At 38.8% G+C, this 106228-nt stretch overlaps 1 protein-coding gene across 1 annotated transcript; it reads left to right on the plus strand.

Moving 5' to 3' along the window:
- Nucleotides 1–10458: 10458 nt before the first annotated feature.
- Nucleotides 10459–72621, plus strand: LOC124232365 (BCL-6 corepressor-like). The gene is made up of 10 exons (XM_046649317.1): nucleotides 10459–10557; nucleotides 36302–36562; nucleotides 36977–37315; nucleotides 38172–38497; nucleotides 38864–39127; nucleotides 43148–43314; nucleotides 68653–68798; nucleotides 70636–70713; nucleotides 70923–71079; nucleotides 72330–72621. The coding sequence occupies exons 2-10, from the start codon at nucleotides 36304–36306 to the stop codon at nucleotides 72619–72621; spliced, it is 2028 nt and encodes a 675-aa protein (XP_046505273.1). The 5' UTR covers nucleotides 10459–10557; nucleotides 36302–36303.
- Nucleotides 72622–106228: the final 33607 nt, after the last annotated feature.

Below are 106228 nucleotides of genomic sequence, written 5' to 3' on the forward strand. Positions count from 1 at the left end.
TACTAAAGTCCTGAATTATATTCTCTTACATGGGCTTGTACTGATTCAGCCAAGAACAATATTTATACTGACAGTAGATATGCTTTCAGAGTACCTCATGATTTTGTAATGTTATGGAAACAACATGGCTTCCTTACTTCCAGCAGAAATAAAATTAAAAATTGTCCCTATGCTATACTTTCACCTACTGCTTTATCTATTATTGAGATCCCAGGATACCCGAAACTTGACTCACTAGAAGCTAAGGAAATCACCTTGCTGACATTTCTGCATGGAATTCAGCCCTTAAAGGAACCAACAGCAAACAAGCCTCTGCAAGCTCAAAAGGGGTATTTCCCCAAGTGATAACTTAGAAAAACTGACTAGACAAGCCTAACAATTCACCTCAGAAAAGGAAAAAGAAGATTGGAAATTCAACAACTGCTGGTTTGATAATAAGAATGAGCTCTGGTTTGGACCAAATAACAGCTCAGTCCTACCAAAGACTCTAAAATCCCCACTCCTAAACACTGTACATGCATTTAACTATTGGTCTGTTGACAAAATAACAGCATTCATGAGTCAATGTTGGAGAGGAAATATCAGCAAGGCTGCAAAAAAATGCCTCTCTCACTTGTCCCATTTGTGCAAAATACAATCCAAGGAAGCCTGTTTGCCCTGCTCATAGCTATTTTAAACTGCCTAATGGACCATTCAAGATTTGGAAAGTGGATTTCATACAACTTTCCCTGTCTCATAGGTATAAGTATGTTTAAGTCATGGTTTTTATGTTTTCCCATGACTGAAGCCTTTCCTTATAGATAGGCTACTCTCTCTTCTGAGGCTAAAGTCCTTTTGGACCTGAAGAACTCTTCTTGAGCTTCAAAGTGATCAAGGAACCCATTTTACTGGTCAGGTACTTGGAATGTATTCCTGGTTTGGCTGATTATACAAAACTTTCACTGCACTTACCACCCTCAATCCTCTGGTTTAGTCAAATGCACTAACACATAGTTAGGAGCCAGTTGGCAAAATTTGTAGAAACTCTCCAAATACCTTGGTCATGTTGCTGTTGGTCCTTCTAAATTTCAGATCCACCCCAATGGAACTCATAAATTCTCATCCTTTGAGACAGGCACAGGATGCCCAATGCACTTGGCTCCTACCTCTTTTGACCCACAGCTAATAAGAGGAGATACACTCCAACATTGCCAAGGCCTAAGTGCTTCTCTTAAAAATAACTGTGTTTTGGTAGAGCAATCTTCCACAGCGCACTCCAGGGAGAGGAAGACGTTGCAACCTGGAGATTTTATGTTTTGGAAAAGATATCTCCAGAAGGACTCTCTTCAACCTTGCTGAAAACACCCCTATCAGGGACTGTCAACTAACCCTTGTACTGGAAAACTTCAGGGAATAGACTCTTGGACTCACATGACATACCTAAAGAAAGAACAAAACCAAGACTGGGTCTGCACTTAATCTGGTGACCTGAAAGTAAAGATTTTCCACAATTGAAGGAGAAAAAATCTGATGATACAGTTTTCCCAAAATGTCCAGACTAGGCCTGTTGAGTTTGTCTGCCAAACCTCTGATGATGATATAATGCTTCAGATGATCTCTAATGCCTATGATCTTGATAACATATGGACTTTAGAAAAGTACCTGCAAGTTCTCCCTTCTATCCCTCCTGTTACTCAAATGTGGCCTCAATAGGTTTCCAATCCGCACACCTTTCCTCTGATGTAGGACTTGACACCTAGAAAAAGTCCTCCTGCCACTGAGGGTCAAAAACCTGCTGAAACCAGAAAAACCTGACCCTTGATCAGCAGTGTTTTCAGATAAATCTCTTGATCAAAAGGGGAAATGTTGAACTGATAAACAGAATCCTCATTAAATTGGAGAGAGGAGACCAAAAGCATGAGCTCTCACACTCTACACAGAAAGCAGAGCTCAAAAGGAAAAAGCAAAGATTTACCCTTCTTGGCTGGCAAGAAGCTGACCCAATGAGAGATTGTTACAACTCAGCCTATGAAAAGCCACTATAGCTGCAACAGTTTGTTTGCAATAGCCCTCCAATTTCCTCTTCCCCTCTATAAAAGACTTTCTCTTCCCTTGGTGCTAGGGGAATCCCAACGGCCTTGCCATGGGTGCAGACTCTGAATTTCAGTTCCTTGCTGATCTCAGATAAACCCACATTTGCTGGAGAAGTAACTGGCTATTTGTTTAAGGTCAACACTGGGGTACTTAAAGTAGTCAAAATCATAGAGAGAGAAAGCAGAAAAGTGGTTACCAGCCAGTGGTGAGTTATTGTTTAACAGGTATAAAGTTTCCCTTTTACAAAATGGAAAGAGTTCTGGAGATGGATGGTGTTGATGGTAGCATATTATAGTGTATTTACTCTAGATCATATTCTGAGTATAATTCCTTTGAAATCTCTAATTTGCTTTGATTTATATAGACTGTATCAAAAAGTTTTGTAGATTGGTTGTACAACGTGAATATAGTTAACACTATAGAACCAGATACTTATAAATGGTTCAGATGGTGTATTTTGTTATGCTTCAAACACACACACACACACACACACAATTAAACAACAAACAAAAAAACAGGTGTCCAAAAAGAGAAAAAGGTAGGTACTGGCTGCAAAGATCTAGATCACACAGTGCCAAAAACTAGCTGCTAACTGAGACAAACTCTGGACTGTTTTTCCTGGTCACAGTTCCTCAGGGCTAGATCACTTTGCTAGACCACTAATACTTCTAGGGGAGGGAGAGAGAGAGGAAGTAAGAGCAGGTTAGCTAGAAGGCCCGTGTCTGTATATATTTGGCAGGCAGGAGGGTGGTTAGTTTGTGGTTTCCACCAATTTTGGCTCGGATACAGCCCAAATTTCCCCTGCCAAAACTTTGGTTTTAGGAGAGGTGAAGACAAATGCAGAGGTTTTGTGTAGACCCCCAAAACAAAAAGAAAAGAGGTGCATGAAATCGCAGAAAAGTGGGAAGCAGAGTATTAAAATTGAAAAGACTGCCTGGTGGGACACAATTGCTGCCAGGTGTCTCTGCCCTGTCTCACCTCCCTAGCCTTGCTGTGTTATTGTGTGTACACTCATTAGTGCAAGGAGAATTCTTTCTGCTGAACTTCCCCAGTTCTTCTCATCCAGGAGAGCCAGGGATGGGGCAATGGGGCAATGGGACTGTGGAAAATAGAGCAGGGTGCACAGTGAACAAAAGAATCAAGGCAGGGAAGGTACCTCACTAATGTCTTTTACACTCGCTGAATCTTCTGAGAGGGTGTTGGTGCCAACAGGTCTAACCTTGCCTCACGCGGAGGGTTGAGGGCTGAGGTGAAAATGAATGTGTTAGTTTGCCAGAATAGGAGCTCACAGCAGATTTGTTTTAAAGAATGCCGGCATATCGTATAGCTGATCCCGAGGTGGCACATCCTCAAGCCTTGCAAGGAGACCCAGGCCTCCCACAGGCAAACTTGCTTTGTGCTGGATAACCCAGAAGGAAATGCAGGTGGCTGAGGTGAGGCTGTGCTTGGTCTGGAGCTTTAGAGGCCCATTTTCTCCACAATCCGTGGACACAAGAATGGGACATTTCTCCCCGCTCCGCGTCACCAGCTGCATTACTTAGGCGCTGGTATTCCAGGTGGGCAGTGCAGTAGCTGGTCGCCAGCGCGGCACTTGTCCCAGCTGCGCAGCTTGGTGGCGGGAGGAGGGGAGAGGCTGTAAAGGCGGAGACATGCTTAGGGCGGTGGCAGAGGGAAGTCTCCTGGGTCCGCGTGGAAGATTTAAATGGCAATGGGGCTGTCGCCTGCAGGTACTATGTGGCCAAGCTAGGGACGAGTTCCTGGTGGCGCGACAGCTTACGGTTCCCGCAACTGTGGCGGGGCGGCTTGGAATTTCCCAGGGTCACCGTTACCACCACACTCTGCTGACTGCAGTCCCCACTCACCTGCCAGAGCAGCGCCTGAGGCGGCTCTGGCTTGACTGGCAGAGAGCCATGCTCCGTACAATGGGAGCAAGAAACAGCCAGAGAAGGTGGTTCCGTGGTGGTCCCAGCCAAGTTCCCCAGCAGAGCAGGAGAAGTGGAAGCTGGAGATCCCGCGAGTTAGTGCATTCGCCTTCTCCTCCTCTCATTACCACTGCTGCTGTGTCCAAGGGCTCGTGAGCCACAGCTATGGGTTTTGGTGACACCAAGGAGTGGCCTGTCCCACTAGCTTAGCACTTGCCAGCCCCGAACTCAGTTTGGGACCCCACTCACAATTCCTGGTGCCTGATCCTGAGACCTTGCCAGACATGTCTCCCAAAGGAAATTGGAGCTAATGGGAAGAATGTGGGACTTTCAGGAGGCTCAGCTGTCAGCCGCTGCAAACTTGCTTGGTGCTTACTTGGCTGTCAGGTCTTTCCCAGAAGGGCTATAGGAGGGGTTTCCTGGCTTGGAGATTTGGGCTCCCTGGGGACTATTCAGCCTCAGCTGACCCAAGCTTTGGGTCTTATAGCGTAGCCCCGAGCAGACAGATTCTGTATGTGCAGGGCGCCAAGGTCTGGGCCTGGGATGAGGGGTGAAGGGGTAAGTACCTCTGTGCTCTGAGCTCTGAAATACAGGTGGGCAGAGACTTATCACCTCAGCCTGGGAAGTCAGCCTTGATATTTGTGATCTGGGGCAACCTGCTGGGCTGTGGAAATTTTACAGGCTACTCTGAGGGCATGGAGTTCAATTCTAAAATCTCCCTCAACAAATACAGTCTTCCAGAAATCCTTTCACGAGGTTCTTGTGAGGAAAAACAGTTAAACTTTATAAAACTTTGGAGAATCAGGTTCAGCTTGGCATTCCTGGGTCCAAGTGTGTTTGACACCCTTTTGTGTATTGACAGGAGCCTGTAAAAGCCAGGAGTTTCTTATTTCTCATGTTGTACAGCATGTCAGGCCAACATACTCATCAGTTCCCCGACACAAGCCTATGATGAAACACAAACACACCAAACTGTATCTATGAGAAGGAAAACTGGCCCCAGCTTAGTGGAGAGTGAAGAACAAATCACCTTCACACATCCCTGGTTTCACTGAGCCTAAGTAAACAAAAATCTTATCCCCCGCAAGAATGCCTGACACCCTGTTGTTGAAGTGCTGGGTGGATTTCCTTCTAATTTCATTCCCTCTCACCAGTGATACACTCTTTTTTGAGGTAGGCTGGGAGGCATGACCAGCAGTAAACCATTAGGATATATGTGAGTGTCTGCTGACACACTTTTAAATCATTGTATTTCCCCTCCACACTGGTATACTTAACTTGGATCTCTTCCCACTCAGTGGTTTTCCTGTGTCATCAACAGGCCTGTAATAACTGGGCTTTCAGTACTGTGCATTATGCACAGAGAGTCTGTCAGGCCTCCAATCCAAACTACCTTCCTATCCCACATGGGCTCCTGGTATGAGCCTCAAGTTTTGCTCCAGGGTGCCACCTTCCTAAGTTAACCATCCTGCACTGCTCAGCTCTTCGCTTATTCATAAGTGCTTCATAGTTAGTTAGAGTCTATCTGCTGGTTCCTAATTGCATACTGTCCCAGGAGAGGCGGAAGACAAGGGGCTGGCAGAGTCTTCTAAATTCCTCCAGTCCCAGGGTGGTGCCCCTTGCTGACACGTATTCTCCCAGCTAACCCTGCTAGTGTAGACACTGATTCACCCACTAGTGTATCAATTTGGGAAAACTGAAGATGAAAGTCTCAACTGAGTTCAGGCCAAAAATTCTGAGACAATATTGTTGATACCATGTTGGGCCTGCCCCTTAGGCCCTCCTTCTTAAAATGCTCAAAAACCTTTCAAAAAGGACTGACAGAAAGAGCAGTCATCTTCAGGCTAGCAACCTATAAATCCAAAGATATCCTTCTCTGGGCCTCAAATCCAAGCCCTACCTTAAGTAGATTTCTGAGGAAGGCAGAGACTTTAGATACTTTCTGATACAGAAATCCCTAAGAAAAAGATAGATCTTCAGATATTACTTGATTTACCAGGGGAAGGAGGGAAAATAGATATACGCTGTGTGTTTGAAGATAGCTGACAGGTGGGGTCCTAGGAAGATCTTGGGTCAATGGATCTTTTTATCGCCATTCATAATGGCTTAGACTTCTTTTATAAAATGACTGCAAGGCTTTCAGTGTGAGTATTTGTGTTGGTGTTTTCTGTTACTATTTTACATGAACAAGGTAGTTTACATTATGAAAAGTGAAAACACAATATCCATAATCATCCAAATCTTACTGATGGGGTTCTAGTATCTCAGGGCCCAGCAAAGCTTCTGTGAAGGACTTTTGGAGGCCTGTGAGTTTGTCTACTACAAATCAATTCCCAGGACTGTACTGGAAGCCCAGGGTCTTAAATACACATAGGGTAGGGGCCTTGCTACAGGTGTACTAGCCTCTCCCTGAGGTCTGAGAGGAGCGAGAGGGCCCTGGCAGTTCTGGTAATGACAGCCTGATCTGAAAGCAGTAACAGAACAGAGAGGCCTACATCAAACAGAGAGTTACAGACTTAATAAGAATCTGGAGCAGCTTTGCGTCTTATTTCTCCCAAACAATCTCACCTAACCAGATTCAGGAGTAATTGAAAACTTTAAACATCTGGAATGGATGAAGAAAGCTCTCAAATTTTAATTTCCATTAAGTCCCATTCAATTCTCTTTGGGGTTGGGATTCTTTACAATGATATTCTTTAAATTCTATGGAGCTAGAAAATATATTCCTCAGAGATGGAAGAGAAACACTTTTACTTCCACCAGCCTATGCAGAATACAGTGGAGCCAGTCTCACTTGTAAAAAGGAAGAATGGTTTAAACAGCAAATTACATCAAATGAATTTACTGTTCTGCTTGTCTCTAGCAAGAATTTTTCCCACAGTAACCCCTCCTCACAGGCTTTTCTCCTTTATAAACCCCTTCCCCATTCATTTTAACTTCAGGACTTAGAAAGTTGTACAAATAGGCCTCTTAGTTAACTAACCCCCATCTCCCACCCCAGGCCTCAGGACTGAGAGAAATAGCAGGACCCAAGTTCTTCCTCATTCCAGGTTTTCCTGTGCCTCATAACTCTGGAGAAGGCGTGTGGCTGGAGGGGGTGTTGAGAAAGCAAGAGGTGGACGAAGATGTTTCTGCACCTCCATGGTGCAGCTTAAGCCATCTGGAAGAGGCTAGCATGAGCTGAGCTCCCTCAGGCTAGTGGTCCCCTGCATCTCATACAGAGAGAAGGACTCCTTACCTGCAGCTACCCTTAGAGTTTCCTGACAGATATTCAGTCGTCTGATTATTTCAGACTTGTTTTGAATAAAGGAGGTGCTTCAAAAACAAATGTAGCTATACCATACAACCAGAGGCCTTCGCTGTGTCTGTAACTCACCTGTGTTCAGTCTAATAATTTTTAATATCCAGACCTAAATGTCTTTATAAAAATAGCTTTATACCTTAATAATCCAGGTATCTTTCTACTTGTAACCAAAGACTAAAAAAAAAAAAAAAAATGTGTGGGTTAGCTTTCAGAGACATTCACCACCAAAAAGGAAAGATAAATGTGTGCATTTTATTTTGCCTTCGTGCTGAAAGTGTGCACACTTGCCTGCATTGGCAGAACAGCCAAGTTGGCTACTGCTCTGAATGCACTTGTCCAACTGTCTTTTGCATCAGTTGTTACAAGCAGCTCTAGAGAATGAAGATTCAGTTGCGCCTGAACTTTTAGGGTTTCAAAGGGTAGATATGTTTCACTTATGCTCTGAAAAGAGTCATTATAGCAATAAACAGAATGAATACTGTCTAATCTAATTCCTGCTGTCAGTACTAGTCTAAATTTTAAAAAGGTAAATGTTAAGTAGAGCTGGTTTTGATTTTGATCTTAGTAATTAACTTGAGATGCTATTAATCAGTTTTAGAATGAGCGCATCCCAGGATATTTTAAAACCTCCTTTCTGTGTGGATTTGCAAGTCACCTCCATTTCGGATTGATGATCTCATGGAGCCTCCACCATCTTGTCCACTTCGGCAGAGAGACTACAGACCGCTTTACTGAGGAGAAAAGTGAGACACCTTTCATAGCGATATCCTAATCTGCAATCTGCCTGCCTTTAAACGGCAACACCTCCCACGCAGTCTTACCCTTCCACCTAGCTTCAGGAACTCAGTCTTACCTGCTAGCCCTTGGGGTTCTGCGCTTGCTCCCTCAGAAGAGATAGGACCTTGCCTTTAGGTTTCCCGCTCCGCCTGCTAGACCCGCCGGTGCCCAGCCCCCGGAGTCCTGGCGAATGAGCTACAGAGGCTCCAGGGAATTGAACTGCGGCGAAAGCAGGTACACGCCCCACGTGGAACACAGATTTGCAGACCTTCTGCGACGAAAGCTATGAGGCACACGCCACATAGCCAAAAATTGCTGCCCTCCAGGAAAAATGAAATGCAGAAGAATAGCTTTCAAGGCTGGGATTAGGAGCCAAAGCAGATACTCCAATTGAAACTGTGGATGAAGCAGTCAAAATTTCCCTAGATTGGGGTGAAACTGTGCCTTGTACGCACAAGATTAACGTGGCAAACAAAATAACTAAAGTTTCTGAGCTTGCCTTGCAGAACAGCAGGAGGACCAGTGATAAGAGAGGAACTTGCTGACAGCCCCCAGCATGACTAAGCATCAGGCAGGAACAGTGAGAAGCTAAAATGACTGCTTCTAAATTTTAGACGTCACAGACTAAAAATCTACCATGTGCAACATGTAGAACCGATAGTCAGCCAGTGCAGTGGACTCTCAGAACTTCAGCCCCAAGGCCACATGTTCCCCCTTCGCTACCTAAAACCCCAAATAAAAACCCTTGCTGGTAGCTCTTTGGGGAGTTCTGGATTAGAGCTTTAGCTGTCCTGTTCTCCTTGTCTTGCTCAGAGCTTTGCAATAAATTTCTGCTTTCTTCCTCTACACCCAGCGTCACAGATTGGCTTGCTGTGTGATGGGTGAGCAAACTGGCTTTAGCATTGTTATCACAACCATTTGAGGTAATTACGGAGAAATGCCCGCAAGCCTGCGAACAGTGAGAAATTAAGACAGATCTTAACTACTCTACTGTACCCCCCAAACCTGTGTTACAAGGGCTATTCTTCTTCCTCTCCCCAACTTCTTAAAACAATTCTGTCTGATCAAAACGTCCGAGGAATGATGGCTTAGAGTTTGCGAGGACAGGCTACTATTGTCTGTTTTATTTTCTCTGGTGGAGCTCTTGCCAGAGAAATGCTCATGGGAGATACGCAGAGACAGGCGTGGGGGTGACGTGTACTCGCTAAGCTCTGGCTAGTCTCAGACGGGACCCAAGGGCTTGAAGAACGCATCGCTGGTGACAAGAGGCAGCTGTCGCTGGAATTTCACCGCTTTGGCTTAGTGGAGTGCTAGGTACGTTAGGGTAGTTGTGGTCCTCCACAGGTCTACCAGACAGCGAGAGGAGTCTTGGCACGTGGCTTCGAGAGCTGCCTCCATCGCCTGGCATTCCCCCCTGCTCAGAGTTTGGAGGCAGCCATCGCCGCCGCTGCTGGAGTTGATGTCTAGGTGGCCCGCGATGCTGTCCTAGGCCTGGCATGCGCAGTCAACTCTGCCTGAGGTGGGGAGGAGAGCACAACGGTTAGGGAGATGAAGGCTCCTAAGTGATCCGGGATTCGGATCTGCAGAAACGAAACTGGTCCGGCCGGGAACCGATAACCGTCAGGAAACTAACGCAACTTTCCCTGGGGAATTACCCGCTTCTGAAACGGCACGGCTGAAGCGCCAGGCGTTAAACGAAGGCTGAGGGAGCTCAAAGCTGTAACTGGGGTTGGCAGCGGACAGCCGGGCGGCTGTAGCACTGCACTTCCGGGGTCAGGTGGAGGTTATTGGGAAGGAGGGCAGGCGCTGACTGCAGGGAACCAGCGAGGAAGGCGCTCTGGGATCGCGGCGTGCACCCGCTAACTGAATCCGGGCTCTAGCAGCAAGGTGAGGCTGACAGGCGTTCCTCATTGAACGCGTCCTGAGCTCCCAGGTTTAAGGAACACGCGCGTAGGGACCCAGAACACGAAGAGAGCCGCAAGAGTCAGAGGGAGGCGGGAAGCAGCAAGGAAGCTGCTGAGTCCGCCTGAGCCCCATGGAGCCGCTGGGGTTGAGAGAATCGCGTAGGGCTGCGGTCACTTGCCTAAACAGACACCAACTCCTCTCAGAGCCCACCTCTCTACAAGGATAAATCAGAGAGCTCCTGACTGAGAACAAACAGACGACAGCGACGAATCTAACACTGGGCACTAGGCGATAGTAAACACTGCCGCTGCCTACGTTTCTTCAGCAGGGCTCCTCAGCTCCTTAATATTGCCCTTTCCCTTTCCAAAACTTGTCCCCAGTCATGCAACCATCCCCTCCCTCAACTTTTAGCCCTGTGCCAGCTCTTCGGAAAACTTAAGTGTTGAATGTCAGGCTCTCTCCCTACTCCCTGTTTGAGGATTTCAGTTTAGCGCCAACACCTTTATCCGACGAGGATTACGGTGGACACACGCGCCTCTGGCTGCGCTTAACTCCCTCTCCTGGGCTCCTGCGTAGGTTTGTACTCGGACTCTCAAATATGCTGTAAAATATTGCCTTCTCGCTTTCCTTTGGCTGCATTGCTGGCTTTCGTTTTTATTTCATACCTATAAAGTGATTAAAAGATGCAGCCAACCTAAGCAACTCCATGTGGGTACCAGGAGGGGAAGGGTGTGAAGGGGGTCTGCCGCATTCCCGGACACTGGACAGCGGGAAACATCTACCTGACAGAGGAGACGTGGGCTGAAGCTTGGACGGTCTGCTCAGTTCGTTAGCAGGCAGAAAAGGGAGGACGACAGGCACTCATCGGCTTTCCTTTTGGACTGAGGGAGGTCTTTAAAAACAAGGGTCATCGCCGCCTGGTCTCTCCGCGTACCAGTAGTTTCTCCTAATTGGAGCTACGGCGCGTGCGTGCGTTACGTCGTGCGGCGAGCGCTCAGTCTATCCGAGGTAGATCTCCCGACGCCGCACGGCTCGCAGCCCGGTTGTGTGGGTGATACCGGTTTTTCTCCGCTTGCTCCAAAGTGAGTCTCCTGGTCTTAAAAAACAGCTACTAGGAAACAGAACAGAGTAAGGGTTCCGATTGCTTCATCTGCCATCGGGTTAGATGGGTTGATAAGTAGATGTTCTTTTAAAGTTGTCTCCACCCTCCGGTGTTGCTGTTGTGAGTTTTCAGTTACAGGCTGCTGGGGCTGGAGGTAGAATATGGGTGTGCGGGGCGGAAAGGAAGAGCACGAGCAGGTGGGGGCCTATACCTGGGCCCGTCCTCGGAATATAGATTGGGTGGCAGTAGGCAAGGCTTGTTCTGGTGGTTCCCACCTCTTGGTAGCTAAAGTGGACATATTCTTAGTTTCTGGAGACAGCCACCTCCGCTGGCTTTCAGGTCAAGGCTCAGACAACACTTAATTTACTGTTCATGACCTTTTTCCAGAAAGTTCTCGATCTCCAGCTAGAGGCCAAGTGCCTACGTGGTTCACCGCTTTCTGAGGTGTGTCATTTGGAGAGTGGACGGAGTCCACAAAGCAAAAGAGGGAGACGGTTATTTAACGGAGTGTATTTAATTATGAGGAGTTTATTTTAAAACAAACTGTAAAAACACCAGTGCACTTCAAGTTCGTAGATATTTATGGAGAGTAGTGGTACAACCTTGCTCTGTCTAAATAGTTCCGTGTTTTAGCTGTTTTACCCACTTTTGAGAGAGACGCTAGGGGAGACTATTGGTGTTTGGTTCCTGGAGAAGCTTCTTAGCGTGAGAGTAAAAATAAGGAGGAAATAGCCACATCCCAGAAGGTGTGGTGAGTGGCCAGCACAGGTATATTTCACTGTTTCTGGTCATCTGACACTTCCGGTTACTCTGAAAATTCACACTGCGTGTGTTGGATTCATGTTGCTAACAATTGGGGGTGTGGAGGATATTTAAATGTCCATTAAATCATCAGAAACTCCCACACTTGGAGGTTTAAATGATACATTATTTCTTGATCCTTCTCTGCTAGGCTTTGCAGTATTGATTCTACTGTTTATTTGAGACACATTTCACTGCCTAGAGGAGGGTGGGAAATGGCAATCATGAATATGAGGTCTACATTCCTTCTGAGGCTAGTCTGCATTATGTAAGTATACAGTGCCATGCACTCAGATTGTCCAGCATGGGAAAGAAGTCCCAAGGATTTTCCAGGCTCAGGGGCTGGGGCTCCGTGGCCCACAGTGCTGTCACCAGTAGGTGAGGCCCTGTCACCATTAGGTGCCTGAGAGTTAATTAGGAAGTGTTCTGATCAGTGAGTTCCACAGCTCAGTGGCAGTTGTAACTTCTTGAGGGAAGGGCAGGCCAGGCCTCTGCCTCCTATCTAGGCAGGAGCACCCCTGGAAAGTTGAGGGGTTGGTACCAAGGTGCACAGCCACCACGAGGCTGTTGTGACTTTGCGAGGCGGGGCTTTGTCTCCGAGGCAGAGGCCGAAGCACTCAGATCTTTGTTCCTTCTCTTGGTTGCTTTGACACATGTTTTTAACTTGCTCTATTTTGCGATGCTGCCTGACTGCTTCTCCCTGCCTCCATTGCTTATTACTTGTTCTCTGAGCACCACCCCTGTGCTCTTCACCCACTTGGGGATTAGAGAAGGTAAAAAGAAAAAATTACATATATCTAATCAGGGTTATGTGTGTATATATGTATGTGTATATATTTATATATGTATCCCAGAACTCAGAGTTGTGGCTGTGTGCAGGAAGCCAGATTGGCCCCAACAAGAATAACTGACAAGGGCCACCCATCCTCTCGTTGCAGGTGGTGCCTGTATGTCCCCCAGGTGCACACATCACACTCCATCAGTTCCCTCTGCCATGAACTGTGTGGACTAGGAGACCTAGTTAGGTTCTCAGCGCCCTTATGGGTATCATTGGTGTATCTGTGATAGACCAGTCTGGAGAGAAGTAGAACCTCTTTCCTGGCCAGAGAATGGGGAGTGCAGAAAGGTTAGTAGGAGGGAGAAGGGTGCAGAGGTGGCAGCTGACACCTACATGTGGCGACTGTGAAAGCTAGTTTCAAGGTCTCTCCTCCAGTAAAGTGGAAGAAAGACTACTCGGCTGCCTTTCCTCTTAACCCTTTAAAAGTAATGGGAACCATGTAATGGAGAAGGTAGGGAGCAAAGAGTCTAGTAGAAATTCCTGGAGGTAGAGTATCCCCATCAGGGAGAGGATAGGAATCTGATTTTTTATTTTCCTTTCTCTTCTGTTACATCGTGGTGCATGGGTCTTGATTCTTTGACAAACCAAAAGCAGGTGCCAAAGGGTCTAGTTTGACTCGGTCAGTCTTATTAACAGACGTACACAGTGGGGAAGTTCCTTCAAGTAACTGAGTTTGGTAGACACATATATAAACCTCAGTATTCCCAGAAAGGATTCATCATGGTGTTCAGCATGGGAAGGTCTGCTCAGAGCTGTGTGGTCACGTGGAGTCCTTGACCAAGGTTGGTAGAGAAGGAGGATCTAAACCTCAAGTGCCAGGCCAGTGTGTGCAGGTAGGCATTAGAGAGAGCAAAGGGGTCATTGAGTTGTAGGTAGAAACAGACACACCTTTAGATGCGAAGTTGTATGGAGAGAGAATCAGAAATGTCTGGGGAGACAGCATCCAAACAGGATGTGGAGACTGATGTGTGGATGCTTAGGAGCCTATGTTTGATTGGTCTGAAAACTTAATATATTGGTGCAGATATTTGTCTGGCTTTTTCTGCCAAAGCAAATAATCCATAATCAATCTATAAATTAAATTGGGGTGAGTTTATGGTGAACCAGTCCTGAGGAGCATATATCCTGGGAGAGAACCTCCACCAAGGAAGGAAGCATACCAAAGAAACAGGCTATGCAAAGTGGTTATGTACCATCTTGGATCAAGGGATATACATCACATATGATAGGAATATCTCTTTTTTACTACAGTCACAAGATACTTTGCTAGCAAAGCAGGTCATTAGTCACAAGATGAGCACAGCAGGTCAGTAATCCTTAGCTGATATGCTAGGATGCTGATATGGAGGGAGGCAACATTCCTATCATTCTTGGCTTTGGAACTGTGTAAATGTTTAAAGAAGATGTGCAATGCATGCTCAATAGGCCACATCAGGCCTTTCTGGAAAAACAAGATCAGGCCAAATAATTTTAAATCAAATGGCTTCCTCATACCTCCAATATATATTATTGCTTTTCATTTATTCATCATTTCCAAAGCTTGACATTAGTGTAGGTAGATTACAGACCAAATTTTTTGTACCCCAGAAATAAATGTTACTGTCCTTGAATTTACTCTTCTCCGTTTTTCCCATGTAAATCCATATTGCTCTGGCTTGCACATGTGTCATTTATAGGAAGTAGGCAGAGCAAAAAGGCTGTAAGGACCTAGGAAGCTGTATATGTTAGGAATGTTTGGATTTAGCTGTGCACCTAATTAATATGCTGAGACAAATCAAGACACTTGACCTCTGATGTCCATATAGAACTAGAGAGGTATGTGGCCAACTGAAATGTAAACATGGATATGCAGAGACAGAAAGTATAGCTGTATTTTAGGAGAAAATACGAGGGTTTTTTGTACTGGAAACTTGGCAGTTTTTTTTTAATTGTTTTATTGGGGACATATTGGCTTATAACTGTGTAAATTTCAGGCATACATCATGTATCAGTTTCTGTACAGACTGCAGCATGTTCATCACCAATAGTCTAGTTTTCATCCATCACCATACATATGTGCCCCTCTACCACTTTTGCCCTCCCTCTACCTCCTTCTCCTGTGGTCACAACTAATCTATTCTCCTTATCCGTGTGTTTGTTTATCTTCCACATATAAGTGAAATCATGTCGTGTTTGTCTTTTTCTCCCTGGCTTATTTTGCTTAACATCATACCGTCAGGGTTCATCCATGTTGTTGCAAATCGCACAATTTTGTCTCTTTTATGGCTGAGGAGTGTTCCATTATATACATAAATATACCATAGCTGTTCATCTTTATCCATTCATCAGTCGATGGGCACTTGGATTGCTTCTACGTCTTGGCTATTGTAAATAATGCTGTGATGAACATAGGGATGCATACATCTGTTTGAATTGTTGATTTCATGTTCTTTGGATAAATACTCAGTAGTGGGGTAGCTGGATCATATGGTACTTCTATTTTTTAATTTTTTGAGAAATCTTCATACTGTTTTCTGTAGTGGCAGCACCAATTAGCATTCCCACTGGCTGCATATGAGGATTCCCTTCTTTCCACGTCCTCTCCAATTATGTTATGACTTGTCTTGTTAATAGTCTTGTTCTAATAGATATAAAGTGAAATCTCATTGTGGCTTTGATTTGCATTTCCCTATTAATTAGTGATGTTGAACTTCGTTTCACATACCTGTTGGCCATCTGTATATTTTCCTTAGAAAAATATCTGCTCACATTCTCTACCTATTTCTTCATTGGTTTGTTTTTTTGTTATTGAGTTGTATAACTTTGTTCCTACGCCAGGTTCATTTTTGCCCATCACCCAGAAAGCCAAACTCCAAGATGACTAGATTGCAGCAGAGAGGGTGTTTTAATCACAAGGCAGCCAAGTGAGGAATCAGGAGATTGAGTCTCAAATCTGCCTCCCCCAAAATGGGGACTCAGGGATATTTATGTGGTCAGGGGTCAAAGTAGTCTGAAATGTGGAGATAGGTGATTGGGGGTGAGGAGAGGTGAGGGAGTTGATGATCTGCTCAAGTGTAATCAGACTTCATGCCTTTTCATAGAACCCATGTTCACGAAATGGTGGCATTACCATGATCTGAGGGTGGAGTTTTTAGCCTCTTGACATTGAAAGATCACTTATCAGGCATCTGGACAGGCCCATTTGATGGGTTGGTGGTCTTAATTGGCCTAAAGTGGACAAGGTGTCCTAATTCCTTAAGAACAGCTCACCTACCCATTACCATGGTGACCCAGACGCCAGGGAAATTAACATCTACAGGAACCTAGTGGGAGTCAGATAGCGTATTGCCTAAACAGCACAGTTAACAATGGGCAGGGGAACAAGGAAAAGCTATAATCAGTAATTGCAAAAAGGAAAAAAAACTTTGGTTACTAGCTACCTAATCATCAATAGCTGTTTACCAGTTTAAAGTTCTTTATATATTTTGGAAATTAACCCCTTGTCAGACATATGATTTGCAAATATTTTCTTCCAGTCACTGAGTTGTCTTTTCATTTTGTTCATGGTTTCCTATGCCTTGCAGAAGCTTTTTAGTCTGATGTAGTCCCATCTGTTTATTTTTTCTTTTGTTTTCATTGCCTGAGCTCATACACCCAAATGAAGTGCAGGGAACTTTAATCACTAGGCCATCAGGCCTGGCGCAATACTGTGTTATTTTGATTACTCTGGCTTTGTAATATATTTTGGAGTCAAGGATTGTGATGCCTCCAGCTTTTTTCCTTTTTCTCAGGATAGCTTTGGCTATTGGGGTCTTTTGTTATTCCATATAAATTTTAGGATTCTTTGTTGTATTTCTGTGAAAAGTGTCATTGGGATTCTGTTTGAGATTCCACTGAATCTGTAGAGTGCTTTAGATAATATGGAAATATTAACTATATTTATTCTTACTGGGCAGAATTTTTGTAAGATGTTTCTAGAAAGTCCATTTAAAGATGTGAACAGGGTCACTTGGAAATAAAAAAAAATTGAAACAAAAAATTAATATCTATGGTTAGAAACACAAGCTGAATGACAAAAAGTCCTCAATGCCTTGGGAAGGCTTTCCTTCTGAGACTGACACAGGCAGGGAAGCATGGACTGCCCAACCACATTCACACATTCATTCACAGTGAAACAATGCAGCTTTGGCTGCAGGAAACTAAGGGCAAAGCCTCCTAGCTAAGTGGCCTTCAATTGCTAGGTTTACTTCTGATTATATTTTCTTCTCTCTCGAGCTGAGGCTGGGGTATGTATTAAATGTAATGTAAGATTTCTAAGAGATTTTGAGTTCTTAACCTTGAGTGGATGGATGATGTTGGAAAAAAAGGGATGTTTTTACACTATGGGGTAGTGGGGAGTGAATGTTGCTTGTGCTCTTTTCCCTCAGATGGTGCCGGGCCTAGTGGACAGGGAAGGACAGAAATGAAAGAAGTGCAAACTCTAAGAGGAATAAGGGGTAGTTATGCTTTCGTGTGAGATGCTTTCATTTTTTTCTGGAGAAAACCACAGGAGGATGACCCCTGTAGGGTGGATGAACAGGCACCTTGATGCCCTAGACGAGCACTTAAACTCCTGCTCAGGTTTGGTTTGCCCACTGCGTCTATCTGCCATTATCTGAGCTCACTGCAGGAATTCAGATCTTACTGGGAAAACCCACACTCAGGTGGAGCCCGCGCCAGGTCAAGCATGGCGGGGCTGGGCCCTGTGGGCTTGATGGGAGGCCGGCAGGACACAGAGTCACCACAACTCTATCAAGGACAGGATGGTTGTCCATGGCCTGGAAGCCTGGACATTGCTACTTGGCTGCTTTCCTGGAGGGTACTGGGATGGGTGGACCCAACCAGCCTCGGCTGTGAGAGGAACTTGAAGGCCTACTTCCCCACCATGCCGCACCCTTCTTCCCCTGCCCCTCTCCCGGCCCCCTGCCAACCCCAGGCCAAAAGGAGCTGAGAAGGCCATTTATTAAGTCCCGGGGCACACCCAAAACCTGAGGGGCTCAAAGCGCTGGTCTTGGCGAGAAAACGACCTTCTCCTTGCACCATGCTCCTTCCTGCCTGCTCACACAGTTTGGGCTTGGTGGGGACCTTGCCCACACCTAAACGGGAAGGCTGAGGCCTCCTTTTCCCCCTGTTGTTTATAGCGTGTGAGATTCTGGCTGTTTGCAAAGCTGGCTACCTTGCTGAGGTGTGGGTGGTGGAGGCCAGCATAAGGAGGAGCTGGCCTGGAGTGGTTGGCCTTCTCAGGCTACCCATGTGGAAACTGAGTGGTCCATTGGCTTCAAGCCAGTTTTCTGGTTGTGCACAGTATGTTCCTTGGGGAAGGATATCTGATTTTTTGTTGAGTAGGAGTTCATTGAGAATACCAGAAATGAGTATGTCCTCACTTTATTTTTCTAAAGCTATTTTCTCCCTAGCCAACACTGCCACTCACACGTACCATCTCCTGTGATCATACTAGTGGGGAAGTCAGGTGGGAGAAGGTCCTGACGGCATAAAATGTAATTTGTGAGCTAAAAAACGTAGATGCACAATGCTCAGTTTACTTGACCTGGGGCTAGGTGAGAATTTAAATGGTAATTGTCATATTGGCTTATAAAAGAGGCCTGCTAAAATTAAACACCATAAGCTATATTAAATTTATTCTTTAGGTACAAAACGGGAACTGCTGGTGGAGTGAATGAATCAGGTCAGAATGTGAGGGGCAGAGCAGTTGAAAGCTCCCAGAGCTTCTAGAAGTCACAACTTTGAGAGCGATATTTGCCCTTGTGATAATAGTAACTGTGATGGGAGGGAATATTTATAGGAACTCAGGGGTCAGTTCAGCACCATTGCTGGTACTCTATGCCCAACCTAATTTCTGTTGGTCTGCCTAGTGCTCACAGTATGCGAAAGATACCAAAAAATTGTATCCTAAAAGTTAATTTTTTTTAAAAGCAGCCCTTCCTCTTCCTGTTCTTCCCCTCTCCAAAGCGTAACAGCTTTGGGAGAGGGGGCTTGTCTGTGTGTAGAGCATGCATGTTGCGGGCAGGCCAAGACCCTTGTTGGAGGCTGTGGGAGTTCCTTCCCAGATGCAGCAATCCAAGCCCAAGTAGGCACCTGGGGCGGGCTGCGGGGGTGGGAGTGTGGTGTGTGTGCGTATGGACCACCTCTTTCAGTGTGAGGTGTGAGGTGTGTGTGGTCAGCTCCCCTGAGACTGAAAGGGCATGCCTGGAACAATAGAGGTGGGTAGGGAGCTGGAAGCTCTGCCTGGATTGTGGAGGCTGGAAAGTTTAAAAAAGAGACCTCTAGCCAGGGGCACCGGGGCTGCAGGCATGTGCTCCACTGGCTAGGGGGGTGATGACCCAGCACTGTCGTGTCCTCTGTCCTTTCCGACACCAACACCCTTGCCGCTGGGTAGCGCTGCGGAGACATTTCCCACATCCAGAGCTTTGGCGTGTAGAGGAGCAGCAAGGGTGGCTGAGTGTCCCTGCCCTTACTGAGCCACCTGAGGTTGCTCCTCCACTGTGGAGTCTGCAGCGTTGAGTGTGGTACTTCCCTGAAGCCTGGGAAATTAGGGATGAAGTGGAGGAGGGGATGTTGGTTGTCCAGCTTTGCCACCCCAGACTTCAGTGGTTTTGGATTCCCAGGACACAAGGTTGGGGAAAAGAAAGACTAGGCCACCTTGTCTGGGGATTGGCTTTTTTGTGGGAACGCAGGGGTCCAGTAGAGTCCAACATCTTGCAAGGCACTTTTCCCTAATCTGCTCCTCACCCCTCACCTTCTCCCATGGTTTTACTTAAGCCCTAAGAATGCAAAGGACTTTGCTGTATGTAAATAATTTATTCCTTTATGTGGCAAATCCAGAGTGGCAAAGCCTAGCTCTTAGGAGCAGGGAGATCTGAGAGTAGCTGACCCATCTACCCCTGCCCATTCTAAGTTATTGGAGGAGGGGAAAGTGGAGCCTTGGGAACATTAGCCTCACACCAGCGGTTTTCACCTTAGGGTGATTGTAGGATGTAGGGCAAAATTGTGAAAACGTTTCAATGGGCCAAAAGATTACTGGATGTAGAAAAACCGGATGTAAGTCTTCTTCTGAACTGAGTTATTAGTACTTAAATGATATCCTTCTACCCTGTATTTAGATAAGAGGACTAAGGAAGTCTTCCAAGCTTTTTCAAGGACAGACTATAAAAATAGAGATTTCAAATGGAAAAATTAGAGCAATTGGCTCCTTGTTCCCCTTCTAGATCTAAGTTTGATCTTGACATATTTTTTTTACTGTATAAGTTTGGGGGCAAGTTATTTGTATCCTGAAGCCTCAAGTAAGTTTCTTCATTTGTAAAACAGGGAAAAATTATCTAGAATGAGAAAAGAAAATGATGCTCATATCATAATGGTAAATAATTACTTTGATTGATGGGTCATAATTCTATAGATTGCTCTTACATTCCATGCTGCCCCTAAATTTCCCTGTCTGAAGGCCATTGTCCTTGGACTGGTTAGTTTAAGCTCTTCTCTGAGAATATTTGCCTCTTTCCATTTTTTATAATTCTTTGCATTATTTTTAAAGAGTTCCATATGAAACTATTTATTTATTTTTTCTATGTGGAATCATCATATAATTAGGAATTGATTCCAAAACTAGCAACTAGGTGCTCTTTGGCAAGTCTTTCTGTTTTTAGTTTTGGGAAAGGGATCAGCCAAGCTGGAAGAGAGGCCTAGATGGAAGAGATGGCCTATTGCAGAGGTGAGATGTGGTGTGGTTTGTTTGATAAGGATTACATCTAGATGCTATGGTTTTATGCTACTGACTCTTATGCTACTCAATAAAGCCTGCTAGGGGTTTCTACTTTATTGATTTGTATTTTTAAAAAGTTACTAGTGTGAGGTAAAAATTGAGTCTGTATTCTTTAAAAACTGGTGGGCAGATATGATGATACAGACTCTATTGTATTTTCTGGAATGGAAACTGAAACGTGAAGACACTTTACATCTGCACAGCGTTTTTCCTTATAGCCATCAGAGAAGGGAGAGTGTATATCCTCTAAATAATTACTTTTGTCCACTATTTCTACTTTGGCCAGTAGAAATAATGCCCAATGGTACTTATCCTTACTCATCTGAAGAGATTTCTCCAGTGCCAAATCTCTTTTATAGATCACTCCTCCCTACCTCCATCTGTTTTCCACCTCTCACTGGGCTGAGATTCTTCATGCAAAGCAGGCAGGCTCTGCTTGTTAAATGCAGTATAAAATGCTGTTAATAAAGTAATAAATACATAAGATGGGGGCTGCTGGTTTCATGAGTGTTTAACTGAAATTACCTTGGCACTTGTTACTTGTTTATGGGAGGGCAGGCTTCTCTAAGGTTTTCATAGTTTGAATATTTCTGTGTTTTATTTATTTCCTAAATGATGTGGGATTAGAACTATTCAAGTTTGCATTTATATAGAACTGAGTTTTAAGTCAGATCCAAAGTTGGAACACACTTTGACTTGTTCAAGTCCACCCTTAGCTTCTGTTGCTGGAAAAAACAGACACTTGAAAATAATGCCCTGTCCTCACACTGCCCTCCTTCACCCTCTATGTGGGCACCCAAGGCCAGTCTACACACTGTGGAAATCATGCAGTTAGGCACATCCTGTTCATACACTACCTCTAAAACAGTGAGCTAAGGTGGGAGGAAAACTGGCCTGGTAAAACTCACTATTCACAGAGCAACGGCTATAAAGGCTATGAGACTTTTATTATTATTAGAGAGGGACTAGGTATTTATGCCTAATGAAGCTGTACCTTTAATGGAAAACTTATAATGAACAGTAATGCCTTTCTTAAGTCATAAAATGAGCCCTGTATAATTATTTAGTTAAAATCATTTAAGGACCAATTAGCCATGTAATGTGCCCTAATTATGATGATGATGGAAATGCTCATCTTAGCCAAAAATCATTAAGCAGACATTTTGATTAATAGGGCTACCAATAAGTGTTAAGTGAGACGCACAATTTACCATTTCAAGAGTGATTGTGCTCAGAGCTACAAAGGGCAGACATGCCTCAGTTCTGTGACATGGCATAGAGGGCTGCAGTCCTTTCTCTTCCCACCCCAGCATGGCTAGGGTAAGCCCTCTCCTACTTTGCTGAGTTTAGAAGTCAACCTTGGGAGTCTGAACAACCTTTATTCCCATCTCAGAAAATAGGCTGGGAGAAAGTTGCTCCCTAAAACACCGAAGGAAGAAATCTCTAGGGGAGGACTGATAAACCCATGGATATCTATGTGAAATGGTGGTGCCCTTTTTCTTTGGCAGACAGCACTGAACTACTTTCTTGACTAGCCTTGGCTGGAGACTTGGTAGGGGAAATGAGTCTTTTGTTCAGGAGCAACCTGCTAGTTGCTGGGCTGGGGTAGGTGGGACTGCCGTTATGGTTTGATTTCTAATGGTATTATGTTAATCTGTACGTATTGTATGTCATAAGCCGGGGATGTGAAGGCTGTTTATGGTGAGTGCAAATAATGTATTAGTTGTTGATAATATTAACAGTTGGTGCACAAGTAGTGCTCTGTCTCCTCTCCTGGGCTCTTAATCAAAGCACTCATATACAGGACTGTGGAGGAGCTGCAGAGGTGGCTGCCATTTTCTGACCTGAAAGTCCTCTGATGAGAGAAAGCTCACCTGAGCCCCTTCCCCCAAAACATATCTTTGTGGCTTTCTAGGATTGGGGTAGAGTTGTGGGATGGTTAGTATGTTATTGCTTAGGCAGACATGTAGACCACAGGGTGTGAGTGTCACTGTCAAGGGGAGTTTGGCCAGGATCCATGGATCTGGGTTCTCAGCTGCTTATGACAGAGTTTTTAAGATTTAAGAACATCATTTTCAGCCTTAAGTAAGTCTGTTGGAATTTGTTATCAGCTGAAGATCTCTGGAAATTGAAGAGGCTCCAAAGGTGGTTGTTCCCTTCTGAAATGGCCCCGGTATTCAGACAAGTTAGAGACAGGTGAACGCTGTGTTCTGTGCCCTCAGCACTGTTTCCCAGATTTGAAACCCAAATGTGTAGCTTCAGGATTGAAAGCAAGTGTATTTGAAGGGAAAGGGTACTGGTTGGCTTTTGATTACCCACATCTCTTCTAAGCCTTCCCAGTCTCAAGAGCACATTTACCTTCAGTTGCAGGATGCAAAGGTGTAGTTCTGAGATCAGCCTGCTATACCACTGCACCACCTACTGAGTGACTTTTTAAGCTAGATGCCCATTGCCACAAGCCTTCTCTGACTTTATCGTATCCCTAGCAGATGCTGCAGGGAGGCAGATGGGTGAGAGGGAGAGCAATTGGTGGGAGTACTTTCCCACTCAATTCTTGAAATGCTCAACTAGCCAAAGCAGGCAAGCTCAGGATGGCAAGGAACTTGAGCTGGTCCCTGGGCTGTTCCAGGCAAGATGGGTATAAAAATTCACCCCAAAGCCTTCACAGTCCTGGCACCTGGGTTTAGAGGGTCATTTAGAGATGACTTAATTCTATATCCTTCTCTTCTAAATGACTTTAACTCCTGGGTTAACAGCCTACAGAAGGCTTGCAGATCTCATCACTCAACCCACTCCTCAGATCTAGCCTCCCTGAGTTGTAATGTGGATGTCCACATCTGATCAGCCACTCTAGTGGGGAGCTAGGAGATGCTTCTGGAGTGCTGTATGAACACTGATATCATATAAATGGTGTTACGTAAATTGGTCTCTTTTTATGACCAGTGTCATTTTGTGTACAAATGTTGGTTGCAAAAAGGCAGAAAGATAAACAAACTTGCAGCTCCAAAACAATGGCAATCTTTTCCTGTTTCCACCTGTGCTGTATTTCTGGAATTAGACTCATGCTTGTGAGAAGGAACTTGGATTGGCTTTTTCCCCCCAAGCAAAAGCAAATTAGAGAAAAATAATTTTACCTTAATGATATGCAATATATTAGTCAGTTTTTTATCATGCTGTAAGGCAGGGGATCCTTTACTGCTATCTTACTTACATCTACTTGGTGCTGTTTGAGGCGTTTTAACCTTGTTTTGTGTCTAGTCCCATGGAGTAAGGAGGAAATTAAGCTCTGAACAGCCACAGAAATTCATGGGCCCTCAGTATACTGTACTTGTTTTACAGCTTTGTTTTACATGTTCTGAGTTCCGGGACTGAACAGCATACATAGGGTTCCTATTTTTTGTAAAGAAAATGGCTGTACGTTTCATCCTCTGGACCTTATCACCACCCTTCCCTGGACTCCCACACTCCACACAGTCTACTAGGAACCTGTGTGCAGATTGTAGAACTCTTGGATAAAATGTTCCTATGTGTTTCCTGTGTATACTAATAATAGCGGTTGTTATTAGCCTTGCGGTGAATCCAGATTGTTCCTTTTTGTTGGGTGAAGGGGCACATTAACTGTGTGTTATTCCTGCAAAGCCCTGGTGGAGACCGAAGTTCTTCAACTGGACCTCAGAATGAAGTACCACGCTGGTATTCTGGATGTGCCTACTCTGGATCTGACTGTTCCTTCTCTCCAGCCTCCTCCCTGGTAGACTTCAAGTGGGGAACTAACTCTGTAAGGACCAGACTCAAGGTTATGTGTATGTTTGGGAGGGCTGAAATATGCCCGATTCATCATCTTTGGTATATATTTCCTGTGCTGGGACTTTGCCTATTGGAAGACCTCAACTTCCAAATGCCTCCAATGTCAAATACATATATGTTTCCCTGAATTTCTGACATGTGGTACAACATGAAAGAAATGAAGGGAAACAATGCAGTGACCTGGAGAGGTCAGAACAGAAAGAAGGAATGTCCCTCAGTGGTAGGTGAGCTTGGAGGGCTTCAGTCCAAGGCTTTACTTTTGGGTGGGAGTGCCACTGGGCAGCCGCAGTTTGGCAGCAGCTCTCTTGGTCAAGCCTAGTACCTTTCACCTAGAACTTCCAAGGGTCCTGCACTGTCTTCTCCCCACATTTTAGTACATTTTCTCACATCTCTCTAGCAGGGCATCCCCAAGGAGCAACACTCCAGTCTGGTTGAAAAGGAGCCCAGCATGATGGCACAGAGGAGTCTGGAGTACCCATTCCATTTTTTTGGACTTGGTGGTATTGACCAGAAGGCTATGGTTACATCAGAATTTAGTGCTATTATGCATATGGCCTTGGGTCGCCATCCAACTAAAGTTTCTTTTCGTCAGAGATTCTGGCAGAGAGAAGCTAGGTGGGTGCTTTGTAAAAAGAAACATAGACCTTGGATGCCAGTTGGGGTATAAGTAGATATGGGGGAAACCTGGCCTGGCACTGAGGGAAGGGTGGCTCTTCTCCCTCTCTGTCTTGCCTCCAGGGAGTACCAGTTTCATTGCCTCTACCTGGCTGCTCCTAATTTCCAACTTTATCTTCTTTCTTTCCTCTTTCTCCCCTTCTAAATCTAATATGGTTGTAAAACTTGGGGTCATGGTTGGGGCCAGTCTGGTGGTGATGGTGGCAAGAGCATGTGGAGGGGCAACTTAGCAATCTCCCTTGGTGACACTTTTGCCCCAGTCCCTACCAGGGAACTAGAAGTCAACCTTGAAGTATTCTATCTGGTACACTTTGAAATTATGCAGAATGCTGTACCTGGGAATGATGTCCTTTCTAAGCCTCTCCCACCCTGGGAATGGTCACATCCCTGCTTGTATGGAGAAACAGGTGACTTTCATTTGTGTCGGGGGTGGTTTAGTGGATCTGCTTTCCATTTTGTTGGTAGCACTTAAAGATCGTGACATGCAAACCTTTAATGGGTGGTTCACTGGGATCAGGTCGTTCAACAGAATCTTTGCAGAGTCGGGCCAGTTTGGTGGTGTAGTGGTTAAGTTCCCATGTTCCACTTTGGCGGCCTTGGGTTTGCCAGTTCAGATCCTGGGTGTGAACCTAGGCACTGCTTGTCAAGCCATGCTGTGGCAGACGTACCTCATATAAAATAGAGGAAGATGCACACAGATGTTAGCTAAGGGCCAATCTTCCTCAGAAAAAAGAAGACAATTGGTGGCAGATGTTAGCCCAGGGCTAATTTCCTCAAAAAAAAAAAAAAAAAAAAAGAATCTTTGCAGAGGAAGTGGAGGCAGTGGAAAATATCCTGGCGCCAACAGCGTCCTTGATGCTTCTTCCTTTCTCTTCACTCATCTTCTCTTTCCACTTGAAGGGTTAAAATCTTTAGTTTGTTGCATTGAAATTATGGCTGGCAATGGCACTGATGTTTGCTCAACAGACTTCTACATTTAAGCAGTTGACAAAAAACTTGTGGAGTAGCTAAAAATTATAAATGCTTATGTGTACATAGTCCACAGCAGGATCCAACAATGGACTGTTTTCCTTTTTTGCCTGTGTTCCTTCATGTTTTTTTTTTTGTTTTTAAAGATTAGTACCTGAGCTAACATCTGTTGGCAATCTTTTTTTTTCTTTTCTTTCTCCCCAAAGCTCCCCAGTACATAGTTATACATTCTAGTTGTGGGTCCTTCTGGTTGTGCTATGTGGTACATCACCTCAGCATGGCCTGATGAGCCATGCCATGTCCGCACTCTGGATCCAAACCAGCTAAACCCTGGGGCCACCAAAGTGGAGCACACAAACTTAAGCACTCGGCCATGGAGCCAGCCCTCCCTTCACCTTCTATATTGGGCAACTGAGAATGTCTTTCTTTTGTTAGAATGGGGTTTGTGTTTTGCCTAGCATTAGTGACGACTTTCCCACAACATAATTTGTATATGTGGAAGATGGAAAAAAAGCCTATGAGTCCCCACAAAACCTTTCTCAACACCCAGTCTTTTTGGGAGTGCTATGGCTAATCTGTTGAAAGCTCTATCTGAAAAAAGAAACTTTTATCTTCCTAGGGAGATTTCTTCCTTAGAAGCCTATTACAACTGACACTCTCTGCACATTTCTACCTTGTCTCAGGCTCCTTCTCTTTCTCCAGCTTCATTCCTGATTTCTATGTATGGTAGGTATGTACATGTGGATATTAACTAATGCTGTTGTCTGTGTTAGAGGGCTGGTGGCACATGCTGGAAGACAAAAGGCCTAGTTAGGACAAAGAACTGCAGGATAGCTAGGCTTCTGGATTAAGCTTTGTCAAGTGCCTCCCACTACTTCCACTCATACTTTCTCTCTTGTCCCCTGTTATCTTTGGCGCTTTGCTCTTTCTGCACCTCTGTTTCGTGTTTCAAAATATAAAAGCACACATTTGGGTATTTTACTACTAACACAGGAAATGTATTGACTTAGGAAACAGTGAAACTTCTGCAAACTGTATGTGTGAGGCAGGAGAAAGGAAATTTCCCCTGATGATGTCCAAATCAATTATTTCATACTTAGGTTCTGATCCCGTGTGTAAAAAATGCAGGAGATTGTGTTTCTCAGCAGGCAATTTCTGAGGGCCATTTGTCCTAAGCATTAAAGGCTCCCCTGCTTATTGCATTTAAAAGCAAGGTATGGACATAAGCACAGTGAAAAGAGATTAATAAAGCTTAAAAGAGCAATTAAAAACCTGCATGAGGACAAAAATGCCATCTTAATCCTGTTAATAAAAAGCATTTTGTCTTTACCCATCACTCATGTAGCAAGCTAGATTGTTATGTGGTTAGAGATGATGGGTATAAAAGTAAGGAATGGGGGAGAGTTAGTCTTGGTCCTTCTCCCTTGCCAGTCTTGCCTTCAAAATATGTATGTATGGGTGACCTTTGCCTACTCCTGGTGTTCCAGAAGGTCAGAACCCATCAGTCTGGGCTGCTTAAGGCTTCTGTCCTGACTAGTGATTTCATCTTCCCAGGCAAAACTGCTCAGGTTTAGTACTTAGTCTAATCTAGGGTTTAGGTGGGTCAGCTTACCAGCCACTGACTCTTTTTTAACCAAGTGTATGAAAATTATACACCTGATAGCCCTGGAAATGATTTCTCCTCAGACCTCATCTGACAATTGTACTTTCTACACCACACTGTTCCCACAAGGAGAATCAGTGCATGCCTGCCTGTGAATCCCTGAGATCTGGCAACATACATTTTTAAATATGTCCGTAAAAAACTGGGAAAGAAAAAATGAGGGAGAGTGGGATAATGTTTGCTGTGCCTTGGATTGCGTTGCATGTTGTTCTGTTTTAGGACTTTTACCACCCCCAGTTAGAGAAGTTACATTTCTCCTCTCCTTTGGATTTAGATTAGTTATATTCATTCCCTCCTGAACATCTGTAGATCGTTAAGTGCAGTGGTTACATTAGGCCTTCCTGAGTCTGCATTCTGTATGAATTACCTAGAAAGAAGGCTTCTCTCTTTCCTTATTTGATTCTTTACTTAATGTCTTACTTAGCACTTAACATGGGATTTAAAAAAACAACAACAGTTTAGACCCTTAAGAAAAGGATATTTTTCACCAACTTCCTGTGTGGGAACTTCACAGCCAAGTTAACAGTGAGTGTCTCCGTGTGTGACATGAGTGAAGACGGGTGTACCTGTCTGGTTTAAGCATTGGGAGAGAGAGCTAGTTTCTTCCTCCTGTGCTACTGAGCAGAGTGAATGTTGAACCCTACCTCACCTTCTCACAGAGAGGACCCAGAAAGCATCGGGGAGAAAGATCTCCACCTGGCTACCAGCCTGTGATTTATAGGTCTGACATAAAACTGGGTTCATACAAGTATTGTGGCTCTTTAAGAGACTTAGCCCTTAAAGTCGCCTTTTGGTGCACTTGGTTCTTAATTTCTGTTTTATGCTTATGAATGAGAATTAATTCCAGTCTATAAGTGGAATAATTTATGTGTTCTTTTGTGACTGGCTTTTTTGTTGTTTTTACAAGGCATAATGTTTTCAAGGTCTCATCCATATTGCAGCATTTATCAGTACTTCACTTCTTTTTATGGCTCAGTTATATTCTGTTGTATGGATATGCTGTATTCTGTTTATTTCACCCAAATGGACTTTTGGCTTGTTTCCTATTTTGAATAATGCTGCTAATAAACATTAGTGTACAAGTATTTGTTTGAACACATGATTTCAGTTCTTTTCCTTTTATCCATAGGAGTGGAATTGTTGGATCATATGATAATTCAATATTTAACATTTTGGAACTCTTAGCCTATTTTCCACAGTGGCTACACCATTTTACATTTTCACCAGCAATAGGAGGGCTCTAGTTTCTCTACATCCTCTCCTTGATATATTTTTGTTTTTTACCAGGGTCAATTATACATAACATAACGTTTACCATTTTAATCATATCAAGTGTATGCTTCTGTGGCATTAGATACCTTTACGTTATTGCAACCAACCATCACCACTGTTCATCTTTAGAACTTTCATTTTACCCAAGAGAAAGGCTGTACCTATTACATGATAACTTCACATCCTCCCATGACAACTACCATTCTGCTTCCTGTCTGTGAATTTGATTACTTTAGGTACCTCATGTATGTGGAATTATACAGCATTTATTCATTCGTGACTGGATTATTTCACTTAGTATAATATCTTCAAGATTCATCAGTATTGCAGTGTATGTGAGAATTTCCTTACTTTTTAAGTTTGAATAATATTTCATTCTATATACATACCATATTTCACACATCCCTTCATCCGTTAAGGGACATTTCACTTGTTTGCACCTTTTGTGAGTAATGATGCTGTGGATGTTGCTGTACAGATATCTGTTCAAATTCTTGCTTTCAGTTCTTTTGTGGTTTACCTGAAGGCAGAATTGCTAGATCAAATGATATTTTGTTTAATTTTTTGAGGAACCTCCATACTGTTTTCCCTAGTCACTGCATCATTTTACATCATTTTCCAACTACAGTGCACAGGATTCCAATTACTCCACATCCACACCAACACTTGTAATTTTCTGTTTTTTTTAAAGTGGCCATTCTAGTGGATGTGAAGACATAGCTGATTGTAGTTTTGATTTGCATTTCCCTAATGATTAGTGATATTAAGCATCTTTTCATATATTTGGCCACTTGTATATCATTTTGGAAAAATGACTATTCGTTTGCCCATTTTTTTAAAATTGGGGTCTTTTTTTACTGTGAGATGTAGAAATTCTTTATATATTCTGGATATTAACCCCTTATCATATATAATATCCAAATATTTTCTCCCATTCCATAGATTTTCTTGTCACTCTGTCAGCTGTGTCCTTTGATGCACAGAAGTTTTTCATTTGATTTAGTCCTATTTGTCTATCTTGGCTTTTTTTAGTTGTAATTTTGATGTCATATTGAGGAAATCATTGCCAACTCTAATTTTGTGAAGCTTGCCCACATTTACTTCCAGGAATCTTACTGTTTTGTAACTTAATGTTTAGTTCTTTCATCCATTTGATTTAATTTTTGAATATGGAATAATATAAGGGTCCAACTTCATTCTTTTGCATGTGTATTCCACTTTTCCCAACACTATTTGTTAAAGAGACTGTTCTGTCCCCAGGGTTTGGTCTTGACGCCCTTATGGAAGATCATTTGATTATATCGAAGAAGATTTATTAAGGCTTTCTATTCTATTCCGTGTCTATCTTTATGTACCAGTCCACACTATTTTGATTACTATAACTTTGTAATATGTTTGAATTCACAAAGTATGAGACCTCCACCTTTGTTCTTTTTCAAGGTTGTTTTGGCTGTTTGGAGTCCCTTGAAAGTCATGTAATTTTAGGGTTTTTTTCCTATTTTTGTAAAAAATGCCATTGGGATTTTGACAGAGAATTTGTTGAATCTGTAGATCATTTTGGGTAGTATTGACATGTTAACATATTAAATCTTTCAATTCAAGAATAGAGGATAGCTTTGCATTTTTTTATATCTTCTTTAATTTCTATCACAACGTTTTCTAGTTTCGGTGTACAAGACATTTGCCTCCTTGGTTAAGTTTGTTTCTAACTAGGTGTTTTATTCTTTTTAATGCTCTTGTTATAGAATTTGTTTGTTTATTTCCTTTTCAGATTGTTTATTAGTAGTGTACTGAAAATGCAAATGATATTTGTGTGTTGATTTTGTATTCTCAACTTTGCTAAATTCATTTATTAGTTTTAACAGGATTTTTGTGTGTGAAATCTTTGGGGTTTTGTACATATAAGATCGTGTCTTCTGTGAATAGAATAGTTCTACTTAGTAATTTCCAATTTGGATCCATTTTATCTCTTTCTTTTTTTTTTTTTTTGAGGAAGATTAGCTCTGAGCTAACATCCCCTGCAAGTCCTCCTCTTTTTGCTGAGAAAGACTGACCCTGAGCTAACATCCCTGCCCATCTTCCTCTACTTTATATGTGGGATGCCTGCCACAACATGGCTTGATAAGTGATGCTAAGTCCTGGCCTGGGGTCTGAACCAGAGAATCCCAGGCTGCCAAAGCAGAGCGTGCAAACTTAACTGCTAGTCCACTGGGCTGGCCCCATTTTATCATTTTTTTTTTTCTTGCTTATTCTGTCTGGCTTTGACTTCCAGTACTAGGTTGAATAGAAGTGAAGAGAGTGGGCATCTTTGTCTTGTTTCTGTCTTTCTTGTTCCTTTGGGAAAACTTCTCAGTCTTTCACCATTGAATATAATGTCAGCTGTGGACTTTTTGTATTTTGCCTTTATTATATTGAAGTATTTTCGTTCTGTTTCTAAATTATTGAGTACTTTTCATTACAAAATGGTATTAAATTTTGTCCATGGTTTTCTGCATCAATTGAGATGATCATGTGGTTTTTTCTTCATTCTGTTAATGTGTATTACATTGAGTTTCACATGTTAAACCATCCTTGCATTCCAAGAATAAATCCCATGTAACTTGCAATATAGTGTAAGACTTTAAAATGCCATTGATTGTTAACTAATGTTTTGTTGAAAATTTTGGTTTAAGTATTCGTTAAATGTTATTATTGTAGTGTGTTTGGCTCATGTGTCTGTCTGGGCAATGTTGAACTAACAGAATGAATTTGGAAGTCTTCTTTTCTCTTCAATTTTTTTGTAGAGTTTAAGGAGGATTGATGTTACTTCTTTTTCACTTGTTTGGTAGAATTATCCAGTGAAGCTATATGACCCTGGACTTTTCTGTACCAGGAGATAAAGAGATCTTTATTCTTGAATCAGTCTCCTTACTGAATCTCCTTACTGATTCTAAATTGTTCAGATTGTCTGTTTCTTCTTGGTTCAGTCTTGGTAGGTTGTATGTAGTCTGTCTTTTCATTTGATTTTAATTATTTGAATCTATTCTATTTTTTCTTAATCTAGCTAAAGGTTTGCCACTTTTGTTGGTCCTTTCAAAAAACCTGAAGGCTTAGTTTTATTGAATTTTTTCCTATTTTTCTACTCTTGATTTCATTGATCTCTACTGTAATCTTTATAATATTCTTTCTTATGCTAGCTTTGAGTTTAGTTGTTACTTTTCTTGAAATACAAAATTAAGTTGTTGACTTGAGATTTTTTCTTTTTTTAATTTAAGCATTACAGCTATAAACTTCCCTGTTAGTGCTGTTTCCACTGCATCTCATAAATTTGGTATGTTTTGTTTTCATTTGTTTCCAGGTATTTTCAAATTTACCTTCTGAGATTTTAATTGATTCATTGGTTTTTCTGAGTATGATGTTTAATTTCCACATATTTGTTCATTTTTAAAGTTTTCCTTCTGCTGCTGATTTCTAGTTTCATTCCGTTTTGGCCTGGAACAATGTTTGGTGTGATTTCCATCTTTTTGATTTATTAAGACTGGGTTTATGGAATAACGTATGGTCCATCCTGGGGAACATTCTATGTGCACATAAGAAGAGTGCATATTCTTCTATTGCTGAATGCAGTGTTCTGTATATGTCTGTCAGCTTCAGTTGACTGAAGGATTGTTCAAGTTCTCTGTTTCATTATTGATCTTCTGTCTGGTTATTCTGTTCTTTATCGTAGTGGAGTGTTGAAGTCTCTTACTGTTATTGCATTGATGTCTGTTTCTCCTTTCATTTCTCTCAATGTTTGCTTCAAATATTTTGGAGTTCTGATGTTTGGTGCATATATATTTATAATTGTTACTTTTTCCTGGTGAATTGTTCCTTTTATCATTACATGTTGTATTTCTTTGTCTCTTTTGACAGCTTTTGACTTCATTTCTGTTTTTTCTGATATCAGTATAGTCAGCCCTGCTGTGTTTTGGTTACTGTTTACATGGAATATCTTTTTTCATCCTTTCACTTTCCACCCATATATGTTCTAAAGTGAGTCTCTTTTAGGCAGCCTATAATTAGATCCTATGTTTTTATCTAGTCAATCAATTTCTTTTGATTGGAGAATTTAAGTAATTTACATTTAAAGTAATTAGTGTTAGAGAAGGACTTACTAGTACCATTTTGGTGTTTTCTGTGTGTCCTGAGTATTTTTATCCCTGATTTCCTCTCTTACTGTCTTACTTTGTGTTTTGTTGACTTTGTTGTAACATTCTTGGAACCTCTTTTCCTTTGTTTTTGTATGTGCTGTAGATATTTTTTCTGGTTATCGTGTGGATAACATAAAACATCTTTAAGTTGTAACAATCTATTTTAAAACTGATAACTTAAGTGGCTTGCAAAAATTCTAATGTCCATGTCTACTCTCCCTGTATAGGTGTCAAAAATTACATCTGTATCTATTGTGTACCCATTAATACAGATATATCTTTTTTCTTTTTTTTTAGTTTGGCATGTGACCTAACGTTTGCTGCCAATCTTTTTTCTTTTTCTCCTTCTTCTCCCAAAAGCCACCCAGTACATACTCGTAGATTCTAGTTGTGAGTGCTTCTGGTTGTGCTATGTGGAACACTGCCTCAGCATGACCTGATGAGTGGTGCCATGTCCACACCCAGGATCCGAACTGGTGAAACCTTGGGCCACCAAAGCAGAGCACATGAACTTAACTACTTGGCCATGGGGCCAGCCCCTATTCTTTTGTTTTAAAATTCTAAAGAAGACTTCAAAATGGATTTATGTGCCTGAATTATGATAATACAAGGATCCTCTATTTATCTATGTATTTATCTTTACTAGAGAACCCTATAATTCATATGGCTTTGTGATGCTGTAAAGCATCTTTGTATTTCAACAGACTCCCATTAGTATTTTTTATGGGGGAGGTCTCGTGGTTATGAATTCCTTCAGCTTTTTTTTTATTCTGAGCAAAGTCTTAGTTTCTCCTTCAATTTTGAAAGACTGTTTTGCCAGATGTGGTATTCTTGGTTAACAATTACTTTCTTCCGCACTTTAAATTTACAATCCACTGCCTTCTTGCCTGCAAGATTTCTACTAAGGAATCTGCTAATAATTTTATGGAAGCTCCCTTGTATGTAATGATGTTGCTTTTCTCTTACTACTTTCTAGATTCTCTCTTTATCTTTGTCAGTTCTCCCACCTGGATAAATTTTCAGCCTTCAAGTAGACCATTAGGGTTTATCTTTCCAATAAAATATGAAACATAGACTGTCTTCAGATACCAGGGAGAGGAATGAAAACAATGCAGTCACAGTTTGACCATGGACTGTTTATTGATTTAGAAATGAGACAGCTAAAGTGCTATGTTCCACTTGTCCCATGGAAGATTATTTCTTGCTATACTAAATCATGCCTGTCTTTGTCCAGGAAACACCCCTCTCAATTCCAACAGGCATGGGGAGGATTAATATGAATTCTATACCTAATGATGGTAGTGCAAAGAGTATTGAAGATGGTGTCTTCTTAGTTGCAACAAAAAAATTCTCACCAAGAAGATGAAATTTCCAGAGTTAATAGACGACTTAATATATGGTCCTTAAGTCTAAGAGATCAACATTTTCTGTACTTTAGAGTATTAGTTGAGTAGAGATGTGAAGAAAGCAAGCAGCAGCACAGTGCCATAAGAAAGGGTTATGTAATGGGAAAATGCAAGCCCTGTGAAGATTTTATTTTTAGTTTATCATTAACCTTTTCTGTGCTAATATGAAGCTGTTGTCATATTAAACTAGTTGGTGGATTCCTTCAAAACGGGTCTTTCTACTTTGAAGGGATGTCCTAAGTGACACCCGTGTTTTTCTTCTGCAAGGGTGGATGTGACTGTAGCCCACTGGATTGGTAGGCTGGCAGCACTGAGCATGGGTCTCACTGGTCCGATCCAGGAAGGGCTCTGTGTCCCTGAAAACATCATCTCTTCCAGCTTATATGGACTGAGCTTAGAGAAAGGTCAACAGCCTCCTGTCTCCAATTTAATGAGGTTTCTGTTTATTTTCTTGGCAGTGAGCGTGAAAACTTCACCCTATTTTTACTTTCCACTTTCAAACTGACCACTTAAAAAACCATCTCCCTGAGAAAGATGTATCTTTATGAAGGGGTGGGACTATTAGAGGTAACAGGTGACTTCATGAGCCCTGGTTGAAATGTAAAATGTGGATGTGGAATCTGAAACACTTGGGACTGAGAGACTCTTAGTATGACCCTAAGGGAGGTGGCAAGGCAGATAAAGCAGGGTCCTATCTTGGTTAAACAACTGTTTTGTTGTGGATCTGGAAGGCATTGTGACATCACTCAGCTAATTCTGCCTTCTTTCCACCTGGTTTAAGCCAGGTGTGAAAAGACACACCTGACAATGAACAGGGTGGAATCTTGCCTTTGGAATGCCCTTTAGATTCTTGCACCTGAAGGAAGATATGAAGAAAGAATGCCAGTTTGAGTGACTGGGGTCCCCATGTATGTACATGGTGTCACTAAGGTGCCAGAATCTCAAGGGCCTTCCTTCTGGAAGGAAATGGGAGCAGCCCCTTGGTGTTGCTTTTTCCTCAAATGTGTGTTAAAAGAGGACAGAGAAAGCCTTGCAGTAGATTAGATTGATCTTTTGAATTTGCTTCTGAATGTTGTCCGTTTGCTAAGAAAGCTTTTCTTTGGTTTTCCTAGGCTCCTCTTTGCAGTGCGGTTGGTTCCCTTCTTTTCTCTGCTCATCCTGCAATGGAAGCAGTGGCCTATCTGTTGGCCTAGAGTCTTATAGGAGAGACCATCACTTTTGTCCATGAAGGACCTGGGTTTTCTTTCAACTTTCTGTTTTCTGTCCCTCTTTCTTCATCATTTCCTCTTTTGACCCAAGTGATTATTGGTGTCTTCTCTTCTGTAGATGATATTTGGTCTCTTTATTATATCAGTCTTCTGTTTATTCGGAAATAATGACCTCAGCAAATGTATCCTTAGAGATATTTAGGTCAGCCTAACTTGGTTGGATCTTGCTGCTAAAAGAAAACGGCTATATATACTTAAAAGAGAGAGTATTGATGCCTCATCTTTCTTCTCATCTCCTTTCTTGGTTCCCTTATGGCCCAAACTATGAAAGATAAAGTTATACATCTGTGCAGTGTAAAAGATAGGGCATTTGTGTTTTGACAACTTCTAATATAACATCCTGCTTTCTGCTTTATTTACAGGTTGTCTTCAACTGCTCTTCTTTTTGGAAGTACTGTTTCTGAAGATTTTGTATTTCCAATGTCTAAGGCACAAAGAAGGGTCTGTTGATAGCGTATTACTTTAGGCATGGAGAGCCTGACTGCTCCCCATATCCTGCCTTGTTGTGGTGACCTATGGGTCTTCATTTCTGTATTATTGTCTCCCCTCCCCCAGATATGGATAGTGCTGGAAGCAGCCACTATCCCCTTGAAGCCCCAGAGGACAATGATCTTCCCATGGAGAAGTACTTCATGGACAAGCAACCTGTGAGTGAGTTACCCTCTGACCAGGCAACTGCTGATATGCTGTATAGCCCCACCCTCTGTCTGGAAAGGAAGTGCAAAGTCTCAGGTGACCGCAAGCCCACTGACATCACTATGGAAGACCTGCTAGAGGACCCTCTGCTGAAAACCAAGCGAAAACAGGTCCCCAAAGGTGAGCTCAGTCAGTTTGGGATGCTGCTCAGTGGCCTGTGCAGGTAGCCAGAGGTGGATGGAAATGAGATATGCTGCCTACCTTAGCTTTAGTGCACCTAGTGGAAGTCATTGGGTGGAACAGTGGAGATTTCCATTTTCACACCCTAGAGGTGATATGCTCCAGGGTTGCATACCAACCTGGAGCCTGGTGAAAGCGTCTCACACCTCCTGAACTTGAAAACCAGATGCAGAAGCTGAAGTCCAAAGATGGCCGAAGACAAAAAGGCCCCCTCTAAGACTTGGTGACATGCTCAAGTAGAGATACTGACCACACCCCCCTAACACTCCCAGTAGTGATGCATGAGACGGTTTGTCCTGTCCCCCTGACCCACCCAAGGATGTTTTGATTAATTTGTATTTATTTATGCATTAGATGACTGTCCTGAGAGGGAAATGACAAACAATTCCTCTAACCACTTAGAAGAACCATGTTATAGTAAGCTGACCAACGTGAATGTGTGCATTGAATTAACAGGGCTTCATCCAAAAAAACAATGCCACTTGCTGCAACTTAGAGAACAGTGGGAGCAGCAGGTGTCAGAGAACAAACCTGGCTGGCATGGGAGGAAGGAAGTGACCCAGGCAATTCAGCCTAGGGCTGTTACCCAGGTCAATAACATCTCTGAAGAAAAACACTGCAGGAAAGGAACAGATGCTAGAGGCAACAGAAGGTGGTTGGAAGAGTCCCTCAAATCCAGTGACAATAAACAAGGTATGTAGAGACCAGCCCTCCCTGCCCCACTCCTCGAGGCTGCCTCACCCATCCTTTGTGAGAAAGGGCCCGTCTACGGACCTGAGAGCCATAGCTGTTGACTAAGATATGGCAGGCGGGGAGTGCTTTCATGATTTCCTTCCAGCCTTCTCACTTTCCCAGGAATGTAAAGTGGGAAGCGCAACTGAGAGGAAGGAGCTTAGCTTCCTAAGCTGCTCCTCGCTTAGCCCTCTGCTGGGCAGGAAGGGACATCTGAGTGACCCCAGGGGCTTGTCACTGCCCTCACTTCAGTCTCAGGCTGTGTCCAGTTAGTTGGTCCTGAGCACCCTGGCTTGCCATTCTTGGGAAGGTCCAGCACTCAGGCCCAGTGGGTGGAGGAGGGAGAGCAGGAAGGGCTGACTTGTGCCTTCTTCTCTGGGGCCCTTTGAAGAAGCTTGCCACTTGGCATTTAATGGGTTAACCTATTTGCTGTTTGAATGTGGTGTAATTGAAATATTAGTGCTTTGAAACATAATTGGTCTATCTTTAAGAACTGAATCTGTGGGGTCAGCCCAGTGGCATAGTGGTTAAGTTCTCACACTCCACTTTGGCAGCCCAGGGTTCTCAGGTTCAGATCCCAGGTGGAGACCTATCTATAGTTTGTCAAACCACACTGTAGCAATGTCCCACGTAGAAAACAGAGGAAGATTGTCACACATATTAGCTCAGAGCCAATCTTTCTCATTAAATTAAAAATTAAATTTAAAAAAACCTGAATCTGCCCCAGTGATTAGTGTTAACAGTGGGCTTTTCTGTCTGTACCAGCTACAGCTGTGTAACGCCTGCTTTTTCCTCCCCATTCTCCCACCCCATTTAGGCTGTTCTGTATTTTCTGGGTCTCTGCCCATGCAGAGCCGTTCATCCACCAATGCAAACAGCAAAAATCAGACTCACCAAAGCTGCACCCCAGCCTTGTGCTTACGTTCCAAATGGCAGAACATTAAAGAAACCCAGAAGACAGATGTGCTGTGCACAGACAGAGAGGATTACCAGGCTGCCTCCCTGCTGCAGAAATATACCAGCAACAATAGTGAGAAACCATCTGGAAAGAGAATGTGCAAAACCAAGCACTTGATCCCTCAGAAGCCGGGGCAGGGTTTATCACTGACAGGGAACTACTATGTGGAGAATGCTAATGGCAAGGTACCTTTTGACACTCCCCTCCTGAGTCAGGCTTGTATAGGTGCTCCACCCATCCCTGCTTCCCCAACTGCTTCCTGCTTCTTGAGAAGAAAGCTTTCCTTTTCCTGGATTCCTCCCCAAGAGCAATTCCTCTTTATAGGGGGCGTGTCTCCTAAGTGTTGGTGAATTTTCAAGCTAGTAAGAATGTACCCTCTTCTCCCAACCGTCTGTGACACTACCTCCCTGCCTCCCTGCCCACTCCCTGACCCCCAACCAATCTCCCCTAAACAAAGGAAAAGGAAAAAGTGCCTCGTTCCAGTCAGGGAAGAGAAGAGGTGGTGTTGGAAGCCAGCCTTAAAATGTGTGCCCTGCCTGGTTTTGTGATAGGGGACCATCCTGAGGTTCAGAAAGCAGCTGGAGCCCAGTTCCCACTATGATCTGTCACCAGCCAAGCAGGACCGAAAGACCTTCAACCATTTGCAACAGTTGCTGCCAGCTTCTGAGTCCTTGCAGCTGTCACATTCAGGCTCCCCTTCAGAGACCTCCCCTTTGCCCCTTATTCCACCTATGCCACCGGAAGCACGGAGACTTATTGTCAATAAGGGTGCTGGAGAGACTCTCCTGCAGAGGGCCGCCTGGCTGGGCTATGAGGTGAGTGTCTTTGTGGGTTCCTGGATTCAGAAACCACTGGCTGCATAGGTAGAATGTTGGAAGTTGGCCAGCATCCTCTGTGTTGGTCCTTTGAAACGCTTTCTGAGTTTGGTGGTACTTTTTGTTGTTGGTTGAATGTGCTGTTGTTCATTTCAACATGTCTGTTCTGGAGATCAATGGATTACCTGGAGAGGACTTTAGGGAAGGATTTGGTAGTCAGCTCAGTTACTCAAAGATTAAATTCCAGTGGCAGCCCATTGGTTTCCTGTGAGCTGAGAGAAGCAGCACCAAGGAGGACTGGGTATAAGTTCTACATGGCACTGAGCTAGATCCCCTCATGCCAAGCATTTGCTCATTACTACTCATGGTTGAGAAGGGACACTTCTGTTTCCAGCAAGCACTGGATATGAGAGGAGGGAGGGAAGGAGGATGGCCCACTCTACCTACCATTGAGGACAGGGCTCCTGGCCTTGCCTTTGATCTTGGCATCATTTCCACCAGTCTCCTTTTGGCACCAGAGTCCTCAAGAGAACCTCATTGGTCCTTTAAGTAAGTTTCCATTTTGGTGGATTTGAGTCCTGGAGCAAGGAGCAATTTGAACGAGCTCTCCTTATGTATACCATTTCAGACTATCAGGCCTTTGATGGTCCATGTGGTTTTGAGACTTTTGATGTAATAACTGGTTTCGTTTATTGAAATTACTGCCACTTGAATAGTAGTTGGAATTTCACTTCTTACATTTTGAGATATTAGTTGAATATTCAATACGTAATTGCACAGGTTGCCAGTTATAATTTCCAGCTTTTTAACTACAAGATGAAAGCTTTCAACTTTGAGTCCTACTTTTGGGACGTTTTACGGCAGAGTTACCTTAGAATAATGGTTTGGGTCAGCTATGGCAGTTTAAACTTTTTAAAGTTGAACAACAGTTTGCTTCACATGGTGAAGGTACAGTTTGAATGCATATGTTTGCAAAAGTTTCCCTGAAGTTAGTCTCCATCGTTGTTTCCTTTTGAACTGTCTTCTACTTTGCTTATACTATGTGCAAGAAAAAGGCTGTCTGGGCTTTGTGTCCTGTTAATCTGGTTCTTGAAGTTTAGAAACAACGTCTGTCTTCCGATCTTTATTAACAGATCACCTGCATAGCCAGAGACACACAAACATCCTGGTAAAAAGGCTTCTCTTTCTTCGGCTAAAATGTGAATGTCCAACCACATGCTTTTGCATTTAATGATGCTAGTTAACTTTTCCATGAATAAAATAAGTCATGTTATTTAAAAAATTAATAAGACTTTTCAGGTTAATGGCTTTTATTTACATTTTGCGGTAAGTAGCATTTGACTTACAACCAATTAATAGAGAATTGTCCTACAAAGTCAGTTTGATTCTGTTTAGGAATGGGTGAGCTGTCCTTCAGACACTCCAGTTTCTAGTGTAAAACGTAAACCAAGAAATATATTGGATAGATGGACTTGTCCAGGCTCTTAACCATTCTAACAGTTGGTGACATCTGATATTGTTCATTTACAGGCCTTCAAACTAGAAGGATGTAGTTAGCATACTTGACCCCAACAGAGAAGGTTTTAGGGACGTTCATCATTGCTGGATTGCATCTATAGAGCTGGGGCTGGATTGCACCTCTAGAACTGGGGCTGTTCACGGGTCTTTTGACTCTTAGTGGTGAACCAGGTACTAAAAGACATGAATTATAAGTCTCATATGTTATGTAAACTTTAACTTGAGTTTTCTCCTCTCTTGTCCTCTATTTCACCAAGTGCTGAATAAGAATAATGCTGTCTTCTGTTTGTGATATCTCATAGATATTACTGTTGGATAACATCAAATACATTCATTTGGGGAATGAAAAGTAGTATGTGATTGTAAAACAGTTAAGACAAATGATGGCAAAAAATCTGACCTTGCTGTCCAGTTACTCCTGCCTTTGCTGTCATCCTCCAGGAAAAGAAAGTTAACATACTCATCAGCCTTGACATCATCTCATCAACCCTATTAGCTGAGAAACTTTCCACATGAAGGCCATAATTGTCAGAGCAAATAAACTCTGGGTTGATACAGACACCAGGCAGGCTGCTGGAACCTGGGTAAATGGATCTGTGGAAAGTGGTCACTGGTGCTCAGACCCGATCCCAGAGCCATGTGATGGGGCCTTTCCTTGGCAGAGGACACAACTCATTAGCTTACAGCTGTCCACTGGAGTCTGGCTAGTGAGGGCTTGCTAAAAGAGTGGCAGCTTCATATGATATCCTGGCGCAGTATCCAGGGTTGCAGGGTAGGTGGCCTGGGAGCCCAGACAATTGTAGGCTTTATGGCAGATCAGGATCTGAATAAAGAAATGTGTTGGGGGCATGTTTTCTGTCTTCCTCCTTTTGTTTTGGAAAGGAGCTACTTTAGTGACCTGAAGCAACAGGGCACCAATGGCCAGGTGTGCCAGCTTGCAACATTAGGTTCACAGGGTGAACGTGTGGAACATTCTAGTTAACTTCCAAGTGAGTGGTCACTTTTGACTGACATGTCCTAGAAAGGGCATAAAAGGTCTTTCAGAACCCACCTCACATCTTTAGGTGGCTAGAATGACACCTCTTTTAGGTTTGACAGATGAGTCATTTGAGAGTTGTCACAGGGAAGCCTGCTGTGAGTCCACTGAGCTCCCCCTTACCAAGTGGTAGGTCCCCTTCAGGCTTTGCCTTCCCTCTTCCCCTCCACATTCTCAGAACTTGACAACTCTACTGGGCATGATTTGTAGGAAAATAGTGTAATTTGTTTTCAGGTTGCAAATACCGTTCTATATGTTTGAAACTTTCTTAACCAAGGTAATACAACATTGAATAAATTACTGCTCTGTGTACTGGGAGCAGTGTGTCTGTGAGGGTGTGTATGTTAATTAATAGACTATTTTTTAAGCAGTTTTAGATTTACCTAATTGAGCAAAAATTCAGAGTTCCCTTACACCCTTCTCCCCCGAAGTCTTAACATGAACATCTTGAATTAGTGTGCTGCATTTGTTAGAACTGATGTGTCAATAATGATGCATTATTAACTAAAGTTCATACTGTTTCTGTTGTACAGTCTGTGGTCTTGATAACTATTAATAATTTTAACATGACAAAGAAGTGAAATTAGTAACTGATTTTAATGCAAACTTTTTACATAGAACATATTCTAAAAAGCTGGAGGGGAAGACTTTTATTTAGTTTCTGAAAGGTACAGGTTGATTCCTGTCACTAACTTAAGTAAATATGAAAATATTATATTGATTCAGCCCCAAGTAGGGTGGAGAATGAGGCAAAATAGAGATGAGGTTATTGAAGCATTTTGTGTGGTACATAGAGGGAAAATCCTCTTTAATTCTAATATTAAAATGGAAGAATTTTCTTCTCAGGCTCTGATCTTTATAGGAGCATGAGGACCTGCCTAATTTCCCAGGCTCTTTAGGTTGAGGAATGTTCTCTAACTCATTTAATCACTCACTGTGAATTGTTCTTATATACTGTTATCTAAACTCTTCATCCACTACCACCTAGTGAATGAACCCATCAAGTAAGAATGCCCGGTACTTATCAGTGCATCATCTAAGATATTAGCAGCTTGGATCTCTCTGTGCTCACCATGCCAGGCCTTGGGCTGAGGGCTTTCATAACTGATTGCAACCTATCAGCAGCCCTATGCTGTTATTATTCTCCTGTTTCACAGAAGAGAAAATGGAGGCTTGGAGAAGTTCAAGGGTAACTTCCACAGGGCTAGGCAGCTGGGGCTGTGGAGCCAGATTTCAAGGTGCGGGCAGATTTAAACCTGCAGAACCCTTGACAACACTTTCCCCATCACCAAGCCTTCCACACATGCTCTTGCCCACTCACCAGGATGTCTGCCCATGCTACAGTGGGTTCTCAGGCCTGGAGATGGATGTCTTTGAAAGTGGACACTGCAAAGCTGTGAAGAGGTTATTATTATGAGGCTCATTGTATGGTGATCTGATGGCATCCATCTTTCTCCTCTGCATAGGAATTAGTCTTGTACTGCCTGGAAAACAAGATTTGCGACGTGAATCATCAAGACAATGCAGGTTACTGTGCCCTGCATGAAGCTTGTGCAAGAGGATGGCTCCGCATTGTTCAATACCTTGTTGAATATGGTGCTGATGTCAACTGCAGTGCCCAGGATGGAACCAGGTTAGTGGCATGTCTTGCTGGTGGCTAGGGAGTAGTTCTCAGGGATGTAGAGAAACACCTAGAGGGAAGATGGCAAAATCTTTTGAAATTGAATCATAGAGATATTTCTGGAAAAGTAGATGTAACTGAAACGTTTGGGACATGAGAGAAAAACTGGCGTAGTAAGAAGCACCAAGAGTCTGTCTCTTCACCTAGACAACAGTTACATTGGCAGAATCTGTCTGATGTAACATAGCTACTTTTGAACTCTTCTGGAGTCTTCTGCAATTTCCAGGAAGGCTTAGATATTGCACCAAAATTGCACTTAATTTTGGGCAACTTCAGCTTCTTACCTCAGTAGCAGTTTACTTGTCCTCCATGAGTAGCCCTGTTGCAGGCAGCTGTGTGTGTGTTCCTGGAGCAGCTTACAGGCACCTTGTTGGAGCCAGGATGGGAAAAAATATTCTGTTCTCCAAATTTTGGGGATGTATGCTCTGATTGCTGCTTCTCATGATGGATTTGCTGTAACAGAAGTGGGCAGCCAGTGTTGTAACCCTTATCACCATTGTTACAAGTCCCTCCTCCTCTAGCCAAAATATTTTCTTTCTACCCCCTTAATTTTCTCTTTTTTGAGCCAAATGTTAAGAGTAGGACATTCAAAAGCAACCACATATACAAGTGAATCTAGGAAGTCACTGCACACACCCAGGAAATGAGACAGCCTAAAAAAGACCTGAGAAGAATTTACACTTATATCCCATGCTCATCCCCAGCACAGAGACATCCTACAACAATTAGAGAAGGAAAAAAAGCAACCAGGTTACTACCTTATATGATTTATATGTTTAGTTTTCAACAACAAAAATATCACAAGACATGCAAAGAAACAAGAAAGTGTCACGCATTTAAAGAAAAAAAATAAATCAATAGAAATTGCCTCTGAGAAAGATGAGATGGTGGTCTTACTAGGCAAAGACTCCAGAACAACTTAGCCGTGCTGAAAGAGATAAAAGAAGACTTGGACAAATAAAGAATGTATGTACAAAATGGAAATATTAGTAAAGACAGAAAACATAAAAAGGAACTAAAAGGAAATTCTGGAACTGAAAAACTACAATAACTGAAATAAAAAACTGAGGGATGATCTAGTGGCATAGGGGTGAGTTCGTGTGCTCTGCTTTGGTGGCCTGGGGTTCGTAGGTATGGACCCAAGGCGCAGACCTACACACCACTCATCAAGCCATGCTATGGAGGCATCCTACATAGGAAACATAGAAAGATTGTCACAGATGTTAGCTCAGGGCCAGTCTTCCTCTCACACATGCTCAAAAAGGCAGATTTGAGCAGGCAGAAGAAAGAATCAGAAAACTTGAAAATAGGACAATTGAATGATCAAATCTGAAGAACTGAAAGGAAAAAGATACATGAAAAGTTAAAAGACCTTAATTGATCTTTACAGTACTGTCAGTTAGATCAACATATGCACTGTGGGTTTCCCAGAAGGAAAAGAGAGGCGAAAAAGGGCAGAGAAATCATTTGAAGAAAAGAAAGTCAGAATTTTTCCAAATTTGATGAAAGACTTGAATATAAATATTCAGGAAGCCCAAGCAGCTCCACACAGGATAAATTCAGAGGCCCACACTGAGACACATTATAATCAAACTGTTGAAAGACAAAGACAAAAAGAATCATGAAAGGAGCAAAAGAGAAGTGACTTAGCATGTAGATGGGTCTCCAATAAGGTTATCAGCAGATTCCTCATCAGAAAGCTTGGAAGTCAGGGGTTAGTAAGAGATATATTCGTAATGCTAAAGTAAAAATTGTAAACTAAGAATTTTATATCCATCAATACTGACATTCAAAAATTAAGACATTCTCATATAAAGAAAAGCTGAAGAAGTTTGTTAGTAGTAGAACTACCCTGAAAGAAATGCTGAAGGGAGTACTTCAGGTTCAAATGTGACACTAGACAGTAACTTAAAGTCCTGTGAAGAAATAAAGATCTCTTTTAAAGGTAAATACATGCACAATTTAAAAGATAGTTTTATTGTAGCTTTAGTTGTGACTCCACTCTTTTTTTCTAAATGATTTAAGAGACTAATGCATGTAAAAAAAATTATTAGTCTATATTTTTGGAAACCATTTTGTATAAAGATAGAATTCTCTGATATCAGTAACTGAAAGATACTCATCAAGGATTGAGCTGTATGGAGTAGAGTTTTTATGTTAATGATATTAAGATGGCTATATTCACATTAGAGGATTATAAACTAGAATGTTACATGTATAACAATCAAAAACAGCCAGGGAATATACACAAATGAAATGAAAATAGAAGTGAAACATTTTACTACAAAAAAGTAACTCCACACAAAAGACAGAGTGCAAGAAATGAGGGCCAAAAAAGGATGTAAGCCATATTAAAAAAAATAGAAAAATGGTGTAAGTCTCTTCTTATGAGTAGTTAATCTAAATGTAAATGGATTAAACTCTCTAAATCAAATGACAGAGATTGGCAGAATGGATTAAAAAACACAATCCAACTATATGCTGGCTGTAAGAGACTCACTTTAGATCCAAAGACACAGATAGCTTGATATCGAAAGACAGAAAAAGATATTCTGTGCAAACAGTAACCAGAATTCAGCAGGAGTGCATATACTAATATCAGACAAAATAGACTTTAAGTCAGAAAAGGTTTTGAGACCTTTTGACATTATATATTAATAAAGGTTTAATACAGCAAGAAGATAAAAGTTATAAACATTTATGTACATAATAACAGACCGTCAAAATATATGAAGCCTTAATTGACAGAATTGCAGAGAGAGATATAAAGTTCTGTAATAGTAGTTGGAGACTTCAATATCCTACAGAATCAACCAGCTAATTCTTATGGACCCATAAGAACACTACCCAACAACAGAGTACATGTTCTTCTCAAATGCACATAGGACATTCTCCAGGGTAGACCATATCTTAGGGCACAAATTAGGTCTCAATAGATTTAAAAAGAGAGAAATCATACAGGGTATCTTCTCTTACCACAATGGTATGAAGTTAGAAGTCAATAACAATGAAAACTGGAAAATTAGAAAATTTTTGGAAATAAAAGAACACGTTTTTAAACAACCAATGTATCAAAGAAGAAATCACAATGGAAATTAGAAAATACTTAGAGATGAGACAAAAAAAACAACCTATCAGAACTTATGGGACATAAGAAGTTATGCAGAGGAGAAATTTATACATATAAATGCTTACATTAAAGAGAGTAAAGTTCTGAATCAGTGACCCAACTTTACAACTTCAGAAACTTGGAAAAGAGAACAAACTCAGCCCATAGAAGGAAGGAAATACTAAAGATTAAAGCAGATATAAAAAAGAGAATAGAAAAACAAAAGAGAAAATTAATGAAACCACAAGTTTGTCCTTTGAAAGATTAACAAAATTGACAAAACTTTAAATTGACTAAAAAAAGGAAAATACTCAAGTTGCTTAAATCACAGATGAAAATGGTGACCTTAATTTCCATTCTACAGAAATAAATAGGAATATGAGAGTACTATGAATAATTGTAGGCCAAAAACTTGGATAACCTAGATGAAATGAACAAACTCCTAGAAACATAAAACGTATCAAAATTAAACTATAAAGAAGTAGAAAATCTGAAGAGACCCAAGACTAGTAAGAAGATTAAATAAGTAGTCAAAAACTTTCTAACAAAGAAAAACCCTGAGCCTGATGGCTGCATTGGTTAATTATGGGAAATATTTAAAGAAAAACACCAATCCTTTTCAAACTCTTGCAAAAAAATTGCATACTCTTCCAAACTCAATCTTTGAGGCCAGAGTTTCACTGATATGAAACGCAGACAGATATAAAAAAGAAAAGAAAACTGCATACCAGATATCCTTGATGAATAGTCATGCAAAAATCTCCAAGATACTAACAAACTTTTAATTGACTAGTGGATTAAAATGATTGTATGAATAATTATATATTTAAGCATTCAGAGTGGAAAGTCCCAATATATGGAGGCCTAAACAACAGATTTATTTTCTCAGTGTTTAGGAGGCTGAGATCAGGGGTCAACATAGTCAGGTTCTGGTGAGGACTCTTCTTGCCTCAAAGACTGCCATCTTCCTGCTCTGTCCTCATACAGCAGGAAGAATGCTCTAGTGTCCCTTTCTCTTTACTAATCCCATCATGAGATCCCCACTCTCGTGACGTCATCTAAACCTAATTATCTCCCAAAGCCTTCATATCCAGATATCACAGTGGGGAATAGGGCTTCAACATTAGAACTTTGAGGTGACACATTGCTCCCATAGCAAGTATCAGTTGAGATGACCATGCCATTTTTGTCTTTTATTCTGTTAATGTGATGTATTACATTTAACAATTTCAGATGTTGAACCATCCTTGAATTCCAAGAATAAGTCCTATATGAAAATGGTGTATAATTCTTTTCATGTGCAGTTGAAATAAGTTTGTTAGTATTTTGTTGAGGATGTTTGCATCAATATTCATCAGGGATATTGGTCAGTAGGCTTCTTTCCTTGTATTAACTTTGAATGGCTTTGGTATGAGATAATGCTGGCCTCCTATAAGAGAAGTGTTCTCTTTAACTTTCTGGAAGAATTTGAAGAGGAGTGGTGTCAATAATGTTTAAATGTTTGGTAAAATTATCTAATGAAGCCTTCTGGTCAGGGCTTTTCTTTTGAGGGGAGGTTTTTATTGCTGACTCAATCTCCTTTCTAAAAGGTCTGTTCAGATTTTTTCTTTATGATTCATTCTTGGTAGATTCTATGTTTCTAGGAATTTGTGCGTTTCTTCTATGTTATTCAATTTGTCAACATATGATTTTTCTTAGTATTCTCCATAATCATTCTATTTTTCTGGCATCGGTTGTAATAACTCTTTATTTCTGAGATTAGTTGAGTCCATTCTTTTTCCTTTGTCTAGCTGACTTTCAATTTTGTTCATCTTTAATAAAAACTCAAGTCTTGGTTTTGTTCATTTTTTCTATCATTTTTCTATTCTATTCATTCTGCTCTAAAATTTATTTTTTTCTGCTGACCTTGAACTTCATTCTTTTTCAAGTTTCTTGAGGCTTATAAAGTTATGTTGTTGATTTGAGATCTTTCTGCTTTTTTAATGTAAATGTTTACCACTATAATCTTTCCTGTAGTAGTGCTTTCATTGAATCTCATAAGTTTTGGTGTGTTATGCTTTCATTTTCATATGTATCAAAATATTTTTTAATTTCCCTTGAGATTTATTCTTCAACACATTGGTTATTTAAGAATTTGGTTTTACTTCCACATATTTGTGAATTTTCCAGTTTCCTTTCTGCTATTGATTTTAGTTTCATTCCATTATTGGGCCAGATACTCAATATAATTTCAGTTTTCTTAAACTTTAACAGAGTAATTTTTTTTTAAGATTTTTATTTTTTTCCTTTTTCTCCCCAAAGGCCCCCGGTACATAGTTGTATATTCTTTGTTGTGGGTCCTTCTAGTTGTGGCATGTGGGACACTGCCTTAGCGTGGCTTGATGAGCAGCAGCATGTCCTCGCCCAGGATTAGAACCAACGAAACACTGGGCCACCTGCAGTGGAGCGCGCGAACTTAACCACTCGGCCACAGGGCCAGCCCCCTTAACAGAGTAATTTTTATTTGCACTCATGGTTGAAGTCATAATATATAAAAATGGTCTTCATATGCATGTAGGTAAATACAAAGGAAACTACAAGGTGAGTGTCTTTATAAGTGTGATAAGTTCATGAGGACTGGTAACCTCACTTGATTCTTTGGTACTTTTTTCCCCAGATATATTATACTTCTGTCAGCTCTTTTTAAGAAAAACTGTGGTAGGAACACTTACATAAGACCTACCCTGTTAGCGAAATTTTAAAGGCACAATACAGTACTGTTAACTATAGTTACAGTGTTGGTATCCAGAACTTATTTGTCATATATAACTGAAACAATATGCTGATTGAACAGCAACTCTACAGTTTTCTTTCCCTCGGGCCCTGACAAACACCATTCTATTCTCTATTTCAGTGAGTGACCATTGTATAAACCATGTAAATGGAATCATTCAGTATTTGTTCCCCTGTGACAGGCTATTACACTAAGCCTAATGTCCTCTGGGTTAATCTATCACATATGGCAGGATTTCCTTTTTTAAGACTGAGTAAGATGGTATGTATATACCATAGTTTCCTAATCTGTTTATCCATTAATAGACAATTAGGTTGTTTCCCTATCTTGACTATTGATAATAATTCTGCAATATATGGAAGTGCAGATATCTCTTTGAGATCCTCCTTTCAGATCTTTTGGATATATACCCAGAAGTAGGAATGCTGGATCATATGGAAGTTCTATTTTTAGATTTTTGAGTAAAACTAAACTCCATATGTTTTCTTTAGTGGTTTCCAACAAGGGTTCCAAATTCTCCACACCCTCACCAAAACTTATCTTCTGTTTTTACAAGAATAGCCACTCTAACAAGTGTGAGATTATACCATGATGGTTTTGATTTGCATTTCTTTGATGATCAGTGATGTTGGGCATCTTTTCTTGTACCTTTTGGCCAACTGTATGTCTTCTTTGGAAAATGTTCAAATTTTTTGCCCAATTTTCAGTGGGGTTATTTGTTTTTGTAATGCCGAGTTGTAGGAGTCCCTCAAATATTTTAGATCTTAGCCTCTTATCAGATACAGGGTTTGCCAATATTGTCTCCCATTCTGCAAGTTACCTTTTCACTCTGTTGATTGGTTCCCTCACAAAAGGTTTTTAGTTTGATGAAGTCCCACGTCTGTATCTTTGCTTTTTGTTGCTTATGCCTTTGATGTTATATCCAAGAAATCATTGCCCGGGCCAGTATCATGAAACTTTTCCCACATTTTCTTCTGAGAGTTTTATAGTTTCAGTCTTGGATTTTAGTGTTTAATCCACTTGAGTTGATTTTTGTATGTGGTATAAAATACAGGTCCAATTTTATTCTTTTGTAGTTGAATATCCAGTTTTCCCAACACCATTTGTTGAAGAGACAATCGTTTCCATTTTGAGTATACTTAATATCTTTGTCAAAGATCAATTGACTGTACATTCATGGGTTTACTTCTGAGCTCTCTGTTCTGGTCTCTTCTTTTATATATCCTTTTTTCAAATGCCAATACCATTCTGTATTAAATACTGTATATGCAATATGTTTTGAAATTAGGAAGTGTGATGTATCCAGTTTTGTTATTCTTGCTCAGGGTTACTTTGGCTCTTTGGGTTTTGGTGGTTCCATAAGAATTTTAGGATTTTTTTTCTATTTCTGTGAAAATACCATTGGAATTTTTATAAAGATTGTGTTGACTCTCTGATTTGCTGTGGGTAGTATGGACATTTTAACAATATTAAGTCTTCCAATCCATGAACACAGGATGTCTTTCAATTTTTCTAATGTAATTTTCTTCATCATGTTTTATAGTTTAGAGTGTATAACTATTTCACCTCTTTGGCTTTTTCTGTCCTTAGTGTTTTATTCTTTCTGATGTTACTGTAAGTGAGATTGTTCTTTATTTTTTTCTTCAAGATTGGCACCTGAGCTAAGATCTGTTGCCAATCTTTTTTTTTTTTTCCTTTTTCTTCTCTCCCCCATTTCCCCAAAGTATGTAGTGGTATATTCTAGTTGCAAGTCCTTCTAGTGTGGAAGGATTGTTTTCTTTATTTTCTTTTTGGATGGGTCATTGTTAGTGTATAAAAATGCCACTGATACTTTTATGTTGATTTTGTAACCTGCAACTTTAATGAATTTATTAGTTCTAACTGTTTTTGAGAGTCTTTAACGTGTAAGAGTTTTCAACTTTTGAGAGTTTTCAACATGTAAGATCATGTCATCTGAATACAGATAATTATACTTCTTCATTGTTGTTGGTGGTTGTTGTTGTTGTTATGGAAGATTCACCCAGAACCAACATCTTTGACAGTCTTCCTCTATTTTTTCTATGTTGGTTGCCGGCACAGCCTGGCTACTGACAAGTGGTGTAGGTCCATACCAAGGTGCCAGACCTAGGCTCTTGAAGCTGAGTGCTCTGAACTTAACCCGTGGGGACAGCCCCTGTACCTCTTCAATTTTTATTTAGTTGTCTTTCATTTGTTTTTTCCCCTCTATTGAGATATAATTAACATTTTACACTGTATAAGTTTAAGGTGTACAATGGATTTCTTGATTTGCTACACTTATATATGGCATGATTACCACCATATTGTTAGCTATTATCTATGTCATGTGACATAAGTAACATTTCTTTTTGTACTGAGAACATTTAAGAACTATGCTCAGCAACTTTCAAGTATATAATACATTCTTGTTAACTATAATCATGGTGCTGTGCGTTAGAGCCACTGAACTTACTCATCGTCTCACTGAAATACTGTACCCTTTGACCAAGGTCTCCCTATTCCTGCCCCTCCCTCCACCCTAAGTCCCAGGTAACCACCATTCTACTCTGTTACTTTGAGTTCTACTTCTGCTTTTTTTTTTTTTTTTTTGAGGGAGATTAGCCCTGAGCTAACATCTTCCACCAGTCCTCTTCTTTTTGCTGAGGAAGACTGGCCCTGAGCTAACATCCGTGCCCATCTTTCTCCGTTTTATGTGTGGGACACCTACCACAGCATGGCTTGCCAAGTGATGCCATGTTTTTTCTTATGGCTGAATAGTATTCCATTGTATGTGTATATCACATCTTCTTTATCCATTCATTCATCTGTTGATGGCCGCTTAGGTTTTTTCCTTATCTCAGCTAGTTGACAATAAGGTGGCAATAAATATGGGAGTGCAGATACCTTTTTGATATACTGTTTTCATTTCCTTTCAGTATATATCCAGAAGTGGGATTGCTTGATTGTATAGAAGTTCTATTTTTATCTTTTTGAGGAACCTCCATACTGTTTTCAACAGTGGCTGCACCAGTTTGCATTTCCAGCAATAGTACACAGGTGTTTTCTTCTCTTCACATCTTCATCAATGCTTATCTTGTCTTTTTGATGATAGACATCTAAAAGGTGTAAGGTGATACCTCACTGTTGTTTTGATTTGCATTTGCCTGATGAATAGTGATGCTGAGCACCTTTTCATGTGCCTGTTGGCCATTTGGATGTCTTCTTTGAGAAAATGTCTATTCATTTTCTGCCCATTAAAAATATTTTTTCCAGTTTTATTGAGATATAATCAACATATAACATTATTCAAATTTAAGTGTAATGTATTATTTGATACATTAGTATATTGCCAAAGGAATACCACAATAGTATTAGCTAAATCCTTGATGCCATCCCTAATTATCATTTCTTTTTTCATGTTAAGATTTTTCAAGATTGACTCTCTTTAACAACTTTCAAGTTCTTAATACGGTATTAATAGCTGTACTCACCATGCTGTACATTATATCATCAGAATTTGTTAGTCTTATAACTGGAAGTATGTACCCTTTGACCAGTATCTCCGCATTTCTCTCATCCCCACCACTGCCAGCCCCTGGTAGCCACCACTTTACTGTCTGAATTTGTCATTTTTGGATTCTACGATAAGAGATATCATTCAGTATTTGTCCTTCTCTGTCTAATTTCACTTGACATAATGCCCTCAAGCTTCATCCAAGCTGTAGCAAATGGCAGGATTTTATTCTTTCTCATAGCCAAATAATATTCCACATATGTATGCACTTATATTTTCTTTATATGTAAAGAAGAAGTCTTCTTTATCCATTTGTCTGTTTCTGGACACTTAGGTTGCTTCCATATCTTGGCTATTGTGAATAACACTTCAAGGAACTTGCGACTGTAAGGATCTCTTGGTGATGGTGATTTCATCTTCTTCAGATACATATATTTTTGGATATTAACACTTTCTCTAAGATATGCTTTGCAAATATTTTCACCTATTTCATAGCTTGCCTTTTCATTTTGCTGATGATTCCTTTTGCTGAGAAGAAGCTTTTTAATTTGATGTAGTCCCACTTATTTTTGGCTTTGTTGCTTGTGCTTTTGGTGTCATATCCAAAAAATTATTGCTATCAACATCAAGGAGCTTTTTCCTTATGTTTTCTACTAGGAATTTTATGGTTTCAGGTCTTATGTTTAAGTCTCTAATCCATTTCAAGTTAAATTTTGTGAATGCTGTAAGACACAGGTTTGATTTGATTTTTCTGCCTGTACTTATCTAGTTTTCATAACACCATTTATTGAAGAAATAATCCTTTCCTCATTGTGTCTTTCTGGCTCCTTTATCAAATATTAGTTGATTGTATATGGTAGGCATTATGTGTGGGCTGTTGATTCAGTTTCATTGGTCTGTGTGTCTATTTTTATGGCAGTGCCATACTGTTTTGATTACTGTAGGTTTTCCCTTTTTTTGTTGTTTTTGGTGAGGAAGACTGGCCCTGAGCTGTCATATGTTGCCAATCTTCCTCTTTTGGCTTGAGGAAGATTGTCCCTGAGCCAACATATGTGCTGGTCGTCCTCTCTTTTGTATGTGGGACACCCCCTCAGCATGGCTTCATGAGTACTTAGTTCCACACTTGGGATCCGAACCAGTGAACCCTAGGCTGCTGAGGCAGAGTGCATGAACTTAACCACTACACTACTGAGCCAGCTCCCAGTACTATAGTTTTGTAGTTTAAAATCAGGAAATGTGATGCCTCCGACTTTGTTCTTTCTCAGGATTGCTTTGGCTATTTGGAGTCTTTGCATTCCATACAAATTTTAGCTTGTTTTTTCTATTTCCATGAAAAATGTCGTAGGAGTTTTGATATGGATTGTATTGAATCTGTACATGGCTTTGGGTAGTATCGTTATTGTAACTGTTCTTTTTTAAATTTTTGTTTAGTTATTTGAGGTCATGTTATCTTATAGCTGTGTAAATCACTTATAACTGTGTGCATCACTGTATTTCATTTTCTCTATAGACTGCATCATGTTCACCACCTAGTTTTTATCCATCCCCATACATATGTGTCCCTTTACCCCTTTAACCTTCTGTCCACCTCATTCCCCTCTGGTAACCACTAATCTGTTCTTTTTATCCATGTGCTTTTTTATCTTCCACATATGAGTGAAATCTTACAGTGTTTGTCGTTCTCTGTCTGGCTTATTTTGCTTAAGATCATCTCGTCAGGGTCAATCCATGTTGTTGCAAATGGCCTGATTTTGTCTTTTTTTTTAAGGCTGAAGAATATTCCATTGTATATATGCCGCATCTTCTTTATCCATTCATCCATCAATGTTTTGCTTTGCTTCCACACCTTGGCTATTGTGGATGAACATAGGGATGAATAAATCTCTTCAAATTGTTTATTTCATGTTCCTTGGATAAATACCCAGTAGTAGGATAGCTGGATCATATGGTATTTGTACTTCTAATTTTTTGAGGAATCTCCGTAGTGGCTACACCAGTTTGCATTCCCACAAGCAGTGTAAGAGGGTTCCCTTTTCTCCGCATCCTCCCCAACACTTGTTTATTGTGTTGTTAATTATAGCCATTTGGACACGTATGAGGTGATATCTCATTGTAGTTTTGATTTGCATTTCCCAAGTAATTAGTAATGTTGAACATATTTTCATGTGCCTGTTGGCCATCTGTATATCTTCTTTGGAAAAACATCTATTCATATCATCTGCTCCTTTTTTGATTGGGTTGTTTGTTTTTTGTTGTTAAATTATATGAATTCTGTATATATTTTGGAAATTAACCCTTGTTGGATATGTAATTTGAAATTTTTTTTTCCTGGTTGGTGGTGGTCTTTACATTTTTTTTCCTGGTTTCCTTTGACTTGCAGAAGCTTTTTAGTCTGATTTAGTCCCTTTGTTTATCTTTTCTTTGATTTCCCTTTCCTGACTAGACATGGTATTTGAAAAGATGCTGCTAAGACCAGTGTCAAAGAGTGTACTGCCTATGTTTTCTTCTACGAGTTTTATGGTTTTAGGTTACATTCAAGTCTTAATCCATTTTGAGTTAATTTTTGTGCATGGTGTAAAATAATGGTCTGCTTTCATCTTTTTCCATGTGGATGTCCAGTTTTTCAACACCATTTATTGAAAAGAGTTCCTGTCTCCATTGTATGTTCTTGGCTCCTATGTTGAAAATTAACTGTCCGTAGATGTGTGCTTTTTATTTATTTATTTATTTTTTTTGAGGAAGATTAGCCTTGAGCTAACATCTGCTGCCAAACCTCCTCTTTTTGCTGAGGAAGACTGGTCCTGAGCTAACCTCCGTGCCAGTCTTCCTCTACTTTATACGTGGGATGCCTAACACAGCATGGCTTGCCAGTCGGTGCCATGTCCACACCCGGGATCTGAACCGGCAAACCCTGGGCTGCGAAAGGGGTACATGCAAAGTTAACCACTTTGACACCAGGCCGTCCCTGATGTGTGGTTTTATTTCTGGGGTTTTAGTTCTGTTCCAATGATCTGTGTATCTGTTTTTCTGTCAGTATGGTGCTGTTTTGATTACTCTAGCTGTGTAGGATATTCTAAAGTCAGAGACTGTGATACCTCCAGCTTTGTTTTTTTTCCCTCAGGATTGCTGTGGCTATTCGGGGTCTTTTGTTGTTCCAAATAATTTTAAAATTCTTTGTTCTAGTCCCACAGTATTTTTTCTTGCAACACAAGAACACAGGGTATCTTTTCATTTATTTGAGTCTTCAGTTTCTTTTAAGTCTTATAATTATCAGTGTAGAGATCTTTCACCTCCTTTGTTATACTTATTCCTAAGATTTTATTGTGTTTCCTGCTATTTTGAATGGGGTTGTTTACTTCTTTTCCAGTTATTTTGTTGTCGGTGTATAGAAACAAAAATAATTCCTGTATGTTTATTTTATATCCTGCAACTTTATTGCATTAGTTGTTTAGTTTTAACAGTGTTTTGGTTGAGTCTTTAGGATTTTCTGTACATTACAGTCATGTCATCTGAAAATAAAGTTTCACTTCTTCTTTTCCAATTTGTATGCATTTTATTTCATCTTTTCTGAATGCTCTAACTAGGACTTCCAGTACTTTGTTGAATAAGGGTGGTGAAAGTGGACATCCTTGTCTTGTTCCTGTTCTTAGGTAGAAGCTTTCAGCCTTTCGCTATTTGTATGATGTTGGCTAGGGTTTGTTATATATGGTTTTTATGTCTAGGAGTGGTTCTTTGAGAGTTTTATTACGAACATATGTTGTATTTTGTCAGATTCTTTTTCTGCATCTGTTGAGATGATCATATGATTTTCTTCTTTCATTCTATTAGTGTGGTGTATCATATTTATTGATTAGACTATATTGAACCATCCTTGCATCCCAGGGATGACTGCCACTTGATCAGTAGTTATGATCCTTCTAATGTACTGTTGAATTTGGTTTGCGAATACGCTGTTGAGAATTTTTGCATCTGTATTCATCAAGGATATTGGCTTGCAGTATTCTTTCATGTAGTGTCCTTATCTAGTTTTGGGATAGAGTAATGCTGGTCTTGTAGAATAAGTTTGAGAGTGTTCCCTCCTCTTCAACTTTTGGAAGAGTCGGAGGAAGATTGTCTTTATTTCTCTGTAAATGTTTAGTTAAATCCACAAGTGAAGCCATGTGGTCCTGGGCCTTTTCAGTAGGAGATTTTCAATTACTCAGTCAGTCACCTTATTTATTACTGGTCTGATCATATTTCCTATTTCTTCCTTATTCAGTCTTGGTGAGTTATAGGGATTTATCTGTTTCTTCTAGGTTATCCAATTTATTTGTATGTAATTGTTAATGGTAGTCTCTTATGATCCTATATCTGTGGTATCAGTTGTAATGTCTCCTCTTTTATTTCTGATTTTTTTTTAAGATGAGTCTTCTCTCTTTTTTCCTTTGTGTAGCAGAAAAACAGATCTTAACTTTGTTGACTTTTTCTATTTTTTTACTGATCTCTGTTTCATTTATTTTTGCTCTGATCTTTGTCATTTTCTTTCTTCTGCTAATTTCGGGTTTAGTTTGTTTTTCTTTTTCTAGTTCCTTGAAGTATAAACTTAGGTTGTCTATCTGAGATTTTTCTGTTTTTTTAATATAGGCATTGATCTCTATAAACTTTCTTCTTGGAATTGGTTTTTTCGGGATCCCATAGGTTTTGGTATTTTTTTTCCACTTTCATTTGTTTTGAGATATTTTTAATTTCTCTTTTGATATCTTCTTTAACCCCTTGCTTGTTCAGGAGTGTCCTGTTAAATTCCACATATTTGTGGGGTTTTCACTTTTCTCTTGTTGATTCTGGTTTCATACCACTGTGGTCAGAAAAGATATTGGTGTGATATAAGTTTTCTTAAATTTGCTAAGACTTATTTTGTGACCTAACATAATCTATCTTGGAGAAAGTTCTTTGAGCACTTGAGATGAAGGTGTGTTCTCCTCTTGTTGGATATAATTCCTGTTAGTATATGTTAGGTCCATTTGGTCTAAGTATGGTTCAAGTCTAGTGTTTCCTTATTCATTTTCTGATCCGTCCATTGCTGAAAATGCAGTATTGATGTCTCCTACCCTTATTGAATTGTTGACTATTTCTCATTTCACATTTGTTAGTATTTGCCTTAGAACCTCTGATTGGGTGCAAATGTAGTTACCATTTTTATGTTTTCTTCATAAGAGACCCCTCTATCGTTATACAATGACCTTCTTTGTTTCTCTTTACCATTTTTGGCTTAATATAAATATAGCTACCCCTACTCTCTTCTGGTTTCCATTTGCATGGAATATCCTTTTCAATCCCTTTACTTTGAGCCTATATGTGTCCTTAAAACTGAAGATTTTCTCTTATAGGCAGCATATAGTTGAGTCTTGTGTTTTTAATGCATCCCAGCCACTTACACCTGTTTATTGGAGAATTCAGTCCATATACATTTAGAGTGGTTATTGATAGATCAGGACTTAGTATTGCCGTCTTATTGTTTTCTGGATGTTTTGTAGTTCCCTTGTTCCTTTTTTATTCTTTTTGTATGTTTCTTTGTGAATCAGTGATTTTCTGTGGTGGTGTGCTGTGATCCCTTGTTTTTATCTTTTGTGAATCTACAGTAAGTTTTTGCTTTGCAGTTACCATGAGACTTACATAAAACATTTTATAGATAGAACAGTCTGTTTTATACTGACAACAGCATTACTTTTATCACATAGAAAAAGCCTGTGCTTTTACACCCTCCTTTATGACTTTAGTATTGTTGCCTCTTTTTATATTATGTTTTCATTAACAAATTTTGGTAGCTTTAGTTATTTTGATACTTTAGCCTTTTTACTATAGTTAATTCGTTAACACATCACCACATTATAGTGTTAGAATGTCTCAATTTTACAGTATGTTTGCCTGTACTAATGTGTTGTCTATTTTCATATGTTTTATAATGAGTTAGTGTCCTTTCGTTGCAGCTTCAAGAACTCCTTTCAGAATTTCTTGTAAGACAGGACTAGTGGTGATGAATTCTCTCAGGTCTGTTCATATGAGAAAGTATTTATCCTTTGTTTCTAAAGGATAACTTTGCTGGATAGAGTATTTATGGTTGGCATTTTTGTTCTTTTAGCTCTTCAAGTGTGTCATCCCATTTTCTCCTGGCCTGTAAGGTTTCTGCTGAGAAATCTGCTGATAGCCTAATGGTGTTTCTCCCTCCCCCCTCCCCCCCCCCCTCCCCCTCCTCCCCTTCCCCCCCCCCCTTCTTCCCTGCCTTTAGGAACCCCGTTGTATTTGGTTTTGGACAGTTTTATTAGAAGGTTTCCTGAAGAACATTGTTTTCAACTGAAATAATGGGATGAGGTGTATCTTCATGAATTGGATTTCAAATCTTTCCTTAGAATTGGGAAGTTCTCAGCCATTATTTCTCTGAATACGCTTTCTGCTCCCTTCCCTCTCTCTTCTTCCCCTTTCGGATTTCCAATGATTTGGATATTGATTTTTTTAATGGTATCCTTTAGATCATGTAGACTTTCTTTGCTGTTTTTCATTCTTTTTTCTCTTTACAGTGGATTATTGCAGGGTTCCTATCCTCTGTCTCGCTGATTCTGTCTTATTTGGTCTATTCTGATTTTGATGCTTTTTTCATCTCTTTCATTGAATTCCTCAGCTCCAAAATTTGTTTGCTTCTTTTTTGTGATTTTTATCTCTGTCTCATTTGTATTGTATATTGTTTTTCTAATTTCATTGACTTGTCTTTGATTTTCTCATAGTCTATTGAGTTTCCTTGAACAACTGAAATTCTTTAATTGGTTACTCATTAAATCTCTGTGACTACTCATTACATCTCTGTGACTTTGGGTTTGGTTACTATAAGATTATTGAGATCCTTTGCTTATGTCATTTTTCTGTGAGTTTTCATTTTTCTTGGAGTTTTGCATTGCTGTTTTCACGTTTGAAGTAGCAGTCACCTCCTCTAGTTTTTACTGATTGCCTTCAGAGTAGAAATAACTTTCATCAATCCTACTTTGGATTCTGATGCTTTCTCAGACCTTGTGTGGATACATCTGCTCCACACTTTTGCCTCTGCCTTATGGCAGACTTCTTAAGCTTATATGTCTTCTCTTGATCTTACGAAGCCAATCCAGGGAGTTGGAAATGACTCTTCTTTTCCATTTTTTGAGAAGAATTTAAGAGGATAATGTTAATTCTCTTTTAAACATTTGGCAGTATTTACCAATGAAGCCATCTCATCTTGAGCTTTTCTTTCTTGGAAAGTTTTTGATTACTTGTTCAGTGTCCTTATTCATTACTGGTCTGTTCAAATTTGCTATTTTGTCATGATTCAGTTTTGGAATGTTGTATGTTTCTAGGAATTTATCCTTTTCTTGTAGGTTATACAATTCATGGAAGTGTAGTTGTTTATATTAAAAATTATTAAGTAAATTATGTTTTATATTTCTGGGATATCTGTTGTACTATCTTCTCTTTCAATTTTGTTTTTGTCTTTTTATTGTTTGTTTTTCTTAGCCTAGCTAAAGATTTGTCCATTTTGTTAATCTTTTAAAACCCCAGTTCTTTATTTCATCTATTATTTGTATGTTTTTTCTGTTCTCTATTTCATATAACTCTGGTTTAATCTTTATTTCCTTCCTTCTGCTCACTTGGGGCTTATGGTGTTCTTTTTTCAAGTCCTTGAGGTGTAAAGGTAAGTTCTTTTGAGATCTTCCTTTTCTAATGTAGACATTGATCACACTAAACTTTCCCTTTATTATTGCTTTGGCTGTATTACCTAAGTTTTGGTATGTTTGGTTTTGGTTTTTATTTGTTGAGATACTTTCTGATCTCTTGTGATTTCTTCTTTACCCTATTTTTTACTGTCTTTACTGTTAAGGAATTTGACACTTACATTTTCACATATTGGTGAATTTTCTGGTTTTCCTTCTGTTATTGATTTCTAGTTTCATTTCATTAAGGTCAGAAAAGATACTTGGTATGATTGCAGTCTTAAATTTGTTAAGACTTTTTGTGGTTAACATGAGGTTTATCCTGGAGAATGCACCTTTATGAATTTGAGAAGAGTGTTTTCCTGCTAGTATTGGCTGGGGTGTTTTCTATATGTCTGTTAGGTTATATAGTGTATAGTGTTGCAGATGTCTCTCTGGTGGTTCTATCCATTATTCAAAGTGGATATTGAAATATCCTGTACTATTCGGTTGTTGTCTACTTCTCTCTTCAATTCTGTCAGTGTCTTCATATATTTGGGAGCCCTGAGTTAGATGTGTATATATTTATAATTACATGTGTCCTGGTGATTAGACACTTTTTAAATATACAAGATTCTTTTTTGTCTCTTGTGACAGGGTTTCCATTTAATCCATTTATGTTTTATGTTATTACTGATAGGGAAGGATTTAATTGCAATTTGGTTTTTCTATGCATTGTAGCTTTTTTTCCCCTCTTGTTCCTTCCTTTCTGTTTTGTTGACATTTTGTGACATGCTTGGATTCCTTCTCATGTCCTTTTGTTCATCTTGGGTTTTTTTAAAGTGTTTTTACTTTTAATTTTCTTAATTTTTTTTTTATTGTAGTAACATTGGTTTTTACATTATATAACTTTCAGGTGTACATTGTAATATATTTCGAATTCTGTGTAGATCACATCATGTTCACCACTCAAAGACTACTTAGAATCCATCCCCACACACGTATACCTAATCACCCCTTTCATGCTTCTGCCTCTCCCCTTCCCCTCTGGTAACCCCTCTCTTGCTACGTGTTTGTTTGTCTTTGTTTTTATCTTCTACTTATGAATGAGATCATAGGGTATTTGGCTTTCTCCCTCTGACTTACTCCACTTAGCATAATACCCTCAAGGTCCATCTGTGTTGTTATAAATGGCCGGATTTCATCATTTCTTATGGCTGAGTAGTAGTCCATTGTGTGTATATACCATGTCTACTTTATCCATTTGTCCCTTGATGGGCACCTAGGTTGCTTCCAAGTCTTGGCTATTGTGAATAATGCTGTGATGAACACAGGGGTGCATGTATCTTTATGCATTTGTGTTTTCAAGTTCTTTGGATAAATACCCAGCAGTGGAATAGCTGGATCATGTGATATATCTATTCTTAAGTTTTTGAGGAATCTCCAAACTGCTTTCTATAGTCGCTGCACCAGTTTTCACTCGCACCAGCAACGTATGAGGGTTCGCTTCTCTCCACATCCTACCCAACACTTACAGTTTCCTGTCTTGTTAATGATAGACATTCTGACGGGAGTGAGTGATATCTCATTGTAGTTTTGATTTGCATTTCCCTGATAGTTAATGATGTTGAACATCTTTTCATGGGCCTTTTGCCCATCTGTGTATCTTCTTTGGAGAAATGTCTGTTCAGATCTTTTGCCCATTTTTTAATTGGGTGGTTAATTTTTTTGTCGTTGAGATGTATGAGTTTGTTATATATTTTGGATGTTAACCCCTTATCAGATATATGGTTTGCAAATATCTTCTTCCAGTTGTTAGATGCTCTTTTCACTTTGTTGATGGTTTCCTTTGCTGTGGAAGCTTTTTAGTTTGATGTAGTCCCATTGTATATTTTTTCTATTGTTTCTCTTGCCTGGTCAGAAATGGTATTTGAAAAAATGCGGCTGACTGATGTTGAAGAGCATACTGCCTGGTTTTGTTCTGGAAGTTTAATGGTTTCAGATCTCACATTCAAGTCTTTAATCCATTTTGAGTTGGTTTTTGTGCATGGTGTAAGATAGTGGTCTACCTTCATTCTTGTATGTGGCTGTCCAGTTTTCCCAACACCATTTATTGAAGAGATTCTCCTTTCTCCGTTGTGTGTTCTTGGCTGCCTGGTTGAAAACTAGCTGTCCTTAGATGTGTGGGTTTATTTCTGCCCTCTTGATTCCATTGATCTGTGTGTGTTTTTGTGCCAGTACTGTGCTATTTTGGTTCCTATAGCTTTGTAGTATGTTTTCAGTTCAGGGAATGTGATACTTCCAGCTTTATCCTTTTTTCTCAGGATTGCTTTGGGTATTTGGGGTCTTTTGTTGCTCCATATATATTTTAAGATTCTTTGTTCTATTTCTGTGAAAAATGTTGGAACTATGATAGGGATTGCATTGCATCTGTATATTGCTTTAGGAAATATGGACATTTTAATGCTCTTCCAATACAAGAGCATGGAATATCTTTCCATTTCTTTGTGTCTTCTTCAGTTTCTTTCAAACAATGTTTTATAGGTTTCAGTGTAAAGATCTTTCACCTCTTTGGTTAAATTTATTCCTAGGTATTTTATTCTTTTTGTTGCAATTGTAAAGGGGATTGTATTTTTAATTTCTCCTTCTGCTACTTCGTTGTTAGTGTATAGAGATGCCACCAATTTTTCAGTTGATTTTGTATCCTGTTCATCTTCTATTAGTATTTTCTTTGTGGTTACTGTGGGGATTACATACATCTTAAAGTTATAACGGTGTGTTGAAACTAATCACAACAAAACTATGCTTGCATACAGAAGCTCTTCTCATGTAAAATTTCCACCCCTTCCTTGATGTAGTTATTCCACTCCCCTTGATGTAGTTATTTTTCATGCTTTTCTCTTTTAAATTTTATACAGAATTAAAAGTGATATATGTCCCTACGTTACAATACTGCAGAAATCAATATTTGTCTTTATGCATTGACCTTTACCAGAGAGCTTTATATGCATGTTGTTGTCTGCTGTCTGGCACTCTTTTGTTTGACTTAAGCCACCACTTTAACATTTGTTGTAGAGCAGCTCTAGTGGTAATGAGTTCTCCCAGCTTCTGTTTATCTGAGAATGTCTTAATTTCTACTTCATTTTTGAATAACAGTTTTGCTGGGTATAGTTTTCTTGGTTGGCAACTATATTTCTGTCAGCACTTGAATATATCATCCCACTCCTTCTGGCCTTTCAAAATTTCTGTTGAAAATCTGCTGATAATCTTATGTGATCTCCCTCATGTATCATGAGTCACTTTTCCCTCACTACTTTCAAGAGTCTCTCTTTGTGACTTTACAGTTTGATTAAAATGTGTCTTAGTGAGTCTTGGATTTATCGTAGTTTGAGTTCATTAACCTTCTTTAATTTCTGTGTCTTTCTTCAAATTTGGTAAGGTTTTGGTTGTTATTTCTTCAAATAGATTCTCTTCCTCTGTCTCTCTTTTCCTTCTGGACTCCCATAATGCATACAAGTGTCCCATAAATCTTTAACTTCTTTCACTGTTCTTGCTGTTTTTTTGTTTTTGCTTCTTTTACTTAATAATACAAATGACTTGTCTTTATATTTATTGATTCTCTCTTCTACCTGATCATGTTTACTGCTGAGCCTCTCTAGTGAATTTTTCGTTTCAGATATTGTATTTTTCATGTCAATAATTCTGTTTCATTTTTTTAGTTTCTCTTTGTTGCTATGTTCTCATTTTGTTCCTGCATCTTTTTCCTGATTTCATTTAGTTTTATGGCTTCTCCTTTAGCTCATTGCGTTCCTTTGAGATGCTTACTTTTAATTCCTTGATAAGTAATTCTTAAATCTCCTTTTCTTTAGGATCATTTTCTGCAGATTATTTTATTCCTTTGAGCAAGCCATGTTTCCTTGTTTTTTTGTATACTTGTGTTCTTTTGTTGATATTTCAGCATTTGAAAAAAACAGCCATGTCTCAGTCTTTCCAGACTGGTTTTATTCAAAGAAAAACCTTCACTAGTCAGCCCAACTAGAGACTCTGGGGGCCTATCAGACCTTTCTAGGGATAAGTGTTCTCTTTGATTACACATGTCATTACCCAATAAAAGCTGCCCCTGTTCTCAAGAGCCCACAGTCTATTGCTTTCCCTGTCTGTCTGTCTGTGGTACAGCAGTGTCTCTGGTCTCTTATGAAGTGGTGCTTGCCTTTGTTCTCAGCAGTTCCAAGGCATGTGTTGTGGTCTGAATTATGTCCCTTCTCTCATATTCATATGTTGAAGCTCTAACTGCTAATGTGGCTTGCATTTGGAGTTTGCACCTTTATGAGGCAATTAATGTAAACTGAATCCGTAAGATAGGACCATAATCCAGTGGGACTGTGGCCTTATAAAAAGGAGTCTTTCTCTCTTCACAATATGAGAACATGGTGAAAAGTTGGCCATCTGCAAGTCAGGCAGACAGTCCTCAGCAGAAACAAATCAACCAGAACTTTGATCTGGTATTTCTCAGCCTCCAGAACTGTAAGAAAAAAAAAATTATCTTGTTTAAGTCACCCAGTCTCTTTTATTCAGTTAGGAAAGCATGAACAGACTAATTCAGCATTCAAAGCATACCTCTATTCACTTCGGTATTCTGAGTCAGGCTTACAGAAACTATCCCTCTGATAGTCCCACTGTAAAACAGGAACATTTGACGCATGTCCTACTCTTGTATTTCCCTCTCTAGATGGAAGCTGGGAGATTTTCCCTGACTGTACTGCATTGTGCTGAGTCGGAAGGTGGGGTGCTATCACGTGTAAATGCAACAAATTTTCTTACCTGCTTCATTGCAGCTCTTCTTGGCTTTGCACTCACTGGGTTGCTGCCACATCTTAACTGGTTTCTGGAGTTTTCATAAAAGCAGTTTAGTCTGTATATTGTTGTTAAGTCAGGGCCTGAAGCTGTCGGTTTCTCTCTTCTTCTTCTTGTCACTCATTTCTGTAGTTTTAATGCAATACTTATCAAAATCCCAGTAGCATGTATTACAGAAATAAGAAAAATATATTCTAAAGTTTATATGGAATCTCAAGGCAATCTGAATAACCAAAGAATGACATAAAGTATTTTTGTCTTGATTTGTCCTTATTTCAAAATTTACTATAAAGCTCTGGTAAGCAAAGCTGTGTGTTAAGATCTGTGCTCTACTGGAATAGAGTACGGACCCAGAATCAAGCCTGGCATACATGGTCAAATGATCTTCTGTAAGTGTGCCCAGACTACTCATGGGAATGGGCACATCTCTTCGACCACAGGTAATATGGAAAATGAATGCAAAATAATGAAGTTAGGCTATTAACTTCTACCATATACAAAACATAGCTCAGGATTAAATACTTAAATAAAACTCTTAGAGGAAAACAAGGCTAAACCATCATGATATTTGATTCAGTATTGATTTCTTGCATACGGCATTAAAAGCATCAGCGATAAAAGAAAAGTAAATAAATGGGACTATGTCAATCTTAAAGTTTTCTATTCATTAAAGGATACATTAAACGAAAAGAATGGGATAAATTATTTGAAAATTATATATATCTAATAAGGATGTAATATGTAAAATATACAGGGAATGCCTACAACTCAAAAATGACAAAAACCAGATAACCCAATTTAAAAATGGGCAAAGGACTTAAATAGGCATTTCTGAAAATAAAGATATACAAATTGCCAATAAGTACATGCAGTGATGCTCAGCATCCCTAATCATTAGGGAAAAGCAAATGAAAATCACAAAGAGATATCACCTCAGGCCTATTAGGATGTCTAGTATTGAAAGTAACCCAGAAAACAGCAAGTGTTGGCAACAATACAAAGAAACTGGAACCTTGTGCATTGTTGATGGGAATGTAGAATGGTGTATGGAAAATAGTGTGGTAGTTTTCAAAAAATTAGAAGTGGAATTACTGTATGATCCTGCAATCCTACTTCTGAATGTGTATAAATCCAAAAGAATTTCAGAGAGATATTTTCATACTCATGTTCGTTGCAGCATTATTCACAATAGCCAAGAGACAGAAACAACCTAAGTGTCCATCCATGGATCAATGAATAAACATAATGTGGTATATACCTGTAATGGACTATTTACTCATTCTTTAAAAGGAGAGAAATTCTGACATGTGACAACAATGGAACAACCTTGAAAACATGCTCAGTGAAATTATAAGCCAGACACAAAATGACCATATGGTTGCACTCATATAAGGGACTGAGAGTAGTCAAATTCATAGAGGGAGAAAGTAGAATTGTAGTTGCCAGGGAATGGGGGGAGAGGGTAATGGAGTTACTGTTTCATGGGTGTAGAGTTTCAGTTTGCAAAATGAAAAACTTTCACGACTGGACAGTTGTGATGATTGCAGAATGATGTGAATGTACGTAATGCCATGGAACTGAACAAGAAAAAATGGTTTTACATGGTCAATTTTACATTATGTGTATTTTACCACAACTTTAAAGAAATAGTTAAAAAAAATTTTAAGATTTCGTGTTTTGGGCCCTTCATTCTCATTTTGTTTTTCTTATCCCAAACTGCTGTTCTGAACTGTTATGACTCTAGCATCTAACTCTTTAGAATAATAAAAAAGAACTCTATATGTAGTTACCCTCATAAGATTGATTCTGGTTTCCTTGTTGGTGTGTGTGTGTGTGTTTGTCCAGGCCAGTTGGGTATGCTTGAGTGTTAGACTTCAACTAATGTTGTTGTGATTTTGTAATACTGTTGTTATTTTTATTTTTTTAAAAAACTTGACCTTCTCTCTTTTTGATCTTTGAATTTTTTCTTTCCAACTGTCCGTGACCAAGCTATCCTAGTGCTCAAAATCAATAAAAAGTAACATACAGTTGAGATGGGTGCAGTGGGACATTATTTTGGCCACTGTTTGTTTTGCTTTTGAATTGGTATCTCTTTCCATTGTGTCCAAGAGAAGAAGCTTTCTGCTCCATGAAGCCTTGCAGGACTCTGCAATCCTTCTTCACACTTGATGCCTAGAGTCTCAGCACTTCTGAGCTCATACCCCTCATTGCCTCCATCCTTCATTTTGGGGACTTTTCTTGGACATTTACAGGCAATTTACAGTCCTCCTCCTTTCTACTTCTATGTGTGTGTGTTTGACTCTTCCCTTCTATTCGCTAAAAGTCCATGAAATCTTGGCCAGTCTTATAAGCTTCTGTGGCTTAAAAGCCCCTGAAAATATCAAAGCCTCCATGAATAACTAGTCATGTTACCTTTTAACCCAACCTGGACTCTTTATCGTTTACCTAAATTATTGAATTTAAAATGTATGTGAGCTACAAGTCCCAAGAGTACAGAGGGCCATTGTTGCTGGCTTGTTGTAAGACCTGCTGTTGTAACCCAAATCCTCACACCTGGCCCCCACTACATATTTGACCGCGATTTATTGGTCAAAGTCCCAAGTCTGAGGTAACCCAAGCATCTTTGTGGTCGTGTGCATGGGATGCTTTCATGACAATTATAAAGTTAGTAAAATGGAAATGTATTTTGTCTTTCACAGTTTTCAAAACAGAATTCCTTCAAGATGAACTGTAGGCAGCATTCTATCCCCTAATGGACATGGGAGGACTGTGTGCCCTCATGAGATCTCACTCCATTGACTCTGGTTCTAGGCTGAATCTGGGCCCTGATTCTTCTCTCCCGATTAGCTTCTCTCCCCATTCTCTACCTTGAGCTTCTGGGTCAGAGGGTTGATCATTGATATCTATAACGTCCTGGGGTCCAGCTTCCAAGAGAGTTTCCACTAATCATTGATCTTTGCCCTGTAGTTCTTTTTAAAATAAAGTAGGCATTTTAAAAAACTGTCTAACAATTTCTTGTTGTTTTGGCTTCTAAAATGGTAGCATTGTGAGTTATCATTTACAGTGTGTCACTACTTAAGTTCCTTGAAAATGTTTTTATTTTTGTCATGAATTACGCCTTGGATTAAAATAGATTTGCATTTGAGAATCAGTTCTGAAGTAGTCCCTGCCCTGTAACAACTGGTTTAGAAATAATAATCATCAGTTGATCTGGGGCCAGTTACCATGTCTCAGTTTCCCTGTGTGTAGAATATCTATATAAATATTTAACAAGGCTTATATATATCATAAATGTATATATATTTAACAAGAATGAGTACACAAGTTAATCCCACTGCATATCTCTTCTTAGACCTCTCCATGATGCAGTTGAGAATGATTACTTGGAAATAGTCCGCTTGCTTCTCTCCTGTGGTGCTGATCCCACTTTGGCTACCTATTCAGGTAGAACTGTAATGAAAATGACTCACAGCAAACTTATGGAACTTTTTCTGGCAGGTAGGTCACTTCAAGGAACAGGGTCAACAAAGTTCAAGAAATGTTCTTTTTTTTCTTTTGAGGAAGATTAACCCTGAGCTAACTGCTGCCAATCTTCCTCTTTTTGCTGAGGAAAACTGGCCCTGAGCTAACATCCATGCCCATCTTCCTCTGCTTTATACGTGGGATGCCTACCCCAGCATGGTGTGCCAAGCAGTGCCATGTCCGCAGCTGGGATCCTAACTGGCCAACCCCGGGCTTCTGAAGTGGAACGTGTGAATTTAACTGCTGTGCCACCAGGCTGGCCCCGTGACATGTTCTTTAGTAAAAAATAGGTGGTAGCTAATTCATATTTACTGGGCGTAAATTAAAAAGCTTTATATTATAGGACAGCTGTTATGTGGCCTTTTGTGTGGTGTAATATAGTACTTTAGTTAAGCTAAATATTTTGGTGATTAGCCATTGATTCTACGTTTACTTTGATCTGTTTGTGCTAATGTTTTCAAAGATATCCTAAGGTTATTTGCATTTTCTACCAATGCATTTTTAACTTAAGTATGGTGCATATTTTCACATTTTATTTGGGCAAAATGGAAGACTTCAACCTCCCGTTCATGAAGTTATTTGCATGGGTCTGTGGAGTTTAGTCAACAGATAAGCTATCTTTTAAGCCCCAGTCATTATAGGATCCCTAAAGGTGAAGCACAGGTATTCATGAGTATGAGGAACCTAAAGTCAAATTCTTTCACGTACACTTACTGCCAAAGAATGCCATTGACTCACATGATAATAAATATTTTATTTCAACTAAGACTCACTTATTGGGAAAAACTGTAACGCTCCTTATTTGACAGCGTCTGTGAGTGCTTATTTCTGGGCTCTCTATTCTGTCCCTTTAGTCTATTTGTCTTTATGCCAGTACTTCACTGTCTTGATACTGTTGCTTTGTAGTGTTTTTTGAAATCAGAAAGTGTGAAGCCATTAACTTTGTTCTTTTTCGAGATTATTTTGACTGTTCAGAATCCCTTGAGATCTTATATGAATTTTAGGATATATTTTTCTATTTTTGCAAAAGAAAATTATTGGGATTTTTATAGAGATTGCATTGAATCTGTAGATTGTTTTCGGTAGTATGGACATTTTAACAAATTAAGTCCTTGAATCGGTGAACATGGGATATCTTCCCATTTATCTGTAACTTCTTTAGATTTCTTTTAGCAATGTTTTATAGTTTTTAGTGTACAAGTATTTTTCTGCCTTGTTTAAGTTTATTCCTACTTATTCTTTTCAATGCTGGCGTAAGGTTGTTTGTTTCCATTTTGGATTGTTTATTGTTTTGTTGTTGTTAGTGCTGTCATGTCCATTCCAACTCCTAGCAATCCTGTGTGCAGCAGAGGAATCCTGTTTGGTCTTTTTGCACCATCTTTTTACCTTCCGGCCCTCTATCAGACAGTGCTCTGCTGCTATTCCTAGGGTTTTCATGGCCAATTTTTTCAGAAGAGGGTGGCCAGGTCCTTCTCCCTAGTCTGGCTTGGTCTAGAAGACCAGCTAAAACCTGTCTACCATGGGTAGCTTGCTGGTATTTGAAATACTGGTAGCATAACTTTCAGCCTCACAGCAACATGCAGTCTTCACAGTATGACAAGCACAGACAGGTAGTGTGGTTCCATGACTGGGAAATGAACCCAGGGCCATGGCAATGAGAGCACAGAATGGTAACCACTACGCCACTAGGTTGGCTGTTTATTCCTAGTGTATAGAAATGCAAGCAGTTTTTGTATGTTGACTAGCTATCCTGCAACTTTGCTGAAATCGTTTATTAAACAGTTTTTTTAATCTTGTTTTGTTTTCTCTCCAGATTATTTAAATGACCTACGGGGTCACAGTGATGATGAGTTTAATGGCCCTTGGGAGTTCTATGGAAGCTCTGTCTGTGGTGAGCAACATTGTTCTTTTTAGTTCAGAGGGAAATGACTAAGTTACAGAATATTTCTCTCTGGTGTATGTGAGGGGAAGGTGAGTGGTAGGTGCTGTAAACAGGGATCATTAGGAAATGATCTCTTTTTATTGAGAATCATTTAATTGATGAGAGTTGAAATCCTGGTGGGACCTACCTGATCTTCTCTCTCCTTTTCTTTCCCTTAGAACCAGATAATAAAGCTGAGTATAATATTTTGGCAAATCCTCCAGGATCGGAAGACCAGGATAATGAAGATAAGGCTTATAGTGATGTGTTTGAATTTGAATTTTCAGATAGTCCCCTCTTACCATGTTATAACATCCAAGTGTCTGTTTCTCAGTGGTAAGCATGGGAATCATGTGGTTGAAAAATACCTGGATTTTCTTGGAGTAGCAGGACCTAAAAACCCTTTTAAGCAGATGAGGGTGGATGAGAGAGTTGTAAGTGTCCATGAATCATACTTAATGATCTTTTCTGGAAAAGATACATAGTGAGAATCAGATTCATAGCACAGTATAAACTGTTCTTATCAGAACACTGAGACAAATAAGGCCTCAGAACCCTAAGTGTTGAAATAGTCATTTAGTGGAATGCCATAGAAGATTTAGTCCTTTGGATACTTCAGTCACTAATAAATCTTTGAGAAACAGCCCTAGAATCTCCCTAACATACCATCATTGGCTTTCTTGGGCACATGAGGTATACTATACCATATTGATAATCTCCGTTCTCGTGATTAGGGAAATAATTATTCGTCATTCCTGGGATCTTTGCATGTCATCAAATTTGGTTAGATCCGGTCTTCCCCTCATTGTTGAGCCACTGTGCCCCAGTGACCAATCTTCTGTGGTATACATATCAAGAAATCTGGGCTCTGTTTTGTGTTCACAAAAGTGCTTAATAATATCATCCTCGGGCTCTGAAGTTTTAAGTATGTATGCTATTATAAACTGAGACGTTACTAGTAGTAGAAATCATAAAGTTGTATTGCAGAGAGTATGTAAGGAATGTAACAATTTGCTTCTGAAAAGTATCAATCCCAAAGAGGTGAGGGGTGACAGTGGAGATATATGAAAGGAAAGAAAAGAAAGCCTTCTGTGTTTAAAATGCTGTATTGCCAGGGGAGGAGAAGAAGTCCAAAAGGTGTTTGTAATCAGTCGTCTTGAGTTGGGATGTAGACTTCCCTCAGTAACTCCAGTGGGAAAAATTGAGAGTTACAAGTTGAATTGTGATCAGAGCTCAAGTAAATAGGACTTCACCTGTTTCTATCAGCAGTCAGAGTAATGAAGTAGGAATTGTGATGTCTTATTAAGGTGTTCCTCCTGTTTTCTAAAAATCAATTGGTCTTCTCTGGATGTTTTCCTAAAACCAGATGAATCCACGATTACTCCCACTAGAAATAGATACTTTCCCTCACCTTAAAAGGAGAATGTTGGTCAATGAGTGGGTATGGTGAGAAATGGCAGGGGGGTGGAATTGGAAGTAACTGGTGGTTGTTATGTCTATAGATGGTTTATTCAGAATGGTAATTAATTCTTGGCACACCTTTAATTTTGCCAGAAACTTGAACCACTTTCTTTTTTATTTTGTAGGCCAAGAAACTGGTTATTGCTTTCAGATGTGCTTGAAAAATTGAAAATATCATCCTGCATATTCCGCTGCAATTTTCCAAATATGGAAATTGTCACAATTGCAGAGGCAGAATTTTACAGGCAAGTTTCAGCAAACTTATTGTTCTCTTGCTCCAAAGACCTGGAAGCCTTCAATCCTGAAAGCAAGGCACTGTTAGATTTGGTTGAATTCACAAATGAACTTCAGACTCTGCTTGGCTCCTCTGTTGAATGGTTAAATCCCAGCAGTGTGTCCTGGGAGAAAGATCACTAGTGAAAAGTTGAGTCCCACTGTGTACAGTGTGTTGTTGTATCCGTACTGTGCAAATTTGTCAAAATACAACTATTTCTGTAAAGGGGCATTATTACACATGGAAATATCTCTGCTTTGTCTAAGGCTCCAGTTGGAGGACTTTAGAAAGTTGACTGACATTTTAAACTTAAATTAGTTTATATGAAATTGCTGAGGTGTTTTATTGAAGTGCTTTACTTTAAACTGTACAAAAGCTGCTTTGGAATAAGTTTGGTTTTACTTGGAACAAACGTTTCTTGTCTTTTTTTTAAAAGAAAAAATAAATTAGGTAAGAGAGCCTTGTCCATTGACATTGTTCATACAAAGCCCTGCTGACAGAGACTATTAAATTTTATAAGCGAGGTCATCAACATTGGGCAGGTGTTTAAGAGATCAAATTTAGCGAAGGCAATTGATATTACAACTTTTCCTGTTGTTTACAGAGTATATGTTACTGGCCAGGAATATGCTACTGGATGTAATTCAAATTAAAACCACATCCTCTCATAATAACTAATTGTACGAACTTTATGTCATAACTTAAAAGCTGTGAAATTAGTTTGCATGACTCAAGGGATTATTGTCATATTTAAAGAAGACTGAGCTATTTTTATATCCACTATAGAATATTGAAAGTTATCCTAAGTTGAGTTTGCTTAAAAATAGACATAAACTGTGTATTTTTAATTTGTATTTTAACTTTACAAGTAAATTTTCTGCCTTTTTAACAGTTTTGCAAAAATGTTCTGAAAAGGCAATAAAACTATTGAGGAAATGAGAAAATTTAAGTATTTTGTGTTCTTTGTGTTCTAAAATATATAGTTTTTACTGCTAATTTTTAAAAACAATCAAATTCTTATATCAATTTATATTCTCTATAAAGCAAAACAAACTGGAGATTCAGAGGATATATACTCTGAATATGATCTAGAATCCTCTCCTAGAATCTCAACTCTTTACATGACACAAACATAAGTTGTTTACCGAAATATTACTTACTTTCCCCAATTTTTTATTGTAGTAAAATACATATACTCTCAAATTTACCATCTTAACCACTTTTAAGTGTACAGTTTGTTAAATGTAAAGTTGTATTAAATACATTCATAATGTTGTGCTTCCATCACTACCATCCATCTCCAGAACTCTTTTTGTCTTGTAAAACTGAAACAATCACTCCATGCCCTCCTCTCCTCTTTCCTTGTAAGCACGATTCTACTCTCTATCTCTGTGATTTTGAGTTTCTCAGTACCTCATAAAAGAGGAATCTACAATATTTGTCTTTCTTTTTAAGACTGGTCCTGAGCTAACATCTGTTGCCAGTCTTCTTTTTTTCCTTCTTCTTCTTCTTCTCCCTAAAGCCCCCCAGTACATAGTTGTATATCCTGGTTTTGCTATGTGTGACACCACCTCAGCATGACTTGATCAGCAGTGGTAGGTCTGCACCCACAATCCAAACCAGGGAAAACCTGGGCCGCAAGAGCAGAGTACATGAACTTAACCATTCGGCAGTGGGACCAGCCCCTGGTATTTCTCTTTTTGTGATTGACAGTTCACTTAGCTTAATGTCTTCAAGGTTCATCAGTGTATTACATTGCAGAATTTCCTTCTTTTTTAAGGCTGAATAATATTCCATTGTATGTATATACAACATTTTGTTTATTCATTCACCTGTGATAGAATTTGAGTTGCTTCCATGTTTAGCTCTTGTCAATAATGATGGCATGAACATGGGTGTTAAAAAAACTCTTCCAGACTCTTTCAGTTCTTTTAGGTACATACCCAGCAGTAGAATTACTGGTTTATAAAGTAATAATATTTTTAGTTTTTTCAGAAACCACCATTCTGTTTCTCACAGTGGCTGTACCATTTTACATTTCCGCCTACAGTGAACAAAGTTTCCAACCTCCACCCTCTCCCCAACTCTCATGATTGCACAAAATTTTTAAATTTTAGTGAGTCAAATTTGTCTATTTTTCCTTTATTGTCTGTGCTTTTGGTTTCATATCCAAGAAATCATTGCTAAATTCAATGTCATGTAGCTTTTGTCCTATATTTTCTTCTAAGTGTTTTATAGTTTTGGCTTTTTATGCAGAGTTTTCCTTTCTTCTTTTTTTTAAATTAAGGTAACATTAATTTATAACATTTATAAATCTCAGGTGCACATCATAATATTTCACTTTCTTTGTAGGTACATCAGGTTCACTACCCGAAGACTAATTACCGTCTGTCATCATATAAATATGCCTTGTCACCCCTTTTTCTCTTCTCCCTCCCCCCTTCTCCTCTGGCAACTAGCAATCTAATCTCTGTATCTATGTGTTTGTCTGTTTGTGTTATTGTTGTTTTTATCTTCTAGTTATGAGTGAAATCCTATGAAATTTGTCTATCTCTATTTGTCTTATTTTGCTTAGCATAATATCTTCCAGGTCTATCCATGTTGTTGCAAATGCTATGATAATTGTCTTTTTTATGGCTGAGTAGCATTCCATTGTATATATACACCACATCATCTTTATCTGTTCATCCATTGTTGGACACAGATTGTTTCCAAGTCTCAGCTATTGTGAATAATGATACAGTGAACATAGGGGTACAAATATCTTTATGTGTTTGTGTTTTTGGCTTCTTTGGATAAATACCCAGAAATGGAATCGCTGGATCATATGATAGTTCTATTTTTAATTTTTTGAGGAATCTCCATTCTGTTTTCCATAGTGCCTGTACCAATTTGCATTCCCACCAATAGAACACAAGTTTCTGTTTTCTCCACATCCTCACCAACACTTGTTTTTCTTGTCTTTTTGATAATAGCCATTCTAACAGGTGTGAGGTAATATTTCATTGTGGTTTTGATTTGCGCTTCTCTGATGATTAGTGTATCTTGAGCATCTTTTTATGTGTTTGTTAGCCATCTGTATGTGTTCTTTGGGAAAATGTCTTTTCAAGACCTTTACACATTTTTAAATCAAATTATTTTTTCTATTGAGTTGTATGTGTGTGTTATATATGGATATTAATCCCTTATGAGACAAATGGTTTGAAAATACTTTCTCCCATTCCATAAGTTGCCTTTTTATTTTGTTGATAGTTTCTTTTGCTGTGAAGAAGCTTTTAAGTTTGATGTATCCCACTTGTTTATTTTTGGTTTTGTTGCTTATACTTTTGGCATCATATTCAGAAAATCATTGCCAAGACCCATCTCAAGGATCTCCGCTATATTTTCTTCTAGGAGACCTGAGGTTTTAGGTAGTATGTTTGAGTCTTTAGCTATTTTCAGTTAATTTTTGTGAGTGGTGTAAGATGGGGTTCCAATTTCATTTTTCTGTATGTGGTTATCCATTTTTCAGAACACTTCAACATTATTGAAGAGACTGTGCTTTCCCCATTGAGTGTCTTTATTCCCTTGTCAAATATTAGTTGACCGTATTTGTGAGGGTGTCAGTTCTGCTCCAGTGATCTATGTGTCTATTTTTATGGCAGTGCCATACCGTTTTGATTATTATAGTTTTGTAGTATAATTTAAAACCAGGAAATGTGATGCCTCCAAGTTTGTTCTTTTTTCTTAGGATTGCTTTGGCTATTCAGGGTCTTTGTAATTCCAGACCAATTTTAGTGTTTTCTTTTCTATTTCTGTGAAAAATTTCATTGGAATTTTAATAGGGATTGCATTGAATTTCTGGATGGCTTTGGGTAGTATGGCCATTTTAACAGTACATATCAATAAAGAGATTGAATTAGTAATCATAAACCTCCCAATACAGAAAAGCCCAGGAACTGTTGGTTTCACTGGTTAATTCTACCAAAAATTTTAAGAAGAATTAGCACAAATCCTTCACACATTTTTCCAAAAAATTGAAGAGGTGTGGTAACTCCCAAATTCGTTTTAATGAGGCCACCTTACCCTGACCCAACCAGACAGAAACTACATGGAAACTATAGGCTAACATTCCTGATGAATATTGCAAAATTCTCAACAGAGTGCAAGCATATCACATTCAATAGCACATTAAAAGGATCACACCACATGATCAAATGGGATTTATTCCAGGGATGCAAGCATCGTTCACCATCCACAAATCAGTCAGTGTGATATACCACATTAATAAAATGAAAAATAAAAATTATAAGATCATCTCAATAGTTGCAGAAAAAGCATTTGACAAATTTAAATGTCCTTTAATGATAAATTTCTCAGAAAATTGGATATAGAAGAAACATACCTATCACAATAAAAGCCATATATGTATGACAAACCCCCAGCCAACAGCATATTCAGTGGTGAAAGGCTGAAAGCTTTGCCTCTAAGATCAAGAACAAGACAAGGGTGCTCACTCTCACCATTCTATTCAGCATGGTACAGGAAAGATTCTAGGCAAAGTAATTAATCAAGAAGAGGAAATAAAAGGCATTCAAATTAGAAAGGAAGAAGAAAATCTGTCTCTCTTTGCAGATAGTATGATGTTACATATAGAAAACCCTAAAGACTCCATCAAAAATTATGAGAATAAAAGAATTCAGTAAAGTTGCAGGATAAAAAGTCAACATACAAAAAGTAGTTGCATTTCTAAGTGAAAAAGGAATTAAAAAAATATCCAATTCACAGTGCATAGCATCCAAAACAATAAGATACTTAGGAATATTTTTAACCAAGGAGGTGAAAGATGAATACACTGAAAAGTACAAGACATTGATGAAAGAAATTAAAGACACAAATAAGTGGAAAAATAGCCTGTGTTCTCAGATTGCAAGAATGACTATGAATACATACTAGTCTACCCAAGTTCACCACTCTTCTCTTTCATGTATGCTCCTAGGCCTCACTACCAGTCTGTCACTTGCCAAACTACACCTGATTGGAGAAGGAAGGGCGCACCCTGAGGGCTCCTGCCACCACCAATGACCGACTGTCCATAGTTGGGCTGGTAGCTACTCAGGCCCATAGGAATTCTGGGACCAATACCACTGAGCCCCTATCAGTAGCCTGCCTTACCATATGCTGGTTATTTCTCACGGTGACAGGAGGCACGTAAAGGAATGGGGCAACCCAGCCTGTCTCCTTAAACATGAGCCACAGGATGCTGACCCAAAGTACCAGGTTCAGGAAGCCAAAGACCTGAGGGAGACAAGGCTCAGCTGTTGATTCTTTGGTGACTCTTGGGGAAGGGGAAGTTTGGGATGGGGAGATGGGTGGGATGAGGCATTGACCCTGAGTGGTGGTTTCTGAAACTCTCTGATTCCCACTGCAGAAAGATCACCTCGGAGAATGCTGAGATCTATCTGTACTACATATGTAAGTATGTATATACTTACACATATATAGTGTTGAAATAAATTGGTGATTCAGTAGTAGAATTCTTTCCTGCCACACAAGAAACTCAAATAGTTTCTGACCAGTGCACTAAGTATTGAAATAAATTTCTAAGCCCAAGATGGAGCTACTCTTGGTGAGTTTCCCAATAATGCAATAAAAGTTTTAAATGCTCCACTTGAGCAGACATACAGTATATGTAGTCAGTCAATCTGCAAATGCCAAGCCAACTCTAGGCTCTATGTTTATTTCCATGTTTCTTACTCATTTTCTATTTTTCTCTTCTTTGTTGCTTGTTCTTTACCCTATGAAAGCTTCCTGCCTTCTGCCCCATTTTTCGAGTTGTTGTACCTTTGGGAATGGAGATTGCTAATTTCATGAAGTATTAAATAAAGTTTCTGTCACCTATATTGTCGTCTTCTTTTTTTTTCCCCCTGAGAAAGATTAGCCGTGAGCTAACTACTGCCAATTCTCCTCTTTTTGCTGAGGAAGACTGGACATGAGCTAACATCCCTGCCCATCTTCCTCTGCTTTATATGTGGGACGCCTACCACACAGCATGGCATGCCAAGCAGTGTCGTGTCCACACCCAGGATCCTAACCAGCGAACCCCAGGCCACTGAAGCAGAATGTGCAAACTTAACCACTGTGCCACCAGGCCAGCCCCTATATTGTCTTCTTTAATCATTTTAACAATAGTGTATGTACTATATATGTTTATGTTATATAGTAGATGTACATATAACCCCACGTGTTTGCATTTATGTATGTGTAAAATACATTGAACAGATAAATTCATTTTGTTTATGCTATAACAAATATTTATAGTAATGTATTAATTCATATAAAAACATTTGAATTATTTATAGATTCATTAAAAGGTGTAAATATACTCATTAGAATATTTGTATATACATAAACCTTTTACATGCTTTACTATGTTTGCCCTGTTCTCTTCTAAGCATGTTTAAAGCATTAGTATCATTCCTATTTTACAGATGAGAAAATGAGGCCTGAAAATACTAATGAACATGTTCAAGATAATGCATCTCATAAACAGGGTAACTGAGATTTGAAACCAGACAGGCTGGCTTTGGCCTGCACTGTGTATTCTTATTCCACGTATGATTTCTCAGTTAAGGGAAATCTGATAGATGTCTAAAGCCATCCTTAAATTTTTCAAATAAGGAAATTTAAGCCTAGAGAGGATGTTTGAAAAGCCAAAGTTCATATAGCTGATAACTAACTAGTAGAATTGGTCTTGGGATTAGGGTCATGAGGGTCTCAGCAACATTTCCTGTCCCATAGTGTAATCCAAAACAACATTCCCAGGACTCCTATAGTGATGTTTCTGTTTCAAGTCCAACTAAGGACTCAAGGCTCTTTTGTAGCATGCTTCATTCAGGGATCCCTCTGTAATTTTTCTTGAATTTTTCTCTTGCCCCATCTCCATCCACCATTCCAGACTGCATTTTACACTAGAGTCCTCCAGTTAGTTACTCAGGGTGCCTTACTTATCACAGAGGTGTTGAGACTGGAGGTCATAGGGTCCTTCAGCTCTTTGCAGGTACTTCTACGCAGATGGTCATTTCCTTTATGAGATTTTTAGGGCTCATGGCCGTCTTCACATCCAGCATCCTCTTGGCCTATGCTGTTGAATTCATCGACCACATGAAGCTGAAGCAGGAAGTCCTGGAAGAAGGGAGAAGCTCAGTGAGAAGGCTGTTCCCATAATGTGGCAGAGGAATTCAAGATTACAGGCTTTCTTCAGCTGAGAGAATTTCCAAGGATTCATCTGTCCCATATCCTCTTTGTTGACCTTTCAAACTCTCCACACTTCCACAGAGTATGGTGTGTTGAAGTGGGCTTATAGACATAAAAGTGTGAATGACTATATATGCGACAAAGAAGATGTGGTTGCATCTGGGGGAAAATAATCTCAGTTGATGGAAGTGTATGTAACTTTTGGTGTTCCTCTGCATATATTTTTTTCTACAATGGGTGTGAGTACATTTGTGTAGGATTTGACCTGTGTATGTGGCACAATAATATCAAAGTGAGCTTGTTAACATATTGCTTTCTCTTGGTTTTATGGTTGTATGAGAGTTCTCAGTTAACTGTGCCTGGATTTCTGTGATGACTTCTTAAAGACTTTGGGTGGGCCCTGTGGTTTTGACCTTATCCCCATATATTCTGACAGCAGCAGCAGCCTGTGTAGCCGTGATCGATTGTGCTCATGTCTTGGTCTGCCTGGAATTCTTTATGGATTATATATCCCACTGACCATGTGGCAATAGCAGTATGCATGGCTGTGATGGAGTGTGTGGGCCTGTCCAGAATTCTCAGTGGGCTCCATGTCCTCGTATGTATATATCCGATGAATATGTCTGTGTTCCCAAGACACCATATCCCTAAGGCCCCTGCATGCAAGTGGCTGTGGGGACTCACCAGTGTAAGTCCTTTGTTGTTATTTTGATACTTATTCTGCAGGAAAATTTAAGTGGCTAGAGCCCTCATGGAGTAGAGGAAAGCAACACAGCCAGCATGACAAAGAATTCAGCTGATAAGGAGTAGTCTCCCACCAAGAAGACCTTGGTGGTACCCCTTGGCAGGTGAGTGCATCAAGGTACATTTTGTACAGATTCCAGAGAGGGGTGGGCAGATGTGGCCCAGACTCTAAGAATCCCCACCTCCTGTCATAGGTCACCAATTCTTACAAGGTCGCAGAAAGAATACAAAATAACTGTTCGCAGAGCACTTGCTGTATACCAGGCGTCCTTGTGAGACAGCTGTTAATTCCACTTCTGCCATCATGGTGTTCTGGCTATTTCTGGAAAAAGCTAAGTATGTTCTTGTTTTAAACTTTTTCTTAAATATTGTGCCCTATTGACACTGAATTGTAATCTTTATCCACAACTGCCTAGCCTAATTCCCTGCTTTATTTTTCTCCTTAGATCCCCATCACTATCACTTCCTCAAGTTTGCAAAACCAGTAAGTGGTAGAGCTGAGAGATTTTAGTGAACAGTATACCATCTGGACTGGATCAAAAAAAATGTTCTTTAAGGACAAAGACTTCAGCTTGTTTCCATACACTCTTCCGTATCCAGTGCTGAACACAGTACCCAAAATTATAGATTTTCAATAAATTTAACAACTGTTGAATTGGATTCAAACAATCTCTGTATCTAAGTCAGTCCCTCTTCTTATTCTTTATTGCAAAACATTATGTTCTTCCTTAAATTTAGTAATAACCTATAAGTATTTTGTGCATTTGTTTACCTCATTAATGTCTATCTCCTACTACTAGAATGTCAGCTCCATGAGATTTGTTTTGTTCTCTGTCTCTAGTGTCTGGCACTACATGGGTAAACAAAAGTGTATATTGAGTAAGTCAAAGCCAAATAATAAATTTACTTACATTAATTGAGCACTTGTGTACCTCGCACCTGTGAATATTTTACATATTTTATTTTTAAATTTTTAAAAATCTGCCTTCCCTCCTAGAACATAAGCCTCAAAGTAGCTGGAATTTCCTTTTGCTTTTATCTTCTTATCCACTGATTTGTTTTAAGTATTGTGAGGGACAGGACTTGGCCACCCCAAGATATGTCTCTTTGGCATGAGGATTATATTAGGCTGGTTACCTTTAGAAACTTCAGACAGGAAGGAGGCTCTGAGGAGTAGAATTTACTTACCCTTTGTTAAGAGTCATTTACATTGTAAAGGAAATCTCCATCTGTAAACGTGTGTCCCTCTCTGTACGAGGAAGAAGGGGGGATGACCTTATCTCTAGAAACTCCTAATCAATGCCAAAAGCTAGGACTTAAATCTGCATCTTGTTTCCTGTACTTGTGTGGTAATCTCCCATGATCAACTCCCCCCACCCCCAACATCCTCCTTTGCCTTTAGCTGAAGATAATATTTAAGGTGGTGGTTTCAGCCATTTTGGCGAGTTGCTCAGCTTGCCTGAGCCTCTCCCATGTATACATGTTATAAAGCTTTGTTTAATTTTCTCCTGTTCTTCTGTCTCATGGGAATTTAATTTGTTCTCCGGCCAGAAGAACCCACAGTGGGTAGAGGAAATGTCTTCCTCCCCTACAGTATCAAGAAGAGGGCATATTGCACAGTGGTTAATGAATAAGGATTATATAACAACAGTAACATTAACTGAGAAATTTCTGTGTGCTTTTCACCAGCATACATGCTATGTATTCTTCATTTATTATCTGTCCAGTTCCCCAGTCCTCCAGTAAATCATAAGCCCCACACAGGCTGTGTCATTTTCCTTTTGTCACTGTGGTATTTTTGGTGCTCACTCAGTATGACAAAAGGTAGGCACTCAGAACATTTGTGGGGCACGTAGTTGCTGGTCCTGAACAGAGAATAACCTTATAACATAGTATTTACAGGTAGAGAATATGTGTATCCATGTAGGATCAACCCAGACTGAGCATTGAGGAAGAGATCTACATAAGATATGCTGTGGAAGTGATACCATGTTGGCCATATTCCCAAGCTGTCACCTACCCTCTGTTCCCCATCCACTTCCAGAGTTGTGGAGTTTTGTGGGTTGTAATATAGTGCAGGCATATCTGACAGTGTACTCAGCTGTAATGCTGAGGTGACTATCAGTCTTGTTGATGTGCTCCATACTGAGCTGGATCCTCTCCACTGCAGTTACCACTGGGGCAAAAGTGAAGATGGCAAAGAACTTGGACAATAGCAATGGCTGCAGTGAGTTCATGATGCAGAGTTCTACTGCATAGGATGAGGACTGGGTCTGGTAGGCAGCATATCAATACCATCCACACCTCCCCCTTTCCTGTCACTAATCTGAGTTTAGTGTGTGTTGGGTTAAAGAGATTACTTGTGTGTATTGAAACATACATGTGTGTATGAGAAAGAAAGCACACAACCCTGCATGAAGTGACACTAGTGGTTAGTGTGTGACTTTTATAGTTTCTGTCTCTGTATCTTTGTGTTTTCCTCACTTCTTTTGATCTCTTAATCTGTCTTTTTGTTTTCTGGGTCTATTTGTGTGTCCAATTTACTCTCTGTCTCAGTTCTATATCTGTTTTTCTAGTACTGAGTCTCATTTCTCATTCTCTCTGTCTCTTTTACTCATAGCACCCTCCCATTACTCTCTGTCTATGTAATTCTCTTGTTTTCACCTTTTGTTTTTCTGTTTGTGTGTCTTTCTCTAATTGTTTTTCTCTTTCTCTGTGTTTTTCTCTTTCTTTCACATATCTACATATTCATCTGTCTCTGTCCATCCTTCCCCCTTCCTTGGCATCTCTTTTCTTTATCCTCTCTGCCCTGAACCATTGTTACTACTGTTTCTCTACCTCCTCCATCGTCTGGACCTCTTGAACTGTCTTTCTTTCTGTCTCTGATTATTTTACATGTATCTTTCTCTGCCTGTGTCTGTTTCTTTTGTATATCTTTGACTATTTTTATTGCCACATCTCTGTTTATTTTCGTCTGTCTTTCACTTTGTATGCTTCTCTTTTTTTCTCTCTATTCTGCCTCCGTCCATATCAACTACTTTTTGTGTTTGTCTCTGTTTTTCTCCATATTTGTCTTTTATTCTTCCTGTTTCTGTCTTTTCTTGTGTATGGTTCTTTTTCTATCTCTTTTCTCTGGTAATGGATTTGTCTCTCTTTTCTCTCCTTTTCTCCCCATCTGTCTTTTGTCTGTGTCTTTCTTTATTGCTTTGTGTTACACTCTGTTCTTTCCCCTCTCTCTTTCCTCCATTTATACACACACAGATATTATATAGATATATATTTTCATTTTCCTCTTCTCTCTCTGTCTTTGGATCTGTCTAGCTCTACTTTTCTCCTTATTGCTATTATCAATGCTTCCTTCCCAAAACCCCAGCTGTACACTGTGACTTTCTATTTTGCCCCTCAAAAGTTGGTCCCAGGAGAGTAGAATTTCCAAAAGATGTGGTGTGGATCAAAGCTGCCCCAAGTAGTGAAGCCCAAGGTGACCTGGCCTATGTGCTGATCTGTATGACCCAATGGATTTTATGGTATGGATTAAGGCTGCCCCAGGGAGAGAAGCCCAGAGCATCCTGGCCTACATGCCGATCCATATGACTAGATTCCTGTCTAAAGTTATACAACCACACAATAACCAGACCCCATCTGCACTGAAACCATTTAATGACTTTTTACATCATCTTTTCTTTTTCCAGTAAAAATAAGTCACGTACCCATGCCTTATAAATTTAGCCCTAACCCTCAACACATTGCAGCAGCAGCTCTTTACTGCCCATGGTTCCTGTCCCCATGCTGTTCCACACTATTCTCTAAATAAAAGAGCACTACTGCCAGACCTTGAGAGTCCAAGAAATCTTCCTTTCAACTCTTCGGCTCACTGACCCCGCATCAGATGGAGTGCTGCTTCTCTCTGATTTAATCATGGACTTTTTTTTCCCTCATTCCCAATGGTCATTTCTGCCTCAGAACTACCCTCTTTAGCCACATTATTCTCCACATGCGGCTCCCCTACCCCTCCAACTCGGCCTATACCCGTCGTCACAAAACATTCAAGGAGCTTAGGGGCTCCTTGGTTACTTGGATCTGACCATAGGTATCTGTAACAGTTGGGAAGGTGACAGACAGTGGAGGTTTTCATGAAGAGACCCTCTGCAACGGATCAGCACTTATGAGGGTAAGGAGTGGTGGGGACCTGTGAGTCTGGGGAGGTCATCAAGAAGACTGAAGTGGCAGAGAATGTCAGAAAAGGAGAGCTCTGAAGAGTGTTTGGAAGTGGCAGTGAAGGGAGACAAAAATGTTGAATTGTCACTTGGAGAGTCTTCAAGGGTTGTACAAGGTGAGGGACGGGGGTATGTACTGGGGAAGGAAAGACAGCTTTTATTTTTCTACTTTTTTTGGCAAGCAGGACTAGATTCTTTATGTCATCCAAACTGATTGTATGTGTATTCTAATTGGGTACTGTCTCTGGGAGCAACAGCTGCCAATCACACACCCCCAAGCTCCACTCCTGTTGCTAGATTTCCTGGCTCATCTGTGGCTCCCTGCCCCTCCCCGCTTTCCCTGGCCTCAGCTCCAAGGGCCCTTCCCCGCTTTGCGGCACCCTGTGAGGAAGGAGGCTTCTGGCGGCCCCTATTGTGGCAGTGAGGAGAGCTCTCTGAGACTGAGAGCTCATTCCTTTTCTCCACCTCCTTCCTCCTCCCCTCGCCTGAACAGACGCCAGACCTAGCGCCAGGGACTAGGGTCTTCCCTGCCACAACCCTAGCTACCACGTCTCAGTCTGCTGCCGGGTTGGCGGGCAGTGGCGGGCTCTCTCCTGGGTGCTGGAGCGTGTATTTGATTGACCACAGCCATTTCCCAGCCAGCAGCTGCCTCAGCTGTGCGGCGGGCGGGAAGCCCCTGCTGGCAAATGCCGATCGCTGGGCGATCGCCAGAACAGCCCAGCCGGCCTCAGCTCTACCTCGTACCCTAACCAAGCTCACGCGCGCCTGGGCGGAGTGGACTGTGCCTGAGAGTTTCTGGAAGCGTTTCCGGCCAGTAGGCTGGATCTCAAAGATGGTTGTCCCTGTCCCTGAACGCTCGGTTTTACCGTATGACGTTTTTGTCAGGCGCTTTACTGTGTGTTGAATGTGTTCACTCATTCAATCCTCCCTTCCTTTATATATCTTCACTGAGGCATGATACATACAATAAATTACAGATAATTGATATATAATAAACTGGAAGTATTAATGGGTACAGTTGGATGGGTTTTAACATATGTATTCATCTATAAAATATTAACAATAATCAGGAAAAATCACAGCATACTTTTTCCACTTTCATCCGTGTTGTAGCATGTATCTGTACTTGTTCCTTTTTGTGGTTGGTTAATAGTCTATAGTATGTATGCCACATTTTGTTTATCCACTTATCAGTGAATATTTTGAATAGTATGAATAATTCCAGTTTTAGCTCTTGTGAATAATGGTGCTGTGAACCTGGGTGTACAAATAGCAATTCGACTGCCTGCTTTCGGTCTTTTCGGACATAAAAGCCAGCAGTAGAATTGCTGGACGTTTTGGTAGTACTGTGTTTAAATGTTAGAGAAAGTACTAGCCTATTTTCCGAAGTGGCCTAAGAGAATCAGGATAGACGTTCCCCCCAACTCTATGTTTTTCCCCCCCGAAGAGTTCGTGAGAATTAGTGTTAATTCTTTAAAGGTATAGTCATCTAGGTAGGGGCTTTTCCTATTATGGGTTTTTGTTTTGTTTTTTACTAATTCAACAGCTTTATTTGTTATATGTCTATTAATGTTTTCTGTTTTTCTTGAATCAGTTTTGGTAATTTGAGTCTTTCTAGCAGTGCTTTCTCTTTCATCTAGATTTTCTAAAATTTTTTTGGCTCTCTTACAATTCTTTTTATCTCTGTAAGGTTATAACTAATATCCTTCCTTTCATTTCTGATTTTCATGATTTGAATTTTCTCTTTCTTTTTTTCCCCTGGTCAGTCTAGCCAAAGATTTGTAAATTTTGTTGATCTTTCCACAGAACTAATACAGACATTATTTGATTTATGATGTGGTTTTCTCCCAATAAACTCATCCTCTATTGAAAATAAATTTAATACACCTAACCTACCAAACATCGTAATTTAGTCTAGCCTACCTTAAATGTGCTCAGAACACTTATGTGAGTCTGCAGTTGGGCAAAATCATCTACCATGAAGCCTATTTTATAACAGAGTGTTGAAGATCTGTAATTTATTGAATATTGTATTGAAGTTGAACAACAGAATGGTTATATGGATACAGAATGGTTGTAGGTGTATGAGTTCTTTACACTCATGATCATGTGGCTGACTGGTAGCCACTGCCTGTGGTCATCAAAGAAGATCATATGCCGTATCACTGGCCCAGGAGAAAAGCAAAATTGAAAATTCGAAGTAGTGTTTCTTCTGAATGTGTATCACTTTCACACCATGATAAACTGGAAAAATCATAAGTCAAACCATGAAGTCAGAGACTGTATTTTGTTTTATTGACTTTGTTTTTTTTTGTTTTGTTTTTTTCGACTTGAGGTTTTTTGTCCTCATTTATTTTTGCTCTAATCTTTACTTTTGCCTTCTGTTTACTTTGGGTTTAGTTCACTCTCTATCTAGAGTCTTAAGTTTGAGGTTTAGGTTATTAATCTGAGATCTTCCTTTTCTTTAATACATACATTCACAATTGTAAATTTCACCCCCACTCCCCTGCAGTGCTATAGCAGCTTCCCACTAAGTTTGGTATATTGTAGTATCATTTTGCATTACAACTACAGTGTATAGTAGAACCTATTTCCTTATCACCTCAATAAGAGAATATGTTGTTTTTCTCATTTTAATTGCTGTTCAACTTTTGCTAATCTGATAAATGAGAAATGGCATCTAAATATTGTTTTAATTTCTATTTCTCTATTTATTAGTGAGTTTAAGCATTTTCTCATGGGATAATGTGTCACTTTTATGTGTGCAGGAGAACTCTGAAAGGTGGGAGGAGGATGAACTCATGTTTCCAACCAAAAGAAAGCATACCAAACCCACCCTTTCCTGATCCTCAACCTCACAACAGAGCACAGGTAGGCTTATCCTTCCCTGAAATTTCCGTTCAAATGGGAATTTTCTGCCCTGAAGACAAAGTGACCAAGAAAAATGCACTCTTTCTCTGCTCTGCCTGAGAATCTCCTTGTTCATGGAGGAAAACATAACAGCCCAGTCTGAGGAAACCTTTTCTCTCTCCTTTGAGGCAGCATTCTCAGGAATCATGGAAGCCCCCAGAACACCAAAATCTCTGAAAATTAAATTGTCTTTGAACCCATACCTTCAAATTCTCTGAAAATTAAATGATCTTTGGAACTGAAGCCCATAAAAGTAGGTCAGGACCTCTGTGCTGAACCTAAACAAGAGGACAGCTTGCTAAAATAAAACATTTAAACAGGAATCACAGTCTGCTAAGGTAATAGAAAAAATCCAGGATATACTCCCAAATACTTGTCAAACCAGTGTCAATGGAAATAATCCATAACAAATCTATAAATGAAAATTTGGGTGAGTTTATTCTGAGCTAAAATGTGAGGACCATGGCCCGGGGCCTTTCTTCTGGAAGGAAGAAAGGGCACCAAAGAAGTGGGGTGCACAGAGAGGTTATATACCCCCAAACAGGATGTTTCACATATGATTGAAATGTCCTTTTACAATAGTCATGAGACTGCTCTGTCGGCACAGCGATTGATGGACACAGCAGGTAGTAGTAGGTCTGCTTTCTCGGTGGACACAGCAGGGAGGCAGGTCTGTTGTCTGGAGCTGGGTGGTCACAGGTGAGCTGGTGGTCAAAGGTGAGTGTAACAATCAGTTCCTAGCCTAAGGAAATATGCTCATCCTTAAGGAAATGCCAGTGTGGGGGGAAGTTGCACCTTTATCTTCAGACCATTTGTTCTTGCCACAGAAAATGTTTACAGTAGATATACAATGCGTGCTCAATGGCCACATCAGGCCCTTTTGGAAAAACAAAGTCAGGCCAAATTAGGTTTACACCAATGACTTCTTCATATACTCCACTACATCCTATTGCTTGCCATTTCTATTTGTCCCCAAGAACCAAGAATATTGTTACTTGAATTAGAAAAGGCAATTATCTGAAGCCAATATTGAAATGAATTAGATCTAGGAAGCATATGGCAAGGATTTTAAGCTACTCATCATTAAAAAATATGTAAAGAATAACATACAAATTTTCTTGAAACAAATGACTGAAATACCATCAATGAAACAGGATTTATATAGAGTCATGTGTCACTTAGCTACAGGAATATGTTCTGAGAATTGTGTCATTAGGTGATTCCATCATCATGTGAACATCGTAGAGTGTACTTACTCAAACCTAGGTGGTATAGCCTACTATACACCTAGGCTGTACAGTACTAAACTTATGGGACCAGTGTCATATATGTAGTCCATTGTTGACCAAAATGTCATCATGCAGTGCATGATTCTATATAAAAAAACCAAATCGAAATTGTAGAACTGAAAAACACAACAGAAATAAAACAACTAGTGAGTGGGCTTGGTAGCAGTTGGAGATGTCAGAGGATACAGTCAGTGAACTTGAATACAGATCAATAGAACTCATGCACTCTGAACAACAGAGAGAAAAGAGCCTGAAAAAAAAAAAATAAAGAGAGCCCCAGGAACCTTTGAGAAAAAATCACAAGACCCCTCATTTGTATCATCGGAAGTAGAGAAAGAGTGTGACACTGAAGAAGTATCCAAAGAAATATAACTGGAAGCTTTCCAAATTGTGTGAATAACAGAAAATACAGACTCAAGAAGCTGAGTGAATTCCCACAGAGGATAAATGCAAGAAATCCATGCCAAGACACATCACAATTAAACTTCTGAAACCTAAAGACAAAGAAAATATCTCAAAGGCAGAAAGAAATGAAACCTTACCCCTAAAGGAAATGCCTTTCAAATTTAGCATATTTGTTATCTGAATCATGTTGACCAAAAGGAATAAGCACATTTTCAGGCACTGAAAGAAAGGAACTATTTATCCAGAATCCTGTATCTAGTGAAAATATCCTTCAGGATTGAAAGTTAAGTCATTTTTATGTATCTGTGTATGTGTGTATGCATGTATGTCCAGTGTGAAATATTATTTTTTCAGATTTCAACTTCCCCTTTTTTTTAAATAAGAAGTCTATCTCTGTTTTTTTTTTTTAGCTGTTTAAAATTCTTTGTTGATGTCTCCAAGATATTATCTTAGTGAATAATTTCTATCAATTGGATTTTTATGTGATTTTGTTTGTGTTTGTCTGTGTGTACGTGGTTTTCTTTGGGTTTATCCTTGGGTAGGTTAAGCTTGTTTGTTCTGAAATTAGTTTTTCTCTAATGTGGAAAGATATTGGCCATTATTTAATTTATTTTCTGCCCCTTCTTTCCTGTCTTTCTGACATTTAAATTGCTTACAGTTTAGACTGTTCAATATTTTATTAAAGACCAAAAATATTTTCTTTTTGTTCATTTATCTGTGCTTTAATGTAGATAGATTTTATAGATATTTCTTCAACTCACTGATCTATATTAAGGACTCTATTATATTGTAATTTATGTTTCTAATACTAAGAAAGTAAATAGAACGTAAGCTTAAACAAAAAGGGAGAATGTTTTTCCAGCATGCAAAATACATACTGGAAAAATGCAACTGTCGGGGAGGCTGAAAATAGCGTATGTATATATTCTTAGTGAGAGTGTTACCTGTTATATTTATTTTGAAATGCAATATGGCAATAACTGGTAGAAGTTCAAAAACTCATAGCAATTATTCTTGTTAATGTGAACATTTTCTGCTTTATTTTAAAAATGTGCAAGAAATACTTGTATTAATAAAATCTTAATTATACAGTCAACATTTAGATATTATATGGCAGTTTCAAAGTAATTGTATATAGACATGAATTAAAAGTTTGTATTTCTTTTCTTGGTGAGGAAGATTAGCCCTGAACTAACATCTGTTGCCAAGCCTGCTCTTTTTGCTAAGGAAGATTGGCCCTGAGCTAACATCTGTGCCCATCTTCCTCTGTTTTCTATGTGGGAAGCTGCCACAGCATGGCTTGATAAGCAGTTCTAGGTCTTCACCTGGGATCCAAACTTGTGAAGCCTGGGCCACTGAAGCCGAGCACACAAACTTAACCGCTTGCTACCAGGCTGCCCCCTAAAGTTTGTTGTTTTTGAACATTCATTAACTGAAAAAAATAGAAAAAGTTACAGAATTGTTGAAAAAGCCCTTTATTTAAGTTTGTTCACACTGGCACAAATCTCAAGGATACATATGTTATATAATATTATTAAAAATGAAACTGAAAGGACATGTATCAATTTTTTTTCTTCTTGGATAGGGAAAATAAAGGGCAATACAATGCTGTGGATTAAGGGTTCTTCCTATGTATTTTTAAGATTATCAAAATAAAATATTTTTTAAATAATACAATTGCAAGTATTAATGGCTTAAGATTTGGTTTTATGGTTATGTTGTCCAACTTTGCCTCTTTTCTCTACTGTATAACAATATTGTGTTTTCTTTTTTGGATTTTTTTCCTAAGTAATTTTATTGGAATTATAGTGGTTTATAACATTGTGTAATTTCAGGTGTACATTATTATTTATTGATTCCTGAATACACTTCATCGTGCTCACCCCTAGTAGTCTAATTTTTAATCCATCACCATTCATATGTGCTCCTTTATCCTTTTTGCCCACCTCCTCCAACCTCCTTTCCCTCTGGTAACCACTAATCTGTTCTCTTTATCCATGTATTTATTTTCCACATATGAGTGAAATGCAGTCTTTGTCTTTCTCTGTCTGGCTTACTTTGCTTAACATCATACCTTCAAGGTCCATCCATGTTGTTGCATATGGGATGATTTTCCCCTTTTTGGGGGCTGAGTAGTAGTCCATTGTGCATATATGCCACATCTTCTTTATCCATTCATCAGTTGATGGCCACTTGGGTTACTTCCACATCTTGCCTGTTGTGTACAATGCTGCAATGAACAATAGAGGTGCATAGATCTCTTGGGATTGTTGATTTCAAGTTCTTTGGATAAATACCCAGTAGTCAGATAGCTGGATCAGATGGTAGTTCTATTCTTAATTTTTTGAGGAATCTCCATACTGTTGTCCATAGTGGCTGCACGAGTTTGCATTCCCATCAGAAGTGTAGGAGGGTTCCCTTTTCTCCATTCCTCTCCAACACTTGTTTTTTGTCTTGTTAATTATAGCCATTCTGACTGGTCTAAGGTGATACCTTATTGCAGTTTTGATTTGCATTTCCCTAATGATTAGTGATGTTGAATATCTTTTCATGTGCCTATTGGCCATCTGTATATCTTCTTTGGAAAAGTGTCTGTTCATGTCCTCTGCCCATTTTTTGATTGGGTTGTTTGTTTTTGTTGTTGTTGTTGAGTTGTATGAGTTATTTATATATTTTGGAGATTGTTTTTAATGCACTATTTTAGGGATGTGACCCAATCATTGTATTTCAGTTGCCCAATATCAGGCTGACCAATGACCACTGGAAGAGGCTAGTTTAAAAGGCAGTGCTTTCATCCCATCAGATAAAACAGCTAGCTCCAGGTTGGAGAAACTTGAGTGTGGTCCCTTGTGCTGGGCAGATCTGATCTTAGATTTTGTGGAGAATTTTATATCGTTGCTGATATGTCAGGAAATTTGGCTGTATTTGTAGTATGATTTTAATTTTATTCTTCATTTACCTGTTGCCAGTGTTTTCCTTTGCACAGTTTCCTCCTTCCTTTCCTACCCCAGTTTGTCTATTTTCCAGTCTCCTTTCTCTAAGGGAGTACGGGTGGGCAGGTCTCAATGAAAATTTTTATATTATGTACTTATTCTTGTTACTAATTTCACTTCTTTATTTTTCAGCAAACTATTTCCTCAAACTTCCTTTTCATTGAGGGCGGGGGGGGGGGGGGGGGGGGCGAGAAAGGCACTTCTAATAAGATTCCTAGGAAAAAAGAATATTACTGTTAGAGGAGGTTTACATTATTAAAAATAAATTACCTCATAAGTCCCTGGAAATTCCTGTTTAAGAACTACATAAATCTTTTCTCTTCATGTAAAAGTGTTTAAATTTAATGGAATTGGTGATACACATACTTGACATACACACAGAGAAGCATGCACATATATATAGCTAGAAATTTATTTACCTGTTCATTTCATATTTTCTTTTGCTATCTTCTGAAAAAATTAAATGTACATTTGAAAAAATGAAGTAAAATCTAAAACTTTCCTTCTCAAGGTACTGGTAATTCACTACCTAAAAAAAACCAATTTCATTCTTAAAGGAAAGCATTATAAAACTTACCCCTAAACTCTACAGAATTATGATTTTTACTTAAATATGATAATTTTTTGTAATAATATGGCTAGTTTGTGATTATTGGTGAAAGCCAAAATAAAAAAAAGAAAGGAGGAGGAAACTTACTCATTAAAGTCAGCATTTTTTTTTTTTTTGAGGAAGATTAACCCTGAGCTAACATTGTGCCCATCTTCCTCTACTTTATATGTGGAATGCCTGCCACAGCATGGCTTGACAACTGGTGCATAGGTCTGCACCTGAGATCTGAACCTGTGAACCCTGGGCTGCCAAAGTGTAGTGCACCAACTTAACTACCATCCCACTGGACTGGGCCCTAAAGTCAGCACTTTTACACAGTCAGATATACTTAATCCACTAAAGTTGGTTTCCTTGCATAATTTATTTCTGAACTGTGGACTTATCTTATTCAGAGTTGTGGCAAAATATTATGGGTGAACCTCATTTTGTCATTTTGATTTTCTGTCAAGACACGTCACTTGCATTATACAGTAGTGCCCCCTTATCCTCAGTTTCGCTTTGTGCAGTCTCAGTTACCTGTGGTCAACTGCCATCTGAAAATATTACATGGAAATTTCAGAAAAAACAATTCATAAGTTTTAAATTGTATGTTTTTCTGAGTAGTGTGATGAAGCCTTGCACAGTCCCACTTGGGATGCTGTGGAGCAATGCCTAGTCATTCACCTCACTTTATCTCACCACAGGGGCTTTGTATCATCATGTAGCATCACAAGAAGAAGGGTGAGTACAGTACAATAAGGTATTTGAGAGAGAGACCACATTCACGTAACTTTTATTAAAGAATAATGATATATTTGTTCTATTATTATTTATTATTTATTATTTGTTATTTATTATTTGTGCCTAATTTATAAATTAAACTTTATCATAGGTATGTATGTATAGGAAAAAAGATAGTATATGTAGGTTTTGGTACTATTCATGGTTCCGGGCATCCACTTGTGGTCTTGGAATGTATTCCCTGCGGAGAAACGGGGAGTACTGTAAATAAAAAGCACAAAACGTTCAGAAGCTGTAAGAGGCTTAAGCTCATTTGGCTTTCTTTGAAATTCCTAAAAATAATCCATTTTAGCTAGTGCAGTTGCTAAGCTAATCATTGCCACTGCTACATGGTTTTCTTTTGTTTTTTTAATGTCTCATAAAAACACCTTTTCTCAAGGCAAGTATGAATTAAAACCCATAACTACTTGTTTCTTTCAAGAACTCCTACCCCATCAAAACAAAAAAGTCATTTCAGGTGGAATTTTAATCAAATATATATCAATAATCAGTTATATGTCTATTGCAGAGGTACTCCCTGGGTACATACTGGCTCATTTTGGACATACTTATTCAGATTTTGATCTGACTGAATGGATTTGTAGGAGGACAGGAGAGTCACATAACCTCAGGCAAATATGTATGTGTATGGAGTAGGAAAAAATAATGTTACAAATTTTTTTTAAAACTCTAGAAAACCAAAATGACAGGGTATTTTGGCAAACAAATTTGAAATATATGTACTTACATTTTAAAATATTTTTATTTTCTCATAGTATTTAAAGTGGTAAAGGAAAAAATCTTACAAATGTTTTGTATGTATTATGCCTTTTAAAATCTTCTTAAATAAATTTTCTCGAAACTTGAAAATGAAAGTTAAAATATCTTGGTTTTTGTCTGCTTTTGTGTTCTTGAACTATTGCACAAGAGGATAAGAATTCACAAAAAATTTAGTTATTCAAAATCTAACTGAAAAACTGGAACAACATATTTTTCCAATTTGTCTCTTCTAAAATGATGAAGTTTCAAAAAATAAACAAAATTTACATTGTGTGAAACATGTATTTCTTTTTGTTTATAGTCTGTGGTACTCTCAAAGGTTTCCCCTCTTTGTATATATTCACAATTATCCAATGTCTGATAAGGTTCACCAATTCTTAAGTAATATTTTAACTAAGTTAAAATTTATAAAAACTGCGTAACAGATTTTTTGGTTTCAAAATTATAACTAATATCTATGAATATATTTAATGACTTGATATGGCCATAGGTGATCCAGAAAAATCTGAGAAAAAGACTTTTGCTTATGCTTTTTTTGTATATATATGCTGTGGAGAATATAAAAGAAAAATCCAGAGATTCCTATGAACTTTGCAGATTTTTCCAAAATGTATTCAGAAAGATGGTAGGTAGTTTTTCTTAAATTTCTTTAAATCAACTAACATTGAATTATAGTGCTTTACTATACTAATGCTTTATAAGCCTCAGATGTTGACATGAGTAGAATTTTCTCTTTGTAAAAATGTTACAGAAATCAATACCTATAAAGAAAAAGATTAATAATATCAACTAGACAAATCTAAAAATCAATATTTGAAGAAAACATACTACATTGCAATGACTCCTAGGAAGAATATTTGTAATAAAATTGATACTTCCATAATAATGCTACTGTAGTAATAAATACAAATAAACCCCCAGGCAACTAAATTCTTAATAGGAAAATATAAACGTGTGGTAGTTCATTAAAAAATTAAGACCAATAAACATTGAATGATTTTCACATCACTCAGTACTCAAAGATAGTGATTGTAAAATAAGCTATTTTAGGAGCTATTAATAGCCTATCACCTTACTTTTTTAAAAAAGATATGAGAGAACAATCTCAATTAGAGTTTATAGGAGAATATATTATAAAAATTATTTGGAGGGCAGTTTGGATACATAGAATTTAACAAATGCATGTCCCTTATTGCATCTTTTCCAGTAAAGACACTTGTACAAGGAGGGAAATGATGATTACTAAAACTTATTTGTCATAGCAATAATTTAGATATATTCTGCATACTCATTTGTAGGACCTTGATTAGGAACATTATGGTATGTATAAGATCATATAATTAAAAATACAGCTGTTAAAAACCCTAACATAATGTTTGATGAAAAGGTGCCGACCTTAAGTGAGACTACTTTTACTCTGCCTCTTTTTGAGTAAATTACTTAATATCTCTGGTCCTCTCATTTGATTTGTAAAATTGTGATCATCAGAGAATTTACATGATAGTGTTGTTTTGAAGGAAAAAGACATTACCCATGTAGAACACTTGGAATAGTACCTGGAATATTATTGAAACCTTCAATATACATTAGCTTATTTCTGGCATCTTTGTGTCTAAAACATGATGGTAAATGGATTTTAAAAATAAAATTGAGGCACATAAAATTTTTCAAGATTTTATTTGAAGAAACAGTGATTCATATTGGGCCGCACCAAACCAAAAGTGGTTAGGTGCACTCTGTGTACAGGATCAGGGGAAAGGTTTTTATAAAGGAGACACAAAGCAAGGAGATTATTTGATAGGCTACAGCTTAAGTGGTTTCTTATTTGGGAAAGCTGGTTGGCTGTTTGTGATTGGCTGTTCTCAGCTTTCAATTTCTTAGCCACAGAGACATTTGCAGGAATTGACTCTGGCTTAGGTTTCAGTTTGCTTATGTAGACTGCCAAGGCATGAGAACCGCTTCAAACTAATGGCTTCTCTGTTTAATTTCTTTAACAGAGAAAAGCACAGAAAAGCATGTTTATTATGATCCTTTTTAGATAAAATATCCATTCATTTGTGTATGTACTGGATATGTGGAATCATGTCTGAAAGGATATGTCACATATGATTGAAATGTCCCTCCCACAATAGTCACAAGATTGCCCTGTCGGCACAGCACTTGATGGACACAGCAGGTAGTGGGTCTGCTATCTCAGAGGGCATAGCAGGAGGCAAGTCTATTGTCTCAAGCTGGGCGGTCACAGGTGAGCACAGCAATCAGTTTCTAGCCTAAGGAAAGATGCTTAATCCTTAAGGAGAAGCCAACGTTGGGAGGGGGACGGAAGTTTCACCTTTATCTCAAGGGCCTTTGTTCTTGCCATAGGGAATATCTAAAACAGATACAGAGTGCACGCTCAACAGCCACGGTCAGGCCCTTTTGGAAAGACAAGGTCAGGCCCTTTTGGAAAAACAAGGTCAGGCCGAATTAGGTTTACACAAAATGGCTTCCTCATACACTCCAATATATCCTATTACTTGCCATTTTTATTTGTCAGTTGTATGGTTCTTTACATATTTTGAATATTAACCTCTATTAGATATATGCTTTGCTAACATTTTCTTCCACACGTTATCTTGCCTGGGCATTTTGTTGACTGTTTCTTTTGTTGTGTAGAAGCTTCCTAGATAGACGTATTTCCACTTGTGGATTTTTGCTTTAATATGCTTTAGGATCATATGCAGAAAATCGTTTTAAAAACTGATGTAAAAGAGTTTTTTCCCTGTGTTTTATTCTAGGAGGTTTTAGTATCAAGTCTTATGTTTCAGTATTTATCCATTTCAAATTAAATTTTATGAGTGGTGTAAGACAGGGTTCCAATTTCATTTCTTTTCTGCCTGTAGTGATTCAGTTTCCCAACTTCATTTATTGAAGAGACCATCATTTCCATCTGAGTCTTCTTGACTCCCATCAAATATTACTTGACCATATATGCCAGGGATTTATTTCTGAGCTCTCGATTCTGTTCCACGGGTTTATGTGTGTATTTTTATGCTACTACTATACTGTTATTATTATTATAGCTCTGTAATATAGTTTGAAATCAGGAAGCATGATGCCTACAGCTGTGTTCTTTCTCAACATTGCTGTGGCTATTTGGGGTCTTTGGAGGCTTCATATGAATTTTAGGATTGATTATACTCTTTCTGTAAAAAATATCATCAAAATTATGATAGGGATTGCATTGAATCTATGGATGGCTTCAAGTATTCTGGACATTTTAACAATATTAAGTCTTCTGATCCATGAACATAGGAAATCATCCCATTTATTTGTGTCTTCCTTCAGTTTCTTTTGTCACTGTCTTTTTGTTTTGAGTGTGTGGATCTTACACTCCTTGGTTATTCTTAAATGTTTTATTGTTTTTGATGCTATTATAAAGGATATTGTTTTCTTTAGTTATTTTTCAGATATTTCATTGTTGTGTATAGAATGCAATTGATTTTTATCTTTATTTTGTATCCTGAATCTTTACTGAATTTGTTTACTAGTCTAATAGATTTTTGGTGGAGTCTTTAGCATTTTCTACATATAAGATCTTACCTGCAAACAGAAACTCTTTTACTTCTTCCTTTCTAATCTGGATGCCTTTTATTTTTCTTTCTTACCTAATTGCTCCAGCTAGGACTTACAGTACTATGTTGAATAGGAGTGGTGAGAGTGGGCACCCTTGTCTTGTTCATATTCTTATCAGGAAAACTTTCAGCCTTTCACTGTTGAGAATGATGTTAGCTATGCTTTTGTCAAGACATATCTTTAGTATCTTGAGATATTTTCCTGCTCTACCCAAGTTGAGAGTGTTTATCATGAAATGATGCTGAATTTTGTCAAGGACTTTAATGCATCTATAAAGATGATTTTTAGCTTTCATTCTGTTAATGTGATGTATCAAATTTATTGATTTGCATATGTTGAACCATCATTACATCAGAGGGATAAATCACACTTGATCACGGAGTATGATCCTTTTCATGTGCTGCTGATTTCAATTTATTAGTATTTTCTTGAGAATTTTTGCATCTCTATTCATCATCAGGAATAGTCTGTAGTTCTCTTTTCTTGTAGTGTCCTTATCTGGTTGGAAGTGCTCCTTCCTCTACAAGTTTTTGGGAGAAAAAAGAAAAATTGGCATAAATTCTTTAATGTTTGGTGGAGGAATTTCTAAGGGAAATGATTGCTAAATTTTACTGTGATGGAAATTTTTAGGTGTTTAAAAAGATAATCAGTAAAGAAGAGTTTTGTTCATTTGTTTTTTCAAAACTGAAGTTGTGTTTTGCATTGTGATAAAAATTATAATTATGAGTAAATTTATGTGTCCTGATTTCATAAAGTAAAGAATATTCAAATATTTATTTTCTCTTCAAAGCCTACCATAATGCTACACCTCCATCAAGCATATCCTAGATGAAAATATTTTCCTTTACTCTCTGTAGCAATGTTCCTCTCATTGTCTTCTTTTTATTTCTACTATTACAGTTCTTTAAATACTTTATATTTCATTTATTTCTTTTGCATCCTAAACTTTGTAGAGATTTTAACACAGATAATTTCTTACTTTATATAATTGTTGCATAAATTAATTTTGTGATATTCAAGAGGTGTCTTTGCCTTGAAAAAAGTAAAATTGTTTGGATTGACTACTAAAATATGCACTTGAAATTAATTGCCCCAAAAAGAATCTTTAAAAGTACCCAACTTATAATAATTTTAATTTGTTTTCCCAAAATGAAACAGCTCTTAGAATTCAAAAGCTCTTTGTTATTATTCTTATCCAAACACTCAATTTAAATAATTAATGATTGCCATCTACTTGATCTGATTCTTTTTCCCTAATACAGGATATTCCAGATTATAAATGTAAAGGATGATTCAGTAACCTGAATGGGCCTCTATTCTGTCCATAAAAAAGTTGAGGAAGACAATGAAGAGAATGAGGAAGAAAAAGATAATGAATAAAATGACATATCTTCATCACTACGTGACTATCATAGGTAAAGGAAATGTTAAGTAAGCATCTCTGATTCTGAGATGTTATTCTGTTGACTTCATTAGGTTAAACTGAATTACAATTATGCTGAAGTAATTGTGGATGTTATAAGCTAGGTGTACCTTTATCTAATGTTGCATATATTTCTAAGGACTTTTAAAAGTAAAAGCTGCCCATTGTTTAAGAAAAATATGTAACTTGCTATTAATTTTATAAACATTGAAAATGCTCCACAAGTGCTTTCTTAATTTCTTAAGACAGAGGTAATAAGGTAATTGGTGGCTACCCTGAGAGACACTGATACATTCAAGCCCTTTTCTCATTCCTTTAGAATACAGAGGAAGGAAAAGTTTGCTATTGCCTAAAGTATTTACAAATAAGCCTTCAAGCTTCTTTTCATGTTCTACAGCCATTATTAAATTCATATAACACAAAAGTGTATTTTACATTTTAAGATTAAAATTGCATTTCTTTGGAAAATAAAGGGCAAACCTAAGTTATATAAAAAGGAATTTAAAATAATGTAATTTCAGAGAGGTATACTTATGGCACTAAATTGTTTCAATGCAGAACAAAACAGTATTACTTTTTTTTAATTTAGATGAAAGCTGCAGAACATAAAATCAACCATTTAAATGTACAGTGTTATTTAGTACATTCACAATGTTGTGCAACCATATCTTCTATTTCCAAAACATTTTTATCCCCACAGCAGACCCAAAACCCACTAAGAAATCTCCCCCTTTCATACTACCCTAGTCTATGGAAACCACTTATCTGCTTTCTGTTTCAATTGAAGTTTTCTATAAAAGGAATTACACAATATTTGATATTTTGTGTCTGACTTCTTTTGTTTAGCATATTTTTGAAGTTTATCCATGTTATAGCATGTAACAGTACTTCATTCCTTTTTATGGCTAAATAATATTCTATTGTGTGTACATACCACATTTTATAAAATGCATTCATCTGTTCATGGACAGTTGGGTTGTTTCTACCTTTTAGCTATTATAAATAGTGATGCTTTGAATATTCATGTGTAAATTTTGTTTAGATACTTATTTTCAATTCTTTTGGAAAGATACCTATGAGTAAAATTGTTAGGTCATATAGTGATGCTACATGTCTAACTTATTGAGGAATACCAAACTGTTTTCCAGAGGGGCTGCACTATGTTACATCCTACCAGCAATTTATGAGGGTTCTTATTTCTGTACATCCTTGCCAGCACTTTTTATTTTACTTTGTTTTTAAATTATAGCCATTCTAGTGTTTATGAAGTTGTATCTCAAGAGGTTTTTTTGCATTTCCCTAATGACTAAGGAGCGTCTCCAAGTGCTTGTTGGCCATTGGTATGTCTTCTTTGGAAAAATCTCTATTCAAATTCATTGCCCATTTTTAATTAGGCTGTTTGTCTTTTTGTTATTGAGTTTTTAGAGTTTTTAAAAATATATTCTGGATACTAGCACTCTATCCTGGTAGTCTAGTGGGTAAGATCCAGTACTCTCACTGCTGTAACCCAGGTTTTTTTCTGCTGAGGGAACCACATTACCCTCTGTCAGTTGTCATACTATAGTGGCCGCGTGTTGCTGTGATGCTGAAAGCTCTGTCACTGGTACTTCAAATACAAGCAGAGTTACCCATGGTGGACAGGTTTCAGCAGAGCTTCCACACTAGGACAGACCAGGAAGAAGGACCTGGCCACCCACTTTGAAAAACTCAGCCGTGAAACCCCATAAATAGCAGTAAAGCATTGTCTGATACAGCCCTGGAAGGTGAGAGGATGGTGCAAAAAAGACTGGGCAGGTTTCCCCTCTGCTGCACACAGGGTGCTGGGAGTCAGAATATGCTAAATACTAAAAACACAAGCATTCTATCAGATATTTGATATGCAAATATTTCTTCCTCTCTGTAGGTTGTTTTCTCACTTTCTTAAGATTATCCTTTGATGCACAGAAGATTTAAGTTTGGTAAAGTTCAATTTATCTATGTTTCCTTTCACTACTTGTGCTGTGTCTAAGAATCCATGCTAAATCCAATGTTGTGGAGACTTACCACTGTGTTTCTTTTGAGAGTTTTTTTTTAGTTTTAGCTCTTACATTTAGGACTTTGATGCATTTTGAGGTTAACTTTTGTATGGTTATTGTGTGAGGGTCCAAATTCATTCTTTCAAATGTGGATATCCACTTGTCACAGCACCATTTATTGAAGAGTCTATTCTTTATCCATTGAATGGTCTTGGCACCTTTGACAAAATAAGTTAGTCACAGATGTTTAGATTCATTCTGGACTCTCAGTTTTCTCTCATTAGTCTCTATGTATATCCTTATGCCAGTACCACACTGTTTTGATTACAGTAGCTTGTACTATATTTTGAAATTGACAGGCATGCATACTCCAACTTTGTTCTTGTTTTCAAGATTGTTTTGGCTGTTGCATGTCTTTTGCCTTTCCATATGAGTTTTTGGATCAACTTGCACATTTCTGCAAAGAGGCAAGCTGGGATATATATAAGGGAATATGTTGAATCTATAGATTGCTTAGGTAAATAGTGACATCTTAATATTAGTAAGTCTTTCAATCCTTGAAAATAGGATTTTTTAATTTATGTAGGTCTTTTAAATTTCTTTCAGCATTGATTTGCCGTTTTTAGTGTACATTCTTACCTTCTTATTTAACTTTTCCTTAATTGTTTTATTCTTTTTTATGCTATTATAAATGGAATTATTTCTTAATTTCATTTTTGGATTGCTTATTTCTGGTTTATAGAAATACAACTGATTTTTGTGCATTGATTTTGTATCCTGCAGCTTTGCTGAATTCATTTTTACTTCAGGCTAGAAAGATTACAAATCACTTAATTGAAAAAACAGTCCTTAATTTTGATTTTAATAAAAATCACTGCTTAACTTATAAGAAGTTTCTTATTTATAAGAAAGTTATGAATGTTTGTAGGTAGATCATGTGAGAGGTATATTATGCAAAAAACATACTACTGTTTAAGAACTGGGAAATAATAGAAGAGAGTACAAAACCCAAGTGATCATCTCAATGGATACAGAAAAAAGTCTTGGCAAAATTTAGCAACCATTTATGAAGAAAACACCTGAGAAAGAGCATCTATTAAAAAAATACCACAGTTAACATCACACATAACACTGAAAGACTGAAAGGTTTTCTCCTAAGATCAGGAAAAAGTCAAGTTTCTGCTCTCACTACTTCCTCTTAACACAATACTGGAGGTTCTAGGTGAAGAAGGAAGTAAAAGTAGGTCTTTGCAGATGGCCATGATCATCTGTATAGAAAATCCTGAGGTATCCACATGAAAAACCCTTTTAGAATGACTGAGGTTAGCAAGATCATCACAGAAAAATCAAATGTATTTCTATTCACTAACAATGAATCATCCAAAAAGGAAATTCTTAAAAATTCCTTTTACAATAGCATAAAAAAGAATAAAATGATGTGGAATGAGTTAATAAAAGAAATGTAAGATGTGTACTCTGAAAAGTATAAAACTATTGAAAGAAACTAAATAAGACCTAAATGAGAAGACATCCCTTATTTGTGGATTAGAAGACTTTAACATTGTTAAAATGGAAATACTCCTCAAACATATCTACAGATTCACTATATTCCCTATCTAAATTCCATCTCGCTTCTCTGCAGAAATATACAAGCTGATGCAAAAATTCATATGGAAATGTGAGGGACACACAATAGCCCAAACAATCTTGAAAAAGAAGGACAAAGTTGAACAACTCACTTTTCCCAATTCAAAATATATAGTACAAAACTACAGTAATCAAAACTGTGTGGTACTGGTATAAGGATATACATATAAATTCACAGAATAGAATTGAGAATCTGGAAATAAACCCTTGTGTCTATGGCCAACTGATTCTTACCAAAGGAGTCAAGAACAGTCAATATAGAAATAATAATGTGTTCATCAAATTGTGCTGTGACAACTGGATAGCCACATGTTAAAGGATAGAGTTGGACCATTGCTTTACAGTATATCCAAAAGTTAATTCAAAATAGATCAAAGACTTTAATGTAAAAGCTAAAACTATAAAACTGTTAGAAGAGAATATAGGAATAAATCTTTATGACTCTGGTTTAGTCAAAGCCTCCTTAGTTAAAGCACTGAAAGCCCAAGAAACAAAAGAAAAATAAATTGGATTGTTAACTTAGAAACTTGTGCATCAAAGGACTGCATTACAAAAGTGAAAAGACAATCCATAGAAGTGGAGAAAGTTTTTTAAAAATCATATTACACTCTAGAGGCTGGCCCAGCGATGTAGTGCTTAAGTCTGTGCACTCTAGTTCAGTGGCCCAGGGTTTGCAGGTAAGGATCCTGGGTGCAGACCTACACACTGCTCATCAAGCCATGCTGTGGCACCACCCCACATACAAAAAAAATAGAGGAAGACTGGCATAGATGATAACTCAAGGACAATATTCCTCAAGCAAAAAGAGGAAGATTGGCAACAGATGTTAGCTCAAGGCCAATATTCCTCACCAAAAAATGTAATTCATACACACTCTGATTGTTTAGATTATTTAAAGGACATTAACAACTAAACAAAAAAAGGACAATCCAATTTAAAAATGGGCAAATGACTTCAATAAACATATCTCCAAAGAAGCTAAACAAGTGGCCAAGAAGCACACAAAAAAAATGATCATAATTATTAGTAATTAAGAAAATGCAAATCAAAACCACAATGAGACACTACTTCGTACACACTAGGATGGCCATATCAATAAAGCAGATAACGGTGTTGTGAGGATGTGGAAATTGGAACTGTCTTCAATACTTGGGGGGAATTAAAATGATGCAGATACTTTGAAGAAAGTCCAGTGTAAACACAGAGTTACCAAATATCCTAGCAATTCTACCTGGAGGTGTACACCCAAGAGAAATGAGAACATATGCCCACAAAAACTGTATACAAATATTCATAGTAACATTATTCATGATAGATAAACTAAAACTGGAAACAACTCAAATGTCCATCAACTGATGAATAGATAAACAAAATGTGGTATATTTATACAATGCAATATTAGCCACAAAAAGGAATGAAATTCTGATTTGCACATCTAAAATGAATTGTCCACTTAAATGGTTAAAATGGTAAGTATTGTTCTAATAAATGCTACAACATGGGTCTGCTTTGAAGCATTATGCTAAGAAAAAGCAGCCAGACACAAAGTTAGAAGCCAGGCACATATTGTATTGAGTCCATTTTTATGAAATGTCCAGGATATTCCCTACTGACAGAATGTGGACTAGTGGTTATTAGATGGTGGGAGGTGACTGCTAATGAGTATGGGGTTTGTTAAGGAGGTGATGAAACGTTCTGCAATTTCACAGTGGTGAGAGTTGCACAACTCCATAAACATACTAAAACCAACTCAATTGTATACTTTAAAATAGAAAATTTTATCTTATACAACTTATATCTCAATAAAGCTGTTTCATAAAAGCTATTTTAGAATTACGGGGGAAAAGTAGATCTGATCATTTGAAAGATTAAAATGGCTAAACTATGGCAAATCTGATTTTAGGAAACAAAAAAAACAGATAAAACTCTCAAAAGATAAAAACATAAAATCAAAATAGAAACATTTAAATATAATATATTTAACAGCATAATAAGCAAATGATGTTGAAAACCTACATCAAGTGGATAAACTTCTGGAAAAAAGGAAATGCCAAGAATAGTGTTAATGAAACAACATTCAAATCAGACCAACAAACCTTTAAGGATTTCTTCTCAGTTTCCAGTTCCTCTCAAAAGGGATCCTAAGAGATAATTTTTGAAAGTAATTTTTAAAAAACAAATGGATATTTCGTAAATTTTGCAAACTGTTCAGAAATAGAAGGATAAGAAGACACCACATAATGAATTTTACAAGAGTAAAATTGATTCTAAGACAACTGTAGAAGAGCAAATAATGGTAAATTTCACTTATTTACCTAGATGTAAAATATTGCAAGTAAAATTAAAACAAGTGTAACATCTCGTTTTAAAATGAAAGCTCGCAATGAATTAAAGAAACAGCAAGGAGAGTTCTACATCAGAAATTTGACCATTATGATTCTATCCATGTAAAGCATAACCTAGAATTAACAAGGGACAAGTTGCAGGCTGAGCGGCCCCTCCAAAGCAGGCTTTCCTTAGCGTTGTGATCAGACCAGTTTAGTCCACCGTCCTTACAAACACGATATTCCTCTGAGAAATGGGACGGGGTATTTTATTTGGTTTGATACTTTAAGTATTTGGAAAGTTTTATTTGGTATCTGGTCAGTTTCTATTTTTGTTCAAAAAGTTTGCATGCTCTTAGAGAAAGCAACCAGGTTTTTTGCTTCTTATATCAGAGTCAACGTTTTGGCAATAAGTTTGTTTTAGTTGAGTGTATGCATACCTAAAAGTGTTGCATTGACAGAGCAATGTCATTAGCTGTCTAGTTCTTTGTAATCATTTTTTCTTTGTGTGTTCCTTGGTAGTTTTTATGGAATTCGTATATTTGGCAATAATTTTTATGAAAGCTTTTACGCTATTTTTTGCGAAGAAGAAATCCAATCTCGAGTTTGTAAAAATGCATTAGTAACAAATATGTGCATTATAGGTACTTTGTAAGTGACATAGAGTACATGAACATAAATAATTTACATTTTATCATGGGTCCAGGGTTGTAAAATTACTGTATGAGTTATTTCCCCAGAAAGACAGCTTGGGAACTGGGAACGTGGTAAATCTCTAGAGAC

The sequence above is a fragment of the Equus quagga genome, unplaced genomic scaffold (assembly GCF_021613505.1).
Source record: "Equus quagga isolate Etosha38 unplaced genomic scaffold, UCLA_HA_Equagga_1.0 HiC_scaffold_51_RagTag, whole genome shotgun sequence".
Classification (NCBI taxonomy): domain Eukaryota; kingdom Metazoa; phylum Chordata; class Mammalia; order Perissodactyla; family Equidae; genus Equus; species Equus quagga.

What these genes read in the sequence shown, in the direction of transcription:
- LOC124232365 (XM_046649317.1), top strand. Translation starts at nt 36,304, where the DNA reads ATGGATAGTGCTGGAAGCAGCCACTATCCCCTTGAAGCCCCAGAGGAC. An exon ending in ATCCAGTGACAATAAACAAG is followed by an intron (nt 37,316 to 38,171) that starts GTATGTAGAGAC and finishes CACCCCATTTAG; the next exon opens with GCTGTTCTGTATTTTCTGGG. An exon ending in TGGAGAATGCTAATGGCAAG is followed by an intron (nt 38,498 to 38,863) that starts GTACCTTTTGAC and finishes GTTTTGTGATAG; the next exon opens with GGGACCATCCTGAGGTTCAG.